At 44.7% G+C, this 144,179-nt stretch overlaps 1 protein-coding gene across 2 annotated transcripts; it reads right to left on the bottom strand.

The window, feature by feature from the left end:
- Positions 1-38,937: 38,937 nt before the first annotated feature.
- Positions 38,938-111,732, bottom strand: UBE2H (ubiquitin conjugating enzyme E2 H). 2 transcript variants are annotated; one of them, XM_073579187.1, is made up of 7 exons: positions 111,319-111,732; positions 71,699-71,775; positions 56,693-56,767; positions 51,506-51,545; positions 47,887-47,939; positions 42,088-42,216; positions 38,938-40,136 (listed from the first exon to the last, which is right to left on the bottom strand). In XM_073579187.1, exons 1-7 carry the CDS (start codon positions 111,369-111,371, stop codon positions 40,012-40,014), a joined length of 552 nt encoding a protein of 183 aa, XP_073435288.1. In that variant the 5' UTR covers positions 111,372-111,732; the 3' UTR covers positions 38,938-40,011. The 2 variants fall into 2 exon arrangements, with proteins under 2 accessions (XP_073435288.1, XP_073435289.1); XM_073579188.1 differs by lacking the exons at positions 71,699-71,775; positions 111,319-111,732 and adding an exon at positions 61,259-61,277.
- Positions 111,733-144,179: the final 32,447 nt, after the last annotated feature.

The following is a 144,179-nucleotide window of genomic DNA, read 5'->3' as shown; positions in this document are numbered from 1 at the left end:
TGAAGGTACCCGGGCCTGAATACGGATAGCTGTAAAGTGCTGCGGTATATTGCTACAGTCGTCAGGAGGACGGCCAATAAACTCGGACCTGTTGTACCCGAAAATCTGCCTCCGTCTCGTCTCTGTGTCGTCTGTGCACGGTAAGCAGTGGACCACCCCCCAATCCGGGCCCCTACCACATTGTCATGAGGAATAAGTACATGCATCAGTGAAAACTTTCTGTCATCACTTCTCCATAACCTCACCACAGCCTCTGAATAGGACATGATTAGAGGATGATGTAACAGTAGATGTTGAAAGTGACCGCACCGCAGGGGGTATCCTGTTTCAGAGAAGTGAGTGCAGGCCATCCTCCTGAGACGTTCTGTTTGAGACCACTTTCAAATAAAACGTAAAAGGAAGTAAAGAAAAAAATGACTGATATCGAGATTACCAGGATAGAGATAATGGTAGGGAATTTTGGAATAAAGCAAATTAGAAATCAGTGTTGTTGGCGCTTAAAGATAGATATTTATAAGAGGCATTATAGTTATCTGTCAACCCCTTTAAAGCTCAGCATAGGCCAGCCACTAAATGGTTATAGGAGTTTTCAGAGCTTATGGGGCTCCAATTGTTTACCACTAGCATGATTTATCACTAATGTGGAGCCTGTAGGTAAAATGCCTCAATAAGCCAGTCTGACATGCAGTCACATGACTGCTCTCATAGTGCACTGGTAAACTGCACACCTGATTATCGCCCATATCCCACCCCCTGAAGCATAGGATGTCAGATATTACATGCCTGTTCTCCCCTCCCATCTTCACTGCCTCTTGGCTTTCTGGCTCCGGAGGGGTTTCCTATGCTGGCAGCAGATTCATTAAGCAGCAGATCAGCGTCTCAGTAGCGCTTCTGTTCGGTCTGTGAAGACGGGAGAAATTAGTAAATCGCTTTGTAATATGCATGTGAGAGTGTAAGGGAGGGACTGGACTGTAGTTGTGACTAGAGTTGAGCGACTTTTGGTTTTTTAGGGTCGAGTTTCGTTTCGTGAAACCCGACTTTTCCAAAAGTCGGGTCGAGCAAGATCGTCCGATTATAGGGAAAAGTCGGGGTCGTCCCGAAACACGAAACCCAATGTAAGTCAATGGGGAATAAAAGTCGGCAGTGAGAGGAGGACAGGAAACACACCTACAGTGTCCATTTGAATGCCAAAAGCATCAATTCTTCTTACTTAAGCTTGTCAACCTTAATTAACTTCATAATACAAGTTACGCACTGAAAAATGGGGGTTATTTGGCTACAGACTGTGGGGGGGGAGGGCTGGCTCCAGGTTTTCATGTGCCCTGGGCGAAAGAGCGCCCCTTTAACACATACCACAACTCATCATGCTCCGATACGGCAGAGAAATAGCGGTATAGTACAATGAAAAATACTTCACTTTTTACATCTCATGACGAGGCCCATCTATTTCTCCATACAGAATCATTGGTCCCATATAATGTTTGAAACAGTATATGATGAGCTCCACATAATGCTACAGTATATGTTGGTCCCCATGGATGAAGCTCCACTGTCTTATGGGCCCAAATAATGCTCCAAACATAATGGGCCCCATTTCTAATGCTCTAGTGTATAATGGGCCCTGTAAATGCTGCTCCAGTGTCTGATGTCCACCTTTGGAATGTTCCAGTGTATGGTGGGCCCCATCTATCATTCTCCAGAGTATAGTGCTCCCCAAAAATTGCTGTCCCAACATTGAAAACAATCAAATAAGTCTCCTCGCTAGGGAATCCCTGTACTTGTCTGGACTCCTCGTCGTCCCCATCTTCCATCTCACTGCACAGTATTTCAACTTTGCAAGTGCTGTGATCCTGAGCAAGCAGGGGGGGCCCACTTGTTGGCGACGGCACTGGCACAGGGCCCCTAATAGTACGGTGGTGTGTCTGATGGCGGGTGGGCCGAACCTGCACTTTCATCTGCAGCTTCCTCTTTGTCACCGTGTAAGATGGAACTGTATATGGGAAGGGTAACCTGAGTTTCATCAGGGTCAGATTCAGGCCGTGTAGCGTGCGAGGGGAATGTAGTGGTCTCGGTCAATGTACCAGCAGATTCATCGAGCAGTGGCTGGGCATCAGTGCACTTGTGTCGCCCCCAGGAGTACGGTTGCCACAGTGGCATTACCTTCTTCCTAGGGAGTGTGATGTTATGCTTGGGCAGCACGGTGGCTCAGTGGTTAGCGCTGCAGCCTTGCAGTGCTGGGGTCCTGGGTTCGAATCCCACCAAGGACAACATCTGCAAGGAGTTTGTATGTTCTCCCCGTGTTTGCGTGGGTTTCCTCCGGGCACTCGGGTTTCCTCCCACATTCTAAAGACATACTGATAGGGAATTTAGATTGTGAGCCTCATCGGGGACAGTGATGATGATGTGTGCAAACTGTAAAGCGCTGCGGAATATGTTAGCGCTATATAAAAATAAAGATTATTATTTATTATTTATTGGGAGCAACGAACGATCTCTCTAGCAGGTTAACTGATTGGGCGGCGTTATTCCCACGAGTCATGACCCTCCAAACAGCGTTCATGAAGGCAAAGTGTTTGTTTTACGTGGGCAGTATGGTTGCAAAGCTGAACCTTAACCCCTTCACCCCCAAGGGTGGTTTGCACGTTCATGACCGGGCCAATTTTTACAATTCTGACCACTGTACCTTTATGAGGTCATAACTCTGGAACGCTTCCATTGATCCCGGTGATTCTGACATTGTTTTCTCGTGACATATTGTACTTCATGTTAGTGGTAAAATTTCATTCAAATAACTTGTGTTTATTTGTGAAAAAAAATGGAAATTTGGCAAAAATGTTGAAAATTTCGCAATTTTCCAACTTTGAATTTTTATGCCCTTAAATCACAGAGATACGGCACACAAAAAACTTGATAAGTAACATTTCCCACATGTTTACTTTACATCAGCACAATTTTGGAACCAAAATTTTTTTTTGTTAGGAAGTTATAAGGGTTAAAAGTTGACCAGCGATTTCTCATTTTTACAACACCATTTTATTTTTAGGACCACATCACATTTGAAGCCACTTTGAGGGGTCTATATGATAGAAAATACCCAAAAGTGACACCATTCTAAAAACTGAACCCCTGAAGGTGCTCAAAACCACATTCAAGAAGTTTATTAACCCATTAGGTGCGTCACAGGAATTTTTTTGAATATTTAAAAAGAAATGAACATCTAACTTTTTTTCACAAAAAAAATACTTCAGGTTCAATTTTTTTTATTTTACCAAGGGTAACAGGAGAAATTGGACTGCAAAAGTTATTGTGCAATTTGTCCTGAGTACGCTGATACCTGATTTGTGGGGGGGAACGACTGTTTCGGCGCATGGCAGAGCTCAGAATGGAAGGAGCGCCATTTGACTTTTTCAATGCAAAATTGGCTGGAATTCAGATCGGACGCCATGTCACATTTGGAGAGTCCCTGATGTACCTAAACAGTGGAAACCCCCTACAAGTGACCCCATTTTGGAAACTAGACCCCCCAAGGAACTTATCTAGATATGTGGTGAGAACTTTGAACCCACAAGGGCTTTACAGAAGTTTATAACGTACAGCGGTACAATTAAAAAATCATATTTTTTCCACAAAAATGATCTTTTCACCCCAATTTTTATTTTCCCAAGGGTAACAGGACCCTAAAAGTTATTGTGCAATTTGTCCTGAGTACGCTGATACCCCACATGTGGGGGTAAACCACTATTTGGGCGCATGGCAGAGCTCGGAAGGGAAGCAATGCCATTTGACGTTTTTGGCTGGAATTGAGATCGGACACCATGTCGCGTTTGGAAAACCCCTGATGTACCAAAACAGTGGAAACCCCCCACAAATGACACCATTTTGGAAACTAGACCCCCTAAGGAACTTATCTAGATGTGTGGTGAGAATTTGAACCCCCATGGGCTTCACAGAAGTTTATAACATACAGCCATACAATTAAAAAATCATATTTTTTCCACAAAAATGATCTTTTCACCCTCAATTCTTATTTTTCCAAGGGTAACAGGACCCTAAAAGTTATTGTGCAATTTGTCCTGAGTACGCTGATACCCCACATGTGGGGGTAAACCACTATTTGGGCGCATGGCAGAGCTCGGAAGGGAAGCAGCGCCATTTGACGTTTTTGGCTGGAATTGAGATCGGACACCATGTCGCGTTTGGAAAACCCCTGATGTACCAAAACAGTGGAAATCCCCCACAAATGACACCATTTTGGAAACTAGACCCCCTAAGGAACTTATCTTGGTTGTGTGGTGAGAACTTTGAACCCCCATGGGCTTCACAGAAGTTTATAACATAAAGCCATACAATTAAAAAATCATATTTTTTCCACAAAAATGATCTTTTCACCCTCAATTCTTATTTTTCCAAGGGTAACAGGACCGTAAATGTTATGGTGCAATTTGTTCTGAGTACGCTGATACCCCACATGTGGGGGTAAACCACTATTTGGGCGCATGGCAGAGCTCGGAAGGGAAGCAGCGCCATTTGACGTTTTTGGCTGGAATTGAGATCGGACACCATGTCGTGTTTGGAAAACTCCTGATGTACCAAAACAGTGGAAACCCCCCACAAATGACACCATTTTGGAAACTAGACCCCCTAAGGAACTTATCTAGATGTGTGGTGAGCACTTTGACCCCCCCAGTGCTTCACAGAAATTTATAATGCCCGGGCGTGAAAATAAATAATTCGTATTTTTTCCACAAACATGATCTTTTAGTCACCATTTTTTTTATTTTCCCAAGGGTACCAGGAGAAGTTGGACCCCAAAAGTTGTTGTCCAATTTGTCCTGAGTATGCTGATACCCCATATGTGGGAGAAAACTACTGTATGGGCACACGTCGGGGCTCGGAAGGGAAGTAGTGATGTTTTGGAATGCAGACTTTGATGGAGTGGTCTGCGGGTGTCATGTTGCCTTTGGAGAGCCCCTAATGTACCTAAACAGTGGAAACCCCCCACAAATGACCCCATTTTGAAAACTAGACCCACTAAGGAACTTATCTAGATGTGAGTTGAGCACTTTGAACCCCCAAGGGCTTCGCAGAAGATTATAATGCCAGGGCATGAAAATAAAAAAATCATATTTTTTCCAGAAACATGATCAATTAGTCCCCAGTTTTTTCATTTTCCCAAGGGTAACAGGAGAAATTGGACCCCAAAAGTTGTTGTCCAATTTGGCCTGAGTACGCTGACACCCCATATGTGGGAGAAAACTACTGTATGGACACACGTCGGGGCTCGGAAGGGAAGCAGTGACGTTTTGGAATGCAGACTTTGATGGAATGGTCTGCGGGTGTCATGTGCGTTTGGAGAGCCCCTGATGTACCTAAACTATTGAAACTCCCCACAAGTGACCCCATTTTGGACACTAGACCCCCCACGGAACTTATCTAGATGTGTGGTGAGCACTTTGAACCCCCAAGTGCTTCACAGAAGTTTATAACACTCGGACGTGAAAATAAAAAAATCATTTTTTTCCACAAAAATGATATTTTTGCCCCCAATTTTTTATTTTCCTAAGGGTAACAGGAGAAATTGGACCCCAAAAATTGTTTTGCAATTTGTCCTGAGTAGGCTGATACCCTACATGTGGGGGTAAAACACTGTTTGGGCGCATGGCAGAGCTTGGAAGGGAAGGAGCACCATTTGACTTTTTCAACTCAGAATTGGCTGGAATTGAGATCAGACGCCATGTTGCATTTGGAGAGCCCCTGATGTGCCCAAAGAGTGGAAACCCCCAATTATAACTCCAACCCTAACCCCAACACACCCCTAACCCTAATCTGAGCCCTAACCCTAGCCCTAACCCTAGCCCTAGCCCTAACCCTAGCCCTAACCCTAACCCTAGCCCTAGCCCTAACCCTAGCCCTAACCCTAAGGCTGTGTGCACACGCTGCAGATTTTGCTGCGGTTCCGCAGCGGTTTTGGCTGCTGCGGACCCCAGTACCATGATTCCCTATGGGAATCAAAAACCGCAGTGCAGACGGTGCGGAATTTTCCGCGCGGATTATCTGCGGTTTTCAATCCGCAGAAAGAATTGACATGTCAATTCTTTCTGCGGATTCTCCTGCGGTTTGCCATCTCCTCTAATGAGGAGATGAAAAATCGCAGGACAAAACCGCAGAGCAATCTGCAGGTAAAACCGCAGGTCCTTTGACCTGCGGTTTCACCTGCGGATTTTACAAAATCCGCGCGGATGAATCCGCACCTAATCCGCAGCGTGTGCACACAGCCTTACCCTAACGGGAAAATGGAGATAAATACTTTTTTTTAGTTTTATTATTTTTCCCTAACTAAGGGGGTGATAACGGGGGGTTTGACTTACTATTTATGGCGGTTTTTATGTTTGGCGGCTGTCACACGCTAAAAGACGCTTTTTATTGTAAAATAGTTTTTGCATCACCACATTTTGAGAGCTATAATTTTTCCGTATTTTGACCCACTGAGTCATGTGAGGTCTTATTCTTTGCGGGACGAGTTGACATTTTTATTGGTACCATTTTCGGGCACGTGACATTTTTTGATCGCTTTTTATTCCTATTTTTGGGACGCAGAATGAACAAAAACCAGCGTTTCATGAATTTCTTTTGGGGGGGTGCGTTTACACCGTTCCGCGTGCGGTAAAATTGATAAAGCGGTTTTATTCTTCGGGTCAGTGCGGTTACAGCGATACCTCATTTAGGTCGTTTTTTTGTTTTTGTTGGTTTTATGCAATGAAAACTATTTTATATAAAAAATAATTATTTTTGCATCGCTTTATTCTGTGAGCTATAACTTTTTTATTTTTTCGCTGATGATGCTGTGTTGTGGCTCGTTTTTTGCGGGACAAGATGACGTTTTCAGCGGTACCATGGATATTTATATGCGTCTTTTTGATCGCGCGTTATTACACTTTTTGCTTGGCGGTATGATAATAAATCATTATTTTTTGCTTCGTTTTTTATTTTTTAAGGGGTTCGCTAAAAGGGTTAACTAATGGGACAGTTTTATAGGGCGGGTCATTACGGACGCGGCGATACCTAATATGTGTACTTTTATTGTTTGGTTTTTTTTGTTATTTTCAAAAAATGAATTTATTGGGGAATATTTTTTTTTTTTTTACTAATTTATTTGGCAATTTTTTTTAATTTATTTTTACATTTTTTTTTTATTTTTTTTTTACTTTATTACATAGTCCCTGGTGGGACATCACTGTCCTGTGACAGATCGCTGATCTGTCACATCACAGATCACTGTGACAGATCAGCAATCTGTCACAGGCATTGAAGCAGACTTCCTCTTGCCTGCGCTTTGCAGGCACTGAGGAAGCCAGCTTCCTCAGGTCCCCGAAGGCCCCCGTCGCCATCTTGGATTCGGGGGCCTGGAGGATAGGAGCCCCCCGCAGCAGCGCTGCACATTGCGCTGCCGTGGGGGCTCAGGGAAGCACGGAGGGAGCCCCCTCCCTGCCGATGCTTCCCTTTAACTCCCGGTACACCGCGATCATGTTTGATCGTGGTGTGCAAGGGGTTAACGTGTCGGGGGCGGTCCGTGACCGCCCCTGACACATAGTGCCGGGTGTCAGCTGTGATAATCAGCTGACACCCGGCCGCGATCAGCGGCGCTCACCATGTGGGCGCCGCTGATCGCGGTAGACGTACTATCCCGTCCACGGTCATACGGGCCCGGGTACCGTGGACGGGATAGTACGTCGGATGTCAGGAAGGGGTTAAAGGAATGTCCAGAAGGGCACCACCAGGAGTGGAGCCTACAGTTAAATTCGACTCCACCTGGGAAACCTCAACCATGCCAGCTACAGAACAGATGCACACATTGCAAGCTTAATTCCGTTAACGAACGAGACTACGTCATGCCCCGCGGTCCGAGTCCGGCTTACTAGAGGGACACGTGAGGCTCTGGCACATGAGATTGGCCAATAACTGGTGTGTCATGCCCTTACATGTCCGTGGCTGCATGTGCGCTACATTGAAAAGGCCAGCGTTTGTCGCTTACAGGTGCAGATAACCCGCTGAACAACGTTAGTGATGGGGATCACTAATTACAATTATTACCCGCGAACAATGATTTCCCAGTAAGTGCAGGTCAACCGCAGTTCCGGAATAAGGCCTAACCGTCATTCCTGAAAAAATGAAAAACTTACGTGTGCAAACCACAGGTGCTGTAGCTTGCTTAACAGCTCGCCAGCCGTTCTCACGCCCAGTATGGATTACACGTGATTGCACAAAGGTGAGAAAGGGTACCGTATCCCCAGATAACATGTATGGATAGCGTACACATTCAAAATATATGTCTATACATCAGGAGGCAGGCTCAGACGGTGTTAGGCCCAGTATGGATTGCACGTGATTGCACAAAGGTGAGAAAGGGTACCGTATCCCCAGATAACATGTATGGATAGCGTACACATTCAAAATATATGTCTATACATCAGGAGGCAGGCTCAGACGGTGTTAGGCCCAGTATGGATTGCACGTGATTGCACAAAGGTTAGAAAGGGTACCGTATCCCCAGATAACATGTATGGATAGCGTACACATTCAAAATATATGTCTATACATCAGGAGGCAGGCTCAGACGGTGTTAGGCCCAGTATGGATTGCACGTGATTGCATAAAGGTTAGAAAGGGAACCGTATCCCCAGATAACATGTATGGATAGCGTACACATTCAAAATATATGTCTATATACATCAGGAGGCAGGCTCAGACGGTGTTAGGCCCAGTATGGATTGCACGTGATTGCACAAAGGTTAGAAAGGGAACCGTATCCCCAGATAACATGTATGGATAGCGTACACATTCAAAATATATGTCTATACATCAGGAGGCAGGCTCAAACGGTGTCAGGCACAGTATGGATTTGACGGCCCAGACTACACAGCGGAGGAGCAGGGAGAGGTAAAGATTGCAAATGCTGGGGCCCTGCCCAAGCAAGGGGGGCCCACTCGTGGGCGTCGGTACTGGCACTGGGCCCCTCATAGTACGGCGGTGTGTCTGACGGCGGGTGTGCACCACCACCTTCAGAGACACTTGATTGCACTATGAGGGACCCTGTGCCAGTGCCCGCGCCCAAGAGTCGGCCTACCCACCTGTCCAGGGCAACGGCACTCGCACGGTGTCGTGCGCTAGGTGGTGACCCCGGCCATAGGGGGGAAGGCAGCACAGTTAGGGAGTTTTAGAAAGTGGCATATGTTGATGTTGGACATTCAGCTGATGCAAAAGGTGAAATAGGTCAAGTCCCAGGAAGAGGTGGACCAAAGCAAGCCATTTTTCTGTCACCCTATGTGTCATCAGGGGAAGGTGGGACAAAATCCTTGGAAACCCATGCGTGGTTCATTTTAATGAAGGTTAGATCATCCACATTTTGGGTTGACAGACGGGTCCTTTTTTCTGTCAGGATTGATCCAGATGCACTGAAGACTCTTTCCGATAGCACACTTGCAGCTGGGCAAGCGAGCTCCTGTAAGGCATATTGTGCCAATTCAGGCCAGGTGTCCAGTTTAGCGGCCCAATAGTCAAAGGGGAATGACCTGTGTGGGAGAACTTCGATATGGGAGGAAAAGTAGTTTGTAACCATAGTTGACAACTGCTGTCTCCTGTCACTTTCCATCGATGCAGTATTACCAGTTGTGTGAGCGGTACTTGAAAAATCAGTCCACAACATTGTCATGAAACCCCTGTCTCCAACGCCACTTCTGCTGTGTGCACCACGAACACCTCTGCCAAGCTGACCCCGGCCCGTACGGCTCGTGTGAGAACCATCACCGCTGCTGTGTGCTGGGAATGCCTCAAGCAACCGATTTACCAGAGTTGCTTGTTTATTAGCCAATATTAGGTCAAGGTTCTCCTGTGGCATGATGTTTTGTAATTTGCCTTTATAGCGTGGATCCAGGATGCTGGCCAACCAGTAGTCGTCATCGTTCATCATTTTGGCAATGCGGGGGTCCCTTTTTAGGATCTGCAAGGCATAATCTGACATGTGGGCCAATGTTCCCGGTGTCAATGATGCACTGCGAGTGCTGGTTGGAGGAGCACTTTCTGGCAAATCCACATCCCTCCAGTCACGCACAAACCCTGTACCAGACCTTGCCACGCCAACATTTTCACTTGCCCCACGAGATGCATCCTCCTCCCCTAAGTAATCATCCCCATCATCCTCCTTCTCCTCCTCCTCTTCCTCCACCTCGTCCAGGTGAGGTCCCTGAGCAGACAATGGCTGAATGTCATCAAGGATTCCCTCCTCCTCTTCCTCCTCATCAACATTGGCTGCAGAAGCCTGCTCCTTAAGGTGCGTCAAAGTTTGCATGAGCAGACGCATAAGTGGGATGCTCATGCTTAGGATGGCGTCGTCTGCGCTTACCAGCCGTGTGAATTCCTCAAAACAATGAAGGACTTTACAGAGGTCTTTCAGCTTCGACCACTGCACACCTGTCAACTCCATGTCTGCTCTCAAAGTGCCTGGCCGTGTATCCTCCCACAAATGCATTATGGCCTGCCTCTGCTCGCACAGCCGCTCCACCATGTGCAGGGTGGAGTTCCACCTTGTTGCAATGTCGATAATGAGGCGGTGGTTGGGAAGGTGGAGCAATCGCTGCAGCTTCTGCATACGAACGGAGTGTACAGGCGACCGGCGGATGTGCGCGCACAGTCTTCGCACCTTCTGGAGCAGGGCTGTTAACTCCGGATAATTTTTGAGGAAGCACTGCACCACCAGGTTCAAGGTGTGAGCCAAGCAAGGTATGTGGCTGAGTTCTGAAAGGGCTATGGCTCCACAAAATTACGGCCGTTATCACTAACTACCTTGCCTGCCTCAAGATGTACACTGCCCAGCCATGACTCAGTTTGTCGCTTCAAGTACTCGGCCAGCACCTCGGCGGTGTGTCTGTCGCCCAAACACATCATCTGCAACACAGCCTGCTGACGCTTTCCACTAGCTGCTCGATAGGGGGACACCTCGTGTGCAACAGTGGCAGCTGCAGATGGAGTGCTCGTACGACTGCGCTCTGTGGACGAGCTTTCGCTTCTGGAGGCGGAGGAGGAGGAGGAGGAGGGTCGAACGCCTACAGCCAACTGTTTCCTATACCGTGGGCTAGGCAGCACTGTCCCACCACCGCTGTCCCCTGTGGACCCTGCATCCACCACATTAACCCAGTGCGCAGTGATGGACACGTAACGGCCCTGGCCATGCCGACTGGACCATGCATCAGTTGTGAGGTGCACCTTTCCGCTCACTGACTGCTTGAGTGCATGGACAATGCGGTATTTCACATGATGGTGGAGGGCTGGGATGGCTTTGCGAGAGAAGAAGTGGCGACTGGGTAGGTCATAGCGTGGTACTGCATAGGCCATGAGTTCGCGGAAAGCTGTGCTTTCCACCAACCGAAAGGGCATTATCTCAAACGAGATTAGTTTGGCAATGTGGGCGTTCAAACCCAGTGTACGCGGATGAGAGACGGAGTACTTTTTTGACCTACTCATAGTGTCTGGGAGGGTGAGCTGGACTTGAGAGCTGCATATGGTGGAAGTAGCGGTGGACAGGGCGGACTGAGAGAGGGTTGATGATGGTGATGGAGTTGTTGTTCTTTCTGATGGCCTAGAATCAGTCTTTCGTTGATATAACAGTGGGATTCCCTGACTGCTGTGGCCTTGCAACGACACCTCAACATTTGCTGCTGTGCTAACCGGTGGGCTTACAGTGGGGGAAACAATGTAGCGTTGCTGACTACCTTCGTTGTGATCAGTTGCACATGTGGCACTTGAGGTTTGGTGTTGTGTCCACGCTTGCAAGTGCATGCTGGTTAAATGTCTAAGCATGCAACTGCTATTCAAATTTTTCAGATTTTTCCCTCGGCTAAAGGTCTTTGCGCACTTCTTACAGATAACCTTGGCCTGATCATGAGGATTTTGTTCAAAAAAGTGCCACACTGCACTCTTCCTACTTTGGCAGACATTTTGCGGCCTAGCACTCTGTGATCTTTTGACCCTCTGGACAAGCTGTCCAGCAACTCTTTTGATGTTTGGAACCTGTCTTTGGAGTGCTCCGGGCCTGCCAGATAACAGCTGTTGCGATGTCGATGTCTGCTGTGGATGCTCCTCATCTGAGCTATTGGAAGCAGCACCCTCTTCCCCCAATGGATGCCAATCTGGGTCAACAACTGGGTCATCCATCACCTCCTCTTCTATGTCATGTGCACCTTCCTCTGTGTCACCATGTATGGTGGTATAGTGTGCGGGAAGGGGCACCTGAGTCTCATCAGGGTCAGAATCTGGCTCTGTACACTGCGAGGACAATGTAGTGCTCTGAGTGAATGTACCAGCAGAATCATCCATCAGCGGCTGTGCATCAGTGCACTCCATGTCAGATTCATCTTGGCCTGGGTAATTCACCATTTCACTTGATAATCCAGGCATGGTATGTGAAAACAGCTCCATGGAGTAATCAGTAGTATGGCCTGCGTCATCCTTCAATCTTGGTTGGGGTGAAGGACACAAGGAAAGGTGTGGTTCATGAACATGAGCCTCCAATGACGACTCAGTGCTTTTTCTTTTTACAACTGAAGAAGAGGAGGCGATAGAGCTGGAGGCTGAGTCAGCAATGTAAGACAAAACTTTTTCCTGATGCTCTGGCTTTAAAAGCGGTTTGCCAACTCCTAGAAAACTAAGCGTTCGAGGCCTTATGTAGCCAGACGATGACGCAGGCTCAACACCTCCTGCATTCGGTCCTATTTTGCTCTTGCCACTACCATCAGATCCACCACCAACACCATCATTACCAGCTGCCAACCCCCGCCCAATTCCACGGCCTCTTCCACCAGCCTTCCTCATTTTTGGTAGAAATGTAGACAAAATCCAACAAACTATATAGTAATGTAAAACAAGGTACAAGGTGTCTATAGGACAGGGGAGATTTTGAATTTCTGCAGACACTTGTGGACACTGGACACTTTTGGATTGTGTGAGGCCCACTGAATATCTGCGCACTCTGTCACAGGCTCGATGGCACAGCTGTGACCAAAATGACTAGAGGATAAGGGAGATTTTGAATTTCTGCACACACTTGTGGACATTGGACACTTATGGATTGTGTGAGGCCCACTGAATATCACAGCGCTATGTCACAGGCAGAAATTGGCTAATGTATCACAAACTACAAGGTGTATGTAGAATTGGGCAGAATAGGAATCTCCCTAGAGTGCAGGTCTGTAAGAACGGAACATGTCCTCGTTTTATTCTCACAGAGTGACACACTGATAGCTTCACTGTGGCTGTGATAACAGCCGTTACACGGTACTGTGTGAGGAGCGTACACCGCTGTATGGTGTGAAAAAATGCACGCTCAGTACCTCAGCAGGACAAAAAAAAAAAATTGGGATTGCTTTTAAAAAAGCAGTTTGCGGAGCAGTGGGTAAACAGCAATGCAGGAATGTCAGGAAGCCTTAGAAGGCAGCCCAACAACCAACACCACTGATACACCACTATATAGCCTCCCCTTGCACTGCACACACAGTGACTGGTGTGTTGTACAGGCAAAATCGCTAGCAGCAGAAGCAGTTTTTTCTTCTTCTCAGTAGGACAAAAAAAAAAATTGGGATTGCTTTTAAAAAAGCAGTTTGCGGAGCAGTGGGTAAACAGCAATGCAGGAATGTCAGGAAGCCTTAGAAGGCAGCCCAACAACCAACACCACTGATACACCACTATATAGCCTCCCCTTGCACTGCACACACAGTGACTGATGTGTTGTACAGGCAAAATCGCTAGCAGCAGAAGCAGTTTTTGGTGTCTTCTTCCCTGCCTAACGCTCTCCCTACAAAATCATCATCAGCAGCAGCTCTCTCTATTCTGAGATCAGCATGAGTAACATGGCGGTCGGCGTGCACGCCCTTTTATACCCCCTATGACGCCCCCCAAAGCAAGCCAATCACTTGCATGCCCTTCTGAAAGATGGTGGTGACCCGTGCCTATGTCATCACGTTGCCCACAGTGTCCGTGGATCCTGATTGGCTGAAAAAGAGCGCAAAACAAACTTTTGAAACGCGACTTTGGCGCGTAAGTCGCCGACCTTGTGGCCGACCTCATCCTAGGGTCTGGTTTCGTTTCATGAAACCCGACTTTGCCAAAAGTCGGCGACTTTTGAAATTTTTCGACCCGTTTCGCTCAACTCTAGTTGTGACTTGTATTACTGTAGCAGCTGTGTCCAGTCCTTCCCCTACATGAAAAAATACTCTTCTCCTCGGCATACCTGCATCTCCAGATTCAGCTTCACCCGGGCACTTCCCAGGCCATAACGGTCCCTCTTCTAGGCGACTCACATCAATGGAGACACAGTCCGAGATAACTTTAACACTTTCTTTACTTAGGATTTGGCACGTTACATCCACAGTTGGTACATCATAACATTTGCTTGCTTCCTCATCTTTCCCTGGCTCGTTGTCACTTCTGTGCAGTACACGCCCGGACCGGACCGTCTTTTGACCACTTCCCAGTTCCTTCCTGGCCTGACCTCACTATAATGACATTTCCTTCAGCCTGTTTGGCCCCAGACACAAATTCATCAGTCACTACGTTTGGTGTCTCCTGGGGAAGCATCCGGCCTGTCTGTACCGATCTCATCGAAGCTCCAATTCTCTTCATTTCCTTAGTCCAGCCAACTTCTGCCCTAAAAGCATTGGCCCAGGCGATGAGACGCCATATCTTTCCTTTCCTGTTCTGGCCCACTGCTAAGACACGCAATGGCCGTGAGTAACTTGGCTATAACGACTTAAAGTTACGTGGCTGCCGAGCTGTCCGGGCCTATAGCCCATGTAGACACTTGGGTGCCCAGGCCCTGTCTGAATAAACTACTCTTCAGCGCTAATCTTAACTCCCAGCAGCCCCTCCTACAATTAACCCTCTATGAACATCCTATCAGGCCCCACTAGTATACCCCTATCTGGTGGCACGCATCATAATTACATCTACCCGGTCTATGGGGGAACTATATACTAAGAGTGCCCTCCTCTAATGTCCCACAAAGGATGCACTATCTTACCCTAACTATACATAGACAACAGACATATGATATTATACAATACACAATGATAACACGTACATGTGACAATATCATTAAAGACTGGCAATAATACTTATTTCTATGTAGCAGTACCGCAGACGTTAATCAGAACCTTTATAATACAGCAATATATACATGTTACTACATAGGAGCAAAGTAGAAATCCAGCTCAAGGAATAAAAAATAATGGGTCTTTATTTCCACGCAGCAGAATATGAGCCGTGTGTCATTAGTATTCTGCTGCGTGCGTGAGCCGAGTGTCAGTGCTCTGTGGTCTGATCCTCTCATGTGTGAGAATTGGGTCACAGGTGAAGAGGAGAAAGTAATCTCTCCATCTTCTCCATTACCTGTTTCGGCAAAAATTGGACCACACTTGGATGACATCCGAGTGCAGTCCAATGCTTTGCAAGCACATTTTCACTTGAATGGGTGTGCACCGAGTGAGATACGCTGCCCATTGCAGCATGCTGTGATTTTTTTTCCTCACACCAAGTTGGCATGAGAAAAAAATCACAGATCTGCTCTACCTCATTGAATGAGACTGGTCAGAGTACAATATGAGATTTTCTTGTATTGCATTCCTCTGTATTATTATATGCCAGTGTGAGCGAGCAATTACTCGCCTCCTCTCCTCACACGGCGGTGCAGAGTAATCTCACTACTGGTCTCAGCCTGTGTTATAGCACCAACAGGAGGCATCATAGCAATGCTGCCACCTACTGGACACAATAATGATTCCTCTGCATAGCACAGGACAGATATTATTGAGTAGGTCATCATCGTGTAGCCAGACAGCTCTGATTTAATGAGGATTGGGCTCCACAATACTTCTGAAGGAGTCTTGTGATATTTCCAAAGACATACTGATAGGAAATTTAGATTGTGAGCCCCATCGGGGACAGTGATGAAAATGTGTGCAAACTGTAAAGCGCTGCGGAATATGTAGGCACTATATAAAAATAAAGATTATTATTATATCTAGAACAAGATGCTTGTGGCAGATCAAGTACTGTAATCTAGGCCATACACATTAGGTGGCTGTTGGCTGAATGACGCTTCATCTGATCGATCAGCCGACAGCCACCTCTCCCATACACGGGAGCGCCCTCGTGTTCTCGAAAGTTGCCAACTGGCAGGTCGGCCGTCATCATATCACAGGGAGAACAATGTGATTGGTAGTCTGAAATCGGATATGTGCGATCGACATTTCTATCCCTCTGATCAGCTCCTCCTGCTCCATCACATCCTGCCTGCAGATCAGACGCCATTTTCACCACACAGACTCCCTTAAAGACTTGATTTTATTTTCTCTTTTGCTTGATTAACCTGTCACCTTCTTACATTGGGAATCCATGCATTTTTGATCAAGATGAGCAATATTTCAGGCCGCTACTGATTATTAGCCTTTTTCTCTGAGAATTGGGACACGTGTAACCAGGGCCGGATTAAGGTTGGTGGGGGCCCCTGGGCAGAAAATCTGGTGGGGGCCCCCATATCATTAACATTTTAGCCATAACAGTAGAGCGCGAACTGTAGCACTTAGATGTACAATCTAATCTTATCCTCTTGTTCTGCCACATTTCCACCACCACCATCATTGCATTCTCACCCACCACCCCATCATTGCCCTCTCGACCATCACCCCATCATTGTCTTCTCCCCATCACTGCCTTCTCCATCACCCCATCACTGCTTTCTCCCCATCACTCCCATCATTGCCTGCTCCATCACCCCATCACTCCCATCATTGTCTGCTCCATCACCCCCATCATTGCCTGCTCCATCACGCCATCACTCCCATCATTGCCTTCTCCATCACCCCATCACTGCGTTCTCCATCACCCCATCACTGCCTTCCCCCATCACTCCCATCATTGCCTGCTCCATCACTCCCATCATTGCCTGCTCCATCACTCCCATCATTGCCTGCTCCATCACCCCATCATTGCCTGCTCCATCACCCCATCATTGTCTGCTCCATCACCCCATCATTGTCTGCTCCATCACCCCATAATTGCCTGCTCCATCACCCCATCACTCCCATCATTGCCTTCTCCATCACCCCATCACTGCGTTCTCCATCACCCCATCACTGCCTTCCCCCATCACTCCCATCATTGCCTGCTCCATCACCCCATCATTGTCTGCTCCATCACCCCATCACTGCCTGCTCCATCACCCCCATCACTGCCTGCTCCATCACCCCCATCATTGCCTGCTCCATCACCCCATAACTCCCATCATTGTCTGCTCCATCACCCCATCACTGCCTGCTCCATCACTCCCATAATTGTCTGCTCCATCACCCCATCATTGCCTGCTCCATCACCCCCATCACTCCCCTCATTGCCTGCTCCATCACCCCATCACTGCCTTCTCCATCACCCCCATCATTGTCTGCTCCATCACCCCATCACTGCCTGCTCCATCACCCCCATCATTGCCTGCTCCATCACCCCATCACTGACTTCTCCATCACCCCCATCATTGTCTGCTCCATCACCCCATCACTGCCTGCTCCATCACCCCATCACTGCCTGCTCCATCACCTGGCCCCATCACTGCCTGCTCCATCACCCCCATCATTGCCTGCTCCTTCACCCCATCACTGCCTTCTAGACCATCACTCCCATGTCCCATCACTGCCTCTGCCTGCTCCATCATACACACAGATATACACACACACAGACACAGACATACATACATACATACATACACTGATACACACATACATACACACACAAGACACCACCTCTCTCCTCTCACCTGTCCTCCGCAGCATCGCCAGCGCTTCCTCCCTCACACAGCAGCGGCCGCTGAATGATGACGTGTGAAAACAGGAAGCGCGGCCTCTGGGCAGGAAGCAGGACGGACCCTTGCCGGCCGCTCCGTTCCTGCTATTCACTGACGGCGTCTAATATTTATCCTCGCGCTGCGTTGGCGGTCGCTGCCCAGTGGTGGGGGCCCCCTTAGAAGCTCTTGTGGTGGGGGCCCCGGGGCTGAAGCCCCGCCTGCCCCTCCTATAATCCGGCCCTGCGTGTAACATTTAGATGAATCTCCTTTGGCATAAACAATAAGCCGACATTGCTGTAGTCAGGATCTGTAAGTGTTAACGTCTCCCATTACCATAAGTGGAAATGAGGCCATGGCTTGTTTTACACCAGAAGCCGTAACCGTGTCCTTACCGTGTAGTGGAAGAAGTGGCATTGCTGGAACAGCGAGCACACAATGTCCTCACGATGTTGTTGTTCTGTATTTCTGAGTGCCATCTATCCTGGACACTAGCAATATGAGCCGGGTGGGCACGGCAAAGGGTCAGGGAAAAAAGCTGCTCCTGGGAAGACAGAGAAGATTTCCAGAATATGTGAGACTGTAATAGGCAGAGGATAATTGCATTTATAGGAGCTTGAAAAAATACAGGGCGGCACGGTGGCTCAGTGGCTAGCATTGCAGCACTGGGGGCCTGAGTTGAAATCCCACCAAGGACAACACCTGAAAGGAGTTTCTATGTTCTCTCCGTGGTTGTGTGGGTTTCCTCCGGGTTCTCCGGTTTCCTCCCAAAGCCATACTGATAGGGAATCTAGCTTGTGAGCCCCAATGGGGACAGTGTTGTCTGTAAAGCGCTGTGTAACATATTGGGGCAATAAAAATAAGTATGATAAATAAAAATCCCCCTCTGTCCCTACGCGCAGGGGTAAGTAAGGGACACAGTGCTGCATTGAATGTTGGTGAAATGCCCTATTACACAGTTACCTACATCGGCATGACTATCGTACTGCTTATATCATGCAGTAAACGTTGCGGCTACACAGCCATATCCATGGCCTGCGACGTATACACATCTTTGGAACTTGTTACATTGTGTCAATATAAAAGGAATGGCTATTTGTGACCTGCAATACTGGGCAGTTGTTCCACACTAATGCCTTTATCCATACCTCTGAATCCATCAGCAGACTGTTCCTATACAATATACTTAATATCTACATCGTGGTGCAAACTAGGAGCCATTTATCACTGTTGTGTCCAGAAATATTTGTGGGCAAAAAAGTAATGGCAGACAATTAAATTATTATTATTTATTTATATAGCGCCATTAATTTCATGGTGCTGTACATGATTAAAGAGAATCTGTCAGCAGAAAACGACTTCTCGAACCAAGTACAGGCACGCAGTGCATCATGACGTGGCCAAATAATTAAGTGCACCTTCCCATATGCTTGTTTTCTATCCATTTCTGCCCTTGGGAAGGTGTATATAAATGATTGGCTCCGCTGTGAAACACCGTGTGGCAGGATTTGGTTTGAACAGTCATTCTGTGCTGACAGGGTCTCTTTAAGCAGACTGTCAGTACAAAGCGACTGTTCAAACCAAGCACAGGCAGTCAGTGGCTTGCCTAAGCATTTTTGTGTACTTTTCACCTACTTGTTTGTCATTTATCTCCGCCCTCCTCGGACTTCTTTAAAGTCGGCAGGTGTCAATCAAGGAAGTAGGGGGTGGAGATAAGTGGAAGGTGCACTGAATTGTGTAGCTATGCCAAAAGTGTACTGAGCAGCTGTGTTTGGTTTGAACAGTCATTTTGTGCCAACAGACTATTTTTTGACATTCCATAACAGCAATACCAACACAAATCTCATAGGCCTCATTCAAAGATCAGGGTTTTTTACATATGAGAAAAACAGACTAAGCTTCATCAGTGCTTTTCGCTAGAGTTTCTAGAGTTTGGGCAGTTTAATTTTTTTTTTCACTGAGGAGAAAAAAAAAGTTTCTCCAACTTCTGTCTGTCAGTCAGTAAAAAACAGACAGCACGCAACGCAGATGGCAACCAAATGTCAGACAGTCAGTAAAAAACAGTCAGCATGCAGATGGTATCCAAATGACGGATTTTTTTTTCCAAAGATTCAGAGTTGCATTGACGATTATGATCTGACACTTGGAGCAGTATCGGATGTCACCACACATTTTGCACGGACTGCTAGGCCCAAGGAAAAAAATTGACATGTAAAACAGCCCTATAGGCTGTAATAGGTACGAATGCAATCAGTGAACAGATACCACTTGTTTGGGAAAACTGAGATATGAATGATGCCTGAGGCAGAGACATAGGCATGAATACCCTAAAGGCACCAGAGTATCAGGACACGTTTAATAATTAAATTCAGGTTTTTCATTCACTCCTATTACCACAGGTGATAAAAATATATAAAATCCAGCAGCTATACATGTAGTCGGGCATTACTAACCTTTGTGGAAATAAAGGGCTGTTCTAAAGAACTCACTAAATGTAATAAGTCAGTTGGTGGAATATTTAGGAGGGAAAAAAATGTCAATCAATTGTGAGTGGTATTATTGAAAAGTGGAAGCGTTCAGATTCGACAGTAAGTCAGCCACGAAGTGGCACACGAAAAAATTTCAGAGTGAGATTGTCGAGTGCTGAGGCGCAGAGTGATAAGAACTGCCAATACTCTGCTGCCTCAATAACTGCAGAGCGCCAAACCTCCTCTGGCAAGGGTATGTAGCAAGGTTAAAAGTTGCCCCCTATACATAATATAGAAACGGCTTCCCAATCACTGGGGTCTGACTGCTATGACTCCTGCGATCCTCTCTGAATAGAGTGGAGGCTGGGCATGCATACCACCACTCTAGACATTCTACCATTGGACATCCCTGAACGCTGCACGCGGCTGACTCTTGCACTTCCTTAAAGAATTACGAGGTACACATGATCAACCTCCATTATATTCAGCCAGGGCTCTTCTCCCGCGATCAGTGGAGGTCCCAGCTGTATTCTGTAGATAGGGTGTACATTCTAATCTTGGAACATACCATTTAACATCAGCCCAAGAACGGTGCACCCAGATCTTCTTGATATAGGCTTGCATGGCCAAACAGCTGTATGCAAGCCTGTATCACAAAGCAAAATATCAAATCTTAGCGCAAGTGCTGTGAACCATGCCACCACTGGAGCAGTGGAAATGTCTTCCTTGAAGTGTTGAACCATGCTTCTTTATCTGGTGGCCTAGATTTGGCAAATGCCAGGAAAATATTATCTAGTTTACTATATTGCTCCAAACTGTAACTATGTAGAGGAGGGATAATACTAGGGGATTTTCAGTGATTCCATTACGTTCTTTAGATCGAGTGAAGTAAATTCTTATTACTTCAGTATACAAAGACATTTTGCTCAGTTGTATACTTCCAATATTCCAAAGTGCACAACGCAAGGTCCATAAAGGCATGGTGGGGTGAATTTGGTGTGGAAGAAGTTGACCGGCCACAGAGTCCTGACCTCAACCCCAAAAACCTTTGTGTTGAACTAGAATTGAGATTGCAAGCCAGGCCCTGTCACCCAACATCAGGGTCTGACCTCTTCTGGGTGAATGGGCCAAAATTTCCGTAATTCAAGGAAGAGACCCTGCCTAGAAGAGTAGAAGCGGTTTTAGCTATAAGGTTGGGGGACAGACTTCATAAAATGGGATGTGATAAAAGCTTCTGAATATGTACAGGTGTCAATAATTGTCCATAAAGTGTTTGTTTGTGTTAGCAATAGCATCCAGTTTTTATCTTCTCAATAATCCTACACTACTCTCTAACAAGAGCCTACATGCAACCAGATAACAGCCACGTGAGCTTAGTTGACAATGTTTAATATATACAATAAAAACACTTTAGATGTGAGAAAAATTACCAAAAATTCATTTGTCTCCCCAAATACTAGAGGTTTACATGTCAAATTGTTTTTTCAGGAACAACAAGGCCCAAGGCTCACGTGTGTCTCCCATTGGGTGGCATGCCTCAGAAAACATTTTGTCAAGTGCAGATTAACAAGCGGTAATATGCGGTACTGTGTGTTTGCAACCTTCAGCATAAAAGACAAAAAGAACCTCAGCCAAGCAGTTTTATTGTTGCTAAATTGGCAAATAAATAATTTCAAGTTTTGAATTTTTGTAATTTGACTTTCAACAAAAAGAGAGCATGAGTACTCCACTGTCCGAGAGAAGAGAAAAGCTATAAGCCTCACCTCAAATGTATCCCTAGAAAAATGCTGGTGCTAAGACTTTTGCAGTCTAAAGTTACAACTATTTTTTTTACTTTTATGACACAATATCTTTGCACATTATGGCCAGTTACTTTTGGTCCAGTGGGTCAACTGCAATTAGCCCCTGAAAAATGGAACAATTTTACGAAACATGATTAGAACATCTCAGGTGAAAAATAAAAACCTAAATTTTGAAAGAAAGAAAATATAGTTACCGTAATCGCCTTGCGAGCACAACTCTGTGACATAACATGACTGAAAGGAGGAAACTTATGGTTCCTTCTATTGGGCTGCTAGTCAAAAATAATATTTCAATTTAATACCTTTAATTTCTTCTTTCCACACAGTCCATTTTGGAAGCCAATCATAGGGAAATAGCCCCCCTTCTCACATGTAGAGATCTCTCCCGAAGAGTTATTCCCAATATACCTTTGCAAATTGCATGGGTTCTGACCGCTAGGACCACCATTAATTCAGGGAATAGGGTTCTGAAATGCCCAATTACCTTTGGATAGGCGATAGATTAACTGGTTATTTCCTACATTAAAACTTATCTAATGGTGATTGATGGGATAGGGACACTAAACAATTAACGACTTTTATTATACACTAGCATTGCTTCGCTTTCTGGTGAAGAGCAGTGGGGGAGGCAGTTTTGACAATGATCACAAGGTACCAAAGGCTTTTTCTTGGCTGCATCCATCTCTATCTTTAGTTACATAATTGACCTTTTCTACGATTATATTAATGTAATAACATTAGAGCTGACACCATGCTTTCTCAGAATTTATTACATTTACAGTGAAGATTCTTAGAGGATACATCACTACAGTGAACACACTTCCACTAACCCGGAATCCAATGATGCAAATGTGCTAAGGGCATACCTCCCAACTTTTGAAGAAGGGAAAGAGGGACAAATGTTGCAACGCGCGCAGTGGGAAGTTGTAGGCCATGCCCCAACCACACCCATTTCACAACTAGTCACATCCATGTCCACGCCCAACTGCACCCATTTAGCACTGATGATCACACTGACTGGTACTGTGGGCACAGTGGCTGGCATTATGGGCACAGTGGCAGGTACTGTGGGTGCACTGACAGGTACTGAGGAAAAGAAAGAAAGAAAACAGAGAGAGAAAGAAAGGAGAGCGAGTGAGAAAGAAAGAACAGAGAGAGGAAGAACAGTGAGAGAAGAAAGAGAGAGAAAGAAAGAACAGAGAGAGAAAGAAAGAGGGGAAAGAAAGATCAGAGAGCAAAAGAAAGAACAGAGAGAGAAAGAAAGAAGAGAGAAAGAAAGGGGAAAGAAAGAACAGAGAAAAAGAAATAAAGAGAAAGAAAGCATAGAGAAAGAAAGAGGGGACAGAAAAAAAGAACAGAGAGAGAAGAAAGACCAGAGAGAGAAATAAAGAGGGGCAAGAAAGAACAGAGAGAACAGATAGAAAGAAAGAAGAGAGAAAGAAAAAAGAAAGATTAGAGAGAGACAGAGAAAGGAAGAACAGAGGGAGAAAGAAAGAGGGGGAAAGAAAGAGGGGGGAAAGAAAGAACAGAGAGAGAAAGAAAGAGGGGAAATAAAAAAAGAACAGAGAAAGAGAGAACAGAGAGAAAGAAAGAGGGGACAGAGAAAAAGAACAGAGGGAGAGTGAAAGAAAGAAAGAGGGGAAAGAAAGAACAGAGAGAAACAATGAGAAAAAAAAGAGGGAGAAAAAGAAAGAAAAGTAAAGAAAGAGAAAGAACCAAAAGAAAGAGGGGAAAGAGAGAACAAAGAGAGAAAGAAAGAACAGAGAGAAAGAACAGAGAGAATGAAAAAAGAAAGATTAGAGAGAAAGAAAGAACGGAGAGAGAAAGAAAGGGGAAAGAAAGAAAGAACAGAGAGAGAGAAAGAAAGAGGGGAAAGAAAGAACAGAGAGCAAAAGAAAGGGGAAAGAAAGAATAGAGAAAGAGAAAGAAAGCGAAAAAAAGAAAGAACAGAGAGAGAAAGAGGGGAAAGAAAGAACAGAGCGAAAGAAAGAGGGGACAGAAAAAAAGAACAGAGGGAAAGCAAAAGAAAGAAAGAGGGGAAAGAAAGAACAGAGAGAGAAAGAAAGGGGAAAGAAAGAAAGAATAGAGAGAAAGAAAAAAAGAAAAAAAGAACAGAGAGAAAGAGGGGAAAGAAAAAGAGCGATAGAGAGAAAGAAAGAGGGGAAAGAAAGAACAGAGAGAGAAAGAAAGAGGGGAAAGAAAGAACAGAGAGATAGAGGGGAAAGAAAGAACAGCGAGAGACAGAGAAAGGAAGAACAGAGGGAGAAAGAAAGAGGGGGGAAAGAAAGAGGGGGGAAAGAAAGAACAGAGAGAGAAAGAAAGAGGGGAAATAAAAAAAGAACAGAGAAAGAGAGAACAGAGAGAAAGAAAGAGGGGACAGAGAAAAAGAACAGAGGGAGAGTGAAAGAAAGAAAGAGGGGAAAGAAAGAACAGAGAGAAACAATGAGAAAAAAAAGAGGGAGAAAAAGAAAGAAAAGTAAAGAAAGAGAAAGAACCGAAAGAAAGAGGGGAAAGAGAGAACAAAGAGAGAAAGAAAGAACAGAGAGAAAGAACAGAGAGAATGAAAAAAGAAAGATTAGAGAGAAAGAAAGAACGGAGAGAGAAAGAAAGGGGAAAGAAAGAAAGAACAGAGAGAGAGAAAGAAAGAGGGGAAAGAAAGAACAGAGAGCGAAAGAAAGGGGAAAGAAAGAATAGAGAAAGAGAAAGAAAGCGAAAAAAAGAAAGAACAGAGAGAGAAAGAGGGGAAAGAAAGAACAGAGCGAAAGAAAGAGGGGACAGAAAAAAAGAACAGAGGGAAAGCAAAAGAAAGAAAGAGGGGAAAGAAAGAACAGAGAGAGAAAGAAAGGGGAAAGAAAGAAAGAATAGAGAGAAAGAAAAAAAGAAAAAAAGAACAGAGAGAAAGAGGGGAAAGAAAAAGAGCGATAGAGAGAAAGAAAGAGGGGAAAGAAAGAACAGAGAGAGAAAGAAAGAGGGGAAAGAAAGAACAGAGAGATAGAGGGGAAAGAAAGAACAGCGAGAGACAGAGAAAGGAAGAACAGAGGGAGAAAGAAAGAGGGGGGAAAGAAAGAGGGGGGAAAGAAAGAACAGAGAGAGAAAGAAAGAGGGGAAATAAAAAAAGAACAGAGAAAGAGAGAACAGAGAGAAAGAAAGAGGGGACAGAGAAAAAGAACAGAGGGAGAGTGAAAGAAAGAAAGAGGGGAAAGAAAGAACAGAGAGAAACAATGAGAAAAAAAAGAGGGAGAAAAAGAAAGAAAAGTAAAGAAAGAGAAAGAACCGAAAGAAAGAGGGGAAAGAGAGAACAAAGAGAGAAAGAAAGAACAGAGAGAAAGAACAGAGAGAATGAAAAAAGAAAGATTAGAGAGAAAGAAAGAACGGAGAGAGAAAGAAAGGGGAAAGAAAGAAAGAACAGAGAGAGAGAAAGAAAGAGGGGAAAGAAAGAACAGAGAGCGAAAGAAAGGGGAAAGAAAGAATAGAGAAAGAGAAAGAAAGCGAAAAAAAGAAAGAACAGAGAGAGAAAGAGGGGAAAGAAAGAACAGAGCGAAAGAAAGAGGGGACAGAAAAAAAGAACAGAGGGAAAGCAAAAGAAAGAAAGAGGGGAAAGAAAGAACAGAGAGAGAAAGAAAGGGGAAAGAAAGAAAGAATAGAGAGAAAGAAAAAAAGAAAAAAAGAACAGAGAGAAAGAGGGGAAAGAAAAAGAGCGATAGAGAGAAAGAAAGAGGGGAAAGAAAGAACAGAGAGAGAAAGAAAGAGGGGAAAGAAAGAACAGAGAGATAGAGGGGAAAGAAAGAACAGCGAGAGACAGAGAAAGAACAGAGAGAGACAAAGAAAGAAGTAAAGAAAGAAAGAGGGGAAAGAAAAAGAAAGGAGATAAAGAGGGGAAAGAAAGAACAGAAAGAGCAGAGCGAGAAAGAGAAAAGAAGGATTAGAGAAAGAAAGAACAGAGAGAAAGAAAGAAACAGAGAGAAGGAAAGAACAGAGAAAGAAACAGAGAGAGAAAGAAATAAATATTCTATAAAGATACTATAGCAGCCCGGCTCCCATTGTAATGCCCGCCTGAGCCTGCTGATGCAGGACATATCTTGATCCACTCACATGGCCGGCATCCCCGATTTCAAGGCAATCCCGCTGTCCGCGCTGTCGGAGGAGGATATGGTGATGGATCTAAAGCATTCCCTGAAGTGCCTCCATGGTTCCGTCACAATCTCCTCATGAAATTACCTAATTTCCGGTCAGCTTCCAACACATCACTTCTGGTGGAACGTCATGTGCGAGTTTTAAAGTGCTCCTTAGGGCTCCGCCGTGTACTCCTGTGTCCACGGGAAAAGCCCGCTTTGTATGCCTTGTACACACTTGGCTCCGCTCTGTACATCCCGTACACACACGGCTCCGCTCCGCATACCCCATACACACACGGCTCCGCTCCGTACACTAAGTACACACACTACTCCACTCCGCACACCTCGTACACATGCGACTCTGCTCTGGCCACCTCGTACACACACGGCTCTGCTCCGTACACCTTGTACACACACGGCTCCGCTCCGTACACCTCGTACACGCGCGGCTCTGCTACATCCACACTGTAAACCCCTCCTGACCCCACACAAACTTTACCTCATCCAGCACCATGACAACCAGCACGGCAGAGTCCTGCAGACACGAAGGCCCCTGATCATATGACCACTGACCCCTCCCCTCCTGTGACCTCATCACAGGTCCTGTGTGCACAGCCACAGAGCAGCCTAGGACATCATTGCAGGCTGCGGTGGGTCTCTGGGAGGGCGAGGATGGGGTCGGTGCATGGGGGGGGGGGGGGGGGGGGAGAGTGGCGGCTCAGTGCAGTGCGGGAAAAATAGAGTCCTGGGCGGGACGCTGGTGGGGGGGTCAAAGACGGGACTGTACCACGAGAATCGAGACGGTTGGGAACTATGGCTAAGGGTGATGGGAGTATCCTGTGCTGCTGATTAAATGACAAGCTACGATGAGATGACGCAATGCTTGTTTGATGTCAACTCGTTTCAGAGCTTTAGGTCAATTGTGGTGGCTTGGATCAAGCATTGTGGTTGTACATGTGCCTTTTCTCTTTGTCTTGACCAATCCCTCACTTGAATCTGGTGGAAGTTTGTCTTTTTTCAACCGTATTAACTAAGTAATTCAGCTAATGTCTGGTTATCTCAACAGCTGTTTGGCTGTGATAACTAGACACACGCCTACAAACTTTTAGATGGAAAGACGACTTAGATGCATCTGCCAAAACAAATATTTTTCTTTAAGTTTTTCATTTTTCATACTTTAAGATATAAAGTTGTGTTGGAATCAACATAAAATTTATCAACCAGGATCCAACAGGAGAAACAAAATTAGGCAGACTATAGATTTCTGTCCTGTTAAAGAACAAGACAAAACATTTTTTTTATATTAAAATAATGTTCAAAGTCAACAAGAAAGACATCCTGCTGCATCAAAATAATGAACCAGACTTCAGACCACTTGACAACTACTGCAAACACAGGAACCTGATATCAGAAGAACTGGGTCACTGAGTGTGTTTACATACAGTGGGGAAAATAAGTATTTCATACAATTTTACACGTTTTCTCACCTACAAAGAATGGAGAGGTCTGTACATTTTATAGTAGGTACACTTAAACTGTGAGAGTCAGAATATAAAAATAAAAACCAGATAATCACCTTGTATGATTTTTAAATATTTCATGAAATACAATGCAATTCAATTATTTGATCACCCACCAGCCAGCCGAATTCTGGCACTAACAGACCGGTTAGTTTTTCTTTTAAGAAGCCCTCCAACTCTGCACTAATTACCTGTATTAACTGCACCTGCTTGAACTTGTTACCTGTATAAAAGACACCTGTCCACACACTCAATCACACTCCAACCTCTCCAACATGGCCAAGAACAAAGAGCTGTCTAAGGACTCCGGGTCAAAATTATAGACCTGCATAAGGCTGGGATGGGCTACAGGACAATAGGCAAGCAGCTTGGTGAGAAGGTAACAACTGTTTGCACAATTATTAGAAAATGGAAGAAACACAAGATGCCTGTCAACCTTCCTCAATCATCCTGCAAGGTTCCCCCCTGCTCACACCAGCACATGTCCAAGCATGTTTGAAGTTTTCCAAAGACCATCTAGATGATCCAGAGGAGGCATTGAAGAAAGTCATGTGGTCAGATGAGCCCAAAATAGAACTTCTTTGGCATCATCTACACTTGCCACATTTGGTGGAAGAGGAAATATGAGTATAACCCCAAGAACGCCACCCCAACCATGAAGCATGGTGAGGGAAATACCATACTTTAGGGGCGCTTTTCATCAAAATGGACAGGACGACTGCACCACATTGAAGGGAGGATGGATGGGGTCTTGTATCAGGAGATTTTGGCCAACAACCTCCTTCCCCAAGAGCATTGAAGATGGGTCATGGCTGGGTCTTCCAGCGTGACAATAACCCATAACACACGGCCAGGGCAACTAAGGAGTGGCTCCATAAGAAGCATGTCAAGGTCCTGGAGTGGCTTAGCCTGTCTCCAGAACAAAAACATCTTTGGAGGGACATGAAACAATGTTGCACAGCGACAGCCCCGAAACCTGAAAGATCTGGAGAAGATCCGTATGGAGGAGTTTTGTATACAAACTTGGTAAAGAACTACATGAAACATTGGACCTCTGTAATTGTAAACAAAGGTTTCTGTACGAAACATTAAGTTGTTTTTTTATTGTATAAAATATTTAATGCAATAAGATGCAAATTAGTTATGTAAAAATCATACAAGGTGTGATTATCTGGTTTTTATTTTTAGATTCCGTCTCTCACAGTTGAAGTGTACCTAAGATAAAAATTAGAGACCTCTCTATTCTTTGTAGGTGGGAAAACTTGTAAAATTGGCAGTGTATGAAATACTTATTTTCTCCACTGTATATAAAACACGCTTGGCGACCCAGTTCTTCTGATATCAAGTTCCTGTGTTTGCAGTAGTTGTCAAGTGGGCCTATGTATGGTTCAATATTTTGATGCAGCAGGATGTCTTTCCTGTTGACTTTGACCATTCTTTAATATAAAATTTTTTTAGTCTTGTTCTTTAACAGGACAGAAATATATAGTCTGCCTAATTTTCTTTTCTCCTTTTGGATTCCATTTGATAAATTTTCTGACATATCGAGATATATCTAGGACAATACTTCGACCAGAAAAAACATTTTCTTCCTTGTTATCCACCTTACAGGATTATTTCTTCCTTAAACGCACAACTCATAGGAGAGAAAATTGTTTTGAAATGAAATGTATTTCAATATGCTCCAAGCAGCATAGGAGCTAATCGCATAGTAAAGGAAACATTTTATAAATGAATTATTTTGTTTTCACTTTAGACAATCGACCGCTAACTTGTTCCACGTGCAGGTCAGCAAAATATCATTAACAACCCCAAGTACAAGATAAAAAGGCATAAAAAATGCCTGGTAATTTGCTCTAGTCTTTTTTTCTTCCTTCTTGTTTTTCCACTACAGTGATCTAGGATATCCAATTAATTTCAGAGTACAGTATTTCTAATGAAATTATATATTCCATCACTTCAACTTTCCATTATGTGCAATTTTCATGCTAAAACACTTGAGTTCAACACTGCGTATGGTAAAAATTTTGTCTTGGCGCATCCATGGTATGGCAGTGAACTCCTCGTCCCAATTCACAGATAACTTGACACTTTGTGCCTCTTCTCCATAGCCCTTCTGTTGCCACTGGTGCCTTACTCTACTATAACCAGACTGCGATAATCCTCCAGACTTCATCATGTAATGTCTGCAGCAAACTGACTTTTTCGGTTCATTAACATGCTCTTCTACGGAGGCCACATTTAAAACCATCTTCAGAGGAGGAGAACCGGCACTCTAATGCCACCCGTTTGATAAGTAGCAATCCTAAAAGTCAATATCAACCCTCTCACGAGCCTTGCCACATGACTTTGGATAAATGCCCACACCAAAATCTCTATTTGTAGACACAGTGTTTCGGGGTACTGCCCCTTGTCAGTGCAAAGTGTGAGATCTGGTTTGGCTGGGTGAGAGGTGTCTGACCGGGATCCAAAGGGTTAACGTTTGTCCTTGCAGAGACCGACATGTCAAGTCTGATATGCCAAGGTGAGGAGACTTAAGCCTTAGGGTACCGTTACACCTAGCGATGCACCAGCGATCCCGACCAGCGATATGACACGGTCAGGATCGCTGGTGCATCGCTAGGTGGTCGCTAGTGAGCTGCCACACATGCAGATCTCACCGGCGACATCGCTGGGGTCGGGGGTCACTACTTACCTGTCAGACGCAGCGATCCTGCGTCCTCCCGCCCGGCTCCACGCGTCGCTCGTCTCCACAGCAGGAAGCGCCGCAGGAAGTGACCAACGAGGAATGGTCCAGGAGCTTCTCACGTGACCAGCGATAACCAGCGGGGGAGCCGGTTGGAGGTAAGTATCACATGCAGCGATATCGCTAGCAATATCGCTGCAACGTCACAAAATCGGTGACTTTACAGCGATATTGCTAGCGATATCGCAGTGAGTAGCGGGGGCTTTAGGCTAGGCACACACTAAATCATTGTACATAGTCTACAGGATATACAGTTATGGCCAAAAGTATTAACACCCCTGCAATTCTGTCAGATAATACTCAGTTTCTTCCTGAAAATGATAACAAACACAAATTCTTTGGTATTATTATCTTCATTTAATTTGTCTTAAATGAAAAACCACAAAAGAGAATGAAGCAAAAAGCAAAACATTGATCATTTCACACAAAACTCCAAAAATGGGCCAGACAAAAGTATTGGCACCCTCAGCCTAATACTTGGTTGCTCAACCTTTAGCCAAAATAACTGCGACCAACCGCTTCCGGTAACCAACAATGAGTTTCTTACAATGCTCTGCTGGAATTTTAGACCATTCTTCTTTGGCAAACTGCTCCAGGTCCCTGATATTTGAAGGGTGCCTTCTCCAAACTGCCATTTTTAGATCTCTCCACAGGTGTTCTATGGGATTCAGGTCTGGACTCATTGCTGGCCACCTTAGAAGTCTCCAGTGCTTTCTCTCAAACCATTTTCTAGTGCTTTTTGAAGTGTGTTTTGGGTCATTGTCCTGCTGGAAGACCCAAGACCTCTGAGGGAGACCCAGCTTTCTCACACTGGGCCCTACATTATGCTGCAAAATTTGTTGGTAGTCTTCAGACTTCATAATGACATGCACACGGTCAAGCAGTCCAGTGCCAGAAGCAGCAAAGCAACCCCAAAACATCAGGGAACCTCCGCCATGTTTGACTGTAGGGACCGTCTTCTTTTCTTTGAATGCCTTTTTTTCTCCTGTAAACTATGTTGATGCCTTTGCCCAAAAAGCTCTACTTTTGTCTCATCTGACCAGAGAACATTCTTCCAAAACGTTTTAGGCTTTTTCAGGTAAGTTTTGGCATACTCCAGCCTGACTTTTTTGTGTCTCGGGGTAAGTAGTGGGGTCTTCCTGGGTCTCCTACCATACAGTCCCTTTTCATTCAGATGCCGACGGATAGTACGGGTTGACACTGTTGTACCCTCGGACTGCAGGGCAGCTTGAACTTGTTTGGATGTTAGTCGAGGTTCTTTATCCAACATCCGCACAATCTTGCGTTGAAATCTCTTGTCAATTTTTCTTTTCCATCCACATCTAGGGAGGTTAGCCACAGTGCCATGGGCTTTAAACTTCTTGATGACACTGCGCACGGTAGACACAGGAACATTCCGTTCTTTGGAGATGGACATGTAGCCTTGAGATTGCTCATGCTTCCTCACAATTTGGTTTCTCAAGTCCTCAGACAGTTCTTTGGTCTTCTTTCTTTTCTCCATGCTCAATGTGGTACACACAAGGACACAGGACAGAGGTTGAGTCAACTTTAATCCATGTCAACTGGCTGCAAGTGTGATTTAGTTATTGCCAACACCTGTTAGGTGCCACAGGTAAGTTACAGGTGCTGTTAATTACACAAATTAGAGAAGCATCACATGATTTTTCAAACAGTGCCAATACTTTTGTCCACCCTTTTTTTAGGTTTGGTGTGGAATTATATCCAATTTGGCTTTAGGACAATTCTTTGTGTGTTTTTTCATTTAAGACAAATTGAATGAAGTTAAAACCAAAGAATCTGTGTTTGCAATCATTTTCAGGAAGAAACTGAGTATTATCTGACAGAATTGCAGAGGTGTCAATACTTTTGGCCACAACTGTACCATATCAGTATATTTTTCCAACAAATGCTATAAGTTGTCATAGATAGCCATTCAACACATGGAGGCTAAAGGAACACAATTTTGGCCTCAATCTGGCAGGCATAGGTCTGCATACCATTTAACTGTGTAAAGAAGTGTAGCAGACAAAAATAAAGGGAACACTTAGAGTTACATTGTTATTTAAGTCAGTCCGGGATCACACATGCAAGAAGCTCGAACGAGTCTCACATCTTAATACCCAGCACTGCTGCCGGCACTCGGGAGCGGAGTGTGTGGCCGCATAGAAATACATGCAGCCGCACGCTCCACTCCCGAGTGCCGGCGGAAGTGCCGGGTATTAAGATGGAAGACTCGTCCGAGTTTCTTGCATGTGTGATCCTGGCCTTAATCACTCTTCTGTGAAATCAAACTGTTCAGTTATGAAGCAACACTGATTGTGAATCAATGTCTCCTGCTGTTGTGCAAATAGAACAGACAGGTAGAAATGACAGGCAATTAGAAAGACAACCCCTAAATAGGTGTGGGTCTTCAGGGAGTGACTACAGACCATTTCTCTGTTCTCATCTTTTTAAGTCACTTTTGCATTTTGTCATTGCTCTCACCCCTAGAGGTAAAGTAGCATGAGGCAGAAATTGATCAGGTAGTGCAGCTCATCCAGGATGGCACATCATTGTGAGCTGTGGCAAGAAGGGTAACAATGTCTATCAGCATAGTGTTCAGAAAATGAAGCAGATATCAGGAGACAGGCTAGTACACCAAGAGATGTGGAGGGGGCCGTAAGAGGGCTACCTCCTCCTTTGTGCAAGGAGGAACAGTGCCAACGTCCACAAGTGGGTGTTTTGCATACAGTCCAACACCACGCAGGACAATTGACATTAGCCAGAGAACACCATGATTGACAGATTCAACATTGGCACCCTGGGCTTTTCACGGATGAGAACAGGCTCACATTGAGCACGTGACAGCCATGACAGGAGAACATCTACCCCTCATGAGAACCTTGCCCAGGTACTGTAGGAAGGTCATACTATCACATGGAGGCCCCACACACAGACACTACTGAGCATTATTTTCTTGTCTTAAGGCATTTCCACTGAAGATGAATAAACCTGTCATGTGATTTACCACTTTGATTTTAAGTATCATTCCAATTCCAGACCTTCATAAGATATTTTGATTTACGTTGATCATTTGTTTTATTGTTCTCAAGGCATTCCACCATTTAATGACTTAAGAGTTGGAATGCCACTATTGGACACAAGTGTAATGTGTACATTTACTAAGTTATACAATGAATTGTATTTCAGATATAGATTGAAGTACCTTCAAAAGACATTAACTTACCCATTTTATTTAGCACCATACTTGAATTCTGCTTCACCTCCCCAGACCTAGCTTGGCAATTATTTTTCTGTTATTCCAATATACACAGGTGTATTATAAGGTACACTGCCGCATGTACTCTGCAGGGATTTACTCATTATCTCTCTAATAAGATCTGCATTTACATACAGTTATGCTGCGCATATATATTTTTTTAAACATGCTATTTACTGTCCTTTTCAAATCCTGTCTGCATTATTGGCTGTGTGCATATATATCCATTACATGCAGATGAACTCTATTAGGGTGCTTTCACATTGCACTTTGACATCCATTCGTTGGTCCAATCGGGGCTTACTTCTAAACCTCACCCCAGCCGCTAGCCTTGATGGGATCAACGAACCAAATTTTCAAAGATTTTTGCAAATTTTGCCACAGATGTACTTGTTCTTACCCTCCTCCGGCTAGTGATTTTATGTACACCAGCTATGTACAAATGTTAAGCCATTTAGTGATGTGTGCAGTTGTTTGTGCATGTCTATTTTACATGCTAATTATATATTAAGAAAATATACAAACATTGATGGACCAGACCCATTCTTCTGTAGTTAATGGTGGAGCTCGATCTAGCATTGTGACCCACCTCCACATAAGCTGTGCAAACTCCTCTACTCAAAATACTGCTATATACAACAACCAGCCATTAAAATGAAACCACATAACTTTGTGCTAGATGGCCATACAAGCAAGAATTAACTTTTCTAGAAATCTGTGTTACAGTTCTTCTTGAACTAGAACAGCATCTCCTGTGTATTAATGCGCCTTGGGTGCCCATGACATATTCAATTATCCTTCCTTGGACCATTTTTGGAAGAAGGATTAAACCACTACATATCAGGAACACCCCCACAAGACCTGAATTTTGGGAAATGCAAATGCTCTAAGCCAGTTAGCCATCACAATTTAGACTTTGTCAAAGTCACTCAGATCTTTACACTTTCCCATTTCTCTTGCTTACAACACAACAATTTCACAAATTAACTAGTCACTTGCCGTCTAATATATCCTATTCCTTCACAGATGCCTATATCACAAGATATTTAATACTATTTGCATTACCGGTCAGCAATGTCATAATTGCCAATTGAAGAATTCAAAGAACGTTGAATTAAAGATCAAAGTCAATGAAGTAAGAGGGAGGCTTAGTTTTAGCAGAAATTTTACACCTAAATCACAGCATTCTGTCTACAACTGATGTGAATGAGGGTATTTTATACCCAATCCAATGTCCCTGAAGTTACCGTGCCGCAGATTCCAAGGTACTGTGTCTTACACCACTACTCATGCGTAAATCTACTTTCAGACTTGCGTTACCAGGCGCAGCGCTCAGCCACCGCTAAGCTCAGTCCCCTCCGGTCAGCTCCTATGGGTGCATGACGCTACATGCGATCAGCGTACCCTATATTTAGCGTTGGGTACGCTGGCATGTTTTTTGCCAGTGCATGTGCCCTTTTTGTGCTGTGCCGAGCGCACAAAAATGCAACAGGGTGCATTTGGTGCACGTTGGCGCAGTGCAAAAAAGGGCGCATGCGCTGGCAAAAACATACAAGCGCATGGCCAGCGTAGCCAACGCTAAATATAGGGTACGCTGATCGTATGCAGCGTCATGCACCCATAGGAGCTGACCGAAGGGGCACGACCAGGGGGCGGAGCTTAGCGGCAGCCGAGCGCTGCGCCTAGTAGCGCAATTCTGAAAGTAGCCTTATAGATTTATTCCACACAAATCTCCTCCACTAGGATTTTGAGCTGATTTTTGTAAAGTAGTAAATACTGCACACGAAGAAAAAAAAATTACAACCGATTTTCACACTACATGGTATCTCTAATTTGTGTAGCCTAGAATAACAACCTCCTTAACGAGCAGGGGTATTTCAGTGTTAGAGTTTTTTTTTTTTTGGTCCCCTTCTTCCCAGAATCATAAAACTTGTTTTTTGCAGGACAGGTTTTACTTTTGAACGACACCATTGCTTTTATCATGTGTACTGGAAAATGGGAAAAAAAAAATTAAGTGCAGTGAAATTGTAAAAAAAAAAAAAAAAAAAGTGTGCAATTCCACAATTTTTTTTTTAATCTTGATCACCATGTATAGGTTCTTTTTTATTTACCATAAGTGGAAGAAAAATAAAGTTTGTGTAAAAAAAAAAAAAAAAAAATTTCCAAGACCTGTAGCATCTCCATTTTTCGTGATGTGGGCCCAGATAAGGGCTTATTGTTTGCACGCCGAACCTGTTTTTATTGATGCCATTTTGGATAGATATGATGTTTTGAGTGCCCATTACTGCATGCTATTGCCATGTTGCAGCAACCAAAAAAAATTAAAAATTCTGGTGTTCTGATTTTTCTTGTTACGCCGTTTACCGAACGGATTCTTTTTATATCTTGATAGATCGGGCGTTTCTGAAAGAATTTGCGATAGAAAAAAAAAAAAATACACATTTGGTATGATTGTTTTATGTTGAATGGGGTAAAAAGGGGAGTGATTTGAACTTAATTTTTCTTTTCACCTGGGAGACTAGAAGCTACGATTATCTGATTGCTTGGGTTACACACAGCAGGGCTGCAGCCCTGCTCTGTGGAACAAAAAAATGCTTCATCTGCCACGAGCACAGACCACCATAGCAGTTTGGCAATGACAATCACAGAGGTCTCCCGCAGACCCCAGATTGTCATGCCCACCCATCGGCGCCCTGCAATAATGTGACAGGGGAGCTGGAAGGGCACAGCCAATACAAGTATCCAGTTTGCACACGTTAAATGCTGCTGTCAGAGATTGACAGCGGCATTTAACTAGCTAACAGCCAGGGGTGGATCATGATTCCATTCGCATTTGTTTGGGGCACATGACAGCTGATCAGATCAGCTGTCATGTCGGAAAAGGTGCAGGCTCAGAGCCAGAGCCACCCCTGCAGATATGGGGTTAATAAGCAGGCTGGTAGCACTCAGAAGCAGTGCAGCGGTCACACAAAGTCCAGGTGCCGGGAGGAATTATTCCTCTTGGCAGACTCCAAGTGTCATTTGTAGAGGCATGGCTTAAGTCACTGACCTGTACATACTGAGCGGCAGCTTTAACCCTTTCACGACATATGATGTAAACTCGTGCCATATCCCCGCCTTTGATGCGGACTTGCAGGTCAATCCTGCCTCTTTCCTGGCACATGATGGCAGAGTTAATCAGCCATCACATGCCTTTAAAAGCCACAGGTGGAGTGGAGCACAAATGTCGGTGTCAAATTAACAGGCGCCAGCAAGGCAGCACGTCGGTCCATGCTCCCATCAGCATGCTCATGATGTGATCGCAAGACACATCGGTCATCATGACAGGCAAGGGGGCCTTCAGCAGACCTCCAACTGTTATTACGATCCATCTTGTGAAACCAGTAAACCACAAGCAATCAGATGAGGTGCAATTAAATACTTTAAAAAGTGACGAAAAAAAAAGTTTAAGAATATGAAAAAAGTTCAAGTCATCCCCTTTTTCCCTATTAAAATAACAATTACAATATTTGGTATCGCTGCGTTCTTAAAAGTTTATATAGAACAAATCTTATCGTAAATGACGTAACAAGACAAAAAAGTTCAATAATTGCGATTTTTTTTTTTTCTTTTTTGCTCAAAAAGATGAAAAGTATTGACCACAAAATAGTATCAGTAAAAGGAAAAGTCAGCCCCAGAACAAGCCCTCACACAGCCCCATATTCCAAAAAAATGAGAAATTTACACGTTTCAGAAAATGGTGACAAAAGCAAATGTTTCTTTTTACAAATTTCTGAATTGTTTGCCATTTAAAAAGACACTACATATTTGGCATATGTGTATTCATGTTGACCTTGAGAAACATTGCTACAGGTCAGTTCTGCCATACAGTGAACTTGGTAAATAAAAAAACAAAAAGCTATTGTGAAATTGCACTTTTTTTTTTGCAATTTCAACTCACTTGGAATTATTGTTTCCAGTACAATATGTGGTAAAATGAATGGTGTCATTCAAAAGTAAAACTCCTGCAAAAAAAAAAAAAAAAAAAACAACACAAGCCATCATACAGCTATATTGATGGCGGGGTGGGGGGGGGTGAGTTATGAATCTTGGAGGGGGAGGAAAAAATGAACACAATGGAAAACAGCCATGTGATGAAGGGGATAACCGCACCCTGCCACTGGCTGACAAGACAATGTAGCATGTATATCTGCAGTCATCTGCACATACACTTGCCAGAGGGAACAAATCTGGCAACTCCCTGGTAAGTCAAAGGTAGAATTTTAGCAAAAAATAAATAAAAAAAAAGGGTTATTTTTTGCATTATGAAAAAGAATTTTAAAAGATTTCCCTATGTAGCCTTCTACTTCAGTTTTTCCAAGGTCTCCATTTGTTGTCATTGAATAAGAATCTTCATTGTTTACTTCCAGGTGACGTAAATTGAACCATGGTTCTAGGATATCTATACAGATCTGATACATATATTGTGACTGATCTGACACATATACTGTAACTAACAATCTTTTGCAGTGTTTAGAAGACATTTAAAGGAGTGTCTCAGAAATAATCCAATCTTTATGATGGCTTGAAGCCTGAAGAAAAATCAAGAGACCCATAGTAGCTACTGTATAGTAAAATCAAGTATGTCAGACTGCGGAGCAACATCGTGAATGAGCATAACTTATATGGTCACTCAACGGGACACAGGCCAGGGGAGAAAAAAAAAAAAGTTCAGTCTGCAGAGCGAGTCTCTGTCCTCTGCTGAAAACGGTCAACATGAGAGTTCACTGCAGAGCGACTTGTTACCTCCTGGCACTGTAGTACATAAACTGGTCAGGCTCACTGAGTAGATAAGTTAAGCGCGTTCATGGTGACAAAGTTACAAAGCTTGTGCTGCATCTTCAGTGCATGTGGGACAACAATGGCAACATTCCTTCAGAGCTTTCTACTTTAAGGGAAGGATTCAACCACAATACTGTACATAAGGGTCCAAGAGTGCTGTGACGCTTCCATTTCTCACAACAGGCCCAATTTAGTTAATTTTTCCCAATGAGAGCAAAAAGATCAGACAGCTTTAATGTTGCCAGTCTGCATAGTATGAGGAGGGGAAGAAAATACAAAATTGCAAAGGAGAAATTTTACAGTAATTAGAAAAAAAAAATGTCATGTATTTAGAAACCTTGGCATATATGTCTTTATTGTGGGCTTAACTGAACAGTAAACCTTAAAAGTATACTAAACTGCAGAGGAATTACTAATGAGTCGATTTCGAATGGTTGGCAGTGTAACGATGCTGTGGTCACACCAGTACAAACGCGGGCTGAAAAACCGTGAATATGACACATATTTGAAGTTGTCTCTATATTTGAAAGTAAATTAAGTCATACAATTCACCACCCTTTTTCTCTAAAAGGGAAACAATAGCAATGGGTCACTTCACCACTGGTTTTACACCCCCCCAAACCCATCTCCAAATGAATCAAATCCTTCAAGATGGAGCAAGTCACCATATTAACAAATTAAACATTGTCATATTCTCAGCCCTCTTGGCTTTAAAAGAAGGGTGGTAAATAAACTTTAAAAAAGAAAAAAAAAATAATTAAAAACTGACAGGCATGTATGAAACCCATTCAAAGGGGGCCAATTTAAGTTGTTTTGCTTTCTTTGAAACTAAATCTGAATTCAAAAAAAAAAAAAAAAAATATGGGGAAGGACAAGGGCAACACCAACCGGTGCCCCCCAAAAGCACACATTCCATGGAAGTTTGTATTCCCAAGTTTTTTCTTTGTGCACAATTTGCCTCAATGTACACCATATGGTTTTAGAGAATGTACTATTCCAGCAGAGTCCGAGGCATGATCCACTTGGCAGGGCGTTGATAAAAAGGACAAAACTACTTGAAAACTACGTATCACAGCAGTCAGAATTGTTATTTGTTTGCTATATTTGTGGTCTTTTTTCCTTAGTTCAAGTAGCATACAACGTTGGACTGCTGAACTCATGCACACAGCTACCAAAATGGAATGTGGGGAAAGGGGCACACGCTATGCACATTGGGTTGCAAAATGATCAGGAAAATCAAGACCTAAAGGGTGATGATATATCAATGCTATTATTCATAAAAACCTTGTTTAGTAATAAAAAAAATTGCTTTGTTTAAATATGAATATTATAGTCTGCTTCTCAGGGTTAGGAAATAAGTCTTTGTATTTGTTTTTCGCTTCCGAAAAGCAGATTGTATCTACTACAACTCCATGTCCTGGGCTTCATCTTCCGAGAAGTCAGACATTGAGCTTTCAGATGAGCTGTCGCCTGTGCGCTCTTCTTGTTCTTTAAGCGCCTCCTCTGTTGCATATTTCTGGATGTACTCTAGACATTAAAAGAAGAAACACAGAGCATTAACTATGGCGCATGCTTTCATGGGCAGTACATTAAAAAAAAGAACGTACGATGTCGCTTAAAAACAGGAAGTTATTAAAGTAACTGTCCTCAAAACGTTGGTTTCCTTTCTCAAGTTTTCTAATATTCACTTTAAACTTATTTTCAACCTACATTAACAGTTAAAGGCTACATGGACCTCGTACAAATAGTGCGCTATATGTGCAGTGTAATACATAACATTTTTAAATCAGTCCCATTTGGGAGGAATAAAGAGTGCTTTATAATAGCACATGAAGTTTCCCCATTAGAAACATGTTAAGAACCTTAAAGGGGCCATTCAGTGATCTATTCTTATTCCACTTGTTCCATGGCGCTGGCGCTTTACATGTGAAAAAGGGTATACATAAAAAACAAGTACAATAATCTTAAATCAATACAAGTCACAACAGGTACAGGAGGAGAGAGGACACTGCCCGCAAGGGCTCAATCTACGAAGGATGGGTCAGGATACAGTAGGTGAGGGTAGAGCTGGTCGTGCAGCGTTTTGGTGGATCGGTGGTTACTGCAGGTTGTAGGCTTGTCGGAAGACACAGGTCTTCAGGTTCTTTTTGTAGGTTTCCATGGTAGGCGAGAGTCTGATATGTTGGGGTAGAGAGATCCAGAGGAGGGGTGATGCATGGGAGAAAGCTTGCATGCGATTGAGGGAAGAGGATATAAGAGGAGAGTAGAGAAGGAGGATCAGAGGTTGTGTGCTGGTAGGTACCAGAAGACGAGGTCATAGATGTATGGAGGAGACAGGTTGTGGATGGCTTTGTATGCTATGGTTAGGGTTTTGAACTGGAGTCTATGGGTAATGGAGAGAGCTAGTGAAGGTATTGACAGAGGAAATGCCGGGGAATAGCGGGGAGATAGGTGCATTAGTCTGTCAGCAAAGTTTAGGATAGATTGGAGGGGCGCAAGAGAGTGTTAGAGGGGAGGCAACAGAGCAGGAGGTTGCAGTAGTCAAGGCATGAGATGATGAGGGCATGAACTAGTTTTTGTAGATTCTAGGTTGAGGAATGTACAGATCCAGGAGATGTTTTTGAGTTGAAATCGGCAGGAAGTGGAAAGGGCTTGAATATGTGGTTTGAAGGAGAGATCACAATCAAGGATTACCCCAAGGCAGTGAGATTGTGGGACTGGGGAGAATGAGCAGCAATTTACTTTAATGGACAAAATAGCTGATCATGTGCTGTTCAGTGGGTATCCCACCACTGGGACCCACATCAATTGGCAGCATGAGGAACTTCTGTCCCTGACTAGGTTAAAAGTACCATAATTCATCAAGTATCCCGTTTGTAGGTGATAAAGGCTTTTTCTGGCTAAAAAAGGCTAGCATATGCAGTGTATAGATGCACGCCTATGATTTGTTTTGTTCATACATTTGTTAATGCAGCATACGAGTAAGTACTCATTAATACAGACTTACTACAGCTCTGCACGAGTTCATGTTGTGTCAGGCTATTTTCATCTGAGTCAGTCAGTAAAAACCAGTTGTGGCTGCTCCGTGGCAGGTTGCGTTTTGGAGATCTTCCAGGCCAGATACCAAAATCAATTCATAAGCCATATCAAGGCTCCTATAGTTACTAATGCTCCATGGTGCTGCACTGAGTTATGATGCCGCCTAGTGGTAAAGTTATTGTAACTAGGGGCCATGTAGTCTCACCTAATGGAAAACTACATCATTAACTTGCCTGACTGACCTGGTGCAGGTGGTAACTGCGCCAATGTTTACCTTTTTGCATCATGAGATTTTTTTTTTTTTAAAGGAATGGGGTTGTGAATGTTTTGCCAACTGCTGTGCCAATTGCTGTTGAAACTGTGCATTTTTTGAGTTAAGGTTAATACACATTTTACAAAAGATACACTAGCCTTCCATTTCTTAGAATTGCACATTTACCTTTAATTTTCTGTTTGTACTCCTCTGGCCGATGCAGATACATTGCTGCAGCATCTCCATTAAGTGGATCTATTGGATTGGGGTAGGCCAGCAGCTGGGGCAAAAAGGATTCAAATATATTGGTAAGATCTGCAATATTTAGATAAAAAAAAAAAAAAAAAATTTAGACATCCTGATTATAATTTTCCAGAGTTCAAAGATCTGTCTCTCAAAAGTGTCAAAACTGCTTTGTCTGAATCACTGAGTGGCACACCGTGTTTAGGCACAGGTCAGAAGGGATTCAACTGTTGGAGGAATATTACATTATAAATATATAGTGGTGTATAGTTACACTATATTACATGGATTGCATGAGACTTCAGTGCTTTAGCATCACACTTTCTTCTGACCTTGTACTTTGTTTGGGGTAGGGGTTCATTCAATGCCATTTTACAATAAATACGTACAATACGTCACTAATTTACTAAGTAAATTTAGTTCTAATGATGCTATTAACATGAAATTCTCAACAGATGTCGGTAAGGACCCATCCAATCCACAAAGGCAAAGGAAAAACAGAGGTCCATAAATTAAAGTTGTGTGTAATTATGAGAAATAACAGGGAGAAGTATTGAACACGCTTAGGCTACTTTCACACTTGCGTTTTTTTGCGCTGCGCACCGTGCGCAAAAACGCATCATGCGTTTGTGTGCGTTTTTGAGCATTTTTTTTTTTTTTTTTTTTTAAAACCGCATGCGTTTTTATGCGCTGACGTGCGCATTACCATGCGCACCCATAGACTATAATGGGTGTTTGGGTGAAAGAAAAAAAAAAAAAAAAAAAAAAAAAAAAAAAAAAAAAAAAAAGCATTGCATGCGTTTTTTTGGGACAAGTCGGACGCACAAAAAATGCAACAGGATGCATTTTGTGTGCCCGAGCGCACATTACAAAGAAACGCATGCGCATACAAACGCGTACAAACGCATGTGTATGCGCACCCATGTAAAAGTATAGCAGAAAAAAAAAGCATGCTTTGTTTGCGCAAAAAACAAGCGCAAAAAAACGCAAGTGTGAAACCAGCCTTACTGAAATGTATTTAGCACTTTGTACAAAAGTCTTGGTTGGTGATAATGGTGTCAACATGCCTCCTGCATGGAGAAATTAGTCACATTCATTGCTCATGTGTGATTTTGGCCCATTCAACACAAACCTTTCAAATACTGATGGTCCAGTGGGCTCCATCTGCAAAGTCTTGAACTTTAGTGCTTTCTATTGGATTCAGGTCAGGTGATTTGCTGGGCCATTCCAGAAGCTTTAATTTCCTGTTTCTCTGAAACCAATTCAGAGTTTCCTTAGCTATGTGTTTGGGACCATTTGTTTTGCTGAAACATCCACCCTCGTTTCATCATCCTGGTAGATGGCTACAGATTTTTATCAAGAATGTCTAGGCACATCTGTCTATTCATGCTTCCTTTAATTATATGAAGGATGCCAGTTCCTTATGCTGAAAAAACAGCCCCGCACCATGATGTTCCTTGCCACCTCCAACCTTCACTGTTGGTATGGTGTTTGAGGTAATGTGCAGTGCCTTTTGGCCTCAATACACAGTGTGTATTAAGGCAGCCAAACATTTCAATTTTGATCTCATCTGACCAGACTATATTCTCAGGATAGCAACACAGGTGCAAAAATACCAACAAAATAACCTGCTCACATCCTACCAATATATGGAGGGGGCGGTTATCTGGTATATAGATGCACATGAAACTTGTGTTTGAAACCAAATGGGCCCAGCTGCACCCTGAAAAAAAAGTGCAAAGAAAACACATTTAAAAAAATGTGGAGTATTAACTGATATTTTGGCCAAAATACGTGAGCCCGTAACCTGCGTCAAAGATCTCCACGTTTACGGGTACCTAACACTAATATATACTAATACAGCAAAGCACAGAAAGAGGAAAAAATCCTCCAATAATGATAATGCTGTGTATCATTATTGGAGGATTTTTTCCTCTTTCTGTGCTTTGCTGTATTAGTATATATTAGTGTTAGGTACCCGTAAACGTGGAGATCTTTGACGCAGGTTACGGGCTCACGTATTTTGGCCAAAATATCAGCTAATACTCCACATTTTTTTAAATGTGTTTTCTTTGCACTTTTTTTCAGGGTGCAGCTGGGCCCATTTGGTTTCAAACACAAGTTTCATGTGCATCTATACACCAGATAACCGCCCCCTCCATATATTGGTAGGATGTGAGCAGGTTATTTTGTTGGTATTTTTGCACCTGTGTTGCTATCCTAATTATATGGGTCCACTGCACCCTGACAGTGCATTGTCTGGAGGCCTGTACGGGTAAACCTTGTTGTTCCTTTGCTGTGTATCATTATTGGAGGATTTTTTCCTCTTTCTGTGCTTTGCTGTATCAGACTATATTCTCCCAATATTTCACAGGCTTGATTAAATGTTGAACAAACTTTAAAACGTGCTATAACATGGTTTTTGTTCAGCAATGGATTCTTGCATGATGAGCGTGCATACAGGCCATGGAGGTGGAGTGCATTACTTTTAGTTTTCTTTGAAAAGTTGTACCTGCTGATTCCACGTCTTTCTGTAGCTTTCCCGAGGTGGTCCTTTATTATTGAACAACTCTTCTGAAAATTCTTTTCACTCTTGTATGAAGTCTGAAATCTTTCAAGGAGCACCTGGCTGTGGCCCATTTGTATTTAAATGATGCTCTTTCCACTCAGGATTATGGTCCCAACAGTGCTCACTGGAACCTTCAGTAGTTTAGAAATTCTTCAAAAAATGCCATCAGTAAGTTTTGCAACAATAAGGTTGCAAAGGTCTTGAGACAGTTCACTGGTTTTACCCATCGTGAAAGGTTTCTCGTATGGCACCATTTTAAAGGCCATCAGTTGGATGGGCTGTACAGACTTCTGGCAAGAGTTTCACGTCAAAAGCAACTTTACAAATATATTTACTAAGAAAATTGGTGATGTGTTCAATATTTATTTCACCTCTGTATTTAGTTTCTACTCAATGGTTTACAATTGGGTCAGTATAATAAGTCTACTTCAACACAGTGAACAGGGAGAAAGAGCCTTTCAAGAATTATCTAAAGCGGATGACAAGACCTACAACAGGTGTAAGACCACCTATATAAGGAAAAGCCATATAAACACCAGAAACAAAGCCAGAAGTGAAAGATGCTCATTAGCCATATAAAAATGCAGCTACAAGAACTGGCTGGCTTTGGACCTTTTCAATGTATATATTATGGTAGCCCAATTGTTGGTGCGATTCATCCACTACATGCAGGAATCTGTACAGACAGGTATGATGGGATAGACAACTTAAAAAAGTAAAAAGGTTTTAATTATTGCTGCATCGGACAGTAAGGCGATGGTGGAGCCATATCTGTTGCCTAAATTATTTTTTTTGTGTTTCTTTTTAACACTTCTCAACCTACCCCATCAAACATTAAAATCAAGAAAAAAGCAAAATTAGGTTGCTCTTAATAAAACCAATTAAAAGAATTTGAGAATATTGCAAACATAAGACATTAAAATCTGAGAATAGTCAGTATATTTAACTGGCATGAGTAGTGGTCATAAAGAATCCCATTCCATTATATCACTACTCCAGTGTAAGCCATTGCTTTTTGGCTCATTTGCAGTAGGGATCACCATCCATTTTACAACAAAAAAGTTCATTCCTTTACAAATCAGATTTTACAGAGCTCTCCCTACCCCAAATTACCTTTTTAAGTAACACCATCACATTTATCAAACTACCTAGAACTCATTCAGCAACCTCTCAAAAAGTCGTACTCTATAACCGAATAAAAAAAACAAACTTTTACGCTGCCAAGAGCATTGTGAATGTGTGGTGTTAATTGTGAAACAAACGTTTTTATCTTGTTGTGTAAACAGGCTGTCAATCACCTGAAGAACGAGCAAAACGCTTATTTGGTAAAATGATCTTTTGCGCAGAGTAAAAGATCATTAGTCTCAGCGGTCCATCATCCTGAGTAAACAGGACTCGCATTGCCAAGAACAGTAGAAGCCTATGAGTAGAGATGAGCGAAGTTGTCCGGAAACGATAGATGTCATATTCGGATTTGGCTTTGTGCCATATTGGTACCCTATTCATGCTTAATTTTATGTTTGACAATTGTTTCCGAACATATTTGGTCATTTCTACTCCGATTGACTTCGATGGTGTTTGGCAAATATTGCAAAAACAATATTCGCCAGCGATCATAATCTGAACCAAATATTGAAAAATTTGCTCAACTCAACTATGAGCACTGAACGATCTAGTTTGGATTGCCAAGTGTTAGTTTTCTTTAGTGTGCATGTGTAAATTTACAGATTGTTGATTGTATCGTGACCCCAGTTGATTTGTTTAAATGGACCTTGTCCACTACTTTTTTCATTGATGACCCATCCTTAGCATAGGTCATTAATGTCTGATCGGTTAAGGTCAGACGTCCAGCACCTCCGTCGATCAGCTGTTCTGTGTCGGAGGCCAGAAGTACTCTATTGCGGAGCTGCTCAGTCTTCTAATAGTGGCTGCGGCAGGATACTACACATCTGCCTCCTATTCAAATAAATAGTAGGTGGCTGTGTAGTATCCTGCAGCAGCCACTATCAGAAGACGGAGAAGCCCTGCAATCAAGCAGTTCTGGACAGTGGCCGCCACCGAGCACAGCTGATCACCAGGGGGGCGCCAGATTTCAGACTACAGCCCATCGATTTACACCTTTTTAAATAAGTCTCTAAATACCGTATGTTACGGATTATAATACGCGCTTTTTTCCCCTCCAAATTTGGGGTGGGGGGGGATGGAAATGGGGTGCGTCTTCTAATGCCGGTATCCATGCTGCTGGCTGGGATGAGGGGGTGCCCAGCGCTGCTGCAGGGGTGACCGGTGACATTTTGTCAAAGGCCAGAGCCCCCTGCAGTTTAGTGGTTTCCTGCGCAGTGGACTCCGGGAAAATGGTCGCCGGGATGCGGCGCATGAGCAGATGATCACGGCATCAAGACCTCGGGAGATGAGATTTCAGCGCTGAAATCTCATCTCCTGAGAGATTGATACAGAGATCTCTATCTACGCATGTGCCGCCCCCCCGGCGGCCATTTTCCTGGAGTCCACCGCACAGGAAACCACGACTGCGGGGGCTCTTGTCTTTCACAAAATATCGGCAGAGACCTCCCGCAGCACCAGAGACCCGCAGCGGAGCACTGCACATCGGAACTTCCCCTCATCCCAGCCAGCAGCATCACCCCAATCCTGCCTCCTCCAGCACCGATCCTGGGACCCCACTTCACCGCAGCCACCCCCCCCCCCCCCCCCGGTAAGCAATAAGACGTATGGATTATACAAAGCACCATTAAAAAAAGAAAAAAATTCCTATTTTTCTCCTCAAAATTTGAGGAGAGTCTTATAATCTGGAGCGTTTTATAATCCGAAAAGTACAGTACATACTATCGCCATATGTGCCTGTGAGGAGCGCTATTGCTGCTCGCTCAGTCCGCATCATATGACCATGCCTGCAGCCGCTGCTCACATCCACTTCCGTACTTCCCTCGATTTACCCAGGTGTGACCCAGTTGCCCACATTCCCCCTGACTGGGCTGTGAGTGGCGTTTCACCGCACATCACAGCCCAGTGTCCAGCGCACGCTTGCAGCCAATGAAAGTAAAGGAGAGGGGCAAAGAATGTGACATGAAAAATCGATGGGCGCATTATACATTGTAGTGGACCACCTCTTTAAAGGTCGATTTTTTTTTTTGGTGCGAAACAAAACACCTCACCGTACAGAGCTGTCCAGGTTTGATTGATGACATCTAGACACACTGTACCTGATCTGTGGAGAGGCAAAGCATTAGGACAACAATAATTGCACCAAATAGTCATCAAGAGCTCAGGGGACATTGCTAATAAAGTACATTTATGCAGGACTATGCTAACAAGTTGGTAATGTCTAATACCAATACCAGAGAATACAAGCAACAAACTGCATAATGCTACGTGTGATCAAATATCAATTGCTGAGCTACTCATTAACCAGTGTTCCTCAACTCAAGTTCACAACCCCACCAACAAATTACATTTTCAGGATTTCTTTAGTGCATGATCTGTTGGTGGTGTTGGGGGATCTTGAGGCCTGTATTCATTGTGGCGAGTGAAGCTTGCATGGCCCTACGTGGCAGAAAGCCACACAACTATAGTTAATTGTACCCTCATGCCTGACATTGTAAAGGCTAAGGGTCCAAATCAAAGCAATTTCACCATACTTCTGGTATAAATTGCTCAGAGTGTCCACACAAGTTTCTCCCAATTCTCCCAAATCAATAGATCCGGGTTGGGACAAAAAGGGTATGCACAGGGGTGCGGGGTCTGACAAAAGGAAAAGAGCTGGGTTGGGATGGGAGTGAGGCTGGGGACGTGACCCCACAGCTCATCTAACAAAAGATGAGCTGTTGGTGTTCCTTATGGCAGAAATCTTAGTACAGTCATCAACTGAAGTAGGATGTGTTGTGGGGCATGATACTGGTCAAATGCTCCTGATTCATGAAGAGGTGAGACTCCACCCAGCTCCCTCATCAAGACCGGCATGAATATAGTCAGTCCTGATGAATTGAGGCCTGTATGTTTTTTAGCATCATATTACTACAGAGTGCCTGGATGGTACAGTGTGCTTGCAAGGAATGCTCTAAACTCAGACTTCAGAGCTGAAATTTTAAAGAAACACTCAAGAAATTTCTTATTTCTTTTAACCCCTTCGTGACAGAGCCAGTTTGCAGCTTAATGACAGGCCAATTTTTACAATTCTGACCACAGTCACTTTATGAGGTTATAACTCTGGAACGCTTTAACGGATCCCTCTGATTCTGAGACTGTTTTTTTACGACATATTGTACTTCATGTTATTGGTAAAATTTCTTCGATATGTCTTGTGTTTATGAAAAAACGGAAATATGGCGAAAATTTTGAAAATTTTGCAATTTTAAAACTTAAAATTTTTATGCCCTTTAATCAGAGAGATGTGTCACACAAATTTCTTATTAAATAACATTTCCCACACTTTGCTTTAGTTCCTGTGAAGCACGTAATGTGGAAGGAAAAAAATTAACATTACCTTTTTTTTTTGCAAAAAAATTTACTTCAGTGTTAAAAGAGAAAATGAACCACAAAATTTGTTGTGCAATTTCTCCTGAATACACCGATACCCAAAATGTGGGGGTAAACCACTGTTTCAGCGCACGGCAGAGCTCACAAGGGAGGGAGCGCCGTTTGACTTTTAACGCAGAATTGGCTGGAATTGAGATCAGATGCCATATTGCGTTCGGAGAGCCTCTGATGTTCCTAAACAGTGGAAACCCCCAAGTGACCCCATTTTGGAAACTAGACCCATTAAGGAACTTTTCTGGATGTGTGGTGAGCACTTTGAACCTTCAAGTGCGTCACAGAAGTTTATAACGTAGAGCCGTGAAAATAAAAAATAATTTTTTTTTTTTACACAAAAATGATCTTTTCGCCCCCAAATTTTTATTTATACAAAGGTAACAGGAGAAATCATACCCCCACAGTTGTTGTGCGATTTGTCCTCAGTACGCTGATACCCCATATGTGGGAATAAACCACTGTTTGGGCGTACAGCAGAGCTCAGAAGGGAAGGAGTACCGTTTGACTTTTTCAATGAAGAATTGGCTAGAATTGAGATTGGACGCCATGTCGCTTTTGGAGAGCCCCAGGTGTGCCTAAACAGTGAAAACCCCCCACAAGTGACCCTATTTTGGAAACTAGACCCCTTAAGGAACTTATCTAGATATGTGGTGAGCACTTTGAACCCCCAAGTGCTTCACAGAAGTTTATAACGCAGAGCAGTGAAAATAAAAAAAGTATTTTTGTTATCCTCAAAAATTATTTTTTAGCCAGCTTTTTTATTTTCCAAAGGGTAACAGGAGAAATTGGACCCCCAAAGTTGTTGTGCAATTTGTCCTGAGTACGCCGATACCCCATTTGTGGGGGGAACCACTGTTTGGGCGCATGGGAGAGCACGGAAGAGACGGAGCGCCATTTTGGAATGCAGACTGATGGAATGGTCTGCGGGCATCATGTTGCGTTTGCAGAACCCCTGATGTGCTTAAACAGTATAAACCCCCACAAGTGACCCCATTTTGGAAACTAACCCCCCCCCCCCCCCCCCAAGGCGCTCATCTAGATGTGTGGTGAGCACTCTGAACCCCCAAGTGCTTCACAGAAGTTTATAACGCAGAGCCGTGAAAGTAAAAAAGTATTTTTGTTTTCCACAAAAGTGATTTTTTAAGCCCACAATTTTTTTATTTTCCCAAGGGTAACAGGAGAAATTAGACCCCCAAAGTTGGTAAATAGTGGAAACCCCTTAATTCTTGCTCCAACCCTAATGCCAACCCCAATTCCAACCCTAACCCTAATTCTAGCCTTAACCCTAGCCCCAATTCCAACCCTAGCCCCAACCCTAACGGAAAAATGAAAAAAAAAAAATGTCTTTATTTCGTTATGTTTGCCTAACTAAGGGGGTGATAAACGGGGGGCGGGGTTATTTTTTTTTATTTTGATCACTATGATAGTTTATCATAGTGATGAAAATGGATCTGTCAGCCGGCAGGTACGGGGGGGAAATCGGGAACCCCATTTCTCTCTCTTCTGATGTGCGATCACATCAGAGGAAAGAGAAATTAAATACAAAATCGCAGCTTTTTTTGCATTCACCGTTATAGGGTTAATAACGGTGATCGCAAAAGCGGGGTCGGTAAAAACCGACCCGATTCATGTTCTGCTGGGGGTAGCCGAGACCCCGGAAAAAATCCGACACAGGGGGGCACTATTTACTTTCTCCACAGCGCCGTGAATTAATGGCGCGGTGGTTAAAGTGGCCTTAATTACCGCCGCTAAAAGGCGTATCGCCAGTCGTTAACGGGTTAAACTGTATAAATCTGTGTATGCAGTGAAAGTGCAATAACTTACCGATTGCTTTCCGCTGCTCACTCATGTGACGGCTGTTCCAAATCGCTGCCTCACACTAGGGTTTAGGTGTGAACCGGTAGTTGCCTTCACAATATAAGCCTATGGAGTTTCTGAATGAGGCTTCATGAGATTTCATTGTAAAAATGACTTCCATCTCACACCTCAACCCTAGCGTAATCCAACAAGATGGAATTTCAGTCAGGTGAGTGAGAAGAGGACCAAAGCTGGAAACTGTGGGAAGGCTATTTGATAAGCATTTTATTGGCAATAATTCATTTCTTGGGAGTGCTCCTTTAACGTGAATGTAGCCAGACACACACACATATATATTACAAATAAAAAATTAACAAAATAAAGCTCTCCATATACAGCAATAATTTTTATTCAGAAGTTACTATAGAAATTTCAAGGGCAACTTACGCTTCATCGATGTTGGGGTGAAATATTTTGTTCATAAATCCTAAAAAGAAAGGCAAAACATTTAAGAACCCTAGATTTGGCAAAATGGATACCTCCTTCATAGTTAAAAATGGTATGTAATATATCAGGATGCTGAACATTTGCTCCAGCAAAGTTTTGTGCATGATCTTCACAGAGCTTTTGTTTTTAGGTGTGGTTTAGCGTAGGTCGAATTTTTTTTTTTTTTAAAAATTAAAAAGTATAAAGAAAAGTTTTACAAAATGCTAAGCTTTGAATCAAACCTGCATGACTGGTTCACAATGTGAAAAGTGTGTATTTTAGATAATATATGGAGAAGTACTATAATTTTATTTTACAGTTCATTTAACCATGTCAAAATTGTGAAAATGGTCTTAAAGGGAATCTGTCACCTTTTTTGGCTTTGTAGCTGCTGGCATAGACATCGGGGGCTTATCTACAGCATTCTGTAATGCTGTAGATAAGCCTCCGATGTAACCTGAAAGAGAAGAAAAACACGTTATATTATACTCACCGAGGTGGGCGGTCCGGTCCGATGGGTGTCGCCGTCCCGTCCGGCGCCTCCCTTCTTCATGCGATGACGTCCTCTTCTCCCATCCTGTAATGGCTCCGGCGCAGGCGCACTGCTCTGCCCTGTTGAGGGCAGAGCAGAGTCCTGCAGTGCGCAGGCGTCGGGGGAGGTCTGGCGCCTGCGCACTCCAGAATTCTGCTCTGCCCTCAACAGGGTAGAGAAATGCGCCTGCGCCATTTCAGGACGGGAGAAGAGGACGTCATCGCATGAAGGGAGGCGCTGGACCGGACCGCAACACCCATCGGACCGGACCGCCCACTTCGGTGAGTATAATATAACGTGTTTTTCTTCTCTTTCAGGTTACATCGGTGGCTTATCTACAGCATTACAGAATGCTGTAGATAAGCCCCCCATGTCTATGCCAGCAGCTAATAGGGGATAAAAAGGGTGACAGATCCCCTTTAAGCGTGATAGAGTTGAAGGGGTTCTCCATAAAGCTTAGCTTAAAGGGGCAGTCCACTACGTGGACAACACCTTCTCTTTCCCATACTCCACACTTGATCCAGATAAAATAAAGCCTAAATTCCTGTCCCATGCCGAAGGTCGCTCTCCCCGAGGCTCTTGCGTGGTTGTGACATAAGATCTTGGCACCCAGTCAGCGTTGGCGTCATTATCCTCGCCATCTGTCGAATTGAACATGAAGTTGAAGTCAGATCAGCTGCAGCCTGGAATTCCTTGTCATGATCAATATGTCTGAAGGTGGGGACAGTGACACCAGCGCTGATTGGGTGCTGGCGTCATGTGGCACAACAAACGCACTAAAGCCCCGGGGACAAAGTGATTGCGGACACCACAGGAATGGCACCAGCACGGGAGGGGAGTATAAGCTTTTATTTTATTGGGGCATGAGAAGGAGCTGTCCAATTCTTTAACCTTAAAGTTGGTCATTACCATTTTTATTAGTGGGAATATGGCCATGACGTTTCTGCAAGCAATGCAGTCATGTCATTGCTTACATGCCAACAATTGAGACAAAAGATGATCATCACAAAACAGAGGTCAAGATACAGTACCAGGCACAGCGGTTCATGCTGAAGAACTGAAACCACTGCATTGTGATGATCAACTTGAGTCTCAGATTTTACGCCACCTAAAAAGCATTGAAGGCTGATCCTATGGATAAGGCGTTTTGAGGAATACCTTAAATAGATTCACACAGACAGATGAACAGGTAAAAGGAGGTTAAAAAATATGGGACAAATTTAAAAAATATTTTATACATATGCACCCACATTATGTATAATCTGGTAAAAGGCTTCATTGTCAAAAGAATCATAGAATCGTAGAGTTGGAAAGGACCTCCTGGGCCATCTGGTCCAACCCCCTGCTCAAAGCAGGATTCGCTAACATCACCCACACAGATGTCTGTCCAGCCTCTGTTTGAAGACTTCTATTGAAGGAGAACTCACCACCTCTCGTGGTTTGCACTGTAAATCTCACAGCATCTGTTTGTTTAATTGTCTATGCCAGATTCCCTCCACCATCCACCAACTTGTCTTTTTGTTGTCTATTTTTTCCCTTTATCATGCGTCTTCCACTTTCTAAGATCCTGTTCAAACTGGGCTTCTGCAGGGTTTCCAAATCCCCCTAAAAACAGCATACAGACAAACCACAAATGGGGCCATAGAATACAAGGAGATTAACTCCGTTGAAACAAATGGGCACATTTAGAAAGAAAAACAAAAAACAAAAACAAATTGATTTAATTTGTATTTTTCCTAGTATTATATGGCCTCATCAGCAGGTTGTCTGAATCCCATTTTTAGGGCGATTCAGATGGAACACCCGTTTTGATTTCCAAATACTTTACAAAATCCTAAGTCGGATATGAACAGAAATACCTTTATGCAGCTTTCAAATTTTGAGCCCACTTCTAGTTCTGACTTAAAAATATTGCTGCAAAATGCAATCGTGTGAATGAAGCCTTATTTTTTCTTTTCAGAGTGAAGGTAGGTCCCGAAAGCCCAGACCCAAGAGTGTCAAGTTATTGTAGTGCAGGTAGAATGCATCCTACAGGTACAGGAAGCCTTTGAAAAAGGTTGCTTTGATGAGGCATTTGGAAATATATGCCAAACACCTAAACCGTTTATTTAGTAAGATTAGCCAGTTCATCAAATCAGGCCAATGGCACAATGCCAATAGCCTGTTCATTTACATGCCGCCTTTGATGGCATTACACGTTCCTGCACAAAGCAGCATCAATAGGATCAGACTCACACTGGCAGCCCTATATTATGCTAGGAATCTGAAATAATCATTATGCGCAGTGAATGCAGAAGGGCTGATCCCGCATTTCTCTGGTTGCTAAGGAATCGATTATGTCAGCAATTACGTCACAGGTATTCCCTGTGCAGAGGGGATTCAGAGACATGCTGGGGACAATCGGACTGTACAAGTAACAGTGACCTAATGAGCAAGTACCATTAGGCCAGTGGACCTGCATATGGGCACAGCAGAAAAGCTGGCACTGATGTCACCTATCCCAGTAGTGTATGTATATAATGCGTAAAGTACCGGTAAAAAAACAAAAAACAAAAACATTTTTCTGTCACACACAAACCCTACATAAGACTGATGAGCAAAATGTGTTCAGGTGCGCAAAATGTCAAAGGGGTTGTCCACTAGTAGGACAAACCCTTCTTGATCAAAATGTTTGGCCCTGATAAAATAAAGCCTGTACTCCCCTCCTGTGCCAGCACCATTCCTGTGGTGTCAGCACTCGCACAACGTTATGACAAGTGACGCCGGTGACCAATCAGCGCCAACATCACTGGCTGTGCCTTCAGACAAATAGAGCATGAAGAGGAAGTCCGGGCTATAGATCTCGGACTTCCTCTTCCTACTCAATTCAACAGAAGGCGGAGACAGCAATGTCAGCGCTGATTGGGTGCAAGCATCACAAAACCGCATTAGAGCCCCAGGGAGAGCCAGTGCCGACACCGCGAGAAAGGCACCAGCGTGGGAGGCAAGTACAAGTTTTTTTTATTGTAGCAGGGCCAAGCATGGGGTATGACAAGAAGCTGTCCAAGTAGTGGACAACTTTAAAGAATAATCAGTGGTAATTTTTTTTATCATAAATGCATAGTACATGTGAATATAGATATATTACACAGTTGCCCATCCTTGAAAATCAGCTTCTCTCTTTTTGGGTCAATATACTACTGGTCACTCAGTTCATGGGTAAAAATCTACTCAGTGAACACATTTTCCCATTACAAAGGAGGACAGTATGTGCTTGTAGGATTCTATGGAGAGAGAAGCTAGACACAGACATTCTGCTGCAAATTTTGCGTCGATTAGGCCTCTTTCACACTTCAGTTTTTTACAATCAGTCACAATCAGCCACAATCAGCCAGGTTTTGAAAAAACGGATCCTGAATTTTCTTTTGAGGATCTGTTTTTTTTCCCCATTGACTTCCATTATTGGCGGATTGTGACGGATTGCCGTCCGTTGCATCCGTTTTTTTTGCGGATTCGCCAAAAGTTGCTGTCCGTCACCATCCTCAAAGATTTGAAAACGGAGCTTGCAACGTTTTTTCCTCTGGCGGATCCTCCAGACACTCATTTAACCCGAAATTCTTTCTGGGTGCCGGACAAGAAAAAAAAAAATCTCTCTCTCTCTCGTAGAACTTTTAGCACCAACTGTCATCTCTATCAGTAATGGCAAAGTCTGTATTCACTGAAGACCAATTTCACCCATGAACTGAGAATTTTGAGACTGATTAGCCCATTTTGAGAAAAAAAAAAGGGCAATTTCTCTAATAAGACGCATTACAAAGTTCATGTGAAAAAAAATTAAAGGGACGGACACTTTTCAAACATTTTCCCAACAGCAGGGAAAACCAACTACTGGTCTTCTACTTTACCTTCAGACATCACTGCTAAGGCCAGTCCATGACATGAACACTGTACACATAGATGTACGGATGTACAGATTAGTAGTGAGCACAAATGGTGGCGATACATTTAACAGTTGAGGTATTTTGCTTTTTTTCCCCCCCATTTTTTTTTTGGGGGGGGGGGGGGGATTTTAAAGCATTTTCTGATTGTAGAAAGTTTTAATCCTGGCACACCCTTTTTTTTTATACTTTCTCACCACTTAGAATGGGGGTGCACACTAGACATACAATATACACCAAGCTGTCCTCTACACTAATTTCTGCCAGATCTAAACAGAGTCAGCATTTGTGAAAAAGAAGTTGAACCTTGGTGATTATTATATTTACACAGAGGAAGCAACAAAAGCTTTGAAAAATGGGGAATAAATGTAAAACTGAGGAGGAGTTTGTTCATGGCACAACAAAAACATATTACAATGTACACATTAGGCACTGCTATGCATGGGGGATGAAAAACAGGAATCATTTCATTAAACCTTAAAATAATATGCAAAAGAAAAATTCCTCCTTTTATCCTTCAAATAAGAGCTTGTAAATGATATCAGAGTGTAAATTAGAGCGATTCATCTATGCCATAAAAATGTGGAAGAAATAACACAACGCTAAGAAATAAGGATAATTTGACATTCAGCTTTCTATGTTCTGGACAAAACATGATGGGTAACGAAATGGTTAATAGAAGTTTTAAGCAATACCTACCTATAGAAGGAGACTTGAAAGGATATTTATCAGGGAGGTCAACCCTAACTTTCCACACTCCACCTTCATATGGTGCTGCCATAAAGAAGAAAAGACCAAGTATGACTAAAGCTTTCCAAACACAAGGAAATTATGTGGGGCAGAAACAATCTGCTCATGACAAACAAAGAGCATTTTTCAATTCATACACCGGGGATTCTGGAAAAGATCAGTTTTCGAACAGAAAAAAAAAAGGACGCATCTGACCATCAACTATTAAAGGCTTGCTCTAATCCATCTTCCGGCATGCACCACTTTCCTGGAGATTGGAAGTTGGATCCAGCGACATGAGCCCTCCAACGCTGTGGGCAGGGGCAGTTCACCTCAATTTACTTAGTAATGTCCGAAGATACTACATGCCTCATGCAATCGCATACCTCATGTGTTATCGCTTACTCTGATTACAATTTTACCATTTGCAGTTCCTAATGGAGAGAGACAAGCCATATTAGATAAGAGCAGAGTCCTAAGCAGGGGAACCCCTTGTATAAAGTCTATGGTTTAGAAACAAAAAATATATTTTGTATTTTGTAGACTCCACTGGTGCACATTACAGTAACCAGTCACATTCTGGTAATGTAAAGAGGAGTACAATCTTCAGATTTGTAACTTGCGGGATGGTGTGCCGCCTTAGGCTATGTGCACACGTTGCGGATTCCACTGCAGGTTTTTCCGCGCGGATACGCAGGTAAAACCGCAGGTAAAGTGACCTGCGGTTTTCCTGCGGTTTTACACCTCTACTATGTTAAAGGTGTGAAACCGCCCAAACAATTGACATGCTGTGGTTTGTAAACCGCGCGGAAAAAACCGCAGCGTCAGCACAGCGTTTTTGAAAACCCATAGGCTTTCATTGTACTGTACCATGTCAGTGGAACTGCTGCGTTTCCGCAGGGCCAAAACCGCTGTGGAAACGCAGCAGAATCCGCAACGTGTGCACACAGCCTTAGAGAGGATTTGTCACCAAATTTCACAATACAAACTGCATATATTAAACAGATCTTGTATCACAGCCCCCCAACGAAGCCCACGCGAAACGCGCGTAGGGGCTACACGTGTGGCATACTAATTAGCTATGGGTAAGCGTTTTTGAACAGGTTTTCATTATGTGGCCTCTAAACTAAGATTTCGAGCTATTATGCCGTGATGGTTTATTACTGCGAGGGGGTCACTCTGTGGGACTCTTTGGATATCTGAAAGAAAGACTTGAAGCACTGGCACTTTATTTATCTCTGCATATCCATTATACACATTCCATTGCTCTTAGTATTGCTGCATGTGTGTTTTTTCTGTACCTGAATTCCTTATCATATGGAGCTCTTCTATTATGTGACCCGTCTTTATGTACTTTTTTGTCTATATCATTAATCTTTGAGAATAAAACTATTTTAATTATTTTCCTTGGTGGATGTCTTTACTCCAAGTGTTTATGTATACAAGGTATTGGGAGTTATTCCACAGCTAGTGCATGTTATGGGGTGGTCACCATGGGTCAGGGCCACCTGTAATTATATGTTCACTGTCCTTGAAATTTTGTTTGCTCTTAGATCTTGTATGCCTGAAGTTTGTGAGAGAAATGATGGCTGTATAATATGGATTTTAAAGAGGTTTACTAGGAAAACAACTTATTAAAAGCCATCAGAGATGTTCTCTGGTCTTGAGCATGCGGTGATGTGACCTGCAGCGCCACACTTCCTGTTATGTTCAAAGCAAACAAAAAAAAAAAAAAAAAAAGTTCCTGTCTGTGCGTTGAACTGATCAGCCAGCAAGTATGCTGTGAACGGTGATGTCAAGGGGGCTTGCCCAGTGATCCAACACAGCTTTGACTGGATATATATACTGCAGGTGACCTATAATGTAATCTCGCTCTCCGACTTGCCCAACTCCACCCCTGTGTCCAGCTGTTAAGATTGCTGTTCTCCATGGAGCCTGCAGTGCCTCTGTGCCTTCGGCTCTCCTTCCCTATATACATATTAGACAGTTGGGAAAGTAACTATTTCATACACTGCCGATTTTACAAGTTTTTCCACCGACAAAGAATGGAGAGGTCTGTAATTTGTATCGTAGGTACACTTCAACTGAGACAAAGCCTAAAAATAAAAAACAAGAAATCACTTGTAGGATTTTTACATCATTTGCAATTTATTGCAAGAAATAAGTATTTGATCACCGACCAACCACCAAAATTCTGGCTCTCCCAAATCTGTTTACTTTTTCCTGTAAAAGGGAACCGGTCACCAGGAATAACACTTAACCTGCAGATATGGGGTTGATTTGCAGGTTAACAGCATTATTTTGCCGTCTGGCACCTGCACACAGCCGAAAGTAGCAGGGGGAAAAGGATCTTTAGTTCCCCTGGCTGCATTCGGTATTCAGCCATAGGGCCGGGGTGGCGCTGGTACAGTCTCCGCTCTGAGTATACACAGAGGCGCTGTAACCACAACCCCCGCCATGACTGACACTGGCCCTACATTTTGGCCGGCTTGCAGTCATACATCCCCATTCTTTGTAGGTGGGAAAACTTGCATAATTCGCAGTGTATCAAATACTTATTTTCCCCACTGTATATGTGTATAGGGAAGGAGAGCAGAAGCCACAGAGGCACTGCAGGGGAAGTGGGAGAAATGCTTTGTGCAGTGCTTTATCAATCTTGAGACTGTATAGGCGTGTTAGCATGGAACTTTGTAGGGCGAGTAGGTGAGCGCATGAGCTGTGCTGCAACAGATACAGGTCTTCCACTTGGGAAATGCTGTGTAGAGGCAAACAGTGGGAGGAGAGCTGGCAGAAAGTTCAGGGTGTAAACACTACCACCACAAGGATGGCTGTAAGTGTGTCTCCTTCCAGATAGAGCATTTTAGGAGCGGATTTATAGATAAACAGCCTTTGGGTTCAAGTGTATTCAGCATCCACCCAGCCTGATTGACAGCTGCAGCTTGTACAGAGCAGTGTCAGATCTTAGAAGCAGTAGGGGCACTGAGGAGCTGTCAATCAGGCTAGGTGGGTGAGGTACAAGTTAGAGGGAATCCGTCAGCAGGTCTTTACTATGGAATGTGAGAGCATCATGATGGAGAAGCACAGAGCCCGATTCTAGGATGTATCACTTACTGCACTCTGGTGCAGTTTTGATAGAATCCCTGTTTATTTGTGTAGCAGTGGTCAGAATGCTGAGCTGTATATAACACCACCTACAACATTGATTGGCAGCTTACTGACAATGCACAGTATACATAGGATGCTGTCAATCAGTGGTGTGGTAGGGTTACACAAGTTGGCCTGACTGGCCTGCATGTGAGACCTAGTCCTACCGTGATAATCTCCTTCTTAAAAAATAAAATTATTTCTATAGCGCCAATATATTCCACAGCACTTTACATTTCAGAGGGGACTTTTATAGACCATTGACATTACAGCATAACCATAAACACATAGATCATAACAGATACCAAGAGGAGTGAGGGCCCTGCTCTCATTGTATTGTGAGTACACCACAAAGCCTAGTAGGTAACATCACTGGAATCAGGCTCCCTTGCTCTATATTATGTTGCTCTCAAATTAAACAACAAAAATCTGTAGACAGATTCCCTTTAAAGGGCAATTCTCAATATCGATCTTCAGGAGGGCATATCTACTTCTCCCTCATGTCATTTTTCTTGCGAGTGGCAATTTGCGCCTGATTGTCCAAACTGGGAAACAAATGGAATTATCAGGTTGCTGGCCCAAACACTGTATTCTCTGGTGCTGCAGGTAAAAACATCTTTGCCTCTGCAGAACTGGAGGAGCGAAGTGGCACTCAAAATAGTGTCAGAGCAGTGATTAAAAGCCTTATAGGGGGAAAAAAAAAAAAAAAAGTAAGTACTTTGATCCTTGCCTAGTAGGGTAATCACAGTTGATAAGCGTTCATAAGTGGCCGATAAATGCAATCTACAATTTTACCCATTTATGGTGAAGAGAAATCCTTTACACTTTCATAAATTCAGCCATTCTGACAAAAATTTACAAGAGAATTACATCAGTCTCATCAGGTCTCAGACCTATTTAAAAGAAGTCTCAAATGACGCTCAAAACCCCAAAAACTGCTTGGTTTGTTGAAAGAGCAGCCAATTTGTACATTTATAAAATCAGTCACTCCATAACCCAAAAACACCACACTTTAATCTGTATGCAAATAAAGCTCTGGGCAGGATCGGAGCCACTGGATCCCCAACTATTCACTAAGCAGTGATCAGAGCAGGGGAAACAAAAGGTTTGTGAAGCACCCTCATCCCGCCCAGAGCACTAGAGCTTTATTTACATAAGGATTAAAACGTGGATTTTGTTGGTCATGCAGCAGTGGATTTTATAAACGTACAAATTGGCTTATCTGTCAATGAGTAACATGATAACACAAGTATTTGGGGGAGGGGTGGAGGTTCCAAGAGTATGGGTTGGATTGTAACGGCCAATTTCCTTTAGTAATGTAGGCAATATATATTGTGAACTATGAGGACCAATTCATTTTAAACATGGGCAAAAAACGGTAATTAGACCTACCGGTATTTGTGTTTCCAGGAATCCATCCTGACAGCACATTGGAGGACGTCCTTCTCATCCGTAGTGGGACAGGAAACCACGAGAGTTTAAAAGGATCCTCCCCTTCCCATCCCTCAGTGATTTCACAAAGTAACACCTCTGGATGGATGCAAACAGATTTTATTTAAACAAACATTCTCCATACACATGTTACATCACAGTTGTATGAAAAGTATTATCGGGAGGGATCTAACAGTGCTGTCAGGATGGATTCCTGGAAACACAATTACCGGTAGGTCTAATTACAGTTTTCCAGGTCACCACCTGACAGCACATTGGAGTAGTACCAAAGAATATTGGTCCTAGGGCGGGGACTACTGCATGGAGTACCTTTCTCCCAAATGCCAGCTGTGTGGATGCTATGTCTAGTTTATAGTGTTTGGAGAAAGTACTAAGACTAGACCAAGATGCTGCCCTGCAAATCTGCTCCGCCGAGGCGCCCCCCCTTTCTGCCCATGAAGCGGCCATGGCCCTGGTTGAGTGGGCTCTAAGGTTCCCCAGGGGATTTTGACCCTGTGATTTGTAGGCTATGCTAATAGTGGACCTAATCCACCTTGCTATTGTCGATTTTGAGGCTTTTTTCCCTTTATTAGGACCTCTAAACTGGACAAAAAGATTACTATCCTGTCTCCAGGGTCTGGTTGCATCCAGGTACCTGAGCACAGTTTCCTTTACGTCCAAGCTATGGTAGATTTTTTCCCTGCTATTTTTGGGGGACTGGAAAAAAGGAAGGAAGTACTACTTCCTGATTCATGTTGGAGTTTGAGACGACTTTGGGTAGGAAGGCCGGGTCGAGTCTTAACACTAACCGGTCACTGAACACCTGTAAGTAGGGATCCTGGGTTGATAAGGCCTGCAGTTCTAACCTCTTGGCTGAGGTGACTGCCACTAAGAAGGCTGTTTTATGAGAGAGATTACAAATATTTATCTCTGTCCCTATTTGATATGGCCGTCTGCAAAGCGTATTGAGGACTAGGTTAAGGTCCCAAGGTGGTATGCTGTTCCTAATTAGGGGTTTAAGCCTTTGCACCGCTCTCGAGAACCGGGCTACCCATGGGTGTGATGATAGGGCTGTGTCATAGAATACACTCAAGGCTAATATTTGTACTCTCAGAGTACTGGGTCTAAGGCCTTTCCTGAACCCTTCCTGTAAGAAGTCGAGTATTTTCGGGATGTCAGGCTGGTCAGTGCCGACTGTCTCCTCCCCACAAAAGCTGCAGAATTTTTTCCAGATTTTATTATATATTGCCACGGTCACGGGTTTTCTACTTGCTTGTAGAGTAGAAATTACTTCGTCCGATAGACCTCTTGCCCTTAGGACCTGCCGCTCAGGATCCAGGCTGACAACTGGAAAGCTTCCGGTTTTTGATGCAGAACCGGACCCTGATGGAGGAGGTCTTTCCTTCTTGGTAGAAAAATGGGTTCCTCGCCCGCTAGCTTCCTGAGTAGGGGAAACCAGCTTCTTCTTGGCCAGTAGGGAACCATCAATATAACGCTGGCTCTGTCCTCGCAGATTTTTCTGAGGACCCGTGGAATGAGGGCTAGGGGCGGGAAGGCATACAACAGACCACTGCTCCAAGACTATGATAGGGCATCTATTCCTGCCGGATTTCCCAGGGGGTTCAGGGAGTAGAAGGTCGTAAGCTTTGCGTTCTCTTTGTCCGCGAACAGGTCTAATGCTGGTTGTCCCCAACGATCGCACAGGCTGCTGAACACATCGTCGTTGAGCTCCCAGTCCGTTGCTGTTACCCTTCTCCTGCTGAGGAAGTCTGCGATCTGGTTCCGAGAGCCCTCCAGTTGTACGGCCGAGATTGAGAGGACTTCCCTCTCTGCCCATCTGAAAATCTGATCTGCTAAGGCCTGAAGTGTGGGATGTCTTGGTCCGCCTTGATGGCGGAGAAAGGCTACTGTTGTGGTGTTGTCTGACAGGACTTTGACGTGTTTGTTTCTCACGTGGGGCCTGGCGACGAGCAGCACCTTCCAGACCGCATGTAGTTCTCTGACGTTGGAGGATCTTCTGCTGTCCTCTGGACTCCATTGCCCCTGGTAATACTTTCCCGCGACGTGTCCGCCCCAGCCGAATAGACTTGCGTCCGTCGTCACTACAACCTCCGGGGACTGAACCCATGAGACACCCCTTTTTAGGTTTCTCGGAATGGTCCACCATAGAAGCGATCTTCTGGCTCGGAGGGTTAACCGTATCTTGCTGTCCAGAGAAGTCTGCCTTCTGTCCCAGGATGTTAGAATCGCGTGTTGGAGGTCGCGGGAGTGGAACTGACTCCATCTGACACAGGAAATGCAAGAAGTCATCAGCTCCAGGATCCTCATTGCATCTCTGACCGATACCCGATTTCTCGAGAACTGACGAATTTTCTTCGGCATTGAAGTCTGTTTCTCGGCTGGTAGATACGACATCCTTTTTTCTGAGTCTAACATGACCCCCAGGAATTTTACTCTGGGTTTGGGTATGAGATCTGATTTTGCCCAATTTATTATCCATCCTAAACTCTGCAGCGTGGAGATTGAGGATTGACAGTCGATCCTGAGCTGGGCTGCTGAATCGGCTATAAATAGGAAGTCGTCTAAGTATGGGACCACCGTGATATTTCGGGCCCTTAGGTAGGCCACCACCTCTATTATTACATTTGTAAAGACCCTCGGGGCCGATGCTAGGCCGAAGGGCAGGCAACGAAACTGATAATGGTATATTGTGCCATCTTTTTCGACCGCAAACCTGAGGTATCTCTGGTGATCCGGGTGGATAGGGACATGATAATATGCGTTTTTTAGATCCAAAGTGCACATTACCACATCCCTTCCCAGATGGGGAATCGTGGATCTTATTGATTCCATTTTGAAGCGCCTGTAAGACACCCATTTGTTCAGAGGTTTTAGGATTATTATTGTTCGGGTTTCCCCCGAGGGTTTTTTTTATTGCAAAGAGACTCGAGTAGTGTCCTCTGCCTTCCTCCTGGGCGGGGACCGGAGTAATTGCATCCATGTCTAGGAGATCTTGGATGTCCAACCACATTGGGGAAGCTGCACTGAGGCGTGAACTGGTCACCAGAAACCTGTTCGGGGGCAGGGAGCTGAATTCTATTTTGTACCCCTTTGAGTTGACCTGTAATACCCAGGGGCTGGAGGTGACCTTTTGCCACTCTCCCGGGAACTTGAGTAATCGCCCCCCTACTCTGGTGGCGTCACTTCCTCCGGGAGCTGGACCCTGGGCCGGAAAAGATGTTATCTCTATTCCTATTTCTACCTTCGCCTCCTTTGGGGTAGCTCCATCTACCCATTTTACCTTTCCCCCTGTAGTCCGCTCTCTGGTTGTAACGGGGCCTACGAAAGGGCTGGTATCTTTTACGCTTCTCCTCAGGGAAACCCTTTTTTTCATCCGACGCTTTCTCTAAAATGTCGTCAAGCACGGGCCCGAAGACCCTGCCCCCCCGAGAAAGGAATTGAGCAGAGTTTATTTTTTGACTGCATGTCGCCTGTCCAATTCTTCAACCAGATAGCTCTTCTGGCTGTGTTGGACAGGGACTGGCTTCTGGCCGAGAACCTAACTGATTCTGCTGAGGCGTCGGCCAAGAATCCCGTAGCCAACTTAAGCAAGGGGAGCGATTTTAGGATTGTTTCCCTCGGGGTTCTGTCTGACAGATGCTCCTCTAGGTCATCTATCCACAGATGCATGGAGCGTGCTACCGATGTCGCGGCTATATTTGTCTTTATGACCGCTGCTGAGCTTTCCCAGGCCCTTTTTAAGAGCCCGTCTGCCTTCCGATCTAGGGGTTCCTTCAAGCTTGAGAAATCCTCAAACGGAATTGCCGTTTTCTTTGATACTTTAGCTACTGGAATATCAATGTTAGGGATCTCTTCCCAGACTTTAACCTCCTCAGGGTCGAATGGTAGACGCGACCTAAAGTCCCTGGGAATAGTTAATCTCTTCTCTGCCTCCTCCCACTCCTCCAGTATCATTGCCCGTATGTGGGTGTTTACTGGGAAGACCATCGAAGTCTGGGAGCGTAATCCCCCAAACATTTCGTCCTGTATTGAGAGGGAAGGAGGGGGTTCCTCAATCTGCATAGTCTGCCGCACCGCTCCCAATAGTTCGTCCGTATCCCCAGACGAAAACAAGTATTTTCTCCCCCTTTCTGGGTGTTCTCTAGTCTCCTCTTCCTCCGCGTCAGAGTCGGACAGAATGCCTTCCGATGACGTATCAGACTCCCTCTCTTTTCCTGGATGACTGAGGGTTTGCCTGCGGGGCCTGGGAGGTGGCTAGGCCGGATACCGAGGCCTGCACTTCCTCCCTAATTATTGCTCTCATATTAGACATAAACGTAGCCTGCTCTTCCCCCATTATACGCTTTGTACATGCGTCACAAAGGGTCTTCCGCCACGTGTCCTTTAGCTTTTTAGAGCAGACCGGACACTTCTTATACTTCCGTTTAGGCTCCTTTTTCTCAGAGGTAGAGGTTTCCCCCCTAGAACATATAAAATACGGGTTCTATGGGGTTTATTCTTACGGGGCCCTCCAGTGACCTCTTCAGAGGTTACTCACGTGACCCTGGCACTCTGCTCCTGCTTCCGTCTTTGCCTGGTCCTCCATGCTGGTGGTGATGGAAGTCGCTGACTGCTGAGGAGACACATACATGTGAGTGGTGACGGGCTCCCCCTGTCACCTGCCCTGTGGAGCAGAGCTGCATACCACCTCTATTGTCGCTGCCGCTCCAATCTCCGGACGCCTGCCCCTCCTGATGGGACGATGCCGCCGCGGTGTGCTCAGTACCGGGCGGTCACTGCCTTAGGTGTCCTGACAGCGGCGCGGCCGGAAGTACTGCGTCCGGTTGGCAGTGACGCGCGCACCGGAAGTGACGCGCCCGTGACTCGCGCGCCGGAAATGACGTGCCCCCGGCCTCTGGCGCTCTAGCCTGTCCTCCGGAGGGGCGGGCGGCTGACGCGCGCCTGCTACTGCGCGCTCCCGCCCTCCGGACACAACGGCGTCACCCGGCGGTAGCTGTAGATCGACCGCTTGCGGGCTCTGGAACCCCAGTGGCGGTCTGCGGTGGTGGCGCCCAGGGTCGAGAGCCCCAGTCAGGGGGAAGCGACCCCGCGTCCGGGAGCAGCGCTACACCGGAGAAGCTGAGGGACCCTACATCGGGTTTCAGCCGCAGATCTTTATCAGGTAGGAAGGGTGAGGCTGAGCCCCCCTGATCCTGACCATCTGCATGGAACGGCCCGGATCCTCTCTCGTCGTTCCCATCCGCAGTGGGACAGGAAAAACACTGAGGGATGGGAAGGAGAGGATCCTTTTAACCTCTCGTGGTTTCCTGTCCCACTACGGATGAGAAGGACTTCCTCCAATGTGCTGTCAGGTGGTGACCTGGAAATACTGACCTTGGTAACACTGTCTAAGGCAGTAGAACATGGCCTGAGTAGAACAGATGTTCTCAAGTTTATTGGCAGATAAAAACAATTGGAGCAGTAAGGCTGGTTTCACATTTGCGTATGGAGGAACTGCGGACGTCTGCGGATTTCCTCCGTGAAGCTCTGCCCACTGCCGCACCTCCTCCGGTCAGCTCCACCTATGGTCGCATACTTCTGCATGAGGCCTGCGTACCCTATCTTTAACAATGGGTACACAGGTCGTGCGGAAGTATGTGGATGCCTCCGCATGCGTCGTTTTGACGGTACAGCGACCTGCACCGAACGCATCATGTTGGAATTTGTTTTGTTTGGTGCATCGTCAAAACGACACATGCGGAGGCATCCGCATACTTCTGCATGACCTGCGTACCTAATGTTAAAGATAGGGTACGCAGGCCTCATGCAGAAGTATGCCGCTATAGGCGGCGCTGAGGCAGTGGGCGGAGCTTCACAGAGTAGTCTGCAGCACTCCACAGCTCCTCCGTCCACAAATGTGAAACTAGCCTTTATGACCCTTTTATATTGCAAGCAGTTAAAAGCCAACACATTTTCAAAAGTCTTATCTCCCCAATGTTTAAGGCTGGAATCAGGTTTTGTATTTCTCTTGATGCAGTTTTCTGATGCAAAACCAAAATATGAAGTGGACACGAAGACTAAGGGTATGTGCACACGCAGTGAAATCTGCTGCACTTCCGCAGCGGTTTTGGCTCTGCGGAAACAGCAGATTCTGCTGCGTTGTACAGTACCTTTATTTCCAATGGGGAAAAAAAACCGCAGTTCACATGCTGCGGATTTTCCACGCGGTTTTGCTGTGGTTTACAATCCGCAGCATGTCAATTGTTTGGTGCACAAACGCTGCAGTTTTACACCTCATCCATTATGAGGTGTAAAATCGCAGGGCAAAACCGCAGATAAACCGCAGGACTTTTGTCCTGTGCACATAGCCTAAAGGAAAGGGGATACATCTCTATTGTATTCAATCAATTGGCTTCAAGAAACCGCACTTATAACTCATACAGTACAGACCAAAAGTTTGGACACACCTTCTCATTCAAAGAGTTTTCTTTAATTTTCATGACTATGAAAATTGTAGATTCACTCTGAAGGCATCAAAACTATGAATTAACACATGTGGAATTCTATAATTAACAAAAAAGTGTGAAACAGCTGAAAATAGGTCTTATATTCTAGGTTCTTCAAAGTAGCCACCTTTTGCTTTGATTACTGCTTTGCACACTCTTGGCATTCTCTTGATGAGCTTCAAGAGGTAGTCACCGGAAATGGTCTTTCAACAGTCTTGAAGGAGTTCCCAGAGATGCTTAGCACTTGTTGGCCCTTTTGCCTTCACTCTGCGGTCCAGCTCACCCCAAACCATCTCGATTGGGTTCAGGTCTGGTGACTGTGGATGCCAGGTCATCTGGCATAGCACCCCATCACTGTCCTTCTTGGTCAAATAGCCCTTACACAGCCTGGAAGTGTGTTTGGGGTCATTGTCCTGTTGAAAAATGATAGTCCAACTAAACGCAAACCGGATGGAATAGCATGCCGCTGCAAGATGCTGTGGTAGCCATGCTGGTTCAGTATGCCTTCAAATTTGAATAAATCCCCAACAGTGTCACCAGCAAAGCACCCCCACACCATCACATCTCCTCCTCCATGCTTCACAGTGGGAACCAAGCATGTAGAGTCCATCCGTTCACCTTTTCTGCATCGCACAAAGACACGGTGGTTGGAACCAAAGATCTCAAATGTGGACTCATCAGACCAAAGCACAGATTTCCACTGGTCTAATGTCCATTCCTTGTGTTCTTTAGCTCAAACAAGTCTCTTCTGCTTGTTGCCTGTCCTTAGCAGTGGTTTCCTAGCAGCTATTTTACCATGAAGGCCTGCTGCACAAAGTCTCCTCTTAACAGTTGTTGTAGAGATGTGTCTGCTGCTAGAACTCTGTGTGGCATTGACCTGGTCTCTAATCTGAGCTGCTGTTAACCTGCAATTTCTGAGGCTGGTGACTCGGATGAACTTATCCTCCTCAGCAGAGGTGACTCTTGGTCTTCCTTTCCTGGGGCGGTCCTCAGGTGAGCCAATTTCTTTGTAGCGCTTGATGGATTTTGCCACTGCACTTGGGGACACTTTCAAAGTTTTCCCAATTTTTCGGACTGACTGACCTTAATTTCTTAAAGTAATGATGGCCACTCGTTTTTCTTTATTTAGCTGATTTTTTTCTTGCCATAATACAAATTCTAACAGTCTATTCAGTAGGACTATCACTTGTGTATCCACCAGACTTCTGCACAACACAACTGATGGTCCCAACCCCATTTGTAAGGCAAGAAATCCCACTTATTAAACCTGACAGGGCACACCTGTGAAATGAAAACCATTTCCGGTGACTACCTCTTGACGCTCATCAAGAGAATGCCAAGAGTGTGCAAAGCAGTAATCAAAGCAAAAGTTGGCTACTTTGAAGAACATAGAATATAAGACATATTTTCAGTTGTTTCACACTTTTTTGTTAATTATATAATTCCACGTGTTAATTCATAGCTTTGATGCCTTCAGAGTGAATCTACAATATTCATAGTCATGAAAATAAATAAAAACTATTTGAATGAGAAGATGTTTCCAAAGTTTTGGTCTGTACTGTATAAGGGGCTATACAAATAGGATTTACACTGTGCACTAGAACAATATGAAAACACTAGCCTAAAATCAGTAGCCCATTTCATTTTTAGTGACATCTCAAATAGTCTCTATATTATGGATTTAAGCGTGAGAAATTACAATTCAGAAGAAGTGACAACCAATATGGCTGAAGTTGCTTTTGTAACATTTAGCTAATGATTAGAGTTACACCATTTTGATTAGAATCACACTTTAAAACCTAGGTTCAGCACCCACATAACTGAAACGTAGACCTTATGAGCTCTGCTAATAAAGGTGTAAAACAAAAAGGAATACGCTCTGAACACTTGATAAAAGTTCAGAAAAATATTTTTGAAAGTCAAAATGTCTTTTTTTTATATATTTTTTTAAACCATCAACAAAATAAACATTTGTAGTTATTTCCAAGTTTAGGTTGCAGTGACCCTGTCCTGTTGACATTGCAGAAACTAGGAATCTGACCAGTATAGACTATTGTATGTTTTCAACCTAGAAAACTTTTTAGACTTTGGAATCCAGATTACACCAAATTTCTGTTTTCTACTTTTAACAGATAGTTGCAAGGTCGCTATTCAAGACGACCAGTCACTTGTCAATCGATTAAGAAAAAGAAACCCCATAATGTCCTATATTTGGAGAAAAAAAAAAAAAGGCACACCTTATTACCCAACAGCATCCTTTCCCTAGATCATTTTACAGTCAGGACAGGCAAAAAAAAAAAAAAAAAAAAAAAAAAAAAAAAAAGGCATCTAAACATAAAATTGGTACACACCATTGACTTCATTTTTGGCCAGTTCTAATAAAAGTACTAATAAAAGCCTTTCTAAAGAGCCAATTTGCCTGTACTTTTATTTTTCCAGTAGAGTTTTTTTTAGCTGCAGTGTCCCATGATGTGACAGTCTTGTGCATGCACTATCTATCCTCAACACTTCCAATTAAATCACATTAAGACGCCCCATGATTCTTGGCGGCATCCGAGCGGCAAAGATGTCTGGTGTATGAGCTACACTCTCCTTTCCCCAAACAAGCAATCATAAAGAGACCTGCTCATACTGCAGACATCACTGCCGACATTGCATTCCTAGATGCCACAAGGTCTGTTTCTGTAAGAGGCAAACAGGACACTGTCACCAAGGCTTGTTTCACACTAGGGTTTGGAGGCGCAGCGCACGCTTCGTGTGAAGCTCCGCCCCCTGCCATGCTTCCTCTGGTCAGCTCCGCCTATGGGCGCATGACACTGCATATGACCTGCGTACCCTATCTTTAGCATTGGGTACGCAGGCCGTGCGCAGGTGTGATTTTGCCGGCGCATGCGTCCTTTTGACGCTGCGCTGACCAGCGTCAAACACACAGTGCTGCATTTTGGTGCGCCCGGCACAGCGTCAGAAGGACGCATGCACCGGCAAAAGCACACCTGCGCACAGCCTGCGTACCCAATGCTACAGATAGGGTACGCAGATGGCATGCAGCGTCATGCGCCCATAGGCAGAGCTGACCGGTGGAGGTGCGGCAGGGGCGGAGCTTCACGCCGAGTGTGCGCTGTGCCTCCAAATGCTAGTGTGAAAGTAGCCTAACAAAAATGTGTTCGGAAAATAAAAATACAGCGAAGATGGCTCTTTGGAAAGGCTCTTCAAAGTGCTAGCCAACCTCTAATAACACATTACTTAGGCCGGTTTCACATTTGCGCTTTATAGCGCAGCGACGGCCTGCGCACGGCCGCCGCTAAGCCCCGCCCCCTGCCGGTCATCGCCGCCTACTAGCGCACATGGACGCTTGCGATCTGCGCACCCTATCTTTAGCATAGGGTACGCAGATCGTGCGCTAGCAGGATTTTGCCGTGCGCTGCGCACTTTTGAAGGTGCGCCGTGCGCACCGAAATGCAACATGCTGCGTTCGGCGCACCTTCAAAAGTGCACAGCGCACGGCAAAATCCTGCCAGCGCACGATCTGCGCACCCTATGCTAAAGATAGGGTGCGCAGATCGCAAGCGTCCATGTGCGCTAGTAGGCGGCGATGACCGGAAGGGGCGGGCAGGGAGCGGGGCTTAGAGGCGGCCGTGCGCAGGCCGTCGCTGCGCTATAAAGCGCAAATGTGAAACCGGCCTTAGCACTTTAAGGATTGTAATTGAGTGATAATTGTCTGTGGCGACCGGCACATATAGTTTTAACAGCTAAAAAGGAAGCCTGGTGGAAAGTTTGAATCCCACTCCTGAGTCTATCAAGAAATTATACTGAGTCACTGAACAGCATTACTCTGACAGCAGAGTGAAGAATATACCTGGAAGAAGGGTCTGATGAACGGGTTCGTAATACTTACTTCCTTGTGGTCCATAAAACTTCACTATAAATTCATTTAGACCGCCTAGGATTGTGACTTCATGTTTGCTTTCAATACTAAAAGCAGTATGTTAAGGAGAACACGAAAATGGATTATAAACATGCCACAGCCCAAGGCGTTATACATCAAAAACACACGTCAGTGTCTCGTCTTGGTATTTTATCACCGTACTGTAAGAGGAATACATCACCTATTATTTTTTAAAGTGACTGTCAGCACATAATGACGGTGCTTGGTGCTCTATGGCGGAGCCAATCATTTATATACACCTTCTGCCTGCTTGGTTTCCATCTATCTCTGTCCTTTGCTGGCCCTATATAGCCAGAGCTGTCAGAAGAGAGGGGTGGAGATGGAGAGAAAATAAGCAGGAGGGAAGGATTATATCAACTATTGGCTCCGCCACGAAGCACAGAGCGGCAGGACTTGGTTTGAACAGTCATGCTATCCTGAGTCCCTTTTCCAATTAAATCCAGATACTAATTTAATTTAGTTTTTATTTCAAACCTGCATGTATCTCCGTATTCTGTTTGCTGTACATTATTATGGGGCAGTCATCTTGCCATAGCTAGATGAGCATTTTGAGATGCTTTATGGCAGCCACATACCCAATAGGAACCAGCAAACTAGAGATGTTCATTGACTTCTATGGGAGCATCTCATAGGCATACTCTGGTCCTAGTTGACCAAATAAGGGGTCCAAAAGGAAACAAAAAAGCTCTAGAGATCCAAGTAAGCAACAAAGCTGATAATGGTTTTAAGACCTCAATGAAAAGACAAAAATACTTCTGGAGTACAGAAACATAACTACATATTACAATGTCTAACTACTGTAAAGGTGCATGCACCCTGGCTGTTACACAGGCCGATGTACAATGGTGGGGACAGAACGGTCCATAACACGATTGTTCTGTCCCCATACAGTATCCTGTTATTGCCAGCATGTGTCCTGTTTATACAAATGCATTGCGCTGCTGACTTTATGCCAGCATAACCAATACATACAATCACCAAGCTTTTTGACCTTTTATCGGGTGATTGCTAGTATGAGCCATATCTATAATAGAGAATTTTACAGAATTCTGGAAACTGACAATAAGTTGCTAAAGAGCATATGCCTTTAAGTTTCAGTAAAGACTATTTTTAAATAGTTGTAATTACTTTGAAGGCGTATGTGGGGCATCCTGTAGAATTTTCTGTGTAGAGATCGCTTCCTATAATATTACAATTAGGCACACTGTTCGAGATCCTCACAGAAAGACAACTGTTACCAGCTTGTTCCTAGCGATAACACCAAAGGGTCCCTACCATGCAGGACTCAGAGGCCGGCACACCAACAGGTCTTCTCACACACCAAGGCCACCATACAGGAATCACAGAGCACATTATGTCCTTACAGATATCCACCATGCAGAAATCAAAGCCAGGCACACAACGTTCACTTACACACACAGGAGCCTCTTGTCACAAGTGAAAAATAGATTCCAGGAATCTGCACTGCCGTCATTATAAGACAGGTTGTATTTTCTGCAAGAAGACATACAACATTAGCTAACAATACAAAAACAACATGGCGGAGTACTAACCTCTAACACTACAGCCAGATGCCCTGGTGTCCATACCTGAGCAGGTAACAGATCATATCACATATTCTTCATACATAAAACAAAGATATCAGCATACCCGTACAAGCATGCCGAGCACAATGATTTTACAACCGGACATTCCTGCTCATTCCATTTGTGGTAGAAGTTCGCATCCATTAGAAATTCAGACCTGCCAAGTGTCTTTCAATTAAGAGCTACAGTCTTCATACATTACATAGAACGAAGATAATAAGTCTGCCCAATTCTGAAAGAGCTTTGTGATTAAAACTAGTAGACTACAGAAGACTAGATTATGTCTTTCATCTTTAAAAAGGTTGTCCAGGCATGGGATGAAGGCGTGCAGTCCCATATGACCACCGACTTATGAATCCTGACAGCACACTGTCAGGACTTTCCAGTGTTATTGGTGAGGGCAGCCACGCGACCACAAGCATGTCATTAGCATACATGACCGCCCAGCAACACCAGAGAATCCTGCCAGTGTGCACGCTGCACACTGGCAGAAAACGGAAGTCTGCAGTCACTGGGTGGTATAGGTATTTAGGGGACTTAGCCCCTACTAAAATCATACCTATAGTATAACTTTTACTTGCCTATAATATACCATATTTTTTCGACTATGAGATGCACTTTTCTCCCCAAAAAATTTTTGGAGAAAAATGGGGGTGCATCTTATAGTCCGGATGTACTCATCCCAGGTTGATGCGCGGCAGTGTCGCAAATGCTCAGTGGTGCAGGGGCTCCGCTGACATTTTGTGAAAGCCTGGAGCCTCCACACTTCCATTGCTGTAATGCGTTGGTCTCCAGGAAAATGACCGCTGGAGGCGGCGCATATGTAGATTGAGATCTCAGGAGACGAGATCTCGGCCACAAGAGATTTCATGAGATTTTAGTGCCGAGATCTCATCTCCCGAGATCTTGGTGCTGAGATCTCCATCTGCGCATGCGCCGCCCGTGTCATTCAGTTAAGGGATCACGCGCTTGGCAGTGAATCAAACACTTCCAGCACCAGGTTTTCATAAACCATAACAGTCCATGCGGTTTATTCCTCCATCATAAACCCACAGCAGCAATATACAACAGCTTAGCGTCCATAACAGAGCTTCACTCTGGTTATCCTGTACTCACACAGGTTATGCAAGTGTCCATTGCGCAGGCTCTTCAGCCTCAGTGTTATCTCATCCGTCAGGGTTCCTCATGCGGCTTCACCATCCCGCACACGTTCGTTCCCTCCAAGGAACTCTCAGGGACACCTTGCCATTGCTCACAGCTACCTCACATGCTGTGAGCCAGGAGACACCTCTCCTAGCGGGACCTTCCGCTCTGGACCAACCAGGTCCCTGCATTCACCACCTGTGACCTACCCTGGCCACCATATATGGTCCTATCCACGCCCACCGGGTCACATGACTATGACCTCATCACAGGTCCTTGACCCACTCACAGTCTTTTACTATAGTGTATTAAACACACCCCCTGGGTGGGTTTGTAGGTAACTAGGCCCACCAGTCTCCCTAGTTACCTGGATACTTCTCCCTGACACATTGAAACACCTCAGCAATATCACTGCTGATCAATACACACATCAGTCTCCATCTCAAGGCCACCCACCTTGAGATACATAATGGTCATTCATGACTGCCATTCATCCTCTCTCCTCGGACATCCACACAGCGCCCCCTAGCGGACACAGTGGTCACTACACCACAATACAATAAAAATTACAGACCATTGTAGGTGGGAAAACTTGCAAAGTTGGTAGTATATCAAATACTTATTTTCACCACTGCATGCATAGCTAATTGGGGGGGGGGGGGAGAGAGCCTTACCACCTTTTAATAAACCAAGTTAGAGGTCCTCCCTATGCTTGTAATGAGATCCATGCACTTGCCACATTAATTTACTGCAGCAGTATACAGCTCATTTCCAGGCAAGGCAATCTTAAAGGGATGCATTCCTGTCATGACATTTTATAGGATGACAGAACTCTGCCAGCTATAAATATAGCCATCTGTATACCTGCAACCTCTCATTTGTAATGTGACCCTGAGAGAGACTGGAAAAGTAGAACTAGGAGCACAGGCAGTTACGATTTCAATGCACAATGCTAAACGGATCCAAGCACCAGAAGTAACTGGCATATATACAAAACATTTTCCGTGCCAATTGTTGTAGACTTAGAAAACAAAAAAAAAATAAAAATACTAAAAAGTTATTAACATGTCAAGTACTAGGCCTGGAGCCAAGAAAAAGCTAAAACTGTTTTATATAGAATGCTACCTATATACAAAAAGACACCTCTTAAGCATAAATATATAAAAATATGTAAAAACAGAAGAAATTCAAGGAGTCAGGGACAATGGTATGCTGCCACCTACACACATCTCACGTACCTACTGTACAAAACAGGAAAAATATAAGCAGTTACGGGACAATTTTACAACAAATGAGTCGGCCACACGTATGCAATGTATAAGGGTATGTGCACACGCTGCGGATCCGTAGCGGTTTTGGCTCTGCGGGTCCGCAGCATATTCGGCTGCGTTTTACAGTACCTTTATTTCATATGAGAAAAAAAAAAAAAAATGCAGTGCACATTCTGCGCGGTTTTGCTGCAGTTTACAATCCGCAGCATGTCAATTCTTTGAGCGGCTTCCGCTGCGGTTTCACACCTTATCATTATGAGGCTTGAAACCGCAGGGCAAAACCGCAGGCTAATCCCCAGGACTTTTGTCCTGCGGATTTCTCTACAAAATCCGCACAACCAAAAAACTACGTGTGCACTTACCCTAAAGGTCAGCAAAAGCAACAATGAACTGCCACGTTGCTCATAAAGGCCTTTTGTAGGCCAGTGCTGACAGTCAAATCCAAGAGCCTGAAAGCTTAAATTTATTCTTTCAGTTTTCTAAAACCAAAGAACAGCAAAGTAAACCATATATTGGTATCTGCCTACAGTAAACCGACACTACACAGGATCTAAAATAAGCAGATTTGTATTTAATATGCCACGACTCAAAATGCAGTGGCCAGATGGAGACATTGAGCAAATACGAAAATTACATCCTATCCACAAAATGGGTCATAATCAAGCTATATGGGCCACAACTCTAGCATAATTTGAAGGGAATCTGTCACCTCATTTTTGGCCTATGAGATACGGCCACCGCCATCAGGGGCTTATCTACAGCATTCTGTAATGCTGTAGATAAGCCCCCGATGTAACCTGAAAGATAAGAAAAAAGTTATATTATACTCACTCGGGCATCTGGTCCGGTCCGATGGGTGTCACGGTCCGGTCCAGTGCCTCCCATCGATGACGTCCCTCCTCCTTACTTCTGTCGTGCTCCTGCACAGGCGTACTATATCTGCTCTACTGAAGACAGAGCAGAGTACTGCAGTGCGCAGGCGCCGGGAAAGGTCAGAGAGGTCCAGCGCCTGCGCACTGCAGTACTTTACTCTGGTCTCAACAGGGCAGATAAATTACACCTGCGCAGGAGCGCGACAGAAGTAAGGAGGAGGACGTCATCGCTAGAAGATGTGAGGCACAGGACCCGGACAACCATCGGACCTCCCGGACAGACCCTGGGTGAGTATAATCTAACTCGTTTTTCCTATCTTTCAGGTTACATAGGGGACTTATCTACAGCATTACAGAATGCTGTAGATAAGCCCCTGATGGTGGTGGCCGCATCTCAGAGCAAAAATGAGGTGACAGATTCCCTGTAAGGCAAAAAAAAAAAAAAAAAATATGCATCTTGTGGACAGATGAGACCAAGATAAAGATTTTTGGTTAAGCACATCATTTAAAAAGTTTACTGAAAACTGAATGAAGCCTACAAAGAAAATATACTACCTACAGTCAAATATGGTGGAGGTTCAAAGATGGTTTGGGGTTGTTTTGTAGCCACTGCCACTGGGTGTAAGGCATCATGAAATTGAGACCAAAAATCCTTTGGTATTCTTCATATGAGTGCACAGCTGGGTTTGTGTTGTCAGCCAAGAAGCACCCAGAAATTGACAAAGCGCTGGAGAGTTCTTAAGTGGTCAGCAATGAGTCTGGATTTAAATCCCACTGAACAACTGTCTAGAGATCTTAAAATTGCTGTTGGGAGAAAGCACAATTCAAATATGAGAGACCTAGATCAGTTTGCAAGAGTGGTACAAAATTCCAGTTGAGAGGTGTAAGAAGCTTGTTAATAATTATATGAAGTGATTGCAGTTATCCCAAAGGAAGTGCAACCAAATATTAAATTGAGGGTGCCAACAATTTTGTCTGGCCAATTTTTTGGGTTTTGTCTGAAATTCTGACCAAATTGTCTTTTCTCCATTTTTTGTGTTGTTCCAATACACACAAAGGAAATAAACATTTGTATAACAAAACGTGTAATTGCAGTAATTTTCTTGGAGAAATACTTCATTTTCTGTTAATTTCAAGCCATTTTCGGACACCACTGTATATTATCAGGCCACTCCTGTAACAATATAGAACTGCTGTGGCAAAGGATTTCTATGAGAGCACTACTCCTGGGACCACGATCCTTCCAACACTGATGGTACAGAGAAAAGGCAGCAAGGGGTATGGTTTCTTCCTACAGACTAGTGCTTATGGTACATCTGTCCGACCCACTGAAAAGTGAGATTCAGGGTGCCGACAGCAACAGATTCTTATTCAGATACCCTTAAAAGTGATAAAAGGGGTAAACAAGGGGTAAACATCCATCAAAGATACAGTGCCCTCTCGCAGAAATCAAATTCTGTGTAGCACTGGAGTTTTGAGAAACAGAATGGGCATCTATTGCCCATTATCAAAGCATTTTCATTTACAAAAGAATTTCTACAGCACATTTCATGTCATCCAGGGAATACACATGCCTGTTTCAATACACAAACTCCTTTCCACCCCAACGTTTAAATACCGGCATTACCAAGATTACGCCAACTTCAAGCAGGCTACATAAAGAGCTTATATTCAACTTAAATGTCCCTTTACATTTACAATTCTAAGACTGCATTCAAATTTACGTAGTAAGCTCATGGAAAAGGTTTTTCTCATCCATCAATATATTGTATGATATAAAGTAATTGATATCACTACAACACCACTTGCTAAGACTTACATTTGCTATACAAACTTCTCAGAGGAGTAAGTTCAAGCAGCCTAGGAATTCTCAAAATAAAGCTAGATTTTAAAGGTAACATTTTGGATTCATACAATGGAGACAAACATTTTAGAGGATTCGGGAATGTTTAGTTTGCAAAAGAGAAAACAGAGGAGACTCAATAGCTGTCTACAAACATCTCAAGGGCAGTCACACTATAGCGGGATAAGCTCTCATTTGCACAAGGAAAACCTAGAAGCAAGGGAATGAAACTAAATGGGAGGAGACACAGATTAGATATTAGAAAAACCTTTTTGACAGGGTGATCAGTGAGTGGAACAGGCTGCCACGAGAGGCGACGAGTAGAGGTGAGCAAATTTGTTTGGGTTCTCTCTTATTCAGCAAGCTATAGCGCTTACTGAATAAGCTGCAGAGGGAAATCAGCAGAGGGAACCGATCAGCCGGCGGGATCCAGGAAGCCGGGTTCCCTCTGCAGCTTATTCAGTAAGCGCTATAGCTTGCCAAATAAGAGGGAACCCGAACAAATGCGCTCAAATCTAGTGGAGTTCTCCTTCAATGGAAGTCTTCAAACAGAAGCTGGACAGACTTCTGTCTGAGATGGTTTAGTGAATCCTGCATTGAGCAGGGGGTTGGACATGATGACCCAGGCGGTCCCTTCCAAGGCTATCACTCTGATTCTATGACTTCCCTTACCAATAGCTAATAACTGGCAATTTGGTAATATTCACTTTTTGTGTTATCGTGCCAACGTTAATAGGGATTGTTGCATGAAGACAACCCCAGCCCATTAGACCTAGCAGGAAAATATATACACAATAGAGGGGATACCTCTATTCTTCTGTCTACTGAGGGATTCCCCCCAGAACAAAGCAGCACTGTAAGGCTATGTGCCCACGTTGCAGAAATGCTGCGGAACTGTCCGCAGCATTTCCACAACTCCCCGCCACGGGTAAAACGCATGCGGAATTCGCATTCGTTTTCCCGCAAAACCCAAGCGTTTTTAGCTTGCAGAATGCTAGCACTTTTCCAAGCGATTTGAAGCATCACTTGGAAAAGTGATTGACAGGTTGGTCACACTTGTGAAGCATAGTGCTTGACAAGTGTGACCAACTTTTTACTATTGATGCTGCCTATGCAGCATCAATAGTAAAAGATAGAATGTTAAAAAAAAAAAAAAAAAAAAAAAACCACTATGGATATACTCACCTCCTGGCGGCCCCCCGATCTCCTCAGCGGCAATCCCGGCCTTCAACGGCGCTGCCAGCAAGTTCCGTTCCCAGGCGTGCTTTGAGTGAATGACCTGTGTGACATCATGGTCGTGTGCATCATCAGAGGTCATTCTCACAAAGCATGCCTGGGAACGGAACTTGCCGGCAGTGCCGCTGTGGACTCGGGGCTGACCGAGGGTAAGTATATCCCTATTTTTTATTCTAGTTCTATTTTTTTACAGGAATATGGTACCCAGGGCAGGGAGGAGAGTCTCCTCTCCTCCAGACCCTGGGTACCATCCACACATGAAGCGCTCACTTTACACATGGTGGGCATAGCCACATGCGTAAAATGAGCGTTTCAATGCAATCTTATAGCAGCGGAATCGCCACGATTCCGAAAAATTAATGGACATGCGGATTTTTTCGCTATGCAATTCCGCATCGGAAAAATCCGCAGCATCGGCAGAGCAACTGCGGAATCCCATAGGATTGCATGGGATGCTTTTTGTTAGCGTTTAAGCAGCGGCAAGACGCGGCAGAAACGCTTAAAAAACGCAACGTGGGCACACAGCCTAAGAGTATGTGCACATGTTGCAGACTTGCCTGCAGAATTTTCTGCACAGAATCTGCATCTCTTGGCAGAAGACGCATGTAAAAATCTGTGCGTTTGATGCGTTTTTGTGCATATTTTCATGCGTTTTTTCCCTGCGGATTTGTCTGCGTTTTTGTAAACTAAAGAGATTACAGTGCTGTGGAAATTAATTGGGACAAAGCATATTTTTAAGTAAAATCGTAAGTTGGTTACCAGTCAGGCACTCACACCTGTTCAAAAGCAGTTAAAACTGGTTTGAATCACTGACTGGTAACCAACTTACGATTTTACTTAAAAATATGCTTTGTCCCAATTAATGTGCACAACACTATTTAACACAAAAACAAAAAGTTGTAATGTAATTTCTTTGTCCAATCTCTTATTTTGCATACTCCATTACACACACACAGATTGTTCGATGCATCCATCGATGGGTCCATATCCACATATGGGCACTGGACTATGGGATGGAGGATATGTATGATGGGTATATGGGCATGGGCCTATGGGATGGAGGATGTGTGATGGGTATATGGGCACGGGACTATGGGATGGAGGATGTGTGATGGGTATATGGGCACGGGACTATGGGATGGAGGATATTGATAATTTGTTATAACTAACCACAGTTAGTTACTATGCCCGGGCAGCGCCAGGCTCTTCAGCTAGTACATAATAAAAAGGCAGATGTTTATTAATGAACAATGTTTAATTTTGGAAAAAAAAAAAAAAGAAAAAGGCCAATTCCGGCACAGTCTCTCTCTTCCCACTGCCCTGTGGGGGTGGCATATGGGGTAATAAGGGATTGTCACCTTTGTAAGGGGATATTAAGCCGGGTTAGTAATGGAGAGGTGTCAAAGACACCTATCCATTATTAACCCTATAGCTGTTAAGGATTAAATAAAAACACACAGCCAGAAAGAGTCTTTTAATGAAATAAAACTGCAGTTTTCCAATTTTATTGCACGCCTAATCCATGCGACACCCTTGATCTCCTGAAAAAAAAAAAACAAATACTCCCTGTTCCGACATAGTCCATTTAATAACAAGTGTCCCATGACGTTCTCCCCTATAGAGATGACACAACAGGACCTCCTCTCTACAGGGCCTCCAGTGACACTGACAGGAGACAATGGCTCCTGCAGTGCATCACTGAGGTTACCCGAATTCAGGCTCTCGCTTTACAGCAATTCTGCGTGAGAATTAGGGTTACGGGACCTCTTTCCCAGTGGAGGATTACCTCAGCCTGTCAGTTCATCGCGGGAGCCCCTGTAGAGCACTGACATCACACTGTCAGTTTTCTACACGGGAGATTGTCGTGGGACACTCATTATCAGGAATACGGCGGAAAGGCAAGTATAGGTTGGTTTATTATTTTATTAGGAGATCGAAGGCTTCGGGGACTAAGTGATTGGTGAGTATGCACTCTGTTATATGTACTGTCTAATGCATGTATGTATGTACTATATGTTCAGTATTTTTATTTATTCTTTTTTACACTTGACATGCATTGTCTGATGGGACTACTTTCCCATCATCGGCCATGCAGAAGACCCATCAGACAATGGCTGCTTACACAACAGACACACAGCCCCACAGACCACACACACACACACACACACACACGCGAAGACCCCCGAACAAACACACATAGCTCCGCCCACACACTTCCCTCCTTCCAATCTGCAGCGTTTTTAGCACCTACATCTGCAGATCTTTTTTACATCTGCGGTTTTGCTTTGGATGTGCCTGACTCAATGGAAGTCAATGAGTGCAGAAACGCTGCAGATCCGCAAAAAGATGTGCACAACAAATCTCCATTTCCCATAGGTTTACATTGGCTGTGCACTACACTGCGGATTTGATACAAATCCGTGCGGCCAAAAACGCTGCGGCTCCCCATCTAAATCTGCAATGTCTGCACATACCCTAAGGTCTCATTCAGACACCTGTCATTCATGTTCTGGGGTTTTCATAACTAAAACACAAATCAATTACAGGCTATGGGGCGGTCCACATTTCTTCAAAATCACAGCAACATGTCAATTTTTTTTTATTTTGTCAGTGTCACGAAACACAATTAGGCTGTGTTCACACACAGCGTTTTTTTAGCGTTTTTTTTACCGCGGTTTTCACTATAAAACCGCTATAAAACCGCTAAAAATAAGGTGCACAGTCATTTCTATGCATTTTGCACTTTTTGTGCACATTGATGCGTTTTTTACTGCGAAAAAACCGCATCGCGATAAAAACCGCAGCATGCACATTAATTTTGCGTTTTTTCCACGGTTTAGGCTTCTCCCATGCTTTTAGAAACCGCTGTGGTAAAAAACACATCAAAAACGCGCAAAAACGCACAAAAAACGCCGCGGAAAAATAGGTGCGGTTTCTGGGAAGGGATTCAGGTTTTTGTGCAGAAATTTTCTGCAACGTGTGCACTTAGCCTTACTCATACAGGTCTATGGGACAGTGAAAATCATGTACATCCATTTTTTGCTTACGGGATCCAGTAAACAAAAAAAATCCGTTACAATTGAAAGAAACAGATGGGTAATTAATGGATACATTTTCCATAGACTTCAATTTTTAAAAAAAATGGAAAAAAAAAAAAAAAAAAAGTGATCCAGCAGAGATCCGTTATTTCAAAAACAGACTAAAAAGTGGTGTCTGCAGAACTTTTTTGCCAGTGGATTGCCACAGGATCTGTTTTAACTCATTACTACTGGACATGTGAGCATAGCCTTAAAGGGGCTTTCCAATTTAACCCCTTGGTGGCATTTGACATATCTATCACGCACACATGTCACCTTGTACTCTGACAGGTATGTATGTCATGCTGACTGCATGGCTTCTATGGCTTCTGTAACAGTGACCTACTGCACAAGCCCAACAGACACATGGCTGAGTCCTGCTGTAACTGTTCTGAGTCAGTGTGATTACTGATAAGAGCAGTTTACCACACAATATTGACACCAGCACATAAGGAGTTTGACAGAGGGAGAGTGGCTCCTTCTGTCAACCCATTAGCTACACTGGAGTGTGACTAAGGTGCCAATGGGATTCTATAGCAACCAAAAGCTTGACAAAGGCTTTTGGGTCTGCTATGCACTACAGCGAATCAGATCCCACCACAGATGGGGTCTGATAGGCTCTCAGTCAAACACTAAACAGGACAATGTAAAACATTGCTTTACTTAAGTAGATCAGTTGGTTATCCAAGCAACAACAGGACGACAATATTTAACCCCTTCATGACCCAGCCTATTTTGACCTTAATGACCTGGCCATTTTTTGCATTTCTGACCAGTGTCCCTTTATGAGGTAATAACTCTGGAACGCTTCAACGCATCCTAGCGATTCAGAGATTGTTTTTTCGTGACATATTGGGCTTCATGTTAGTGGTAAATTTAGGTTGATAATTTTTGCGTTTATTTGTGAAAAAAATGGAAATTTGGTGAAAATTTTGCAATTTTCAAATTTTGAATTTTTATTCTGTTAAACCAGAGAGTTATGCGACACAAAATAGTTAATAAATAACATTTCCCACATGTCTACCTTACATCAGCACAATTTTGGAAACAACATTTTTTTTCGTTAGGAAGTTAAGGGTTAAAAGTTGACCAGAAATTTCTCATTTTTACAGCAAAATTTACAAAACCATTTTTTTTTTATTTTTTTTTAGGGACCACCTCACATTTGAAGTCACTTTGAGGGGTCTATATGGCAGAAAAAAACCAAAAGTGACACCATTCTAAAAACTGCACCCCTCAAGCTACTCAAAACTACATTCAAGAAGATTATTAACCCTTCAGGTGCTTCACAGGAACTAAAGCAATATGGAATGAAAAAAATGGACATTTTAATTTTTCCAACCAAAATTTTCTTTTAGCATCAGTTTTTTCATTTTCACATGGGTAACAGGATAAAATGTATCCTAAAATTTGTTGGGCAATTTCTCCTGAGTACACCGATACCTCATATGTGGTCATAAACCACTGTTTGGGCGCACGGCAGGGCTCAGAAGGCAAGGAGCGCCATTTTACTTTTTGAATGGAAAATATGCTTGAATATTTAGCAGTTGCCATGTCGCGTTTGGAGAGCCCCTGTGTGCCTAAACATTGGAGCTCCCGCACAAGTGACCCCATTTTGGAAACTAAACCCTCCAAGGAACTTCTCTAGATGCATAGTGAGCACTTTGAACCCCCAGGTGCTTCACAAATTGATCCGTACTTTTTTTCACAAAAATTTTATTTAGACTCAGTTTTTTCATTTTCACATGGGCAACAGGATAAAATGGATCCTAAAATTTGTTGGGCAATTTCTCCTGAGTACACCAATACCTCATATGTGGTCATAAACCACTGTTTGGGCGCACGGCAGGGCCCGGAAGGGAAGGAGCACCATGTGACTTTTTGATTGGAAAATTAGCTCCAATCGTTAGCGGACACCATGTCGCATTTGGAGAGCCCCTGTGTGCCTAAACATTGGAGCTCCCCCACAAGTGACCCCATTTTGGAAACTAGACCCCCGAAGGAACCTATCTAGATGTGTGGTGAGCACTTTGAACCCCCAAGTGCTTCACAGAAGTTTATAACGCAGAGCAGTGCAAATAAAAAATTATTTTTTTTTGCTCAAAAATGATTTTTTAGCCCGCTATTTTTTATTTTCACAAGGCTAACAGGAGAAATTGAACCACAAAAGTTGTTGTGCAATTTGTCCTGAGTACACCGATACCCCATATGTGGGGGGGAACCACTGTTTGGGAGCACGGGAGAGCTCAGAAGGGAAGGAGCGCCATTTTAGAATGCAGACTTTGATGGAATGTTCTGCGGGCGTCATGTTGCGCTTGCAGAGCCCCTGTGTGCCTAAACAGTAGAAACCCCCACAAGTGACCCCATTTTGGAAACTAGAACCCCCAAGGAGCTTATCTAGATGTGTAGTGAGCACTCTGAATCCCCAACTGCTTCACAGAAGTTTATAAATGCAGAGTCATGAAAATAAAATATTTTTTTTTACCTCAAAAATGATTATTCAGCCCGCTATTTTTTATTTTCCCAAGGGTAACCGGATAAATTGGACCCCAAAAGTTGTTGTCCAGTTTGTCCTGAGTACACTGGTACCCCATATGTGGGGGGAAACCACTGTTTGAGCGCACGGCATGGCTCAGAAGGGAAGGAGCGTCATTTGACTATTTGAAATGAAAATTAGCTCCAATCGTTAGCGGACACCATGTCGTGTTTGCAGAGCCCCTGTGTGCGTAAACTTTGGAGCTCCCCACAAATGACCCCATTTTGGAAACTAGACCCCCTAAGGAACTTATCTAGATGCATAGTGAGCACTTTGAACCCCCAGGTGCTACACAGAAGTTTATAACGCAGAGCCGTTAAAATAAAAATATTTTTTTTTCCGCAAAAGATAAATTTTTAGCCTGCTATTTTTTTTTTTTCACAAGGGCAACAGGATAAATTGGACCCCAAAAGTTGTTGTCCAGCTTGTCCTGAGTACGCAGGTTACCCCATATGTGGGGGGGACCACTGTTAGGGCACACGTTGGGGCTCAGAAGGGAAGTATTGATGTTTTGAAATGCCGACTTGATGGAATGGTCTGTGGGCGTCATGTCACGTTTGCAGAGCCCCTGATGTACCTAAACAGTGCAAACCCCCCACAAAATGACCCCATTTTGGAAACTAGATCACCCAAGGAACTAATCTTTTTAAACCAAAGATTTTTATTATATTCAAATGTCGTTATAATTACATTCAAGCAAAGCTTTCAAATCATCTCCATTGCATATAGAAGAATACACGACATTCAATTTCCTCCCCGTCATAAAAAGAAAAGATAACCTAACCCGACCTCCTCCCTCCCCCCCCTTCCAAACTGCAATACAGACTTTCTCAATGTGATTGTCTCCACTGTAACCACATGGCCCAGAGTTTTTCAAAGTGAGCTTCCGTATGTCGCCTTCTATAAATTCTCTCCTCCAATCGGATTACGTTATTCACACGGATAACAAACTCCCCAGTCGTTGGGGGTTCAGCATCGATCCATTTTTGAGCTATCAGCTTACGGGCAATATATAAGAGTTTTGCTATGATGGACTTATAGGCATTCCCCACCGACACCTCCTCCACATACCCCAACACACACGTTACTGGGTCCCTTCCTATATCACATCGGTATATCTTCTCAACAAGCCCTATAACCTCCTCCCAGTATAATGAAAGTCTTGGACAAGACCAAAGCATATGGAGCATTCCCGCAGGTTCATAGCCACATCTTGGACACTCCGCATTATCCCTCAAGCCCATTTTCCTCATAAGTTCTGGAGTCTTATATGTTCTATGTACAATATATATTTGCGATATCCTACCTGGCTCACTCAAAGAGAGTTTAGGTATATACTCTAAAATAGACTCCCATGCGTCATCTACTATTTCCCCCACTTCTCTCTCCCATTTAGATTTTACTGTTAGAGGAAACCCAGTCAAGTAAGAATATAATAAATCTCTATAGATGGTAGATATAACACCTCTCGTACCCCCGGACGCACACACATAGTCCAATACCACATCCCGCTGCACCGTCATATTCATTATCTGTTTCTGCGCTTGAAATGCATGCCTGAGACCAAAATATCGAAATTCCCCACTACATGGGAGTCCAAACTCTTCTTTCAAAACAGTAAAAGACTTGATCTCAGACCCCTCCAATAGTTGCCACACATATTGCAAACCTCTCCTCTCCCAATCAATAAAGTCCTTCAGTTTGTATAGTTCAGAAAGGTTCACATTATCCCAGATAGGTGTGTATGTCGTCAATTCCTCAACTCTTCTAAGAATTTTGATATGTTGCCATATTTTGTGCATTAGTCCAAATGTGGGCATGTCCTTCCCTAATCTCCCAAAGTTTCCTGCTTCTAGACTCTGTACCAATGCTCTCTTGTTGGTCAGTTGGGCCAAAACTCTCCCCATAACGCTCAAGTTCCCCTCCTCTCGCCAACCCCTAAAGTGCTGCCCCTGCGTTGCCACAAAGTATATCCATGGATTTGGCGCCGCCAACCCACCCTCTTCCTTCCCCCTTTGCAGTATTTCCAATTTAATTTTTGCTTGTTTTTTCCCCCAGATCAATTCTCTAAAAATGGTATTAATTTTGTAAAATTTTTTCTTGGGAATCCAAACCGGGGCATTATGGAGGACGTACATCAACTGAGGCATCAGAATCATTTTAATTAGATTTGTCCTCCCCACTATTGATAGTACTAGCTTACACCACGCTGTCATCTTAACTTTAAATTTAACTAGTAATGGGTCCAAGTTTAGTTCGAGAAATCTAGATATAGGCATAGATACCCATATTCCGAGGTATTTAAATTCCTTAACTACTTTCAAGTGTCTAACTACCCCCCCACATCTTGATCTCCCAGCTCTCTATCAATCCCCATGATACATGACTTGTCACAATTAATTCTCAATCCGGAAAAGTATCCAAATTTCCCTATAAGGCCCATGACCTCAGTCAGTGCTTCTCCGCCGTCTTTTAAGAAAAGGAGTATATCATCCGCGTATAGGGCGATCTTTTCCTCCAATTCCCCATATCTAAAGCCTTGTATTTCTTTGGAGTTACGAATTTTGATCGCTAACGGTTCCATCGCTACAGCAAACAATAACGGTGACAATGGACATCCCTGACGAGTTCCTCTGAACAACCCAAATGCCTCCGAAGTCTCCCCATTAATCCTAATATATCCTTTCGGGTCTACATACAATAACTTAACCCAGGAGATAAATCTATGCCCAAATCCCATACATTTCAGTACTGCCCATAAATACTTCCACTCTACCCTATCAAATGCCTTTCGTGCATCCAGTGAGACCACCACCCTTTCCCCCCTATTATCTGCTGGAATTTGAATATTCAAAAAAAGTCTTCGCAGATTAATGGCGGTGGATCTATTTTGTAAGAACCCTGATTGGTCAGGATGTATCAATTTGGGGACAACTCTAGACATTCTTATCGCCAACATTTTGGCTAGTATTTTAACATCTGATGTCAATAACGAGATTGGTCTATAGGATTCTACGGATGAGGCATCCTTCCCTTCCTTAGGAATCACCACGATTACAGCCTCCCTCATAGATCCTGGCAATACCCCTTTCTCTACTGCCACCTCAAGTACGTGCTTAAGTTTGGGTGCTACAATTTCTATTAATTCTTTGTACACTTCTCCTGGGATCCAGTCAGATCCAGGTGACCTGTCATTTGTTAATGATAGGATAGCCTTCTCTACCTCTTCCACAGTAAATAATTCTTCCAAGTTTTGTTTATCAATATCATCTAACTTAGGTAGCGCTATCTCTTGTAAATATCTATCCATCTCCAGATCCGAGGCCCTCAATTCCGAGGTATACAGTTCAACATAATATTCCTTAAAACACTCCAATATCCCGGTGGTATCCTTATGGACTGCCCCATCTTTAGTGACAATTTCATATATTTGTGAGGGTTTTTTTCTGTGCTGCAGTAATCACTGATAATAAATGTCCCACCTTTCCCCCTCTTCATAGAACAATGCTTTTTGGAATGCCCTTTTCTTATCTATCCCTTGTAGGTATAACTTATTTACTTCCTCTTGTGCTTCTTTTAATGCGTTTTGGGTGTCGGCATTGGGTCTCACTATCATTTCTTCCTCTGCCCTGCTAAGCCTATCTGCTGCCTCCTGATTCACTTGCCTCGTTCGTGTCTTCTGTCTCGAGATATCTCGTATGAATAAACCCCGCAAGTAAGCTTTCATGGTATCCCATACAATAAGTGGATCCGCAGTACCTTCGTTTAACTGAAAAAACTCAACAATATCATTTTTAATAGTTCCCATGTTTAAACATTTGAGCCATTCCGGGAGAATTGTCCCCCCTGCTCTCCTCCCTTTCCCCATTCCCAATCTCAGACTAACCACAACTGCCCTGTGATCGGAGATAAGTCTCTGTAAGTATTCCACCGTCCCAACCATTCTGTCCATGCCCCTATTACCTAGTGCTAAGTCTATTCGTGATAAAGCGTGATACGAAGTCGAATAACACGAAAAGCATTTCTTCCCCTCATTGCGTACTCTCCATAAGTCTATCATATCCATTTCGCTAACATATATCCCAAATGGAGTCATCTTGTTTTTCCTAGGGCAATTACCCCCATTACCCGCCCGGTCCCAAAATTCATTCATAACATTATTAACGTCTCCTAATATTAGCACTGGATAATCCCCTCCCTCCAATCCACTCAAAAATCTCCTGCAGTTTCTTTTTCGAATATGGGGGTGGAATATAGAGGGCCACCACAATCATGCATATTCCAGAAATTCGACAGTGCAGAGACACAAACTGTCCGTCCTTATCTACGCAAGAATCAATTTCTTCATAATGAGTATGAGTGTATCAGTACAGATACTCCCCTTGCGTAAGCTGAATACATAGAGTGATAGGCCCGAGTGATCCATTTTTTCCCCTCCAACCAGTTTTCCTTTCCTTTAATCAAATGGGTTTCCAATAAACATGTAATAGCTGGATTATGCCTCCTAATTTCTGCCATAACTGCCGCTCTTTTATTTGGATCAGACACTCCCCGTATGTTCCAACTTAGAATTTTTGCATCACCACTCATTATGTCCTAAAAATGTAAAATATAGCCGAGCTCCTGTGGTCACTATATTGTATTGCAGTATATGAACTACCCCATAACAAGGCCCCCCCTGCCTCCCTCCACTCCCCCCCCCTCCCCTCTGTCCCAATCTAGCTGATTCTCTCTTTCCAACGAGAGAGGATACAGCCAGCCCCCAGTTATTGCAGACCCATATAAAGCCACTGAGTCTCCTTCCTCTGGCGTCCATCACTCCCACCATCAAAAACAAGAATGCTCATCAATACTAATCAGGCCGCATAACATTTTCTAACAAGGATATTGCAAGAATCATCAAAAACGCCCGGGGATCAATACCCCTAAAAATAGTTCTGAAAAAACCAGGTACCTCAGGGCACCACATCAAAAAGAAAAAAGGATATATGTCCGAGAGTCACTACTTCATCCGTCTCCGTCTCTCTCTGCTCCCAACTTGGAACGATTGTTCTCCATCCATTTACGGCTTCCTCTGGGGTCGGGAAGAACTGAACAGATCCCAATGCCGCTACTCTCAGTTTGGCAGGATACATCATAGAATACTTCACTCCCAGCGCTCTCATTCCTCTCTTGACCTCGCCAAATTTCATCCGCATTTTCTGGACCTCTGCTGAATAGTCCGGATATATTTCAATACGGCTTCCATTAAACGTGAGGTCCTGCAGCCTCCTGGCTTCCCGGAGGATAGTCTCTCTGTCCCTGGAATTTAGTATCCTGGCCAGCATAGTACGGGGAGGACTACCCGGTGGGAGGGGTCGTAGGGGGACACGGTGTGCTCTCTCCACTGCGAACACCCTGGAGAGCGTATCTCTGCCGATCTTGGATAAAATCCATTGCTCAATAAAGTCGGTGGGATCACTGCCCTCTGCTTTTTCCGGAAAGCCCACAAATCTAAGGTTCCCAAGGAACTAATCTAGATGTGAGGTGTGCACTTTGAATCCCCAAGTGCTTCACAGAAGTTTATAACGCAGAACCGTGAAAATAAAAGATCATTTTTTTTCCACAAAAATAATTTTAGCCCCCATGTTTTTATTTTCCCAAGGGTAACAGGAGAAATTAGACCCCCAAAGTTGTTGTGCAACCCTGATACCCCATAAGTGGGGGTACACCACTGTTTGGGCACATGTCGGGGCTCGAAATGGAGGGAGCACCGTTTGACTTTTTGAACGCAAAATTGGCTGGAATAAATGAGTGGCTCCATGTCGCGTTTGGAGACCCCGTGATGTGCCTAAACAGTGGAAACCCCTCAATTCTATCTCCAACCCTAACCTCAACCCTAACCCCAACACACCCCTAACCTCAACCCTAACCCCAACACACGCCTAACGAAATCCTAACCTCAACCCTAACCCCAACACACGCCTAACGAAATCCTAACCTCAACCCTAACCCCAACACACCCCTAACGAAATCCTAACCTCAACCCTAACCCCAACACACCCCTAACGAAATCCTAACCTCAACCCTAACCCCAACACACCCCTAACGAAATCCTAACCTCAACCCTAACCCTAACCTCAACCCTAACCCCAACACACCCCTAACGTCAACCCTAACCCCAACACACCCCTAACGAAATCCCAACTCTATCCCTAACCACAAGCCTAACCCTTAGTCCCAACCCTAACCCTTAGTCCCAACCCTAACCCTTAGTCCCAACCCTAACCCTAAGTCCCAACCCTAACCCTAAGTCCCAACCCTAACCCTAAGTCCCAACCCTAACCCTAAGTCCCAGCCCTAACCCTTAGTCCCAGCCCTAACCCTTAGTCCCAGCCCTAACCCTTAGTCCCAGCCCTAACCCTTAGTCCTAACCCTTAGTCCTAACCCTTAGTCCTAACCCTTAGTCCTAACCCTTAGTCCTAACCCTTAGTCCTAACCCTTAGTCCTAACCCTTAGTCCTAACCCTAAAGGAAAAAAAAAAAAAAATATTTAGTTTTTTTTTTATTATTTGTCCCTACCTATGGGGGTGATAAGGGGGGCGGTGATTTACTTTTTTTATTTTGATCACTATGAAAGTTTATTATAGTGATCAAAATAAATGAATGAATCTGCAGCGTTGCAGATTCGATTCGGCGCACTGCGCATGCGCCCGCCATCTTCCAAGATGGCGACGCCCATGACGCTGGACGGCGGGACACCGGGACGGATAGCGGGAGATCGGAGGCACAAAGGAGGGTGAGAGGGGGCGATCGGAGGGATGAGGGGGGCGATCGGAGGGAAGGCGGGGGGGCAGATTATGACGGTGGCAGCCGATCGGTACCATCAGTCGGTGGGGGGGGGGGGGGGGGGGGGGGGGTCGGGTCTCGGTGTCCAGCCATGTCCGATGCTATTTCAGCATCGGCCATGGCTGGATTGTAATATTTCACCAATTTTCATTGGTGAAATATTACAATCGCTCTGATTGGCAGTTTCACTTTTAACAGCCAATCAGAGCGATCGTAGGCACGTGGGGGCTAAGGCACACCCCCAGGTGTTAACTCTGAAGGGTCCTTTGTGTGCGGGTCGGGTGACCTTTCAGTGACCCCGGTCACCCGACCCGCAGGGGGCAATCAATTCATGACGCCACATAGGCATCATGGGTCGTATTGTCACGACTTTTCATGACGCCTACGTGGCGTCAAAGGTCGTGAAGAGGTTAAAGGGAATCTGTCACCCATTTTTAGTGATATCATGTAAAGATATCACCCAATTGTGCGTCCCATAAGGATTCTATTAGGACTTTTGATTCCCCCCCCTCCCCAACCCCACACCTTTGATGCATAAATACCTTTTTTATCTGGGTGGAGATGTATGTTAAACGCCGCGGCCCGGTCTGATGGGCGTGGCTTATTCACCTTCTCCCCCCCTCCTCTGCTTGCTGAACGTAATTTTCATCTGTGAATATCACAGATGCCGTAGTTTTCCGTGCTTGCGCATTGAAAATGCCTCCGGCGCTTGCGCAGTATGCTTTGCCCAACTGTAATCGCTACTGCGCATGCGCCAGTATTTTTCAGTGCTGTCTATGCCCCGGAAGTCTTCACATGCAGGACACACTTCCTAATAGATTCCTTATGGCAAGTTATTTTAAAAGATTTTGGAAAAACATTAAGTGTCATAACTTCCCCCAAATCCCAGGTTTCCTACCAAAAAATGGTTTAATCTGGGGAAACGCATGTATCTAAATAGAGTAACATATCTGATATTTCCACTTCTGTAATAGTGTGTACTGGAACATCGTCAGTTATCCTGCACGGAGAACTTTGTAAAAACAAAAATTTGAAAAAATAAATAACACATACACTCGGGGGGGAAAATGGGGGTGCGTCTTGCAAAGAGGGTATACCTTATCGGGTGTAGGCCGCAGCGGTGTCTCCGGTTCTCGAGGGATGAGATTTCAGCGCTGAAGTCTCATCCCTCCAGATCTCAGTCCCGAGATAACCATCAGCGCATGCGCCGTCCCCGGCCACCATATTGCCGGAGCCAGCCAATACAGAGGGAACCGAGAGGGAGCCCCGGGGCTCTGGCCTGTCGCAAAATGTCGGCAGAGCCCCGAGATGGGAACCAGAGACACCGCTGGGCACGTGGAGACACAGCTGGGCACCCGGCGACACCCACAGCGCCGATGGACACCTCTGCGGCCTACACCCGGTAAGTGCCGGCAAAGCCCCGGGCTGCTGCACAGACCCCCCTGGCAGCAGCACAAGCCCCCCTGATAGCAGCACAGACCCCTGGCAGCAGGACAAGCCCCCCTGATAGCAGCACGATCCCCCATGGTAACAGCACAGACCCCTGGCAGCAGCACAAACCCCCCTGATAGCAGCACAGACCCCTGGCAGTAGGACAAGCCCCCCTGATAGCAGCACAAGCCCCCCTGGCAGCAGCACAAGCCCCCCTCATAGTGCGCAGCACATCGGAGCACCCTCTCATCCCTTCCTGCAGCATCACCCCACTCCTGCCTCCTCCAGCAGCGACCTTGGGACCCCGCTTCACCGCAGCCACCACCCCCGGTAAGCAATAAGACACCTGGATTATAAGAGGCACCATTTTATTAAAAAAAAGTTTTTTCCTATTTTTCTCCTCAAAATTTGTGGTGCGTCTTATAAAGCGAAAAAAACGATAGATAATATATATATATATATATATATATATATATATATATATATATATATATATATATATATATATCTCCATCTATCTAATATATAAAGCCCAAAGTAAGTGTGTGTGTGTCCGGGATAGGCATCCGCACCGTCGCAGCTACAGCCATAAAATTTGGCACAGTCACATGTCTGGACCCCGAGAGCGTCCTAAGCTATGTTGTGAGGCGAAATTTTAACCCCGCGCGTTCCAATTCACCAAACAATTTTGCCCCCATCTACATACTGGGGGGAAAAAGTGTGTGCGCGTCAAGCCCCGCCCCTCATTGTGATGTCACAATGCCCCTATTTGCATACTGGGGAAGCAGTGTGTGCGTATCAAGCCCCGCCCCTCATTATGATGTCACAATGGTTGCCATGGCGATGCTGATGTCATCAAAGGTTGCAAGCCCTGCCGCTGCTCATTATGATGTCATAATGGTTGACTATGGATTGGAGGACGTGTGATGAGTATATGGGCACCGGACTATGGGATGGAAGATATGTATGACAGGTATATGGGCACGATATGCATCATGAGTATATGGGCACGGGACTATGAGATGAAGGATGTGTGATGGGTATATGGGCACTCGACTATGGGATGGAGAATATGTATGACGGGTATATGGGCACGGGACTATGGGATGGAGGATATGTATGACGGGTATATGGGCACGGGCTATGGGATGGAGGATATGTATGACGGGTATATGGGCACGGGACTATGGGATGGAGGATGTGTGATGGGTATATGGGCACGGGACTATGGGATGGAGGATATGTATGATGGGTATATTGGCACGGACTATGGGATGGAGGATATGTATAATGGGTATATGGGCATGGGACTATGGGATGGAGAATATGTATGATGGGTATATGAGCATGGGACTATGGGATGGAGAATATGTATGATGGGTATATGGGCATGGGACAATGGGATGGAGGATGTGTGAGGGGTATATGGGCACGGGACTATGGGATGAAGGATATGCATGATGGATATATGGGAATGGGACTATGGGATGGAGGATATGTATGACAGGTATATGGGCACGGGACTATGGGATGGAGGACATGTATACGGGCACGGGACTATGGGATGTAGGATATGTATGATGGGTATATGGGAACGGGACTAAGGGATGGAGGATGTGTGATGGGTATATGGGCACTGGACTATAGGATGGAGGATATGTATGATGGGTATATGGGCACGGGACTATGAGATGGCGGATATGCATGATGGGTATATGGGCACGGGACTATGGGATGGAGGATATGTATGATGGGTATATGGGCATGGGACTATGAGATGAAGGATGTGTGATGGGTATATGGGCATGGGACTATGGGATGGAGGATGTATGATGGGTATATGGGCACGGGCCTATGGGATCGTGGATATGTATGATGGGTATATGGGCACGGGACTATGGGATGGAGGATAATTATAATTTTCTATAACTAACCACAGTTAGTTACTATGCCCGTGCAGCGCCGGGCTCTTCAGCTAATGTATATATATATAATTAGCTGAAGAGCCCGGCGCTGCCCGGGCATAGTAACTAACTGTGGTTAGTTATAGAAAATTATAATTATCCTCCATCCCATAGTCCCGTGCCCATATACCCATCATACATATCCACGATCCCATAGGCCCATGCCCATATACCCATCATACATCCTCCATCCCATAGTCCCATGCCCATATACCCATCATACATATTCTCCATCCCATATACCCATCATACATATTCTCCATCCCATATACCCATCATACATATCCACGATCCCATAGGCCCGTGCCCATAAACCCATCATACATATTCTCCATCCCATAGTCCCATGCCCATATACCCATCATACATATTCTCCATCCCATATACCCATCATACATATTCGCCATCCCATAGTCGAGTGCCCATATACCCATTACACATCCTTCATCTCATAGTCCCATGCCCATGTACCCATCACACATCCTTCATCTCATAGTCCCGTGCCCATATACCCATCATATATATCTTCCATCCCATAGTCCCGTGCCCATATACCCGTCATACATATCCTCCATCCTATAGTCCAGTGCCCATATACCCATCACACATCCTCCATCCCATAGTCCCGTGCCCATATACATATCCGCCATCCCATAGTCCCGTGCCCATATACCCGTCAAACATATCCTCCATCCCATAGTCAAGTGCCCATATACCCATCACACATCCTCCATCCCATAGTCCCGTGCCCATATACATATCCGCCATCCCATAGTCCAGTGCCCATATACCCGTCAAACATATCCTCCATCCCATAGTCAAGTGCCCATATACCCATCACACATCCTCCATCCCATAGTCCCATGCCCATATACATATCCGCCATCCCATAGTCCCGTGCCCATATACCTGTCATACATATCCTCCATCCCATAGTCCAGTGCCCATATACCCATCACACATCCTCCATCCCATAGTCCCGTTCCCACATACCTATCATACATATCCTCCATCCCATATACTCATCACACATCCTCCATTCCATAGTCAACCATTATGACATCATAATGAGCGGCGGCGGGGCTTACCTTTGATGACATCAGCGTCGCCATGGCAACCATTATGACATCATAATGAGGGGCGGGGCTTGAAGCACACACTGCTTCCCCAGTATGCAAATAGGGGCATTGTGACATCACAATGAGGGGCGGGGCTTGACGCGCACACACTTTTTCCTCCAGTATGTAGATAGGGGCAAAATTGTTTGGTGAATTGGAATGCGCGGGGTTAAAATTTCGCCTCACAACTTAGCTTAGGACGCTCTCGGGGTCCAGCCGTGCGACTGTGCCAAATTTTGTGGCTGTAGCTGCGACGGTGCGGATGCCTATCCCGGACATACATACATACATACTTTGAGCTTTATATATTAGAGAAAATAAATATATATATATATATATATATATATATATATATATATATATATATATATATATATATATATATATATATATATATATATATATATATATATATATATATATTACACATACATACACACACACACATTTTAATGCTAAAATTCCAATTTTTATTCATCCTAAATCATTAAAAAAATTTAAAGTGTTCAGAAAGTTGCACATATTCCATATTAAGAAAAATAGATGGCAATACAATTTCATAACAGCATACAATCGGAACAGTAATGATATTAGGAGGATAATCAATAAATATTGGCATCTACTGAAAAGAGATGTATATCTGAAAAAAATTCTACCAGAAAAACCTAATATCACATTCAGTAGGGTACAAACTATAAGAGGCATTATTGCCCCCAGCCACTTAAAACAATTATCACAGGGGGGACAGAAAATTAATCTAACAAAAAAAAATGGATAAAATGAATAAAAATAACCACAAAAAAATAAACTGGTGTTTTGCGATGTAATTCAAAAAGTTGCTGTAAAATCATACATCACAATGCGACAGGGATTCACTGTAACAGCACGGGAGAATTTTTCCCAATTACGCAGAAATTATCCTGCGACAGCCAATTTGTGGTATATGTCATTAGGGACGGGGTGTTGGGTGTCGCGGTCCCATCTTCATACGATGTTAGGCTAGTTTCACACTAGCGTATTTTACATGCAGCGCACGGCGCAGCTAAGCCCCGCCCCGTCCGGTCATCTCCTCCTACTATTGCACATGGCTGCATACGATCTGCGCACCCTATCTTTAGCATAGGGTGCGCTGGCCGTGCGCTAGTAGGATTTTTGCGTGCGCTGCACACTTTTGAAGGTGCGCCGGTGTGCGCCGAACGATGTTGCATTTTGGCGTTCTCGGCGCACCTTCAAAAGTGCGCAGCCCACGCAAAAATCCTACTAGCACACGACCAGCGCACGGTCTGCTACAAAAAAAAAAAAAAAAAAAATATATAAAATCTATTAAAAAATTATATAAAGTGGATATCACTAATCTTACCAATGCAAGGAAACAAGGAAAAAAAATGCAAAAAATTCCAGAAGTTTAATGATCAGGTGAAAACTACAACTTTTCCCACAAGAAAAACATTCAAGACTCTCCATGGAAAAATAAAATAAGCAATTGATTTTATTTATTTTTTTACGCAAAACCAAACACTCTATAAATTGGGTAGTCATTTTTGTATCAACCTACAAAAATATAAAAAGTTTATAAGTTAGTTAAACTGAATAGTAATTTGGGCTTAAAGAACTCCCATGAAAATATTTATTCTCTAAACCTGTACTAATGGGTCTGTAATGTAGAACAGGTGTATTAATATATTCACCAAATGCCGTCTTCTCCGGTGTCCAGTCCTTTTGAGTGGTGTGAACGATGTTTCGACCTTCAGGCTCACACAGGGGATCTTTGTAAAAGTGACTTGCGGCGCACACAATGTAGGCCTACGCAGCCTCGATCTCAGAAGGGGACCAGAGCTGTACACCAGAGAAGACTGCGATCAGCAAGCATGTTAGTACATTACACTATACCCAAATACCTTCACATGGGTTTAGCCCATATCAACTTTAAAAGGAATGCTTCTTTAAATAAAGTAAAAATACTTAGGAGTTGACTGTGCTTTTCAATAGTTCATCTCCACTAAACTAATGAAAAGGAATCAAAAGTTGTATGCACTAGAAAATGGTACTAAAGCCTAAAACTTATCATGCAAAAAGGTGGCCCAAATACAGCTTCAGTCACAAAACAAATTGTATAGCTTATGGCTCTCTGAAAACAGCCACAAATTCAAGTTAGAATAAGCCAGAAAAGTTATAAAGCACAAATTAAACCATTTGTTATCGCTATAACCCTGCTGATGCACAGAATAGTTAATATCTTTGTGCAGCACATGAGTAGTAGCATAAACTTTATAAAATGTCAAAATTACAACTGGAAAAATTATTTTTTAATCTTAGTTCAGGCCTAGCACTAATATAGACGGCACAAGCCACAAAGCTCAGGAATTGGCTGCAGTGGTGGTGTGAGTTGCCAACATGATGTCACCGCTGCAGCCAAGACACCCAGACCGAAGCAGTGACTTAGAACCCAGTGAGGGCCAGTGCCCGCTTGTTAGGATATGTACTGTATATAAAAGCATACAAGGTCCACTTTTATTAAAAGTGGAAAACCACTTTAACCCACCTTTGTATTACAAGGTGGACCATTCATCTTACAGAAGCACTCCCAAGAAAATGTTCACCTTTTATTCTCAACCTTTGCTTACACAATGCATCTCTTAGGCTATGTGCCCACGTAGCGTTTTAAAACGCACAGTGAAAACCGGACTCCTTCCCAGAAAACGCGCGTTTTTTTCCGCGCGATTTTACCGCGATTCTGTTCGTGATTTTGCCGCGATTTTCTCAAGCACTTTCCAAGCGATTTGAAGCATCGCTTGGAAAGTGATTGACAGGTTGGTCACACTCGTCAAACATATTGTTTGACAAGTGTGACCAGGTTTTTACTATTGAGGCCGCCTATGCGGCATTAATAGTAAAAGATAAAATGTTAAAAATGATAAAAAAAATTAAATAAAAAAAATCGGGGTATATTTACCTTCCGACGTCCCGCGCTGCATTCGCGGGCGTCAGCGTTCCCAGTAATGCCTTGCGAGACCTGTGATGACGTTAGTCTCGCGTTACTATAGCGATCTCGCGAGACCACGTCATCACAGGACCTTGCCGCAAGGCATTACTGGGAACGCTTAGGGCCGGGAATGCAGCGCGGGACGCCGGAAGGTAAATATACCCCGATTTTTTATTTTTTATTTTTTTTACAGGGGTATGGTACCCTGGGCCTGGAGGACAGTCTCCTCTCCTCCACACCGTGGGTACCATCCGCACATGAGACACTTAGCTTCCCGCATGGTGGGCATAGCCACATGCGGGAAGTAAGCGATTCTCATGCATTCCTATGGGTGCGGAATCGCGGCAATTCTTTGCGATTCCGCACAAAAGAATGATCATGCTGCGATTTTTTCCGCGATGCGATTCCACCGCGGAAAAAAGCTCAGCATTAGTACAGCATGTGCGGAATGCCATAGGAATGCATGGGGGGCGTTCTGTACATGATTTTTAAACGTTTTCGCAGCGTTTTCGCGCTGAAAATCGCTGCAAAAACACTTAAAAATCGCATCGTGGGCACACAGCCTTAATATATCTACCAGTTGACGCTTTCTGTTAGCAGCAGCGTGCAGGTCCTCTTCTGGTCCACGTGACCACAAGACTAACTACTGCACATATCAAGGGAGAAAGCATTTTGGATTTATATTACTAGCTACAACCAGATACGGGGTAGGTTTGGAGGCAATCAATCAAATCCCTCCCGAAGTGACTGCAGCACATGTAGCTGGACAGGTTCTAGAATGAAGCACTGCACCACCCTGATGACTGGAGCAGATTATTGGAATCACAATCACATTAAAACTTATTATAAGGCTTTCATTGTTAAGGACAACACAAGGACTGTATTAATGCAGGTAAAGGGCATAAGCTGGAAGTTTAGAAGGAAAAACATTTGACATAATCATGTCCCCATTATAGAAAAGTTGGTTTATACGCATCACTCTGAGAGCTGTCTGTTTTACAGCTCTCCATTAATGGAGATGTATTAGGCTCATTTTTCCCATGACATTATGCCGTTTTCAGTGGTACTATTTTCTGGTCCATAGAATCCTTTGATTACTTTTTATTACAGGTTTGGAAGTAGAGCATACAAAAACAGCAAATCTGGATTGATTTTGTTTTGCTTTTTAAAAGAATGGTCATCATTTAATTCACATAAGGACTTTATATACCGGTAAATAGGTTAGTCATTGTACCCATCTACAGAAGTTTTTTATGCTGTAGTAACTAAAGTGAAAAACAGTTGAAAATTAAGAAATTATAGATATATACATTTTTTTGTGGTCGGGTGGGAGGAAAGGAGTGTTGCCATATTCTATGACCTATAAATGTTTTATTCTTCCACAGACAGTTGTATGAGGATTTTTTTCTCTTCCATAGTGTCACTTTTGGGCCACTTTTTACTACTTATAAACAATAAAATTACACAATCAATTTTTTGTGTAACCCATCAGTAGTCATTTATCGGTACAATTTTGGGATCTGCACAACTTTTTGATTATTTTTTATTTCATCTTTTTGTAAGGCAGGATGAACAAAAATGGCAGCTCTAGCACTTTTTTTTGTTATGGTGCTCACCATACGGGTTAAATACTCAAATAGTGTTATAGTACGGTTATAGAGTCCAGCCAGCCTGGGAGAACATTTTACAAGCCTTTATTGTCTCTTCTTAAAAATATAATACATATATTGGCAATTTCAAAACATGTGTGGTAAATTCTGACATGTTTCAAGATAAACAGCTCTTGCTGTTGTGAACAGGAGCTCTGTTTTAACCCCTTCATGACCGGAGCAGTTTTCGGTTTTGCATTTTCATTTTTCGCTCCCCTTCTTTCCAGAGCCATAACTTTTTTATTTTTCCGTCAATATGGCCATATGAGGGCTTATCTTTTGCGGGACGAGTTGTACTTTTGAACGACACCATTCGTTTTACCATGTCGTGTACTAGAAAATGGGGAAAAAATTCCAAGTGCGGTGAAATTGCAAAAAAGTGTAATCCCATACTGTTTTTTTGGTTTGGATTTTTGCTAGGTTCACTAAATACTAAAACTGAGCTGCCATTATGATTCTCCAGGTCATTACGAGTTCATAGACACCAAACATGTTTAGGTTCTTTTTTATCTAAGCGGTGAAAAAATTTTTTTGATACCCGTAGCATCTCCATTTTCGTGATCTTGGGTTGGGTGCGGGCTTATTTTTGGCGCGCCGAGCTGATGTTTTTAATGATACCACTTTTGTGCCGATACGCTCTTTTGAGTGCCCATTTCTGCATTTTAATGCAATGTCGCTGCGACCAAAAAACTTAATTCTGGCGTTTTGATTTTTTTCTCGCTACACCATTTAGCAATCAGGTTAATCCATTTTTGTTATTGATGTATCGGGCAATTCTGAAGGCAGCGATACCAAATATGGGTGTGTGATTTTTTTTATTGTTTTATTTTGAATGGGGCGAAAGGGGGTGATTTTAACTTAATTTTTTTTTTTTTAAATTTTTAAAAAGTTTTCTTTAACTTTTGGCATGCTTCAATAGCCTCCACAGGAGACTAGAAGCTGCCATAGCTCGATCGATTCTGCTTCATAGAGGCGATTCTCCGATCACCTGCATGTAGTAAAATTACTGCATTGCTATGAGCGCCAACCACAGGGTGGCGCTCATAGCAATCTGGCATCAACAAACAGAGGTCTCAAGACGACCTCTGGTTGTTATGCCAACGAACTGATGACCCCAGATCACGTGACGGGGGTCAGAGGTGCGCGTATTTCCGGCCCAATGGCCGGAAGCGCGCGTTAAATGCCGCTGTCAGCGTTTGATAGCGGTATTTAACTAGTTAATAGGCGCGAGTAGATGACGATTCTACCTGTGCCTATTGTGGGCACGTCAGCTGTTCAAAACAGCCGACATGTCCCGGCTTTGATGCAGGCTCACTGCTGAAGCCCACAGCAAAGCAGGGGATACTGCCATGGGAAGTACTATTCCGTCCAATGGCAGTAAGGGGGGTTAATAAAGTTTTGACAACGTTCACCCCAGTAGATGGACTCCCTCTTGCTATGTGTAGACATATAACGGCCCAAATTTCAAGCACTGGGTGATAAACAACAAAGTTTTGCTGTAATTTCAAGCATGACAAGCACATACACTGGTCTGGAAATATAGTACATTTAGTTACAGATTCAAAAATACCAAAATGTGTGCATTTTAAAACCATTTAATTGCAAAACTGGACTTTAGGGGAGGGAGTTTCCACTTTTTGTTAACATTATGTGTTAGTACCTCAAAAGGACTTGAACATGATCACATCAGTAAGGGTGCTTTCACATTGCCTTTAGGCATCCGCTCAGTGGCTCCACCGGGGCTTATGTCTGAACACCACGGGTTCAGACATATGCGACGACAGGGCCATAGACTAAGTGATGGCAGTGCGAATGTGCACTCTGCTATTTTTGGGCGTGTACGCCTACTGGAGGCGGACGCTCAGATGCAGTTTATTATGTTTGAGTGTCCACCTGCAATAAACAAACACGTCCGAAAAAGATGATGCATGGCAGAGCGCACATTCACTCTGCTGGCAACATGATAGTATATGGAGCTGTCGACGCAAACATCCAAATCAAGCTTTGCAACGGATTCGGCTATAAGCCACTGAACACAGAGAAAGCACCCTTATAGACAACACTACTTCAATAGGGCTGTGTTTTACACTATTCTGTCAGTGTTTGAGTGGCCGTAGCCTATGTATAGCAGACCTGGCTGGAGGCCTTTGTCAGGCTACAAATTGCCCTAGCAATCAATAAGCACCCCTCAATTGTGCTGCAGGAGTGCCAATGAGATGACAGAAGGTGCAATTTTTTTTTTTTGAGGTGTTTAACAACAAGAGACCAGCTGGGTTTACATGACATGCAAGAACCTACTGGTATACCCAGAAGTCAGAGCAACCATAAGCACTCCGCATTCATGCTGCAGAGGTTGCAGATGGACTGTCAGAGGGAGTGTTTCTCTTTATCAAATGCCTCATGCATGGTTGTCAATATGGATTGCAGCGTATGAGGCATTAAACTGCTAGGATCAGCAAGAATGTCGATCCAAACAGTTACAGCATAAGCCCAGCTGTGTATCAGCCTGCAAAACTCTCCTGGTATATGCATAAGTCAATGCTTGGCCTTTGTTTGCATGGCAACCATCATCACTCCTTGATCCTGTCACGGGTGGGGGGGGGGGGGGGGGAATTGGGGAAAAGGAAGCCCTTTACCTCTCAACCATACAAATGCAGCTGTCACTCTTGACTGCAGCATCTAGAGTGTTAAACAGTCTTGATCGGTGCTGACAGTAACCCTTACTGCTGCTCTAGGAGCTCGGCTGTCACTTAAGGCTAGGTTCACAATTGCGGATGGCCGAGCTGCGGACTTCCTCCGTGAAGCTCCACCCACTGCCACACCTCCTCCGATCAGCTCCGCCTTTGTCGGCATACGTATATATCTTTAACATTGGGTACGCAGGCCGTGCGGAAGAATGCGGATGCCTTCGCATGCGTCATTTTGACGATGTGGCGACCACATCAAATTCCAACAAGTTGCGTTCGACTCGGGTCGCAGCATCGTCAAAAAGGCATCCGCATACATCCGCACAGCCTGCGTATCCAATGTTAAAGATGGGTACGCAGGCTGTATGCAGACGTAGGCGGAGCTGACCGGAGGAGGTGTGGCAGTGGGCGGAGCTTCACGGAGGAAGTCCGCATCCCTCCACAGCTCAGCCATCCGCAAATGTGAACCTAGCCTAAGCAGAGCTTCTGGTGCTGATCAAGCAGGCACATGATCACCATGATGTGCCCCATACATCATGACTACGTCAAATGTCGAGAAGGTGTTAAATCTTTTTTCTTGGCATATGATATATTGATTACCTCTCTTGAATGATAGGCTATCAATATAAGATTGGCGGAGGTGCTACCTGTCAGACCTTCACCAATCAGCTGTTTACAGCTCAGGCTCGATGCAAACACTAGAGGCAGCAACACTGGACATCGCCAATCAATGTGTAGCAACCGCTACCGGGCCCTGCAAATCACACGAGTTGATCTAAACTATCTGTAAGTGGCTGCAACGCATTGCACAGATGATAGTTCAGAATATTATATACACAGAATATCTTGTTTTATATCGCTTGTTTGTTTATGGAAGATAAAGTTTTCCTCAGCAAATTTTGTGCCACATAAGTTATGCACAAATCTAAATTTCATTCAAATTGCTTGTATAGGTTCTAAATGTAACCCTCCTTGTTTCAACAGGTGTCACACAGCTGAATACACCATGTTGTTATAATCTAAAACCAATCAGCTTCCCCAGCATGTTGGAGGTGGCAATAAAACTGCTTTTGTCTGACAGTCATGGAGGGGGTGCAATGCCATGTGACTGCAAAACGACAAATAAAGGCACCCATACACATTCGATAAAACCTGCCATTGTAAGCCAACCATCTAATGTGTATGGGGGCCTTCCAACTCCCTCCTGGCAGATTGCGGGGAATTCAATCAACCAATCCTTTTGCTCAGCTTTGATGGGAGAGGAGACAGATACTTCTAGCAGTGTCTTCTCAGCTGAGCCTTCCTCTCTTTGGGGAAGTTGGGAGATATATCCTTCAGTTGACACCTATCTAATGTGTATGGCAAGCTTAAATCATACAAGGCTCAGAGGGCATATAAACATCATGGCATGGCAGGTCTCTGCCCTTGTGAAAATTGGTCACAAAGTATTACCACACCCTAAAGGCCCTTTTACATTTAGCGATGCACCAGCGATCCGACCCGGTCAGGATTGCTGGCGCATCGCTAAATGATCGCTAGTGAGCTTTCATACAGAAATATCTCACAGCGATGCAGCAGCAACGCAGTGCTCGATACTCACCTTTCACACACAGCGATCCTGACGTCCTCCCGCCCGCCTCCACGCGTCGCTCGTCGGCGGCAGCAAGAAGCGCCCGACGAGAAATGGAGCCGCCCGATCTCGAGCGATCAGCGATGGACAGCGGGGGAGCCGGTCGGAGGTAAATATCACACATAGCGATATCGCTATAACGTCACAAAATCAGTGACGTTTTAGCGATATTGCTAGCGATATCGCTATGTGTAAAACCCCCTTAAGGCTATGTGCACACGTGCAGATTTTTCGCGGTATTTTCTGAGGGAATTCCGCAACTCCCTCCTGGGAAATACGCTAGAATTCCACATTTGTAATTCCCGTGTATTTCCCGCATTTTAACTAGCGATTTGCAAGCGTAATTAGCTGGCAGAATGCTAGCGTTTTCCAAGCGATCTGTACCATCGCTTGGAAAACGGATTGACAGGTTGGTCACACTCGTCAAACAGTGTTTGACGAGTGTGACCAACTTTTTACTATGAGGCTGCCTATGCAGAATCAGTAGTAAAACCTGCAAAAGACAAAATGAGCAAAAACCCTGCTGTAACTAAATAAGCAAAAAAATATAAAGTTAAAAATAAAATAAAAAAATGTTTTTTTCTCTCACCTTCCGGTGTCCTGCGCAGCATCCCCAGACATCAGCGATGCTCCTGGCAAGTCCCGTTCCCAGCGATGGCCTTGCGACAATGACCGCAGATGATGTAGAAGTTTCACAAGACCACTACGTCAAAGGTCATTGTCGCAAGGCATCGCCGGGAACGGGACTTGGAGGGAGCATCGCTGATGCCTGGGGACGCCAGAAGGGGAGAATATCACAATTCTTTATTTATTTATTTTAACAGGGATATGGTACCCAGGGCATGGAGGAGAATCTTCTCTCCTCCAGACCCTGGGTACCACCTGCACATTTTCTACTTTGCGCATGTGGGCATAGCCACATGCGGAAAGTAAGCGGAACAATGCTTTCCTATGTGTGTGGAATTCACGCAATTGTGCACAAAGAATAAGCATGCTGCGTATTTTTCTGTGATGCGATTTCGCCATGGAAATACACAGCATGTGCGGAATGCCATAGGATTGCATGAGATGCTTTTTTTTGCGTTTTTCGCAGCAAAACCACGTGTTAAAAAATGCAGCGAAAACGCAAAAAAATGCTACGTGTGCACACAGCCTAAAGCTGCCCATAAATCTAAAACAATCTCAGCAGACAATGTTTATAAGGGCAACGCAACGGTCTCCAAATCAAGAAAACTGGTGTGAATTCGACCAGACTAACTACGGAGCGGTACAAAAACACTGAAATACAATACAGGAAAGATGTATATCTTTGTACCGTGTTAGCCAGTGGATAGAAAAATATTCAGGATTGAGAGTCCTCAGTAGTTGATACCTTTTAATGGCTAACTGAAAAGATGGTAATACATTGCAAGCTTTCGAGACTACTCAGGTCTCTTCATCAGGCTAGACTAATACAAAATCTGAAGTCACATATTTATGCACAATACAGCCTAGAAAAAATGCAATAGATAAGACAAGTGACGTGAAGCAGAACTATCAATATGGGAGAGGGAGAAACAAATATAAACATTGGACCAGTTCATAGATAAGGAGTCTGGATGTTTTATGGTCCTCTGATTGGGGTCTAGTTCTGTGTTGCCCCGCAAGGTTTTAAAAGGAAATTCCTTAATTGATGTAAAAAGACATAAATCCATGCAACACATTCATTCCAGCACTGAGAGTGTCAAAGTTCGTCATAAATTTGTACTTTCGTCATAAATTTATGTTTCTCCCTCTCCCATATTAATAGTTCTGCTTCACGTCACTTGTCTTATCTATTGCATTTTTTCTAGGCTGTATTGTGCATAAATATGTGACTTGAGATTTTGTATTAGTCTAGCCTGATGAAGAGACCTGAGTAGTCTCGAAAGCTTGCAATGTATTACCATCTTTTCAGTTAGCCATTAAAAGGTATCAACTACTGAGGACTCTCAATCCTGAAATACAATAGAAACCCAACGTGCTCATTGATGGGATGGATGATACATCGCTACACGTCTATCACTGCATACATGAAAATGCAAAAAAAAGAAATTACTGGTTTTAAATTTCCAATTGCACCAAAGTAACAACATGCGATCATATCACAGCTGAAGGATCCTCACAATGTCCAAACTACAATGGCAAACAGAAAAATCAAGTTAAGCTAAGGTCATTACTTGGCAACACCAAATGACTTCCCAACTATGCACACATCCTGCATGGCTAGTCTGCCCCTATACACAGCACAGTTTCCTTTGTCACCGATCAGCTGTTTGCTTGGCCCTCCTCTCTCCCTGCTTCCGGGTAGTAACAGAGCAGCCAATAATATGACAGCAAGCTGACAAAACAAGCAGCTCAGCGATCCAGATCTGCTCTAGTAATATGCAACAGTTTCACAAGGAAGTCACAGAAGGGGGTAGGGTCTCCATATTTACATCACACACTGGCGAGGCCCTTTAAACCTTAGCCGTGACCTCTTCCCTACATAGGTGCTGAACTTGGAGAAACCGGTCTCCCCAACAAGATGTCTGTTTACTGCTCCATGACATCAAACAAAGAAGTCCAAACAAAAAACAAACAAACTTCTTAAATACAAGTAGAAATCTAAGCCAAGAATAAGGTCATAAGTAATAGGCATAAAAATAGGGCCAGCCGTAGGGAGGGGGAATGAAACAGCAGTGACTCACAATTTCTGGTGGCTGGTTGTCATTACCAAGCCCTAAACATTTCCACCTCAGTATTAAAACAGATCCTAAAAAAGGTAACCATACATTAACCCCCTCCTTACCAGGTTGGACACTATTCACATAGGTTTTTATAGCCTATTTCCTAAAATATAACTCCTAAATCAGAACTACAGCTGAATTTAGGCCTGGGTGCTAAACGTAGGCTTGAGGAGACTGAAGGGTCACATTCCTCCTTCGCTTCACCAAACATCTTTGACAAAACTCCCTTTCACAGCAAAAAACCCACCACCTTCATTTCTTGGGAGCAAAAACAAACCTATAGTGTCCTCTCCCACTTTATACACTGGGGCAAATAGACTTCCAGCAAAATAAAAGGGTGGAGAGGAATAACATTCATACAAAACAGTTTCAGAGCCAATCCCCCCCCCCTCCCTTTAGCACAGCCCCCTTAAAGCCATTGGTGCCAGACAGACCCCTAGGCAGCATACAAGGTCTGCAATCTTAGACACCAAAGTTAACTTTGCACAACCCAGGGAGGGAAGGAAGGGGGGGGGGGGTGAATTGTGTGAAATCTACTTAATGCAGACCCATATCCTCCTTATACACAAAAGATACAGCATAAAAGAATAGTGGACATGTATCCTCCATTACTAGTGTTTAGTGAAGATCGGCGACCATTTCTTTACCGGAGATCCTGCATTGCAGACCTGAAAAGTCCAATAGGATTCTGTGTGCTCATTTAATGTAATGACACTTTCGGAAATCATTGTGTCTGAAGCTAGAAGCGAACAAAGAAGCAGCGGTGTAGCCTAAAACGTCAACGCACCAATGTACCCTGTGGTTAGCGATCTAATTGAAGCTCTGGGGAGAGGAACCTGCACATCAGTAAGAAATCGGTCTTATTAATCTACAATAGAGACCAAGGAGAAAGGATCAGCAACGGGGCCCGAACCAGTTCTGAAGAGACAACAGCCTTTTGTGTGCTGCCTTACAAGAAAAAAAAACACTAGGACAGACATAAGGCGACTGCATCCAGCCCTGATGACACATAGATTATTAATATAGGACGTGTCACACAAGGCAGGCGACAGCAAACACCAACAAGTAGGTTCTGACAGCTCTTAAAGGGACGAAACAAAGTGCTGGAAGCACAAAGATCAGCCTATGGCAATGGCCACAATAGAGACCAGCCTATGGCAATGGCCACAATAGAGACCAGCCTATGGCAATGGCCACAATAGAGACCAGCCTATGGCAATGGCCACAATAGAGACCAGCCTATGGCAATGGCCACAATAGAGACCAGCCTATGGCAATGGCCACAATAGAGACCAGCCTATGGCAATGGCCACAATAGAGACCAGCCTATGGCAATGGCCACAATAGAGACCAGCCTATGGCAATGGCCACAATAGAGACCAGCCTATGGCAATGGCCACAATAGAGACCAGCCTATGGCAATGGCCACAATAGAGACCAGCCTATGGCAATGGCCACAATAGAGACCAGCCTATGGCAATGGCCACAATAGAGACCAGCCTATGGCAATGGCCACAATAGAGACCAGCCTATGGCAATGGCCACAATAGAGACCAGCCTATGGCAATGGCCACAATAGAGACCAGCCTATGGCAATGGCCACAATAGAGACCAGCCTATGGCAATGGCCACAACAGAGACCAGCCTATGGCAATGGCCACAACAGAGACCAGCCTATGGCAATGGGCACAATAGAGATCAGCCTATGGCAATGGCCACAATAGAGATCAGCCTATGGCAATGGCCACAACAGAGACCAGCCTATGGCAATGGCCACAACAGAGACCAGCCTATGGCAATGGCCACAATAGAGACCAGCCTATGGCAATGGCCACAATAGAGACCAGCCTATGGCAATGGCCACAATAGAGACCAGCCTATGGCAATGGCCACAATAGAGACCAGCCTATGGCAATGGCCACAATAGAGACCAGCCTATGGCAATGGGCACAATAGAGATCAGCCTATGGCATTGGGCACAATAGAGATCAGCCTATGGCAATGGGCACAATAGAGATCAGCCTATGGCAATGGGCACAATAGAGATCAGCCTATGGCAATGGGCACAATAGAGATCAGCCTATGGCAATGGGCACAATAGAGACCAGCCTATGGCAATGGGCACAATAGAGACCAGCCTATGGCATTGGGCACAATAGAGATCAGCCTATGGCAATGGGCACAATAGAGATCAGCCTATGGCAATGGGCACAATAGAGACCAGCCTATGGCAATGGGCACAATAGAGACCAGCCTATGGCAATGGGCACAATAGAGACCAGCCTATGGCAATGGGCACAATAGAGATCAGCCTATGGCATTGGGCACAATAGAGATCAGCCTATGGCATTGGGCACAATAGAGACCAGCCTATGGCAATGGGCACAATAGAGACCAGCCTATGGCAATGGGCACAATAGAGACCAGCCTATGGCAATGGGCACAATAGAGACCAGCCTATGGCAATGGGCACAATAGAGATCAGCCTATGGCAATGGGCACAATAGAGATCAGCCTATGGCAATGGGCACAATAGAGATCAGCCTATGGCAATGGGCACAATAGAGACCAGCCTATGGCAATGGGCACAATAGAGACCAGCCTATGGCAATGGGCACAATAGAGATCAGCCTATGGCAATGGGCACAATAAAGCAGCTCAACACAAACCAGGCAGATCTCTGCATCTGTGACACCCTACCAAATATAACTAGGCCTAGGAGCCATGGCAGCCCTGTGCTCAGCAGCCTGGGAATCAGCTCCCCCGAGACAGGAGGCACAGTATATAGTACACAGTACGTACATAGTGAGCCCAGCACACAGGCCACGTACACTCCAGGACTGCCCTCCTCACTCCGCCACTGCTGTCCAGCAGCCATGACAAGGTAAGATGGCAGCCACAATGAAGGCTTCCCCAGCCGCAGTCCTCCCAGCGCCCCCCACATACCCCCGGCACCCCGAGAAGGATACAGTTTGACCACATCCGTGTCCATCCGCCTCTTGCCCGGGCTGGGAGATGACATGGCTTCAGCTCCCCCCCGGGGTCTCCCTCTCGGCTGGCCGCAGTGCTGAGGACTGGAAAATAGGCTTGACGTTGACACAGAAAGCGGGACTTATTTTTCCTTCCCCCGGGCTCGGCTAACCGGAGCTTTAGTCTCAGTCGGTGTTTATATATATGACGGAGGGGTCGGGCCTCACTGTCGCTTCCCCCTGGACCCCGCTGTCGGGTGCTGTCACAGCCGCCGACGTCTTCTCTCTCCGGGGAACTTCCACTTCAAACACGTAAATAATACAACCGACTACGAGAACCGCTGTCACGTGACCTCACCAAATAATGACGCGCCGGTCGCGGAGGAAGACTTAAAAACAGAGAAGGGAGAGGAGGAGTCAGACTAGATGGGCGGAGTGATCTATATTGCTTTCCAAGCCTCGCTCTGGGAGGAAAAAAAGGGACTACCTGTTCAGGCAGTTTGGCGGCTGTTATCGAAGATGGCGTTATAGGGAGCCGCTATGCCTTGTGGGAGTTGTAGTCAGGGTGTTTGTGGCTGCAGGATTGTTTGTTTTTCTCTCATTGAGTGAGCAGGTTGGGAGCGCGCACTGTCAGCACTTCCTCCCAATGGTGCAAGCCATGAATTTCCATCTACCGTAGGGTACAGGAAAGATCTATAGTATCAATTTTTAGTGTAACAGCGGTGAGCTGCAGGTGGCTGGTTACATAGTAAGGAGGCTATGAATTTCCATGGGAAAATGTGTAGCGTAGGGGTGACCACAGCATTCGTGCAGGCACCCGAGGGCGCATTTCACCTCCAAAGCAGGTGGAAGAGTGCAGTATATTGAGCTATTGGGTTGCAAAGGGCCAATGTGCTTTTCTAGCAGAGGCGCCCACTCCTGACTGCGTCCCCCAGTGGTGCTGAGGTAATTCATGGCATGGAAACATCTCCTGGGAGTATGTGCACACAATGCCTTAGGCCTCTTTCACACATCAGGTTTTCGCCGCCAGGCGCGATCCGGCGCTTTTGACAGAAACCGGATCCGGTTTCCCCCCCATTGACTTGCATTTGCGCCGGATGGCCATGCGTTTCATCCGGTTTTCGCCGGATCCGGCAATTTGTCGCGATCCGGCGTCTGGAAAAAACGGCTACTGTAACATTTTTTGTCTCCGGCGAAAAAGCCGGACACGCCGGATCCGGCAAGTCCGGCTTTTTCACACAATGAAAGCCTATGAGCGCCGCAATGCGCCTGATCCGGCGAAAGCCGGATCCGGTGGCCGGATCCGTTTTTTTTGGTCTGAGCATGCTCAGTAGCTCTGCCCACAAGACATATATAAAAGCAAGACAGTGGGACCCACAGCCACACCCAACATGCCACCCAAGAAAGCAACCAAGCGCAGCAGGAGAAGGCAGGAGACCACTGCAGCACCATCAGCACCACCACCACCCCAAATGGAGCAGCAAATGGAACATGCTGAGGAGGGGAGGCCAGCAGCAGATGAGAGACGGTAATTATCAAATCCCCCATTCCTCCAAACTAGGGCTATTGAATATCAAGATATTCATTGGCCCTTTGTTTCTCTTTATTCAACAGCCGCCCAATAGATGCAGCAGCAGCAGCAGCAATGGCAGCAGCTGGAACACCACCCACAGGCATGGAGTGTGGCCACCAGGAAGACAGCACATCATCTTCTGGGAGCCCTCCCTCGCATCGTCAGCGTTTGACGGTAAGTTTTTATTTCCAAAGTCCATCATCTCTGTAATATATGTCTATTCATTGCCTTTTATTTCAAAACAGGATTCACAAGATGAAGAGTAGCTCCAAAAGAAGAAGGAAGGGGTGGACAGACACCTGGAGTGGGCTCACAATTGGTAAGTTTTTTGCATCAAACGCAGAAACACAACATCACACTACACACAACACATAGAAAACAATGTTCTGCAGACCACACACAGCAAACAAATGCCTACATCCAAAGACATAACATTTTTTGTTTTCTTCTCTAGTCTTCCCAATCTGGTGCTCGGCCAAGAGGTCCTCGCAGTGCCTCCCAGGGTCGTCGGCGACAGCAACGCGGCGGTCACCAGCGTGTAAGTATAAATATTTTTGCTTTGTTTTTTTGCACTTTTTATTTCATTTCTTTTGTGGAGGCTAATTATGTTATTTTTGTCTTTTTCTTTAACAGCCTTCACAGCGTGCTCCCGACTCTGACGGTGAGGATGGAGGACTCGATGTGGACCACCTCATCGATCTCGTCAGAGAAAGGGAGCCGCTCTGGAATATGGCTGACCGCCGCCACGCTGACCTTATCGTTACCCGACGACTCTGGGAGGAAATCTGTTCGCTCCTTGTGGGCCGCTGGGAGGACCTCGATGTTCGGGCCCAGATTAAAGAGCGTAAGTATATACAGTACCGGTTGCTTGATGTAAACCAGTGTTTCCCGAACTCCAGTCCTCGTGGTCCCCACGGATCATGTGTTCAGGATTTCTATTTACTATGGAAATCCTGAAAACATGACCCCTGGGGACCATGAGGACTGGAGTTTGGGAAACACTGATGTTGTATACTGACCACTTTGTCCTTTCTCGTTTCAGGGAACAGAATTGTGAATCGGTGGCGGTCTGTGAGGGATCGTTTCAAGAAGGAGTTCAATAAAGAGATGCGGGCCCCAAGTGGATCTGGAGGACGCAGGAGCAAGTACAAGTACGCAGAAGCCCTGTCGTTCCTCCGGGAAACAATGGTCACTAGAAGGTAAATATTACACACCACATGTGAAAAAAAAATGTTAGATGTAAATTTTTTTTTTCAGCCAGGGCCATACCATGTCAGTATTTTAATTGTTTTTTTTTCTCTTTATTCCACGGCACGGTGAGCAGCACTCGGGAGCCTGCACGATTGGACCCTTCTGAGGCGATCCCTGAGGAGACCGGCACCGAGGGACACTTCGACCGCCCCGGTACATCTGCACCTTCCCAGCCTTCCCACACATTCGACCCATCTGTCCCATCCACCAGCACAGGAGCATCGTGGCCGCCTACATTACATGAAGCTGCTGGTGAGGAGATCGCTTTCCCTTTACCCCACCCTTCTGCCCCTGCCACCTCTAGTACACCTGCGGGTACTGGGCGGCAGCGGCAGAGGGGTCAGGAAAAGACTTATGCGCCAGAGTTCTTGCATCTGAATGCATCTTTCCAGAACTGTCTAAAAGTCTTGTCAGAGCAAATCTCCGCAGGCTATCAGCAGATCAACTCCAGCATTCTGGAGGTGAAGACACTTCTGCAAACCATGCATTCAGAAGCAAGATCTTCGCCAAACCACACCTTTTTCAGGTCTGTTGTGGAGCGCATGGAAACGCTCTCTCCTGCCCAGCAGATGCATGTAATGCATTCATGCCACGCTGCTCTCCAGCAAGTTACCTCCCAACCTCCTCCTCCCACCACAGTAGTTCCTCCACCTGCACCCCCTCCAGCCACTTTCCATCCTCCCCCTCCTATTACATCTACACCCCCTCCAGCCACTTTCCATCCTCCCCCTCCTATTACATACCATCCACCTCCCCAGCACCTGCAACCTCCCCAGTACCTGCAAACTCCCCAGTACCAGACATCTCCCCACTTCCAGCAACCTGCCCCGTACCAGACATCTCCCCACTTCCAGCAACCTGCCCCGTACCAAACTCCTTCCCCATACAACTTGCCATCAACATCATCTGCTCCTACAGTCCCTGCCCAACCCTCCACTCCACCACCCACCACCTCTTCTGCTTCCCACATGTCCACCCATTCTGTAGTTTTTTCCACACCTTCACCTCTAACTGTTCCTTCCCCACCACGATCCCAGTCCTCTCTCCACACTCCCAGTGTCGAAGTGTCCCGCAGCCCCTACAGCAGTATTTCCACCACACACTACACAGATTTATAATGTGTGTATTTAAATAAAAATGACCAGTTTTATGGTTTCAGTTTTATAGTTTCAAAGCTTTATTAAACAAGTTTATTAAAATTTTAAAAAAGTTTACTAAAAAAAACATTTTTGAATAAAAGTTAAATTATTTTACACTGGTTGTCTGTCATTTCTTTCTGCGGCGAAAAAGGTTAAATACAGGGTATTTAAAAGGTGAAATGGTATTCAAAACTAGGTATATAACTGTGGGTAAATTTTAGCTTTTTGCCACAGTTGTGTTCCTGGTTGTGTTTGAAGCAAAGTATTTCACCTAAAAAGTTGTGTTTATTGTTGGTGATTTCCTAACAATGTACACAACTTTTGTTAAAAGGTGAAATACTTTGCATAAAACACAACCAGGTACACACCTGTGGCCTAAAGCTAAAAATAGAGACCATGACAAGATAGCCAACTTTGGTTGGCAAAGGTATATACTGTTGGTCCAGAAGGTACACAAGTTTGGTTAGGGCACAAATCTTTCACACTCTGTCATCCTGCCAGTGTACTCTGCCTTGAGGTGACATAAAGTATAGTGCAAAATTGTCCCTCATTACTGAAACCGTCACAGAACTTCTAGTGGTAATGTCATGGTAATCTTGCAAGGTGGTTTCTTCAGAGGTGTCCTCAATGGAAATGGGTTCCTTGCAGATAACAAAATTGTGGAGTACCACGCACGCTTTGATCACCTCGTCCACAGTTTCTGTCTTGAGGTTGATCGCAGTCAATAGGACCCGCCATTTGGCTGTCAGAATACCAAAGGTACATTCAACCATTCTTCTTGCTCTTGTGAGGCGGTAATTAAAAATGCGTTTTGGTCTTGTCAATCCTCTGCTAGAGTACGGTTTCAAAAGGTGTTCTGACAGCTGGAAGGCTTCATCCCCTACACAGACAAATGGCATACGTGGACCAGATGTTTGCGGCAGCGGTCTAGGTGGTGGGAACTGGAAGGTGTTTCCATACAGTTTACGCCCCATGGCAGACAGTTTGAAAACTTGAGAGTCATTGGAGCGGCCATAGGCCCCAATATCAACCGCAATAAATTTGTATTCCGCGTCAGCGATGGCCATGAGGACAATTGAAAAATATTTCTTGTAATTGAAATATTCCGATACCGATCCAGCTGGCTTTACAATGCGGATATGTTTCCCGTCCACAGCGCCCAAGCAGTTTGGAAACTGACATATCTGTTGAAACTTGTCAGCAATTTCAATCCACCTCTCTGTTGTGGGCTCTGGTAAAAACTCTTCAGCTAAGGAGTCCCACAGTGCACGGCATGTGTACTTCACAATTCCAGATATGGTGGAAATCCCGAGTCTGTACTGGAAATGCAGTGACGAAAGGGATTCTCCAGTTGCAAGAAATCTGTGGGGAATTAAAAAACAATAAATTAGTTTTAAATCACAGCATTACATACCAAAACTGACCTATAACACTTGGAGATACAAACTACCACCAACAAGATTGCAGTGAAAGTGTGCTCTGATGCGAGCATATCCAATAAATGTGGCTTACCTTAAAGTCACCATCAGACGCTCTGCGGGTGAAACAGAGAAGCGGCAATAGGTGTCCGCTTTTCTTATGAGGTGTGCAATGCGCTCCACCAAGTAATCAAAATTCTCCATTTTCATCCTAACATATCCTAAAAATTTATCCGGGTTTCGTCGAAGGTCCATGCAGAGTGTAGAATAGACCCCACGCGTCATTCTCTTGGCTGTGATGGGGTGGATCCACAAACGTCGTCTACGATGCCTGATGCGCTGCTGTCTCGCTCTCTCCTATATAGAATGGGAGGAATAGGGCTAAGTGACAGCACATGTGAAAAAGACTTGGGTATACTAATAGATCACAGACTGAATATGAGTCAACAGTGTGATGCAGCAGCAAAAAAGGCAAATGCAATTCTAGGATGTATTAACAGAAGCATACAGTCTAGATCACGTGAAGTCATTATTTCCCTCTACTCCTCTTTGGTCAGACCTCATCTGGAATATTGTGTCCAGTTTTGGGCACCACATTTTAAAAAAGACATCAACAAACTGGAGCAAGTTCAGAAAAGAGCGACCAGAATGGTGACCGGTCTGCAAACCCTGTCTTATGAGGAAAGGTTGCAGGATTTGGGAATGTTTAGTTTGCAAAAGAGAAGACTGAGAGGAGACTTAATAGCTGTCTACAAATATCTAATGGGCTGTCACATTGTAGAAGGATCAACTTTATTCTCATTTGCACAAGGAAAGACTAGAAGCAATGGGATGAAACTGAATGGGAAGAGACACAGATTAGATATTAGAAAAAACTTTTTGACAGTTAGAGTGATCAATGAGTGGAACAGGCTGCCACGAGAAGTGGTGAGTTCTCCTTCAATGGAAGTCTTCAAACAGAGGCTGGACAGACATCTGACTGGGATGATTTAGCGAATCCTGCTTTGAGCAGGGGGTTGGACCAGATGGCCCAGGAGGTCCCTTCCAACTCTATGATTCTATGATTCCTTCTCCAGAACAATCACCCTCAAACGATTTGCCTCCGCTATAAAATCCGCCAAATTCTTCAAAATATTTCCAATGACAACATCCATCTTCGCCAGTAACTTGCTCTTCTCTCCAACCTGCACTTTCTCCTCTACAACCTGTCAAAGAAGGGCTGTAGGAACATGCTATATATAGTTTTCCAGTAGCCAATCCCGTTCGGAAGGCCACAAGGGTCAATTTTAAAAACCGGATCCGGCGTAATCCGTAGAAAAACGGATGAACCGGATGAGACGGATCCGGTTTTGTCTGTCAAGAAAAAGACGGATCCGGCAGAAAACCGGATCCGTCACATCCGGTTTTACGAAACATTTGCCGGATCCGGCGTTCCGGCACGACGCCGGATCGCGCCTGACGCCGAAAACCTGATGTGTGAAAGTAGCCTTAAAGGGAATCTGTCACCAGGTTTTTGGAATCTAATCAGAGCATCATAATGTAGAAACACTCTGATTCCAGCGATATATCACTTACTGGGCTGCTTACTGTAATTTTGATAATCTCCTGCTGACAAAACAGTGATTTTATCATTAGAGGACTAGTAAACCTGCTGCCGGGTAGTCCAGCATATTCATAAGCTCTGTATAACCCCCTCCCCCACTGCTGATTGTACATGGGGAGAAAGCTGCCAATCAGTGGTTTAGGGTGAGTTATACCAAGCTCTGCATTCACAACTGGTAGATCTGCAGTAGATAAAACAGTGATTTATTCAAAATGACATTAATCAGCCCAGTAAGGCTAGTTTCACATTAGCGTTTACGGCCGCAGCGTCGGGCTGCGCACGGCCGCCGCTAAGCCCCGCCCCTTCCACGCCTCCGCCAGTAGCTCCGCCTACGGACGCATGACGCTGCATGCGTCCTGTGTCCCCTATCTTTAGCACTGGGGACGCAGGCCGTGCGCAGTATGCGTTTGGCGGCGCATGCGTCCTTTTGACGCTGTGCCGACCAGCGCCAAACGCAACAGGTTGCAATTTGGTGCACTCGGCACAGCGTCAAAAGGACGCATGCGCCGCTAAACGCATACTGCGCACGGCCTGCGTCCCCAGTGCTAAAGACAAGGGGACGCAGGACGCATGCAGCGTCATGCATCCATAGGCGGAGCTACCGGTGGAGGCGCGGCAGGGGGCGGGGCTTAGCGGCGGCCATGCGCAGCCCAACGCTGCGGCCGTAAACGCTAATGTGAAAGTAGCCTAAGTGACGTTTTACGGAATCAGAGTCTCTGTCCCTACATTTTGATGCTCTCTGATGGGTAGTAAAGACCTGGTGATAGACTCCCTTTAATTCCAAAGTGGAAAACCAGAGGTTTTCTTAGGCTATGTGCACACGCTGCGGATTCACCAGCGGATTTTTCCGTGCGGATCCGCAGGTAAAACCGCAGGTAAATTGACCTGCGGATTGGCCAGCAGTTTGACACCTAGACAATGGAATAGGTGGCAAACCGCAGCGGAATTCGCAGAAAGAATTGACATGTTAAAACCACAGTGAAAAAACCGCAGCATGTGCACTGCGGACTGTAAATCCCATAGACTTACCTGGTACTGTACACTGCGGAACTGCTGCGGAGCGGCAGAGGCCAAATCCGCTGCTGATCCGCAGCGTGTGCACATACCCTTAGGGTATGTGCACACGCTGTGGATTTATCCAGGCGGATTTTGCAAAATCCGCAGGTCAAAAGTCCTGCGGTTTATCTGTGGATTAGTCTGCGGTTTTGCCCTGCGGTTACACACCTCTACAATGCAGCAGGTGGCAAACCGCAGCGGAATCCGCAGAAAGAATTGACATGTCAATTCTTTCTGCAGATTTGAAAAAGCAGCAAATCCGCGTGGAAAATTCCGCACAGTGTGCACTGCGGATTTCATTTTCCATAGGCTAAAAGGTACTGTACAACGCAGCAGAAACTGCTGCGGACTCGCAGGGCCAAAACCGCTGGGGATCCGCAGCAGAATCTGCAGCGTGTGCACACACCCTTAGACTAAGCCCCTTCAGGAAAAAGCTGGCGGTCTTTTCCTTGAAGCTGCTTCGCTGGCGGCACTGCCGTCATTTTTGCAGTGGCACTGCCACTGTTGTTTTTTCCTTGAAATTTGAAAAAGTGTTGGGCTTCCAAACAAAGACACCTAAAGAATAAGCATGCTTCTTTTAACTGCTTCATGGTTAGTGACACGCCTAAAAGAATTAACAATGTACTGAACATGTGTTCAGCAATGTCATTTTTTACAGTGCTGTGCACTATGTTAATTTTTCGTCAGTGTAAGGGTGTGTGCACACGTGGATTCTGCTGCGGATCCGCAGCGGATTTGGCCCGACGGATTCGCAGCAGATTCTGCTGCATTGTACAGTACCTTTAAAGTCAATGGAAAGCGCAGTGCACATGCTTCGGATTTTTCCGCACAGATTAGCTGCGGATTGAAATCCGCAGCATGTCAATTCTTTGTGCGGAATCCGCAGCGTTTTGACACCTGCTTCATTATAGAAATCCGCAGGTGTCAAAACGCAGGGGAAATCCACAGGCTAATCTGCACTGAACCCGCAGGTAAAACGCAGGTCATTTTACCTGCGGATTTAGCCAAAGCCACGCTGAAAAATCTGCAGGACAATCCGCACCGTGTGCACATAGCCTAAGGCTTTGTGCATTTGAGTATTTGATTGCAGAAATTTCTGCAACGTTTCTGCATCTCTAGGAATTTGTTGGCAGCAAGAACAAAATACGCTGGGATTTGCTACGTTTTTGTAGTTTTGAATACTTTTTGAAGCAAAATAAAGATATTTGAAAAAAAGTTTTGTGATATAATTTCCTTGTTCAACCCCTTCTTTTTCATGCTTATTTGCCCCATCCCAGGCTAAGAATACCAACCTTCTACTGCCCCAGAAATGGCGCTTCATATTTGAAGCGCCAATTCTGGCACTTAGCCCAGGCTCTTCCCGATGCCCTGGTGCAGTCCCATCCTATCGCTGACACCAAGCCCTAGGTTTTGTAATGAAGAGGTGTCAGCCAGCCGTCTACCCTCATTGCTAAACCTGTAAGTAAATAGTTAAATATACACACACCAAGAATAAAATACTTTATTTGAAATAAAACAGACAGAAATTAACCCAATATACTCACCTCAGGTCCGACACAGTAATCCACGGGTTAAATCGATGTCCAACGTTGTCACCAGCCTATGTAGGAGCGTTCACAGAATGAACTGTAACCAAACAGCAAAGGTACGTGCCCTCGATCAGGAAATAGCAGCACTTTGCTGTATTTTCACTGCGTTCAATCACGCAGTTAACTCTACGTGTGTTCATTTAACCATGGAGATTTACCGCATCCAATATATTCTATTGTGGAAATTTCTGTTGTGGAAACTAGCCTCTCTGCAACAGAAATTGACTTGCTGTGACTGGTAAACTGGCACCGCGGCTGAGTCTATGCAGTGTCAAATAGAAGCACTACACACTGCAGGAGCGATTACACGCTCTTGTCAGTGTGTCACCGGCTGCTGGGTAGAGCAGTCGCATCAGCTGATGTGACTGCTCTACACGTTATCCAAATTTTTGTGGGACCATATGGATTACAGTGGATAGGTGAGGGATATGGTAGTTTATTATTTTTCCTCTTTTCCAGATCACATGGGCATTGGAGATGAGGCGTTATTGTGAGTATATGGGGTTTTTTATTTTTAACTTTTTTTTATAGGAGACAAGGGCTTCAGGGATTACCGTATTTTTCGGACTATAAGACGCACCGGACCATAAGACGCACCCCAAATTTTCGGAAGGAAAAAAATAATAATGTGTCAAATGGGGGTCCGTCTTACAGTCCGAATTCAGCTTACCAGGGAAGGGATCCGGCACAGGGGAGGAGTGGTCACAGGGGTCGTTCGGTGTTCCACGCTGGTGCGGTGGCCTCTAGGAAATCCCATCCCAAGCTGGTGCGGTGGCGGCTCTGTGCTGGGGCAGGGGTGCTGTGCTGGGGTAGGGGGGCTATGCTGGGGGCACCGTGCTGTGCTGGGGCGCCATGCTGTACTGGGGGCACTGTGCTGGGGCGCTGTGCTGGGAAGGGGGGCTGTGGAGTGCAGTGCTGGGGGCTCTGTGCTGTACTGGGGGCATTGTGCTGGGGCGCTGTGTTGGGAAGGGGGGCTGTGGGGTGCTGTGCTGTGGGCTCTGTGCTGTACTGTGGGGCACAGTGCTGGGGCGCTGTGCTGGGAAGGGGGGCTGTGGGGTGCTGTACTGGGGGCTCTGCTGTACTGGGGGCACTGTGCTGGGAAGGGGGACTCTATGCTGTACTGGGGGCACTGTGCTGGGGCTTGCGGTGCTGTGCTCAGGGGAGCTGTACTCTGGTGCAGTGGCAGCGGCTCCGCCGGCATTTTCTCACAGCCCGGAGGCCCGCGCACATCCGTAGCTGCCATGTTGCGGTGGCCTCCGGGAACAGGATGCCGGGAAGATGGCCGCCGGTCCGGGGACGGCGCATGCTCAGGTACAGATCTCGTCCCGAGATCTCGGGAGATGAGATCTCTGGACGAGATCTCGTTGCCGAGATTTGAATCTCGTCTCCCGAGATCTCGGGACGAGATCTGTACCTGACCTTGCACCGTCCCCGGACCGGCGTCCATGGCCATCTTCCCGGCGTCCATGTTCCTGGAGGCCACCGCAACATGGCAGCTACAGATGTGAGGGAGCCTCCGGGCTGTGAGAAAATGCCGGCGGACCCTCTGCCCCACGGAGAACAGAGAGCCGCTGCCCCTGCTCCGGAGCACAGCCCGCCGCCACCACCACACCACAAAGCCACGCTGCACCCGCACCAGTTTGAGTATATTGCGACCATAAGACGCACCCCCCACTTTCCCCAAAAATTTTTGGGGAAAAAAGTGCGCCTTATGGTCCAAAAAATACGGTAGGTGTAGCTGAGTATACTGTGTTTTTTTGTATTTTTATTTCAATATTTATTTTAACTTTTTTTTTTCTTTACGTTGAGCACAGGCGCTAGCTTAGGGCTACGCCATCAGCTGCCGCCTGTTCTTGCTGTTATCAGCGACAGCAGGCGTAAGCTGATGGAAGTAGTAGGCTGGAGTCACACTAACCTGCGCAAAATACGGTCAGTATTTTACATGCGTAATACGGATGACAGACCCCTAAACAGTGCTCCGTATGTCATCCGTAATCAAGGTGTGGTCGCGTATTTTGCGCATGTCAGCATCCGTATGTAATCCGTATGGCATCCGTATGGTGAGATTTTCTCGCAGGCTTGCAAAATGGACATATAATGGAGCCCTATGACAGTTTTAATAAAGAAATGAAAGAATAGATATATACACATAGAATACATATATATATATATATACACTCACTGGCCACTTTATTAGGTACACCATGCTAGTAAGGGGTTGGACCCCCTTTTGCCTTCAGAACTGCCACAATTCTTCGTGGCAGAGATTCAACAAGGTGCTGGAAGCATTCCTCAGAGATTTTGGACCATATTGACATGATGGCATCACACAGTTGGCGCAGATTTGTCGGCTGCACATCCCTGATGCGAATCTCCCGTTCCACCACATCCCAAAGATGCTCTATTGGATTGACATCTGGTGACTGAGGAGGCCATTTGAGTACAGTAAACTCATTGTCATGTTCAAGAAACCAATCTGAGATGATTCGAGCTTTATGACATGGCGCATTATCCTGCTGAAAGTAGCCATCAGATGTTGGGTACATTGTGGTCATAAAGGGATGGACATGGTCAGCAACAATACTCAGGTAGGCTGTGGCGTTGCAACGATGCTCAATTGGTACCAAGGGGCCCAAAGAGTGCCCAGAAAAAATTCCCCACACCATGACACCACCACCACCAGCCTGAACCGTTGATACAAGGCAGGATGGATCCATGCTTTCATGTTGTTTACGCCAAATTCTGACCCTACCATCCGAATGTCGCAGCAGAAATCGAGACTCATCAGACCAGGCAACGTTTTTCCAATCTTCTACTGTCCAATTTCGATGAGCTTGTGCAAATTGTAGCCTCAGTTTCCTGTTCTTAGCTGAGAGGAGTGGTACCCAGTGTGGTCTTCTGCTGCTGTAGCCCATCTGCCTCAAAGTTCGACGCACTGTGCGTTCAGAGATGCTCTTCTGCCTACCTTGGTTGTAACGGGTGGCAATTTGAGTCACTGTTGCCTTTCTATCAGCTCGAACCAGTCTGCCCATTCTCCTCTGACCTCTGGCATCAACATGGCATTTCCGGCCACAGAACTGCCGCTCACTGGATTTTTTTTCTTTTTCGGACCATTCTCTGTAAACCCTAGAGATGGTTGTGCGTGAAAATCCCAGTAGATCAGCAGTTTCTGAAATTCTCAGACCAGCCCTTCTGGCACCAACAATCATGCCACGTTCAAAGGCACTCAAATCACCTTTCTTCCCCATACTGATGCTCGGTTTGAACTGCAGGAGATTGTCTTGACCATGTCTACATGCCTAAATGCACTGAGTTGCCGCCATGTGATTGGCTGATTAGAAATTAAGTCTTAACACACAGTTGGACAGGTGTACCTAATAAAGTGGCCAGTGAGTGTATATATATATATATATATATATATATATATGCATTCTATGTGTCTATATCTATTCTTTCATTTCTTTATTAAAACTGTCAGTGTGAGTTTACTGTATAGCGCACTGAATTGCCGGCTTTGCTAAAAGACACCTGGTGCGTATTTCTCGCAAGTCACATGTGTGGTCCGTGTGTAATCCGTATTTTTTGCGCACCCATAGACTTGCATTGGCGTATTACGGCCGTAGTACGCTGACAATCGCAGCATGCTGCGAGTGGCACGGAGCGTAGAATACGGATGAGAAATATACGGCTGGTGCGAGGGACCCCATAGAGAATCATTGGTCCGTGTCTAATGCGTGCTTTTTGCGCCTCTCACTCTCCCGTATTCCTCGCCAGTGTGACCCCGGCCGTAGTCTCTCATCAGCCGATGCCTGTGACCAGCAGTAAGCTTTTTACCGAAGGTCAGTTACAGCTGCGGGGTCACAATGAAATCTGACAGCGGACCCTGCAGTTGTCTGACAGGCAGTAAAGATCTTACCGCCGATCAGAGCCGCCAGTGTTTCTCACGCTGTCACACAGATGACAGCGTGGGAAACACCAAAAGAAGAACATAAAAATGTAGCAAATCCGCAAACATTTTATACCTGCGTTTTTGCTGCAGATTTCACTGACTCAATTGAAGTCAATGAGTGAAAAACTCAGCAAAAAAGCACAAAGAATTGACATGCTGTAGATTTAAATGCATAGCAAATCCTGAGAGGAAAAATACTGATCATATGCACAGGACTTCAGGATTCTCGTTGCCTTTGCTGTCAATATGATTCCCTATCATTTTGTGGCCAGTTCTGTGCAGAAAAAAAGTTGCAAAAACGCACCGTGTACACGCAGCCTGAAAACATGAGTTTTGTAGTGAAAAGTAATTTAGATTGCGAGCCCCAGTGGCGATCCATATTAGGGAGCCTGCAGAGTTGAACCCTTCTGGGGCAATCCCTCAGGAGTCCGCCACCGAGGGACACTTCGACAGTCCCATCCCATCTGCACCTTCCCAACCTTCCCTCACATCTGATCCCTCGGTCCTACCCCCTTGCGCTGGAGCTTCGTCGCCGACTGCATTGCATGCATCTGCTGGTGAGGATATAGCTTCTCCTTTACCCCACCCCTCTGCTGCTGCCACCTCTAGTACACCTGTGGGTTCTGGGCGGCAGCACCAGAGTGGTCAGGAAAAGAGCTATGCGCCCGAGTTCTTACATATGAATGCATCCTTCAAGAACTGTCTCAAACTGTTGTCTGAGCAAATGAATGCAGGATATAATTTGCTCAACAAAAGTATTCATGAGTTGCGCACACTCCTGGTTAGGATGCAGTCAGATGCAAGTAAAGCTCCCAACCACACATTTTTCCAGTCAGCACTCGAGCGCATGGATAAGCTATCTCCTGACCAGCAGATGCATGTAATGCAATCGCGCCAGTCTGCTCTAGCGCATGTTAGCTCCCAAGCCCCTCAACCCACCCCGGTACTTCCTCACTTCCTCCCACACCTGCTCCCCCTCCAGCCACTCTCCCTCCTATGCAATACCAGCATCCTGCCCCCTACCAGCATCCTGCCCCGTACCAGCATCCTGCCCTGTACCACTTCCCAACCACATCCGTGCCTCCACTCCCTGCCCACTACCACTATTCTCCTCCAACACCCATCATGTCCCAAACACAACCCTCTTCTCCACCCTCCAACTCTTCTGCTTCCCAATCCATCCACTCCACCCCTCAAACCTTCCAAATTCCCAATACTACTCCTGGTTTCATGTCCACCCATTCTATTTCTTTCTCCACCCCTCGACCTGTTTTACCTACTGATCCTTCACCACCATCACCATCACTTTCCTCTCTCCACACTCCCAATGTCAAAGTGTCCCAATCTGACAGCCCCTCCAGCATTATCTCCACCCCCCACTTTGTAGATTTATAACTTTGTCTTAATAATTTGTTAATAAAAAAAAAAGTTTATTGGTTAAAAATTTTTGTATTTTATTTAGTTATAAGGTTTATAAGGTAAAAAAAAGTTGGTCAAAAGAAGGTAAAATACTGTGGGTAAAGAAGGTATAATACTTTGGGTAAGACACAACCAGGTACACAACTTGGGTAAAGAAAGTAAAATACTTTGGGTAACAACCACATACACAACTTGGGTAAAGAAGGTAAAATATTTTGGGTAAAGAAGGTAAAATACTTTGGGTAACAACCAGGTACACAACTTGGGTAAAGAAGGTAAAATACTTTGGGTAAAGAAGGTAAAATATTTTGGGTAAAGAAAGTCAATGATTTTTGGTTACAAGGTACAAGAGAAATTTTTCAAACTCTCTCATCCTGCCAGTCTAGTCTTCCTTGAGGTGACATATTCAGCAAATTTGTCCCTCAGTCTGGAAACTGACACAGAACTTCTATACATTATGTTGTGATAATCATGCAAGGTGGTTTCTTCAGGGTGGTTATCAATGGAAATCTGTTCCTTGCATATAACAAAATTGTGCAGAACCACACAAGCTTTCACCACCTCGTCCACAGTTTCAGTCTTCAGGTTGATAGCAGTCAATAGATCTCGCAATTTCGCTGTCAGAATCCCAAAAGCGCACTCCACCATTCTTCGTGCTCGTGTGAGGCGGTAATTAAAAATTCTTTTATTTGGCGTCAATCCACTACTAGAGTATGGTTTCAGCAGGTGTTACGATATTTGGAAGGCTTCATCCCCAACACAAGCAAATGGCAATGGTGGCCCAGAGGTTTCAGGCAGCGGTCTTGGGGGTGGAAATTGGAAGGTGCTTCCATAGAGATGACACCCCATTGCAGACAATTTGAAAACTTGGGAATCATTGGAGCAGCCATAGGCCCCCATATCAACCGCTATAAACTCGTATTCAGCGTAAGCGATGGCCATAAGCACAATGGAGAAATATTTTTTATAGTTAAAATATTCCTATCCAGATCCAGCAGGTTTGACGATGCGGATATGTTTCCCGTCCACTGCACCCAAGCAATTGGGAAACTGGCAGATTTGTTGGAATTTATCTGCAATTTCCAGCCAACTCTCTGCTGTGGGATGTGGTATAAACTCGGCATGTAAAGAGTCCCACAATGCACGGCATGTGTGCTTCACAATTTCGGAGATGGTGGAAATCCCAAGTCTGATCTGGAAATGGAGTGACAAAAGGGATTTGCCAGTTGCAAGGAATCTTTAAGAAAAAAAGGGAAAAATGAGTACAAAATACCAGAAATAACATTACAGTGATAAGTCAGCCTTAACAGTTGGAGATGCAATAAAAATAATTATTAAAAACTACCAGCAACAACATTACAGTTAGAAGTGTGCTTTACAAGGAGGAGATACAATAAAAATGGCTTACCGAAGAGTCACCATCAAACCCCCCGGCAGTGAAATGGAGAAGCGGCAATACGTGTCTTCTGATGAGGTGTCCAATTAATTCCACCAATAAATCAAAGTTCCCCATTTGCATGAGAACATATGAGAAAAATTTCTCAGGGTTTCCTCGTAGCTCCATGTACTTTATAGTGTAGAATAGACACCACGCGTCATTCTCTTGGCTGTGATGGGGTGGATCCACAAACGTTTTCGGCACAGACGCATGATGCACTGCTGTCTCTCTCGCTCCTTCTCCAGAACAAGCGCTTTCAAACAATTCGTCTCAACAGTAAAATCCACATTAATCTTCAGAATGTTTGCTATCACGCCTTCCTTCTTCGCCAGCCACTTGATCTCCTCTACAACCTGCACTTGCTCCTCTACAACCTGTCAAATATGGCCTATCGGAACACTGTATGTATCGGTTTTCAGTAGCCATGGGTGTTTTTAAAAATCGGATCCGTCTTAAAACGGATAAAAAAACGGAAGAAACAAATGGAAAGCTGATGAAACGGATCTGGATTTTTGCCGGATCCACTAGACGGATCCGGCGGAAGAACGGATCCGTTTCGTCAGTTTTTCAAAATTGACGCAGGATGCGGCATGATGCCTGATCCTGCCTGTTGGAAAAAACCTGATGTGTGAAAGTAGCCTTACCGAGCACTGATTTATTTGAATATAGTCGATCTGAGTGTCATGCTCACGCCCTGACTAGTTGGTGTGAGCCAGGGGGTTGTGGCTCCACTGTGCGACAAACCAGACTACCCAGGAAGGGACGTGACTAAGACAGCTGCCTTGGTTTTCACTGGAGCCTCTGATGGTGAGGTCAGGCTTGTGCGGCAGGCAGCTGCCAGGTGCCACTCCAGGGTGGTGTCTGGCTCTGGCTGCTGATCCCACTTGGGGAGACGGAACACTAGGATAGGTACAGGCGACAGGTACGAGCAGCAGACAGGCAGGTGAGCACGGCTGAGACACAGGCAGGCGGGCACGGCTGAGACACTGGCAGCGGGCATGGCTGAGACACTGGCAGGCGGGCACAGCTGAGACACTGGCTGGCAGGAACGGCTGAGACACTGGCAGGCAGGCATGGCTGAGACAAAGGGACACAGACCAACTGGAAAGGCACAGGGACATGGGCAGGAAGGAGTGGTGTATGGAATAGGTAGGGTCCTGTTCACACAGCGGGTGCAGGTACTGGCAGGAAGGAATGGTACTGGTACTGGCAGGAAGGAATGGTGTATGAAGGAACAGGTAGAGACCTGTTCACACAGCAGGTGCAGGTACTGTTACTGGCAGGAAGAAATGGAGTATGAAGGAACAGGTTTGGACCAGAAGGGCCTGTCTGGTAGTGGGCTGCCTTGTCTGCTACGTTGTTAACAGAATCTGTGTTCTCAAGACACCCATACTGTTAAGAGTTCTGACGGAACACAAAGTTACTTACCCCAGCAGGCCACGGGTATCATTAAAAATATTGGTCTTGTAGTAAATCTTGCTTTCTTCAATCCAGGGTAATATTAGTAATATATCCCCATCTGGTGCTTGGGGATGGCGACAGAATGGGCCTGTGTGATTTCAAATGCCAGGGCTGAATTTCAGCCCCAGTCCGTACCTGCACAGGAGGTGCAAGTGCGGATACTGGCAGGAAGGAGTGCAGTATGAAGGAACAGGTTTGGACCTGTTCACACTTGAAGGAGAACCGCAAGGCTGTGGAGAAGAGCTGCAGAGCAGCAAGAGGTTCTGCAGCAGCAGAAACAGAACAAAAGCAGAACCCCAAAAGTATGGAGCATAGGTAGAGCCGCAAGAGTACAGAGCAGGCAGAGCCGCAAGAGTGCGGAGCACAGGCAGAGCCACAAGAGTGCGCAGCACAGGCAGAGCCGCAAGAGTGTGGAGCGTAAGCAGACAGAGAGGACACAAGGAAAGACACAGAAGGGAAAGGAGCCCCAGACAAGGAGACTGAGACAGAGGTAGGACATAGTTCAGACAAGGTAACGGTGCGAGACAAGTTACAGGACCAAGGACACAGGAGCCAGGATATACTGCCTCCTGGTGGGCAGAGAGGATAGGTACAAGACAAGGCAGGGAGCAATAGCACAGGGACCAAGATATTCTGCCTCCTGGAGAGCGGAAAGACAGGTACAAGGCAAAGCTAGGAATCAAGCCTCCATAGAAGGCAAATCACAGGACAGGACCTGGCCAGGTACACATTAGACAGGTGCACTCTGATTCCATAAGAACCAAAGAGTTCTGGCACCGCCCCCCTATGCACACAGCCAGGAAGCATGCAGAGAGCAGGCAGGAAGCAAGAGGCACACAGCATAGAGCCAGCAGCAAACAGAAATCACAGTAATAATAATAATAATAATCTTTATATAGCGCTAACATATTCCGCAGCGCTTTACAGTTTGCACACATTTTCATCACTGTCCCCGATGAGGCTCACAATCTAAATTCCCTATCAGTATGTCTTTAGAGTGTGGGAGGAAACCGGAGTGCCCGGAGGAAACCCACGCAAACACGGGGAGAACATACAAACTCCTTGCAGATGTTGTCCTTGGTGGGATTCGAACCCAGGACACCAGCGCTGCAAGGCTGCAGCGCTAACCACTGAGCCACCGTGCTGCCCGTAAGTATGGCCTGGAGCACTGAGTAAGTTGGTGTGTGGGGGATGAGAGGCCATGCAGTGATGCCGGCAGGGTTGTTACACTGAGTTTGTTTATGGGCAGAATAAAGTGGTCTTCACTTTATCTAACAACTTCCTTGAGTCTGACAACAAGGCCAACTAGAGATCTTATTAACATTCTTAAGGCCCCCATAGCCATAAGACTAATGTCGGCTGAACCCTTTGATATCATCAGATTCGACTACCAGTGTGAGCGCTCCTGTGGATAGGAGAGTTGGCTGAGATGGCCGTTGGCAGAAGCATTGTTCCGCAGACAGGCATCTAATGTGAAGGGCCATCCTTATTCTGATTTGTATCCTCCCGATTTTGCCTGGAAAAATAAGCTGTTCAAAGATGGCTATTAGTGATGAGCGAACGTCTTATCCGAGCAGGCTCCGGTGTTATCCTAACATATAGGAGTGCTCGTATATTATATTTGAGTCCCCACGGACTCACAGACTCGAGTCACCACAGCTGCATGATTTATGGCAACCCTCATATGTGTTGAGGCTGTCTAAGCTACAAATCAGGCAGCCACGGGGACTCAAACATAATATACGAGCACTACAAGATGCTAGGATAACACCCAAAAGTGCTCGGATAAGACGTTATTCGAGCACGCGCAGTCATCATAATGCCTGAATTGCACTGATATCTTATATTATAGTTTTAAAGTTTAATTTATTTTAACCAAATCAACTGTAATCTACATCTGTCCTCCACTATGTATTTTCCCTTTATCTACAGCAATAACACCAGATTGTTCCCTTGTTATTGTACCCAGCATTATCTGCTATGTAACACTTTTAGTGTAGGTACTTCTGTTAACATTAGCTTAGGGTCAGAGTCCTATTAGATTAAAAGGAGCCTGTCAGGCAATCCATGCTGCCAAAATCGTGGGCAGCATACATCTCAGCCTAGCTGCACAAGGTATATTTTTCTTTAAAATGCTTTTTCGTCACAGAAAAAAAATTATCTGAATATCTGGCTGGGGACCATAGCCAGAGAAAAGGTTAGAAAAGTTCCGCCTCTGGCCACTGCAGGTGATTGACCGGTCTTTTCTAAAGGTACTGTCACACTTAGCGATGCACCAGCGATCCCGACCAGCGATATGACGCTGGTGCATCGCTAAGTGGTCGCTAGTGAGCTCCCACACAGGCAGATCTCACCAGCGACATAGCAGCGGACGGGGGTCGTTACTTACCTGTCATATGAGGCGATCCTGACGTCCTCCCGCCCGCGTCCACGCGTCGCTCGTTGGCGCCACAGGAAGCCCAGCAGGAAGCTGACGACGAGAAACGGTCCAGGACGTTCTCACGCGATCAGCGATAACCAGCGGGGGAGCGGTCGGAGGTAAGTATCAGACATAGCGATATCGCTAGCAATATTGCTATAACGTCACAAAAACCAGTGACGTTATAGCGATATTGCTAGCGATATCGCTTAGTGTGACAGCCCTTTAGTGTATACATAGGGAGAAACCTTTCCATCACCTCTGGATCTTCAAACAATACGTTCTCTGAAACACTGAAGCATTTCAGATAATATTCATGGCTGCAATTGTGCAGCCTACCTGCAGTTCATGCTGCCTGCAGTTTGGGCAGCATGAGTTGTCTCAGCTTTCCTTTAATTAATTGTTTAGTACAAGACAGCTGCCTTAAATGGAACCTGTCACCAAAAAAACGCTATTAACCTGCAGATATGTGATTAATCTGCAGATTGATAGCGTTATTAAACTGCCCGGTGCTTGCACGTAGTCGAGCGCTGCTGAGAGAAAATTAATTTTATTTGCTCCGGCAGCCCTTGGGTTTCAGTCACGGGGGCAGCAATAGCGTGGGTTCAGTAACCGCTCTGAGTATGCAGGACAGCGACTGTAAGCGGGGCTTGGCCGCCACAGAGGCGGGAAATTCGAAAATGGCACCTCATATTATAAAAGGTGCTCTTCTCCTACCATTCTTGTAGCTGCACCAGTGGATCGGCGGAACTGAAGAAGGGAGCTAGGCCAGGCCAGAGATCCTGCAAAAGAAGCCCCTCCGTGCACAGTAGTTTCCTGCTGCTGGGTTGAGTGAAGTAAATACCTCTTTTACCTTTAGACTAATGCTGTGTCCCTTGAATATGTTTTGTTGTATGACAAGCCAGGGAAAGCGCTGAATAAAACAAAGAATAAGGAATGTGCACTTTTAGAGCCAAATGTTGCCATCCTATAACAAAACGTTGTGCCAACTTTGCAGGCACAACGTTACGTTAAAGAGGACAGTGGCAGAGGAATCCTTGTCCCTCATGAAAAACTTGAAGGCTATAGTAAAAACAGAGGTCAGGAATTTATTTAAGGGACTTAAGAATAGGTCCTCTTATGTTCCTGCTGAGAAGTTGGATACAATCTCGAACGAGGATTTGGAAGATGAGGAATTAGAAGGGCTTTATTCAGATGTCTCATCTTCATCTTCATCCTCATCTTCATCCTCATGTTCATCCTAATTGTTTCCCGGCAGAGGACACAAACAAATTAATTAAAGCTGTTAGGGCCACAATGAAAATTGAGTATATTAAGGAGCCCAGAACCATACACAATGTGATGTTTGGAGGGGAAGAAACAGAAGTGTTTTCCAATATGTGGCGCCCCTGAGGGTTCAGTCGCCGCAGAGGTACTGCACCTCCTCCTGAGGTGTGGTACCCCACCATTCAGGTAAGGTGGAGACACCTGACCATGCTCCAACACCTGCATCCCATACAACATAGTAGTGTAGCAAAGCACCCTTTGGTGGCTCCCTGCTTGGAACACGAAGCATGCCGGGAGGCGGGTGGAGTTTAGTCTGCACTAAAAGAGCAGGAAGGGTTTAGGATTTAGTCAGTCTGACAAAGTCAGAGGAGGAGAGAATATCCACTGAGTGGGATGGATGAAGGAAGTGCTGCAGCCGACCTCAGTGACCTGGGTCCGCTGGCACAGGAAAGGAACTTTGATAGAAAGCCTGACTCTCCATAAGAAGAAAAGGATTAGTACAGAACGTAAGGAGAAGAAGAGAACTAAGGATTAGGGTTAGAGTAGAACCCTTTCCAAGTTCTAAGCGCAAGGCCGGGGTCCGGTCCCCGAGGTTGTATGGATACTAATGGTCCTGCAGCAGACACCGGAGGAATAGAAGTTGTCACCACTTTATTCCCACTGTGATAAAACACTCCGGGATCGCCTTTGCTGGGGTCAAAGGTCACGTGCCTTCAGCATGAAACTCAGGCGCACAGCCGGGGTCCAGGTATAACTGACACTGGGTCAGGTTTATTAAAGGTGAAAGCAATGCATAAAGAAAAAAAACATAAAACAAATCCTTGCTTGTCCGGCACTAACTAAACAAGGTGCAACCTAACTACCAACTGGCGGGCTTCTCCCGTCCAGCCAAACCACAGTTGCAGTGGGCACTGCTTTCATTCACGTGTGTCTCTCACACACACAGGCTCTCTGTGTTCCCAGGCTGAGACACTCACACAACCACCTGGCATCCTTTTATATCCGCCTCCCATTATTCATTAGTCACCAGGTGAGATACTGACCAGACTAGGCCACATAGGAAAGGTATCTGGGTGAGATATACCTGCCCTCATCCACTATTCCCACATGATTCTCACACCACACCAGACTTGGGGGGCACAACAGTATCGTAAGAGAGCCGGGACTAGGTAGTAAGGAGTCCCCGAAGCAGGCTACAGCTGTCTGCCGTACAAGTAGAGTTCATAGGAACATCTGACAGGAGGAACTCCAGTGTAACTCAGTACTGTGAGTCCTTCACTAAAGGCGCTAAGAGGGAGATGTTCAGAAAAGGCACAAAAGTTGTCGGAGTGTTGGAAAGGAGTACCTCATCTTGCCTGGAAATTGGCTGAGCTCCTGACCCGGAGGACACGGCACGGATGCGGGCTCTTGTGCCAAAACAGACTGTGAGTAAAGCTTTGGAACTGTTGTGAGTTCATTCTCTGGTTCACCAGTTGTGAGTTCCCCTTCTGGACTTCCTCTGGTGGTGACGGGAGGTGGTGCGGCTGGTTTGATCGGTGGAGATCTGCCACCTGAGAATGAGGATGACGATTGGATCTCAGGATTCTCAGATTGGATTTAAGACAGCCGACGCCCTATTCAGTTGCTGGTGATTCCTTCTGGCTTGTCAGCTCTTGGTTTTCAGCTCTGTTCCCGTCATCTAAAGCTAAGTTTTTCTGCTAATGCTCACACTTTATTTTGTTGGTCTATTCAGGCTGGGGGCTGAGCTGAATTTCCACTCTTATTTATCAGTATTTTGCCAATTGGCTTTTTGTCCCTTACTAGTTCGGTCTATTTTTGCTCTGTCTCAGAATATTTCAGAGTACTGATATAGTGGGAGAAGTCTAGTGACTTCAGGGTTAATTTTGCTATCAGAAGTGTTTGATATGATTTTTGTAGGGTTTTTTGCAGGTTGCAGATAGTGTCTTCCCTTTCCTTTCCTGTCTAGTTAGTTTGGGCCCCATCATTTGCTCAGCCTATTTTCCTGCCTGTGTTTGTGCCTTCATCTTGTTTCACCATCAATACATGTGTGGGGGATATCTATTCATTTGGGGTCTGCTCTGGGGCAGTTAGTTTTCCCTTTTCTTGCTTTAGGCTTATGTAGTCCTCTGGCCGTGACGAGGCGTCTAGGTTCATCGTAGGCACGCTCCACGGCTACTGCTAGTTGTGTGGTAAGATCAGGGATCTGCAATCTGCATAGTTACCAACCACTCTGGTTCTCTGTGGCTTAGCTTGTTTTGCTTTTTTCTCCTCGGTGACCCATTCATAACAGAATCACCAGCCATACCGCAGATTCTAGGGTACTCAAAAGCAGGAAAGAATTGTTAAAAAAAAAAAAAAAGTGTCAGAATTTTTCTTTTTGTATATTTTTTCCTCTTTTTCTCTGGGGCCGTAGGAGGATTTTTTTTTTAAAATGGAGATTAAGCAATTGTCTGATCGTGTGGAGCAGCTCACTGCTGAAGTGCGGGGAATTTCCGCCTATCTCGCTCATTCACATGCTGCTGAACCAAGGCTCCCTACTCCTGATGTGTTTTTTGGGGATCGGTCTAAATTTTTGAATTTTAAGAATAATTATAAATTATTTCTTGCCTTGAAGCCTAATTCAGCTGGGAGCTCTGCACAGCAGGTTAAAATTGTCATCTCTTTGCTGCCTGGCGATCCCCAGGATTGGGCGTTTTCTTTGACACCTGAAGATCCTATTCTCACTAATGTGGATGCATTTTTTCAAGCCTTGGGTTGTTGTATGATAAACCTAATGCTATTGATCAAGCTGAGAAAGCCCTATTGGCATTGAACCAGGGTCAGAATTCTGCAGAGTTATACTGTCAAAAATTCCGAAAGTGGGCGGTCCTTACTACCTGGAATGATGGTGTCTTGGCAGCTCTCTTTCGGAAGGGTTTGTCAGAAACCGTAAAAGATACTATGGTGGGATTTCCTGTTCCCTCTGGTCTTGACGATTCTGTCATTAGCCATTCAAATTGATCGGCGTTTACGTGAACGCAAAACTACACGAGAGGAGTTGCCACCTTTTGGACAAACGTCTGAACCTATGCAATGTGATAGAGTTTTGTCTAGGGCGCAACGTCAGGAGTTTAGAAGGCGTAATAAGCTGTGATTTTTTCTGTGGAGACGTCTCTCATATTATTTCTGTCTGCCCAAAACGAGAGAAACGTTTTGCACACACATTTGCTGTGGGCAGTATACAACCGAAGTTTCTTTTGGCAATTACACTGATCTGCTCCTTATCCACACTTTCCACGAAGGCTTTTGTGGATTCAGGAGCAGCGTTGAATCTGATGGATTTGGACTTTGCTAAACATTGTGGTTTTTCCATGACGCCTCTGCGGACGCCTATTCCTTTGAGGGGTATTGATGCTACTCCTTTGGCGGAGAATAAACCTCAGTTTTGGACCCAGGTGACGATGCGAGTTGCCCCAGACCACCAAGAAAATTGTAAATTTTTGGTGCTGCATAATTTGAATGATACTATTGTTCTGGGTTTTCCTTGGTTGCAAACTCATAATCCAGTTTTTGATTGGAAATCTGGGTCTGTGGTGAGTTGGGGTTGACAGTGTGTTCTTAGGGAAGCTCCTGTTTTCTCCACCTCTCCCCAGTCTCATGATATTCCTGATTATCTAGCCGATTTTTCTGATGTATTTAGTGAGAGCAAGTCTGCGTCTTTGCCTCCTCATAGGAGTTATGACTGTGCAATTGAGTTGATGCCTGGGTGTAAATTTCCCAAGGGTCGGCTTTTCAACTTATCAGTACCCGAACATGATGCTATGCGATCCTATATTAAGGAGTCATTGGAGAAGGGTCATATTAGACCATCCTCGTCACCTTTAGGTGCTGGGTTTTTTTTTTGTGGCCAAGAAAGATGGTTCATTAAGACCATGTATTGATTATCGTTCCCTTAACAAGATGACGGTTAAATATCAGTACCCGTTACCTCTGATGTCTGATTTATTCTCCAGAGTTAAGAGTGCCTGCTGGTTTACTAAGCTTGGCCTCAGGGGGGTGTATAATCTTATTCGCATCAAGCACGGGGATGAATGGAAGATGGCGTTTAATACTCCGGAGGGACATTTTGAGTACCTGGTGATGCCTTTTGGACTCACTAATGCCCCTTCTGTCTTCCAGTCCTTTATGAATGATATTTTCCGTGACTTTGTGGATAAGTTTTTGATCATCTATCTGGATGATATTTTGATCTTTTCTAGTGATTGGGATTCTCATGTGGAACACGTCCGGACTGTGTTCTGGATTTTGAGAGAGAATTCCCTGTTTGTTAAGGGATCAAAATGCCTCTTTGGTGTACAGAGGATTTCATTTTTGGGATTTATCTTATCTCCATCGACTATTGAATTGGACCCGGCCAAGGTACAGGCCATTTATGATTGGGTTCAGCCTACTTCTTTGAAGGCCCTCCAGAAGTTTTTGGGTTTTGCTAATTTCTATCGTAAATTTATAGGTAATTTTTCTGGTATTGTCAAACCACTGACTGATCTGACCAAGAAGGGTGCTGATGTGCTGAATTGGTCTCCTGAGGCTATCTCAGCATTTCAGGAGCTTAAGCAGAGATTTACTTCAGCTCCAGTTTTACAGCAACCTGATGTCTCACTTCCATTTCAGGTGGAGGTAGATTGGTGCAGGAGCTGTTTTGTCCCAAAAAGACCCTGTGACTTCTAAGATGAATCCCTGTGCCTTCTTTTCTCGAAAGTTCTCCCCATCTGAACGTAACTATGACGTGGGGAATCGGGAATTGTTGGCCATGAAGTGGGCATTTGAGGAGTGGAGACATTGGTTGGAGGGAGCTAGACATCAAGTTGTGGTCCTCACCGATCACAAGAATTTGATTTATCTGGAGTCGGCCAAACGCTTGAATCCTAGACAGGCTAAATGGGCCTTGTTTTTCACGCGTTTTAATTTTGTGGTCTCTTTTCTTCTGGGCACTAAGAATGTTAAGGCAGACACCCTTTCTAGGAGTTTCTTTGCCGATTCTCTTAGTGTGACCAAGCCTACTACCATCCTAGGTGAGTGGGTAGTTCTTTCTGCCATTTCGCCCGATTTGAGACACGCCCTGGAGGAATTTCAGGAGGATAAACCTGAGCGTTGCCCTATGGGAAAATTGTATGTTCCTGACCAGTGGAGAAAGAGAGTGATGTCTGAAATTAATTGCTCCGCATTGGCTGGTCATCCAGGTATTTTTTGTACCAGAGATTTGGTGAGTCGGTCCTTTTGGTGGCCTGCCTTATCTCGTGACATCAGGAATTTTGTACAGTCCTGTGGGACTTGTTCTCTGTCTAAACCCTGTTCTCGTTCTAGTGGGTTGCTGATGCCCTTACCGGTGCCCAAGAGGCCATGGACCCATATCTCAATGGATTTTATTTCTGATCTTCCTGTCTCTCAGAGAATGACTGTTATCTGGGTGATTTGTGATAGATTTTCGAAGATGGTCCATCTTGTACCACTCCCAAAGTTGCCATCTTCTGATGAGTTGGTGCCCTTGTTTTTACAGCAGGTGGTTCGGTTACATGGGATTCCTGAGAACATTGTGTCCGACAGAGGAGTCCAGTTTGTTTCCAGATTCTGGAAAGCCTTTTGTTCCAATCTGAGAATTCAGTTATCCTTCTCCTCTGCGTTTCATCCCCAGACCAATGGACAGACTGAGAGAACAAACCAGACCTTGGAGTCTTATTTGAGATGTTTTATATCTGCTGATCAGGATGATTGGGTCTCATTTTTGCCCTTGGCCAAATTCGCACTGAACAATAGAGCTAGTTCTGCCACTTTGATGTCACCCTTTTTCTGTAATTTTGGGTTTCATCCTCGATTCTCTTCAGGGCAAGTGGAATCTTCGTCCTGCCCAGGTGTGGACACTGTGGTTAAGAGAATGCAGCAGATATGGGACCAAGTGGTGGAGAAGTTGTCACTCTCTCAGGAAAAGGCCCAGCGATTTTCCAACCGGCATAGGACCATTGGTCCCCGGTTTAAAGTGGCTGATATGGTTTGGTTGTCGTCTAAGAATATTCCTATGAAGGTTGCATCTCCTAAATTTAAGCCAAGATTTATTGGTCCTTATAAGATTTTGGAAATTCTTAATCCTGTTTCGTTTCGATTGGTTCTTCCAGTTACGTTCAAGATCCATAACGTATTTCACAAATCTCTGTTGAAGAGGTTTGTTGAGCCAGTGGTTCCTATGGCAGCACCTCCTGACCCTGTGTTGGTCGAAGGCAATGTGGAATATGAGGTAGAGAAAATATTGGATTCTCGTTTGGTTAGACGGAGACTCCAGTATTTGGTCAAATGGAAGGGTTATGGTCAGGAGGATAATTCTTGGGTCTCTGCCTCCGATATTCATGCAAAAAGATTGGTTTGTGCTTTTCACCGGGCCCATCCTGATCGGCCTGGTGGAGTGGATGAGGGTTCGGTGACCCCTCCTCAAGGGGGGTACTGTTGTGAGTTCATTCTCTAGTTCACCAGTTGTGAGTTCCCCTTCTGGACTTCCTCTGGTGGTGACGGGAGGTGGTGCGGCTGGTTTGATCGTTGGAGATCTGCCACCTGAGAATGAGGATGACGATTGGATCTCAGGATTCTCAGATTGGATTTAAGACAGCCGACGCCCTATTCAGTTGCTGGTGATTCCTTCTGGCTTGTCAGCTCTTGGTTTTCAGCTCTGTTCCAGTCATCTAAAGCTAAGTTTTTCTGCTAATGTTCACACTTGATTTTGTTGGTCTATTCAGTTTTTTGTGTGGTCTGCCAGCCCCGGCTGGGGGCTGAGCTGAATTTCCACTCTTATTTATCAGTATTTTGCCAATTGGCTTTTTGTCCCTTACTAGTTCGGTCTATTTTTGCTCTGTCTCAGAATATTTCAGAGTGCTGATATAGTGGGAGAAGTCTAGTGACTTCAGGGTTAATTTTGCTATCAGAAGTGTTGGACATTATTTTTGTAGGGTTTTCTGCAGGTTGCAGATAGTGTCTTCCCTTTCCTTTCCTGTCTAGTTAGTTTGGGCCCCATCATTTGCTCAGCCTATTTTCCTGCCTGTGTTTGTGCCTTCATCTTGTTTCACCGTCAATACATGTGTGGGGGCTATCTATTCCTTTGGGGTCTGCTCTGGGGCAGTTAGTTTTCCCTTTTCTTGCTTTAGGCTTATGTAGTCCTCCGGCCGTGACGAGGCGTCTAGGTTCATCGTAGGCACGCTCCACAGCTACTGCTAGTTGTGTGGTAAGATCAGGGATCTGCAATCTGCATAGTTACCAACCACTCTGGTTCTCTGTGGCTTAGCTTGTTTTGCTTTTTTCTCCTTGGTGACCCATTCATAACATGGAACTACATGCCCTGGTATTCCTGCGTCAACCTGCCCGACACCGCTACATCCCCTGCGCCCGACACTGCACCATCTAAGTGTCACTTCACCTACTCTGCACTGGGACTAAAGCCCTGCCTGTGGAGGGCTATAACATCATTGCTGCACCACACCATCTGTCCCAGAGGATCTGTCTGCAGTGTCGGCTTAACACCTTCATTGCCGAACACCACAGGTGGCGTCACGACTCATTCATTCTAATCATCAAAAGCACACTGAACATACTCCCCTTTTACAATGGGCGCCCAGGGCCACGGGCCGGGTCCCAGCTGCCGTGACATCCCCCATTGAAGCTCATCGGGCCCGGTACCGAGTACCCCACGGCCCTGAGAGGGCGACCCAACTACATAAGAACGTATCTTCCTTGATAAAGAAGGAATGGACGAAGCCTGATAAAAGAGGTTTAATTCCTAAAGAAGTTAAAAGGAAATACCCCTTTGAAGCAGATATATCTGAGAGTTGGGAAAAGACCCCAAAAATTGATGCAACAATTTCACATGTATCCCAAAAATCGGCCTTGCTTTTTCAACACTCAGGGCTCCTAAAGGACCCCTTAGGTAAAAAGGCAAAAAATGTCCTCAAAAGGGCCTGGGAGTCGGGGGCGGCAGCATTTAAGCCAAATATCGCTGCAATATGCACAACAAGATCCCTTATTGTATGGATAGATCAGCTGCACTCTCAGATAAAAAATAAATGCCCATGGAATCAGATTTTAGCCATTTTTTCCAAACATTCAAAAAGCTGCTGATTTTCTAGAATACAAAAAAGTTCTGATGAACATCATCGGTGGTAACAAAATACATATGAATCTCTCTATAGATATATTAAACAACCACCATAGTGTGGATATAGTATGGACAACTGCAAAGAAGGACCAATATATAGAGAAGCAAGCAGTCATAGAATCCAAAATTATAACATCATCTTTATTCAACATATATTTAATAAAAATCATACAGACAGATGGACATACAGGGCTAAAAGATGGTAGCATGATGATAGGAGCATCAAAAAATTGCCTCAAGGAAGGTACTGCTGCCGAAACGCGCGTAGGGGTGGGCGGGTTTGTCCTGGAGAGCGGTCCACTTTATATGAGGTACTGTTTATACACTGTTATGTAATCTTTTGGATATTTGAGCAGACTTATCTTGCTACTTGAACGCACTTATACCATGTGGTGGTTTGTTTTTTCTTGTGTGGATGCTATGCCTCTTATGAGATAATAATATACTTTATATCCAGTGACATACCCAACCTTGGGCAATTTTTTGATGCTGGTATCATCATGCTGCCATCTTTTAGCCCTGTATGTCCGTCTGTATGATTTTTTATAAAATATATGTTGAATAAAGATGATGTTATAATTTTGGATTCTATGACAGCTTGCTTCTCTCTCTATATATATTGATTTTCTAGAATCTAGAGGATATCTAAAATGGACACAGTACGGCTCATGGCCCGTTCATGAGCATTATCCAACTCTGCTCACCAGGCTCTTTGGTTGAAGAATTGGGCAGGAGATCTTCAGTCAAAAAGTAAATTATACGGTATTACATGCCAAGGAGAATTCCTTTTCGGACCAGTCCTAGAAGAGATACTGGAGAAGGCGGCAGATGCCAAGAAAAAATTCCATGCTAATTCCTTTCAGAGGAGGTCCTTTCGTCCTTCTGGAAGAAATCAGTTTGCATCTACAAGGACCAGGGTCCCAAGAAGAAAAGGCCCAAGAAATGGGAAAGGATTTAATTTTGACTACTTTCTTTCTGGTCCCCCAAAGAGATCTGGACGACAATGACGCCAAGCCACAGGTAGATGGAATGTTAAAAAAGTTTTTTTGCTACCTGGGTAGAATTTTCAGAAAACAGATGGATTTTAGATACCATAGAGCGGGGTTTAAAGCTATAATTCAGCTCCCAACCCCAAAAATATTCTTGGTCGCTAAAATATAGTCCTCAAAAGCAGTACAACAGGCCTTAGAACAGGAAATCATGTCCTTGGTGCAGAAGAGGGCATTTACTCAGGTTCCTGAGCTAGAAAAAGGGACAGAATTCTACAGTCCTATTGTTTTACGGGAAAAACCAGACCGCCCCTAGGAACCATCGTGAACCTGAAACATTTGAATCATTATTTAAAAATCAAGCAATTCAAAATGGAAACAATAGGAACACGGGTGAAACTTCTCTTTCATGAGCCCTTGAAATGCCCAGGAGGCAGGGTTTCGCACACCATGACCAGTGCCAACGTCACAACCCAGGCAAGTGCTAGGATCCGGGGGGAGATACTCATTATGTTGCCTATGAGTCGAGAGACCCCCCTCAAATACTCACATCTCCTCGTTCCCAGCAGCTGCAGTGTTTTCAGCGCCCTTTGATACTCTGACGTCTCAGGGCAGAGGGCGCGATGACGTCACTACAGCGCCCTCTCTGTCCTGATCACTGCAGTGAGTAAGAAGGCGCTGAGTATATTGGACCTGCGACGGAAACTGGAGAAGTGAGTATTTGATTTTTTTAATATATGCAGCGTTATATGGGCCCAATATACTGTATGGTACATTATATTGGTCCCACTATATTTATATACTGTATGGAGCATTATATGGGGCCATTATACTGTATGGAAGATTGTATTGGTCCCATTATATACTGTATGGAGCATTATATTGGTCCCATTATATATTATATGGAGCATTATATGAGGCCTATTATACTGTATGGTGCATTATATGGGGCCTGTTATACCGTATGAAGCATTATATGGGGCCATTATACAGTATGGAGTATTATTCTGTATGAAGCATTACATGGGCCCATTATATACTGTATGGAGCATTATTCTGGACCCATTATACTGTATGGATCAATATTTGGGGCTCTTTATATACTGTATGGAGCAATATATGGGGCCCATAATACTGTATGGAGTAATATATGGAGCACATAATACTTTATGGCGCAATATATGGGGTCCGTTACACTGTATGGAGCACTATGTAATGTGTTGCCCATTATACTGTATGGAGCAGTATATGGGGCCCATAATACTGTTTGGAGGACTATGTGGTGCCCATAATTCTGTATGGAAGGCTATATTGGGACCATAATACTATAATACTATATGGAGGACTATAGTGCGTCCATAATACTTTATGGAGGACTATACTGGACCCATAATACAGTTTGGAGAACTATATGGGGCCCAAAATACTGTATGGAGGACTAAATTGGGCCCATAATTTAGTATGGAGGACTATGTGGTGCCTATATACTGTTTGGAGGACTATGTGGTGCTCATAATATTGTATGGAGGACTCTTCTGTCCGGTCTAAAATGATAACTCTGCAGTCACACTGTGCACTGCCAGGATTTGCCTGTTTCTGAGCTATTGTAGAATTTATAATCAGGGGCTGACTGGCACTTTTCAGCCTGGGGGGCAATCACTAGGCAGTGGCCTTTGAGTTGCGGTGGTTCACCTTTTCCCTGCTTATCTCTGGCCGCACATTAAAGCAGCAGAGATAACAGGCTTTCAAAATTGATGGTACATAGATATGGGAACAGAACGGAGATTGCTGCATAGATATGGGGGAGCAGAGCCAAGCTTACTGCCTACATAGCTACTGCAACAAAAGCAAGCTGACTACATAGATTCGAGAACAGAACCAAGATTGCTAGGGAGAAAAGGGAACTGAAAGGAGCTTACCACAGAGCTGTGGGAGCAGAATCAAGCTTACTACAGAGATAAGAGAGCAGAACCAAGCTTACTACAGAGATAAGGGAGCAGAACCGAGCTTACTACGGAGATATGGGAGCCAAACTGAGCTTACTCCAGAGATATGGGAGCAGAGCTGACTACAGAGATTCCCCCTATATATAGTACTAGCTGAAGAGACTGGCGCTGCACG

The sequence above is a fragment of the Dendrobates tinctorius genome, unplaced genomic scaffold, assembly GCF_039654945.1.
Source record: "Dendrobates tinctorius isolate UK_male_01 unplaced genomic scaffold, ASM3965494v1 ptg000062l, whole genome shotgun sequence".
NCBI lineage: Eukaryota > Metazoa > Chordata > Amphibia > Anura > Dendrobatidae > Dendrobates > Dendrobates tinctorius.
Note: the sequence above shows the minus strand (reverse complement) of the source record. Positions and strands in the feature narration are given on the sequence as shown.

What these genes read in the sequence shown, in the direction of transcription:
- UBE2H (XM_073579187.1), bottom strand. Translation starts at nt 111,371, where the DNA reads ATGTCATCTCCCAGCCCGGGCAAGAGGCGGATGGACACGGATGTGGTC. An exon ending in AACCTGGACAGCTCTGTACG is followed by an intron (nt 42,217 to 47,886) that starts GTGAGGTGTTTT and finishes TAAATATTGCAG; the next exon opens with ATCTTACCAATATATTTGAA. An exon ending in GTACAAACAGAAAATTAAAG is followed by an intron (nt 40,137 to 42,087) that starts GTAAATGTGCAA and finishes TTTAATGTCTAG; the next exon opens with AGTACATCCAGAAATATGCA.